The following is a 132,978-nucleotide window of genomic DNA, read 5'->3' as shown; positions in this document are numbered from 1 at the left end:
AAATGTTTAAAGATCCCGTGAGGTTATTCTTCAGAGTCGGCAGGCCACGTGGGATCACAACGGAGCAGCAATCATCGACCCTGACGATGAAAACGTGGCAGGACCCTCCTGAAAACGGAGTCACGGCACGACTCGGTGGCCCGTTGGTCTACACAGGAGAGGCTCTCTGTGAACCTGTTGAGCCTTCCTCATCAGCCATGGTCAATCCACTGCTAGATGAAGGCCTCCCGATAAGCCAAATCTCCCGATCCGCACAGTTCGCCATGCGCAGGAGCTCGCTAGATAATTCGATCACGAGCCCACGATGCCACGACACAACAGCACACACACAGACGCAACAAAAGATAAAGATCCCCCGTATAGCCTGTAACAGGCCGTTGGGGCAAGTGCTGTTAGCGAGCAGCGCCTATGAAGGGGCGGCACGGCACACCGATGAGGGGGTGGCCAGCAACCACGCCCGGCCGCCTTTGTCTCCCGAGTGACGACGTTCACACACCGCACCGGGTACTCATTCGAGGCTGAGTCGACCTAGGGGGCGTCCCAGAACCGGTTCAGACAATCGTCACCGGCGTTGGTGGCCGTGAGCGGGAATCGAACTCGGGCGGTCGAGTTCGCAGCGCAGCGCGCTAACCGCGGCGCCACCGCTCCCCGTAGGCACAGGCACGCGGGCGTGATAGTCGTGGCGAATGAGAGTTTATATTTCATATTGTTCTTGGAAAGGAGGGGGCGGGGTAGGGGTGGGGTGGGCATGAGAGAGTGGTGGTGGTGGTGGTGTGGGCGCAGATGATATATTCGCAGAGGACATGTGTTAAACCCATAGGCATTCCGAAATGATGTAAGCGTGCGGCGATATTCGAAAAATGTCACTCGGATATGTTTATCTTCTCCTTTATAACACAAAGACGCCGCCGCGGTTGTTGGGACGTCTGCACTCCACTCGAGCCGCGTGCGCTCACGAGCCCCGTAGATTATCAAGAGACTCACGAGCCCCCTAGATCATCAAGAGACTCACGAGCCCCCTAGATCATCAAGAGACGCACGAGCCCCCCTAGATCATCAAGAGACTCACGAGCCCCCCCTAGATCATCAAGAGACTCACGAGTCCCCTAGATCATCAAGAGACTCACGAGCCCCCCCTAGATCATCAAGAGACTCACGAGCCCCCCTGGATCATCAAGAGACGCACGAGCCCCCTAGATCATCAAGAAACTCACGTGCCCCCTAGATCATCAAGAGACTCACGTGCCCCCTAGATCATCAAGAGACGCACGAGCCCCCCTAGATCATCAAGAGACTCACGAGCCCCCCCTAGATCATCAAGAGACGCACGTGCCCCCCGTAGATCATCAAGAGACTCACGAGCCCCCTAGATCATCAAGAAACTCACGTGCCCCCTAGATCATCAAGAGACTCACGTGCCCCCTAGATCATCAAGAGCCGCACGAGCCCCCCTAGATCATCAAGAGACTCACGAGCCCCCTAGATCATCAAGAGACTCACGAGCCCCCCCTAGATCATCAAGAGACTCACGAGCCCCCCTGGATCATCAAGAGACTCACGAGCCCCCTAGATCATCAAGAAACTCACGTGCCCCCTAGATCATCAAGAGACTCACGTGCCCCCTAGATCATCAAGAGACGCACGAGCCCCCCTAGATCATCAAGAGACTCACGAGCCCCCCCTAGATCATCAAGAGACGCACGTGCCCCCCGTAGATCATCAAGAGACTCACGAGCCCCCCCTAGATCATCAAGAGACTCACGAGTCCCCTAGATCATCAAGAGACTCACGAGCCCCCCCTAGATCATCAAGAGACTCACGAGCCCCCCTGGATCATCAAGAGACTCACGAGCCCCCTAGATCATCAAGAAACTCACGTGCCCCCTAGATCATCAAGAGACTCACGTGCCCCCCTAGATCATCAAGAGACGCACGAGCCCCCCTAGATCATCAAGAGACTCACGAGCCCCCCCTAGATCATCAAGAGACGCACGTGCCCCCCGTAGATCATCAAGAGACTCACGAGCCCCCTAGATCATCAAGAAACTCACGTGCCCCCTAGATCATCAAGAGACTCACGTGCCCCCTAGATCATCAAGAGCCGCACGAGCCCCCCTAGATCATCAAGAGACTCACGAGCCCCCTAGATCATCAAGAGACTCACGAGCCCCCCCTAGATCATCAAGAGACTCACGAGCCCCCCTGGATCATCAAGAGACTCACGAGCCCCCTAGATCATCAAGAAACTCACGTGCCCCCTAGATCATCAAGAGACTCACGTGCCCCCTAGATCATCAAGAGACGCACGAGCCCCCCTAGATCATCAAGAGACTCACGAGCCCCCCCTAGATCATCAAGAGACGCACGTGCCCCCCGTAGATCATCAAGAGACTCACGAGCCCCCTAGATCATCAAGAAACTCACGTGCCCCCTAGATCATCAAGAGACTCACGTGCCCCCTAGATCATCAAGAGCCGCACGAGCCCCCCTAGATCATCAAGAGACTCACGTGCCCCCTAGATCATCAAGAGACGCACGAGCCCCCCTAGATCATCAAGAGACTCACGAGCCCCCCTAGATCATCAAGAGACTCACGAGCCCCCCCTAGATCATCAAGAGACTCACGAGTCCCCTAGATCATCAAGAGACTCACGAGCCCCCCCTAGATCATCAAGAGACTCACGAGCCCCCCTGGATCATCAAGAGACTCACGAGCCCCCTAGATCATCAAGAAACTCACGTGCCCCCTAGATCATCAAGAGACTCACGTGCCCCCTAGATCATCAAGAGACGCACGAGCCCCCCTAGATCATCAAGAGACTCACGAGCCCCCCCTAGATCATCAAGAGACGCACGTGCCCCCCGTAGATCATCAAGAGACTCACGAGCCCCCTAGATCATCAAGAAACTCACGTGCCCCCTAGATCATCAAGAGACTCACGTGCCCCCTATATCATCAAGAGCCGCACGAGCCCCCCTAGATCATCAAGAGACTCACGAGCCCCCTAGATCATCAAGAGACTCACGAGCCCCCCTAGATCATCAAGAGACTCACGAGCCCCCCTGGATCATCAAGAGACTCACGAGCCCCCTAGATCATCAAGAAACTCACGTGCCCCCTAGATCATCAAGAGACTCACGTGCCCCCTAGATCATCAAAAGACGCACGAGCCCCCCTAGATCATCAAGAGACGCACGTGCCCCCCGTAGATCATCAAGAGACTCACGAGCCCCCTAGATCATCAAGAAACTCACGTGCCCCCTAGATCATCAAGAGACTCACGTGCCCCCTAGATCATCAAGAGCCGCACGAGCCCCCCTAGATCATCAAGAGACTCACGTGCCCCCTAGATCATCAAGAGACGCACGAGCCCCCCTAGATCATCAAGAGACTCACGAGCCCCCCTAGATCATCAAGAGACTCACGAGCCCCCCCTAGATCATCAAGAGACGCACGTGCCCCCCGTAGATCATCAAGAGCCGCACGAGCCCCCCTAGATCATCAAGAGACTCACGAGCCCCCCTAGATCATCAAGAGACTCACGAGCCCCCCTGGATCATCAAGAGACACACGAGCCGCATCTCCACGCGCCGTGTCAATGTCACTGTGAACCCATAGAGTCGTCGTTATTATTTAGTTTTTTTAACCCCACTGAGGTCTTTCGTACATACGGTACGTAGCCAAACCGTGGCAATCGGAGGTGTGGGAATTAATAATAATAATACTATCACTACTAATATGTATGTCTGTGTGTATATGTCTGTGTGGGGAGTGGTAGTGTAGCGGATAGCGCGCTGCGCTACGAACCCCGGCGATCCGGGGTTCGATCCCGCTCACGGCCAACACCGGTGACGATTATCTGAACCGGTCTCGCGCCTCCCCTAGGTCGACTCGGCCTCAAATGAGTACCTGGTGCGGTGTGTAAACATCGCCACTGGGGAGACAAAGGCGGCCGAGCGCGGTTGCTGGCCACCCACCGCCTCGTGTGCCGTTCTGGCCTTCATAGCTGCTCGCAAACAGCACTTGCACCAACAGCCTGTTAAGGCTACACGGGGGATCTTTGTCTTTTACTTCTTCGTGGGGAGCGGTAGCCGTGCGTCTCTGCCGTGTCGACCACAAGAGCCGACTTGGTGTGCCGTGCCGGGCCTTAATAGAGGGCACCGTGGTGGCTAGGAGATGTTAACTACCTCGCCTGGTATACAGGAGGTCGTGAGTTCGATCCCAACCCTGACGCCTGCTGCTGCTGCTGTATATTTGAAGGTTGCACGTTCTTCCCGTGGTCGCGTGGATTTTTCTCCGGCTCCTCCAGTTTTTCCCTCCACATTTAGACTGAACACGCCTTTAGAGTATTTTGGTTCCAGCTTTAGGTTTGCACGTGAAAAGCCACTTCGTTGATCCGTCATTTGGTGATAGCCAGGCCGCTTCTGAAAAAAAAATACCTTAATAGCGCAGTGGGACTTACCTGGTAAAATAAAATAAAGGTAAAAGAAGCATGAACATTAAACAAAAAATAACATAAAATAAAAAAATAGAATAACATTTTAATTAAAGATTAAAAAAAAAAGTTAAATACTAAAAGATAAAATAAAAGTTTCGTTTTCGATGCTCTCCATCAGCACTTGCTCCGACAATTTGCCTTTGTGCGGTTGGAGGTCTTTAATAAACTCGTAGCAGAGTCGCCCGTGACAGTGATGGATGCCGCGTGTGATGTCGCCGCCGGCGGGAGCTACGACACCCCCCCCCCCCATCTCAACTGCAGGGTGATGTTGATGGAGGTGGTGATGGTCAAAATGATGGTAATGTTGTTCGGGTTGTTGTTGTTGGTGGTGGTGGTGAAATCGGTAGCGTGATGGTTAGTGCGCTGCGCTACGAACCCGGTTACCCAAGTTCGATTCCCGCCCACGGTCAGTAACAGTGACGATTATATAAAAAACGGTTCTGGGCCTCGCATAGGTCGACTCAGCCCCAAATTAGTACGTGGTACGGTGCGAAAGAAGTTCAACATACATATATAGACATCGCTACTAGGGAGATAAAGGCGGTCACCCACCGGCCTTCATAGGTGCTCGCTAACAGCACTTGCCCCAACAGACTGTTATAGGCTATATGGGGGATATTTGTCTTTGTGTAACGGGGGGAGCGGCAGTGCAGTGGTTAGCGCGCTGCGCTATGAACCCGGCGACTCGAGTTCGATTCCCGCTCACGGCCAACACCAGTGACGATTATTAGAACCGGTCCTGGGCATCCCATAGGTCGACTCGGCCTCAAATGAGTACCTGGTGCGGTGTGTAAACATCGCCACTGGGGAGACAAAGGCGGCCGGGCATGGTGCTAATTTTTTTTTAATTTGGTGGTGACAGCATACAGTGGTAGTGATGGAGGTGTTGCATGTATGTTGAACTTCTTAGTCAACCGTGCTTATCGGAGGTGCGTGTAAGAACAACAAACTAAACACAGAAAGCCAAAGTTTTGATGATCATGATGATGGTACTGTTGTATGTGTGGTGGCGTCAGCCTATCGTGATATTGTTGGTAGTAATGGTCATGATGGTCGTAATAGAGGCAGCGGGGCGTGGTTCTGGCCACCCCCCCGTGTGCCGTTCCGGCCTTCACAGGTGATGCTGCAGCTCGCTAACAGCACCTGCCCCAATAGCCTGTTAAGTGGGAGATTTGTCTTTGATGATGGTGGTGGTGGTGCGGGCGATAGAGACAGTGCTGGTGGTGGTGGTGGTTAGAATTAGTGCTGGTGGTGGTTAGAGTTAGTGGTGGTGGTGAGAGTTAGTGGTGATGGTGATGGTTAGTGGTGGTGGTGGTGATGGTTAGAGATAGTGCTGGTGGTGGTGGTTAGAGTTAGTGGTGGTGGTGGTGTACGGGGTAAATATTGGCTGTGACATTTATCTATTTAATGACTCACAATGCACCACTCCAAGTCACTGTTTGCCCATGGCGAGGTCATCATCATCATCATTGACAGCAGCTTTTGTGATTCTGATTTTGCGCTGTTGTAGGGCCGCGCCGTTCGGAGGTGGGGGGGGGAGTCCTATCAGAATCAGAATATTTATTTATACTGAAAAAATCCGATGAGCTATGAAGCTCTTTTTCACAGATGCAAAAATACGATGGGAGTGAAAAGTATAGAAAACGGTACATAAATCAGTAAAAAAATATACAAATGTAATTATCAATAAATGTTTATCTTAGCAGGTAAAACCCAATGAGCTATTAGCTTCTTTTTCAGAAGCGACCTGGCCGCACATGATAGCACAACCAAGTGGGGTTTCTGAATGTGAATGGGGAAATCCCTATAACGTCGGTTGACCCCGGCGAGGACATTGTTCATTTAGCACGTGGCGACTGATGAGCCTTGGAAAGAACGAAGCCGCGTGCCAGAGGTCACTCGTTCGCTCAAGCAACACATTTTGCTGTCGTTCACCTGCTGGTGGTATTGGGCACGGGCAACTCCGTGCAAAATACTGAATCCACCTCCACCACCACCACCACCCCCGGGGTTGACAGAGGGGGCAGGGGCATGCGGTGTTAAGATTGAACAAGCTGTCTGACCGCGCGAATTCGCGTGCGTGTGGTCTTAAAGGCAAAACTAAAGTCTCTCTCTCTCTCTTTCTCGCTCTCTCTCTCTCTCACTCACTCGCTCTCTCTCGGCTCTCTCTGTCCCGTGCGGGGTTTTTGTTTTGTCATGCTAATGTCCGCCTAGTGGGGCCGGAGCAAAAAAACAGATGGACACAGTGTGGGCAGAGAGAGAGAGCTCGCTCGCACGAACGGACAGAGATAAAAGGGTCGCAGCAATAAAAAAGAATGAGTGAGAGAGAGAGAGAGAGGGAGCAGCCAATCAACAACAGCGAATGAAACAATTTTAATAAGTTTTACCCTTTCTGGCAATAAAATCGGTGTTAAGATGTTCCAACAACCAAATGGAAACCTTTTGAAAGGAATCAAGTAACTGCATTAACACAGTACTCGCTCGAATAATAATAATATATGGGCATTGTCTTTGAAACTATTTGGTGTACTCCAGAGACAGCCTTCTTGAGGGCCTAATCTCAGCAGTGACACTGCGTATATTACCAGAACATGTTTGTGTTTGCATGTTCACCACTGTGTATGCTTAATGCAGTTACTTGATTCCTTGCAAAAGGTTTTTGTTTGGTGTTTGAACATCTTAACACCTGCTGTCTCATTGGCAGAAAGGGTAAAACCTATTATAATTTTTATTTTCATACTTTGATACTGCTAACAAAAATGCCCCGTGTTATGACAACAACAACAACGGTCAGAATCAGAATATATTTTTTTTACTGGAGGAATCCGATGAGCTAAAAAAGCTCTTTTTCACGGATGCCCAATCGTTGCACGGGGTTCAGAAGGTTAAGAGAACAACGAACACGATACAACAACAAAACACGACCGGAGTGCACAAGTTAGGAGAAGTGAAGGCAGTAATAACCAACAACACGTGGCAGACTTTCGCGAACAATATCATCCACAATACAGAGGGTTTTTTTTTTGGGGGGGGAGGGTTAGATCGCATAAATATATTTAAATGTTGCGTCGATAAACCCGCCACCACTCGACACAGCCAATTAGTAAGCTAGTACAGCACAATCTGAGCACACCGTTTCGCCGGTAACTATACAAACCAGCTTCATCAGGGCGACAGCCAGAGATTTGTGGAGAAATCCTCCTGCTTCGTTGAAATCTTTCAAATGTACAGAACACTCCGCCGTTGCTTCTCTGAGCCGCGTGAATATCTTGAAAACGATTGTTCGTATTGTTGAGAGTTCGACACGGAGGCATGGGGAATATCCCCCCCCCACACCCCCGTCCACCCCGGCCCCCCTTTTGACTTGAGAATTCCCTCCGCAGGAGGGGCTGAGCGAGGGCTTCTTGCATGAGGCGATTTTCCACGGACGTAACTTACGCGGAGAGCGATGGGACGGGCGAACGAAGAATGAAGGAAGCCACATCGACAGAAATCTGCCCGTGCGGCCCGCGAATCACGTTCGGGTGTTTGACATGGTTGGCCCACACGTCTCTCTCCCCTCTCTCCCCTCTCTCTCTCTGTTGTGTTGTTTCCTTTCTCTTTAATAAAGAAAGAAATGCCCCCCCCCCCAAAAAAAATGACCGTCTTACTTTTCTTCTTTGTTGGCACCGCTCGCAATTGTTTCGCAGGTGTCTCAAATCGCGTGTTGTCCTGCAGCGAGCGGGGTGGTGTGTGTGGTGGTGTGTGTGGTGGTGTGTGTGGTGGTGTGTGTGGTGTGTGTGTGGGTGTGTGTGGTGGTGTGTGTGTGGGTGTGTGTGGTGGTGTGTGTGGTGGTGTGTGGTGGTGTGTGTGGTGGTGTGTGTGTGTGGTGGTGTGTGTGGTGGTGTGCGTGGTGGTGTGTGTGGGGGTGTGTGTGGGTGTGTGTGGTGGTGTGTGTGGTGGTGTGTGTGGTGGTGTGTGTGGTGGTGTGTGTGGGGGTGTGTGTGGGGGTGTGTGTGGTGGTGTGTGTGGTGGTGTGTGTGGTGGTGTGTGTGGTGGTGTGTGTGGGGGTGTGTGTGGTGGTGTGTGTGTGGGTGTGTGTGGGGGTGTGTGTGGTGGTGTGTGTGTGGGTGGATGTGTGTGGTGGTGTGTGTGTGGTGGTGTGTGTGGGGGTGTGTGTGTGTGGTGTGGTGTGTGTGGTGGTGTGTGTGGTGGTGTGTGTGGTGGTGTGTGTGGTGGTGTGTGTGGGGGTGTGTGTGGGGGTGTGTGTGGTGGTGTGTGTGGTGGTGTGTGTGGTGGTGTGTGTGGGTGTGTGTGGTGGTGTGTGTGGTGGTGTGTGTGTGGGTGTGTGTGGGTGTGTGTGGTGGTGTGTGTGGGGGTGCATGTGGTGGTGTGGTAATGTAGGGGTCAGCGGGCTGCGCTACGAACCTGGCGACCCGAGTTCGAATTCCCGCTCACGGCCAACACCAATGACGATGATTTTAACCGGTCCCGGGCCTCCCCTAGGTCGGCTCAGCTTGAAATGAATACCTGGTGCGGTGTGTAAACATCGCCACTGGGAAGACAAAGGCGGTCGGGCGTGGATGTTGGCCACCCACCCCCTCGTGTGCCGTGCCGGCCTTCATAGGTGCTACTCGCTAACAGCACTTGCCCCAACACTCTGCTGAAGCTATATGGGGAATCTTTGTATGTTGTGTGTGTGTGAGAGGAGCGGTGGTGCAGCGGTTGGCGAGCGGTGCGCTACGAACCCAGCGACCCGAGTTCAATTTCAGCTCACGGTAGCCAACACCACTGACGATTATCTTAAACGGTACTGGGCCTCCCGTAGGTCGACTCAGCTTGAAATGTGTACCTGGTGCGATGTGCAAACATCGCATTTTGTGAGACAAAATCGGCCCTGGCGTGATGCTGGACAGCCGCTCCCTCTTGTGCCGTGACAGCCTTCAGAAGTGCTCGCTAACAGCACTTTCCCCAACAGGCTGTTAAGACTATAAGGGGGATCTTTGTATTTCGTGTGTGTGTGAGAGGAGTGGTGGCGCAGTGGTTGGCGCGCTGCACTACAAACCCGGCCACGCGAGTTCGATTTACGTTCACGAATATGTGAACCGGTCCCGCGCGTCCCTTTTGTCGACTCAGCCTCAAATGAGTACCTGGTACGTTGTGTAAACATCGCCACAGGGGAGACAAATGCGGCCGGGCCGTGCCGGCCTTGATCGGTGCTCGCTAACAGCACTTGCCCCAACGGTCTGTTAAGGCTACATGGGGTGGAAGGGTTCAGAGAAGGAAAAAAATGGAAATGAGAACGGAGGAGTTCTTGGAACAGGTCTGGAATATAAATACGAAGAAACCCGAAGTAAATTAAATATTTATATTTTGGGGGAGAGAAAAAAAGTAACATCGGAGAAAATTCCCATACAACCTAAGAAAAATCGGGAAAAAACCCCACCCCAAAAACGTATGGAGAAAAATCGAAGGAATCTGCAGAAGATATACCCTAACTAGTAAACTAACCCCAATGACTGAAATTATGGACTCTTGAGAAGGCCTTGTGGCTGATGGGAAATATAAAAAGAAGATATTAAATGTTACATGTGTGTTGTTTATCCACGGTTCGGGGCAGATATGAGAAGGAGTAGCACTCTTGTCCTCGTATTTGTGTTGTCACTCTGTCCGCTTTTCACTCCGGAGATATAAGAACTATTTTTAAAAAAATGTATTTAGTATTTTACCAGAGAAGACCCAATGAGCTATGTAGCTCTTTTCCAGAAACGACCTGGCCACAAATGATAGCTCAACGAAGTGGACATTTATGGCAGCCAAATACTCAAAACGCCTGATGTTGTTTCTAAATGTGGAGGGAAAAACCGGAGGACCCGGAGAAAAATCCACGCGATCACGGAAAGAGTCACGCAAACTCCAAATATACAGGCGTCAGGGTCAAGATCGAATTCACGACCTCCTGTATACCAGGCGAGGTAGTAAACATCCATCCAGACGAGCTGGGAGTCTGAATGGAGGGGCTGTATTTGTTTGATCAATGTTTGGGAAGTGGGGTTTGACATTTTTACTTGGCTAAGCCCTTCGTGCGTGCTTGTTGGTGTGTGTGGCTGTTCTCTTTTTACCTAGACCTCCCCTAGGTCGACTCAACCTCAAATGAGTACCCGGTGCTATGTGTAAACGACCGAGGCGCGGTTCTGGCCACCCATCCTTGTCGCGTGCTGTTCCGGCCTTCACAGGTGCTCAGTGACAGCACTTGCCCCTACAGCCTGTTACGGCTACACGGGGGATTTTTTATCATTGTGTCTGTGTTTTTTTTATTTTTCCTGAGCCTCCCCTAGGTCGACTCACATTAGTAACCCCTGTGCTGCGTGTCTGTGTGTAAACATCGCCACTCGGGAGACAAAGTCGAACGTGCGCGTGGTGCTGGCCACCCACCCCCGTCACGTACTGACCCGGCCTTCATAGTTGCTCAGTGCCAGCACTGAAGGCCGGCACCGCGCCACACGCGTGGATGCTTGTGGCGTGGTCAGAACCACGCCCGGCCGCCTTTTTGTCTCCCCAGTGGCAATGTTTACACATTGCACCAGACACTGACGTCAGGCTGAGTGGACCTAGGGGAGGCCCAGGACCGGTTCGGATTAGCGTCATTGATGTTGGCCGTGAGCGGGAAGGCGACACGGGGAGGGATCTTTGTCATTGTTGCTGTGTTTTTTCTTCTCTCCATGGGCCTCCTCTAGGTCGACTCAGCCTCAAATTAGTAACCCGTGTGCTGCGTGTCTGTGTGTAAACATCGCCACCCCCCCCCCTTCCTCGTTGTGCCACAAGTCCCGACTCTTCACGAGTGCTGCTAAGCCGCTCGCAGCACCTTGCCCCAGCAGTCTGTTTAAGGGGCGCCGCGCGTGTTTGTTTACCGCCGTTAATGTTTTGGGCACACACAGCACCCCACCATGCACCACCACCGCACACACCACGGCACGGTCGCATAGATCAAGGGGGGGTGGGGGGGACGGAGCACTCCGATAGGCTGCATGATAGCCCGTCGGTATGCCGAGCAGATTTGCGCTAATTGTTGATGAAGGGCTCCGACCATTGTGATGGGCGGTGTTTTCTTGAGCAAGTTTATTGGGCAAACACGAGCACTCACTTCTCTGTCGAGTCAAACACAAATACCTCCTTCAACCACAACTCCCCCCACCCCACAGCCCACACCACCTCTCTCCCTTGCTACTCGCTGCACAGTCTTTAACAGACTGTTGGAGTGAGCAAGTGCTCGAAGCGAGCGCTCTCTCATGAAGGCCGACACGGCGAACGAGTGCGTTGGAGGGTTGGCCAGAACCACGCACGGCCGCCTTTGTATCCCCAGTGGCGATGTTTTACGCGCTGTTTCGGGGACTATTGTTATTATATTTATTATATTATATATTATATTTGTATATATCTATATTTTTTTTTTCATGGTTGAATCGAACCAGGGTGATGCCCCACGACCGGTTTGGATATTCGCCGCCGTTGTTGTATTTGGTCGTGAGCGGGAATCGAACTCGAGTCCGCTGGGTTTCGTAGCCAAAGTGGGCTAGCCACTGCCGCTCACACAAAATATTAATACACACAAAGACAAAGATCCCCAGTATAGCCTGTAATAGACTGTGGGGCAAGTGCTGTTAGCGAGTAGCACCTATGAAGGCCGGAACGGCACACGAGGGGTTGGGTGGCCAGCGCCACGCCCGGCCGCCTTTGTCTCTCCAGTGACGATGTTTACTACACACCGCACCAGGTACTCATTTGAGACTGAGTCGACCTAGGGGAGGCCCATGACCGGTTGAGATAATCGTCACCGGTATTGGCCGTGAGCAGGAATCGAGCCCGGGTGGCCGGGTTCATAGCGCAGCGCGCTAACCGCTACACCACCGCTCCCCACTACACACACGTACGTACATACATCGTATAAACACGTATTGCATACGCAAAAATACACAAACATAAATACGCTCATATATATACTCGCACAAATACATAGACACAGCGTACAGATTATTAGGGTCTTTCGGTAAAGTCACGTAGATCGGTCCACATTTTTTACAAAAAAACTACATGACTTTATCGAAATACCCAATGAATATGAATTCCTGCAGTCACGAAAGCTTTAAGTCAAGATTTGACAGCGTACCTACGTACGAATATTATACACCCATACATATCAATACATCCAACAAATATCTCCCGTGTAGCCTGTAACAGACTGTTGGGGCAAGTGCTGTTCGCGAGTAGCAACCTATGAAGGCCGGCACCGTGGCACACGCGTGGATGGTTGTGGCGTGATCAGAACCACGCCCGGCCGCCTTTGTCTCCCCAGTGACAATGTTTATACACTGCACCAGACACTAACGTCAGGCTGAGTGGACCTAGGGGAGGCCCAGGACCGGTTCGGATAATCGTCATTGATGTTGGCCGTGAGCGGGAATCCAACTCGACTCGCCAGGTTCGTAGCGCAGCGCACCTAACCGCTGCACTACCGCTCCCCACATATGCATACAAAGACAAAGATCCCCCGCATAGCCTCAACGTACTTTTTAAGGCAAGTGCTGTTCGCGAGAACATACACGTAAATACAGCACACACGCAAATACACAGACACACACATATATACAGCACATGACATTAATAATATATTGTAAAATTGTTAAGTTGAAGCTATTTGTCAGTCCACTGCTGGATAAAGATCGTCCCTCCACGCAGTGTAGGTCGTGGGGGTCGTTTGGCCATACTTCACCACGCTGGTCGGTTCGGGTTGGTCAAGACGGCGTAAAGAACCACTGACGAGTAACGTCACCGGGGAATCGAACTCAGGCTGACGGGTTCGTCACGCGGTGCCCTAACCACTGCGCCACCGCTCCCACCATCTATGGACACACACATAGACACACAGAGAGACACAGGGAGAGAGAGACTCGCAGACAGAGAGACAGAGCGAGAAAGACAAGCGCAGAGACACACTCGGTATGGGTGGGACTTGTTCGTCACGCGGTGCGCTAACCACTGCGCCACCGCTCCCACACACGATAAACCCAAACGCATGCTTACACAGGGGCAATTTCATTTACACCACTTCTGGCGGAAAGGCTGTCTTCCCCGAAAGTGTTTTCGGCCTACTCTTCCACGCCGTCCGCGTGTGTCTTGGCGGTGTACTCACACTTTAACCCACCACGGCGCCCGATGGACGACTGACTCTACCCATGGACGACTGACTCTACCCATGGACGACTGTCTCAACCCATGGACGACTGTCCCTACCCATGGACGACTGTCTCTACCCATGGACGACTGTCTCTACCCATGGACGACAGTCTCAACCCATGGACGACTGACTCTACACATGGACGACTGTCTCTACACATGGACGACTGTCTCTACCCATGGACGACTGTCCCTACCCATGGACGACTGTCTCTACCCATGGACGACTGTCTTTACCCATGGACGACTGTCTATACCCATGGACGACTGTCTCTACCCATGGACGACTGTTTCTACCCATGGATGACTTCTCTACCCATGGACGACTGACTCTACCCATGGACGACTGTCCCTACCCATGGACGACTGACTCTACCCATGGACGACTGACTCTACACATGGACGACTGTCCCTGCCCATGGACGACTGTCTCTACCCATGGACGACTGACTCTACACATGGACGACTGTCTCTACACATGGACGACTGTCTCTACACATGGACGACTGACTCTACCCATGGACGACTGACTCTACTCATGGACGACTGACTCTACCCATGGACGACTGTCTCTACACATGGACGACTGTCTCTACACATGGACGACTGTCTCTACACATGGACGACTGTCTCTACACATGGACGACTGACTCTACCCATGGATGACTGACTCTACCCATGGACGACTGTCTCTACACATGGACGACTGTCTCAACCCATGGATGACTGACTCTACACATGAACGACTGTCTCTACACATGGACGGCTGACTCTACCCATGGACGACTGACTCTACCCATGGACGACTGTTTCTACCCATGGACGAATGGCTCTACCCATGGACGACTGACTCTACCCATGGACGAATGTCTCTACACATGGACGACTGACTCTACCCATTCACAGTTGTTGTCTGCCCAGCGGACATCATCAGGCAGGGCCGAGATGGGGGGGGATTTAGGGAAACTTTTTTCCCCGTAATTTCAAGTGACGCGCCTGGATATCGAAGCGGCTATCCAGCGAGCCGAGCCAATCGCACCGCTCGCTGCAGGATCCACTCCCGTTTCAAATAAAAAAAACCCCGACCTCAATCTACCCGGTCAGAAACACCACAGTGGCCTGTGTGATAGCCGCTCGCTAACAGCACTTGCCCCGACGGTATGTCAAGGCTACACAGGGGGGATCTCGGCCTTTGTGTGGGGGGGGGGGGGGGGAGATAGCGGTTTGCGAGCTACGCCACGAACCTGACCCCCCCCCGCCCCCACCAGAGTCTCGATATATGTGGGTGCTATGTGTTTTTAACGCGTGTTTGTCTATACGAGTGGTGTATGTGCGATGTTGTATCCAATGTGTGTACGCGTCGTATGTGTGTGTATGTCTATATGTGTGTGTGTATGTCTATGTGTGTATGTCTATGTGTGTGTATGTCTATGTGTGTGTATGTCTATGTGTATTTATGTATATGTGTGTTTATGTCTATGTTTGTGTATGTCTATGTGTGTTTATGTCTATGTGTGTATGTCTATGTGTGTGTATGTCTGTGTGTGTTTATGTCTATGTGTGTGTATGTCTGTGTGTGTTTATGTCTATGTGTGTGTATGTCTGTGTGTGTATGGCTATGTGTGTGTATGTCTATATGTGTGTATGTCTATGTGTGTGTATGTCTATGTGTGTGTATGTCTATGTGTGTGTATGTCTATGTGTGTGTATGTCTATGTGTGTGTCTTGTCTATGTGTGTGTATGTCTATGTGTGTATGTATGTGTGTGTATGTCTATGTGTGTGTATGTCTATGTGTGTGTATGGCTATGTGTGTGTGTATGTCTATGTGTGTGTCTTGTCTATGTGTGTATGTCTATGTGTGTGTATGTATGTGTGTGTATGTCTATGTGTGTGTATGTGTGTATGTCTATGTGTGTGTATGTCTATGTGTTGTTATGTCTATGTGTGTATGTCTATGTGTGTGTATGTCTATGTGTGTTTATGTCTATGTGTGTATGTCTATGTGTGTGTATGTCTATGTGTGTTTATGTCTATATGTGAATGTCTATGTGTGTGTATGTCTATGTGTGTTTATGTCTATATGTGTGTGTATGTCTATGTGTGTGTCTTGTCTATGTGTGTGTATGTCTATGTGTGTGTATGTCTATGGTCTGTCGCTCCGCACTAAGCTTCAGGTCTTCTCGGCCACGGTCATTCCCTCCCTTCTCTACGCTTGCGAAACGTGGACCCCCCTAATGAAACATCTTCGCCGGTTAGAAACATTTAGGCTGGCCTGCCTACGATCCATCCTGGGTTTAACCAGACTGGATTGTGTGAGGGGCTCACAAATCCTTGAAAGATCTGGGCAAGGTCCCATCGGTGAGCTCCTCCGGCGGGGAAGGCTGCGATGGCTGGGTCATGTAGCCCGCATGCCCAGCCACCGCATGCCGAAACAGCTTTTGTTCGGCCGGATTGAGGGGGCTAAACGGGCGCGGCACGGGCTAGAGAAGAGATGGAGTGATGTGGTACAGGAGGACGTGGAGCTGAGTGGACTTGCCGATGACTGGTACCAGCGGTGTTAAGATCGGCCTCTGTGGAGGAGGCTCGTGAAGGATGCTACTGGGCAGTTGGAGGCAGTCGCCCTCCAACAACAACGGAGGGCGGAGGAGCGACGCTCACAACAACGAGCGAAGCGCCGGGTGGCTAAAGCACAGCAAGTTGGCACAGTAGGGGGCACAGGTCGTGCACCAGCCAGTCATCTCAGTCAGTAGACCCGTGGCACCTGGGTCTGCCCCGTGACCTCCTGCCAGCGGGCGTTCGACACTTCACGTGGCCTCAGGGTGCACATAGCCTGGCACAAGCGTCGTGGTGACGTCACTGCCACTTAGTGGCGAATGGCGGTTGTTGTTGTTATGTCTATGTGCGTGTCTTGTCTATGTGTATGTATGTGTATATGTGTGTGTATGTCTATGTGTGTTTATGTCTATGTGTGTATGTCTATGTGTGTGTATGTCTATGTGTGTGTATGTCTATGTGTGTGTCTTGTCTATGTGTGTGTATGTCTATGTGTGTATGTATGTGTGTGTATGTCTATGTGTGTGTATGTCTATGTGTGTGTATGGCTATGTGTGTGTGTATGTCTATGTGTGTGTCTTGTCTATGTGTGTATGTCTATGTGTGTGTATGTATGTGTGTGTATGTCTATGTGTGTGTATGTGTGTATGTCTATGTGTGTGTATGTCTATGTGTTGTTATGTCTATGTGTGTATGTCTATGTGTGTGTATGTCTATGTGTGTTTATGTCTATGTGTGTATGTCTATGTGTGTGTATGTCTATGTGTGTTTATGTCTATATGTGAATGTCTATGTGTGTGTATGTCTATGTGTGTTTATGTCTATATGTGTGTGTATGTCTATGTGTGTATGTCTATGTGTGTGTCTTGTCTATGTGTGTGTATGTCTATGTGTGTGTATGTCTATGGTCTGTCGCTCCGCACTAAGCTTCAGGTCTTCTCGGCCACGGTCATTCCCTCCCTTCTCTACGCTTGCGAAACGTGGACCCCCCTAATGAAACATCTTCGCCGGTTAGAAACATTTAGGCTGGCCTGCCTACGATCCATCCTGGGTTTAACCAGACTGGATTGTGTGAGGGGCTCACAAATCCTTGAAAGATCTGGGCAAGGTCCCATCGGTGAGCTCCTCCGGCGGGGAAGGCTGCGATGGCTGGGTCATGTAGCCCGCATGCCCAGCCACCGCATGCCGAAACAGCTTTTGTTCGGCCGGATTGAGGGGGCTAAACGGGCGCGGCACGGGCTAGAGAAGAGATGGAGTGATGTGGTACAGGAGGACGTGGAGCTGAGTGGACTTGCCGATGACTGGTACCAGCGGTGTTAAGATCGGCCTCTGTGGAGGAGGCTCGTGAAGGATGCTACTGGGCAGTTGGAGGCAGTCGCCCTCCAACAACAACGGAGGGCGGAGGAGCGACGCTCACAACAACGAGCGAAGCGCCGGGTGGCTAAAGCACAGCAAGTTGGCACAGTAGGGGGCACAGGTCGTGCACCAGCCAGTCATCTCAGTCAGTAGACCCGTGGCACCTGGGTCTGCCCCGTGACCTCCTGCCAGCGGGCGTTCGACACTTCACGTGGCCTCAGGGTGCACATAGCCTGGCACAAGCGTCGTGGTGACGTCACTGCCACTTAGTGGCGAATGGCGGTTGTTGTTGTTATGTCTATGTGCGTGTCTTGTCTATGTGTATGTATGTGTATATGTGTGTGTATGTCTATGTGTGTTTATGTCTATGTGTGTATGTCTATGTGTGTCTTGTCTATGTGCGTATGTCTATGTGTGTGTATGTCTATGTGTGTTTATATCTATGTGTGTGTATGTCTATGTGTATTTATGTATATGTGTGTTTATGTTTATGTTTGTGTATGTCTATGTGTGTTTATGTCTATGTGTGTGTATGTCTATGTGTGTTTATGTCTATGTGTGTGTATGTCTATGTCTATGTGTGTGTATGTCTGTGTGTGTATTTCTATGTGTGTGTATGTCTATGTGTGTGTATGTCTGTGTGTGTATGTCTATGTGTGTGTATGTCTATGTGTGTGTGTCTATGTGTGTTCATGTCTATGTGTGTGTATGTCTGTGTGTTTATGTCTATGTGTGTTAATGTCTATGTGTGTGTATGTCTATGTGTGTTAATGTCTATGTGTGTGTATGTCTATGTGTGTGTATGGCTATGTGTGTGTGTATGTCTATGTGTGTATGTCTATGTGTGTTAATGTCTATGTGTGTGTATGTCTATGTGTGTGTATGTCTGTGTGTGTATGTCTATGTGTGTGTATGTCTATGTGTGTGTATGTCTATGTGTGTGTGTCTATGTGTGTTCATGTCTATGTGTGTGTATGTCTGTGTGTTTATGTCTATGTGTGTTAATGTCTATGTGTGTGTATGTCTATGTGTGTTAATGTCTATGTGTGTGTATGTCTATGTGTGTGTATGGCTATGTGTGTGTGTGTATGTCTATGCGTGTTTATGCTGGGGAGCGGTAGTGTAGCGGTTAGCGCACTGCGCTACGAACCCGGCGAACCGAGTTCGATTCCCGCTCACGGCCAACACCGGTGACGATTATTTTACCCGGTCCTAGGCCTCCCCTAGGTCGACTCAGCCTCGAATGAGTACCTGGTGCTGGCCACCCACCCCCTCGTGTGCCGTTCCGACCTTCATAGGTGCTGCTCGCTAACAGCACTTGCCCCAACAGTTTGTTAAAGACTACACAGTGGTGTGGGTGAGTTATCTTGGTCTTTGAAAGCGACTCTATGGCCAGCCAAAACAAATAAAAAGATCCCCCCGTATAGCCTGAACAGACTGTTGGGGCAAGTGCTCTTAGCGAGCACCTATGAAGGCCGGAACGGCGCACGAGGGGGTGGGTGGCCAGCAACCACGCCCGGCCGCCTTTGACCGGCCACAGCAACCCCAGGCATCGTCACCGCCCCGAGCCACCTTTGTCTCTCCTCCACTTCACGTAATCCCGCCTACCCCTCCAGCCCTCCCCGTTCACCACCACCCCCTCCACCCAGCCCGCTCCGCCCCCCCATGACGCGCCCATCGCTCTTATAAGGGCGAGGAGGAGGAGGAGGCGGCTGGGGGTGCCTCTGCGACTGAATTCGAAAAAGTTCGCTCAGCCACGGCACTCGGCTGGGGGCTGGGGGCAAGGGAAGCGTCGTCTCGTCCTCAGTGCGCTACATCAGCGGAGTCCGTCTCGCTCATGTGCCAGTGTGCGTGTCTGTCTGTGTAGTGGGGGTGGGGGGTGTAGATCATAGGTGGAGCGCTGCGATCCCGGCAACCCCTGAGTTCGATTACCGCTTTACGGACAAAACCAGCGGTGGCGGTGACGATTATCTGGACCGGTCCTGGGCCTCCCCTAGGTCGACTCAGCCTCAAATGAGTATCTGGCGCGGTGTGTAAATATCGCCATTGGGGGGGGGGAGGAGAGACAAAGGCGGTCGGGCGTGATTGTTGGCCAACCCGCCCCCTCGTGTTGCCGTTCCGGCCTTGAGTAGGTGCTACTCGCTAGCAGCACTTGCCCCAACAGTCTGTGAAGGCTACACGGGGGATCTTTGTCATCATCTCCTTCCCGACAATGGAGTGTCAATGACAATCCAGGAGGATTCACCTTTTTATCTTTTATCGACGGACTATTCCTCGCACAATTCGTAGTGATCGTCATCTTTTACATTTTTAACAACAACAACAAAAAAACACGTGACAATCTCTCAAAGTATTATTTGCAAGTACGTAGTGGTTCTTCGATAGTGCGGACAGCAATAAGACTGATTGACACAGAAGACCTGGGAAACCATCGTCCGTCTCATCACCGCCGTCTCTTCCACGACCCTTGCGAGTTTCTCCTCGCGCCTAGAACGACCATGACGCCCATCATCACCGGAGGAGTACTCTTACTGCTCGCTTTATCGACCCCGTCTCAATGCGCTCCGGACAGGAGGACCCCTCCTTTGCCGGGACCCCGCGATTTCAGGGGCTACGCGAACGCCGTCCGCTCCCAAGCAGCAGAATTCGCGGCGGCGGCGGCGGCTTCGGCGGAGGCGACGTTGAGGATCCGGCACGGGGAGTCGAACCGCGGTGTGGCCGGGGAAGAGGTCGAGAGACCGGAGGCATCGGCAGAGGCGTTGAGGATCCGGCACGGGGAATCGAGCCGTGGCTTTGCAAGGGAAGAGGTGGTGGAGGAGGAGGAGGAGGAGGTTGCGAGGAGGAGGCTGCCGCAAGCCATCATCATCGGCGTGAAGAAGGGGGGAACCCGCGCTCTTCTCGAGGCCCTTCGGCTCCATCCGGACGTGAGGGCGGCAGGAGCTGAGCCGCACTTCTTCGACAGGAATTACCAGCGAGGCCTCGAGTGGTACAGGTGAGGCGAGGGCTGGGCGCGGGGCGCGGTGTTGTGGAAGGGGCGGGGGTGGAGAGACAAAGGCGGCCGGGCTTGCGTGCTGCTTCTGGCCACACACGGGCAGCCGCTACTCGTGCGCCGTAGGCCGGTGCTCGATAACATCACGTGCCCCTGATGGTCGTCTCTCATAGGGGATGTTTACAATGCTGGTCTGCAAATGATGAAACTTCCTTTCGGCACACCTGCCCGCGCGCATTGAAGAACACAAATGACGTCTCTCTCTCTGTTAAACATGCCATCAGCCCACAGGGGGCCTTCGAGGAATGCAGAACTTTAGCAGCGTTCGGTTTCTCAGCGTAAGCCCACACGCAAACTTTGGTTCGAGTTGTGTGTGCACTCCCAGAAGGCCAACTCGGCGTGGCTGACGGGACGTGCAGAGAAATACTTTAAAAGCAATCTTCTTGTTTTTGCTTGCATGGATAGACTTGTAAAGGAGGAGGGGGGGGAGGATTGTTCAGCTTATTTCCTTCAATTTGCTTGCGTATGACAACGTGGTGCAACGAGCTCGATGTCACCAATGTGGAGGTCTGCTGCTGCTACTGACCACGACGACAGTGCTTCAGCAGAGAGACAGAGGGAGAGACTTCGTGTCGTGTCGCCGCTCTTCCTGCTCCACAGTTGGAGGAGCGCAGCCCGCAGTGGGTTTACTCTGCGGTCCATGAGTCTCTCTGTGAGTCTCTACGAGTCTGTATCTCTGTGTGTCTCTGTGTTTACTTTATTGTCCATAGTGTGAGTAGCTTGGTCACACTCGCACCACTGTGGCTTGTCGTTAATGTTTAGCTCTAGAAATTTCCCCATGGGTCTCTGTGTCTGTATGTGCCTCTATGGGTTTAATATATTGTCCATAGTTTGACAGTGTTATTAACGAATGTGTTGAGTGTTTGTTATGAGTATATAGATCGCTGCGTATATGAGGGAATGTGTGTGAATGATGTATGTGTATATGAGCGTGTGTATGTATGTGTGAATAATGTGTATGAATGTGTGTGTGTGAACGATGTGTGTATGATTGAGTGTGTGTGAATGATGTGGGTATGAGTGTGTGTGTGTGAATGATGTGTGTATGAGTGAGTGTATCAATGATGTATGTATGAGTGTGTGAATGATGTGTGTATGAGTGAGTGTGTGTGTCAATGATGTGGGTATGAGTGTGTGTGTGTGAATGATGTGTGTATGAGTGTGTGTGAATGATGTATGTATGTGTATATTGGTGAGTATATGTGTGAACTGTATGTATGTGTTTAATTTAATCTAGTGGGGAACGGTGTTCTGGTAATTATTTTGGTGATGTCACATCCAATCTCGCCTTATATTAGTCCCAAGATTTTAAAAATGTATAAACTTGTTCATACTTATATGGGGTTATAGGCTACAATATTATATAATTGTTATTATATACTGTATTAGCGTTCCCTTGACAAGACTCTAGTGGTAGTGCCTTACGCCAAAAATCCCTACTCCAAGCGTTCCGGAGAATATCGAGTCAAAAAGTGAATCGCGGTGTGAGTCTGAGTTTATATGTATATACCTATATGTGTGTATACGTGTGTGTATATATATATACCCTGGGCATCCCCTAGGTCGACTCAGCCTCAAATGAGTACCTGGTGCGGTGTGGAGTAAATATCGCCACTGGGGAGACAAAGGCGGCCGGGCGTGGTGCTGGCCACCCACCCCCTGATGTGCCGTGCCGGCCTTCATAGGTGCTCGATAACGGCACTTGCCCCAACAGTCTGTTAAAGGCTATACGGGGGATCTTTGTCTGGTTGTTGTTGTTGTTGTTGGGGCAAGTGCTGTTAGCGAGCACCTATGAACAGCACTTGCCCCATCAGTCTGTAGGGCTAGAGGGATATCTTTGTGTGGGTTACTATGTGTTTGAAACTGGTGTGTTTGTCTATACGAGTGGCGTATGTACGATGTTATATCCATTGTATGTGTACGCGTCGTATGTGTGTGTATGTCTATGTGTGTGTGTATGTCTATGTGTGTATGTCTATGTGTGTGTATGCATATGATGTGCATGGACATGAACATGTGTGTGTATTTGAAACGGTACTGTGCCCCCTCTATGTCGACTCAGCCGTCAAACGCTTACTCGGCGCGGGACGTACGAATGCATCAGCAATGGGGATACAAAGGCGACCGGGCGTGGTTCTTAGCCACACCCCACCCCTTCGTGTGCCGAGTTGTCCTTTAAATGTGCTCGCTAACGTCACTTGCCACAACAGTCTGTTGAGGCCATACGTGGAGCCTTTATCTTTGTATAATTTGTAGAACGTGGGTGTATATGTATTTGTCCTGGAGGAATCCGATGAGCTATAAAGCTCTCTCCCTCTCTCACAAATGTCCCTTGTATGTTGGACTTCTTTCGCACCGTGCTCAATCGGATGGTGCGGACTCTCATTCTTAAGAGTGCGAAATGCGTGGGGAGCGGTGGTGCAGCGGTTAGCGCTACGCTGCGCTACGAACCCGGCGACCCGAGTTCGATTCACGCTCACGATAATTAGGAACCAGTCCGGGGCCTCCCCTAAGTCGTCTCAGCCTCAAATGAGTAACTGTAAACATCGCCACCGGGGGGGGGGAGGGATACAAAGGCGGCCGGGCGTTGTGCCGGCCACCCACCCACCCCCTCATGCGCCGTGCCGGCGCCTTCAAAGTTGCTCGCTAACGGCACTTGCCCCAACAGGCTATGCGGGTGATCTTTGTGTGTGGGAAGCCAGTTCGATTCCCGCTCACGGCTATGCATCAGTGACAAATACGTGAACCGGTTGCTGGGCCCTCGACTCGGCCTGAAATGGGCCATCTCGGTTTGCGCGTGGCCGTTCTGGCCACACCGCCCGCACTGTTGCTCTATTCTTCTGGCCTTAATAGACGCTCGCGAACAGCAACCGCCCGTGTGTGTATTGTGTGTAAGTACGTACGTGTATATGTGTATATATGTATATACGTACGTTCGCACAAGCGTGTTTGTGCGTGTATATAGGTGCAGATATGTTCATGTGTAAGTGTGTACTGTATATACGTCTGTCGTGCTTATGGCGTGCGTGCGGTCTTCACAGCCGCTGCTACTCGCTAACGGCACTTAACCCCAAAATTATGTTCGGCCTATATGGGGAATCTTTATCTTTGTATGTATATACGAAGAAGGGTCATCGACCGAAGCGTCGCATGCTACGTGATTTTTTTTCCTCTCTCTCTTTGAAGGCCACGCGGTGTTGCCGTTGACACGGGATGTGCGAGTTGAAGTTCTTGTTGTTGTTGATGGTGGTGTTCGTGCACCCAACTTCCGACGCGTCCGCATCAGCGGGGAGTAGGTGGCATCGCACGGAAAACTTTGTTTGCTTCCATCGTGGTTTGCCCTGGATGACCTCTTGCCACGGCAGCTCTCTCTCGCTCTCTCTCGCCCACTTCAGCTGTTTTATTGCTGTGCTTGTCTCACCCGATGAAGATTGCTTGTGTTGCGATCGAAACGTCGTGATTTGTTTTATTTGTATTTCTACCTTCATGACTTTAGCGAAAGAACCCATGAGATTGTTCGCTTCGTTCTAAACTAACATTAACGGGACGGTTCCACTTGTGCCGTGAGATGCAGCGAAGCGTTGGTTCAGCTCCGCGCGTGTCGGCACGTGGAGTCAATGTGCGCGTGCGTTCCCCTACAGCACCCCGAGTTATAGGAATAGGTTTTACCCTTTTAACTGGCACAAAAACTGACACCTTTATTCAAGTTTTTTTGTGCCAGTTAAAAGGGTAAAACCTATTCCTATATCTTGTTACTGGCAAAGGAGGTCTCATAAAGCACCCCGAGTGTTTGAGAGATGCCGGTCCGATTGAAGATTAGGTCGCGAAATCAAATAAAATAAATCAACTCTCGTAGCTCTTTGCCCCGTCCCTCCACGTACAACAACGCCAACTATATAGCACGTGAATAAGTCAATTTCGAATGACAAGTTGATTTTGTTTTAATTCACACATCCCATCAGCGGAACGGCCTTGTTGAGGAGCGCCTATAACAACAATAAAATATCAACACAAAGCGGTCATAGCCACAGAGAACGGCAACCAAAAAACATTGAGACATTTTTTATTCGAAATTCAGTGTAAACAAGACAAATAAACTCCTTTAAAAAAGTTTTTTTTTCAACAACGGTTTTATTAACAACTTGGTTTAACTCACGGTCGAGAAGTTCGTCAGTAGCACCTGAGACACGCGGCGCCTGCTTTTTGTACGAGCCGATTCCAGTTTACTTACCGCGGCGTTTTTGACCTACACAAAAATATATAATTAATACGCCGTCCATAAAAAAATGTAATTGCTTGAAACGAGGCAATGAATTGATGCCGATTTTTATTTATTTTTTTAAAAATGTGGACTTGATTTGACAACGAGGAAGTGGAAGAAATTTTGACTACAAGATTTGACCCAGACAGACAGAGGAATCAAGTTAAGTAAAACCGTTGACCAAAAAAAGCCGCTCAATGTTTCAAGAGCCGCAATGCAACGTTGATGACCGTCACGAAGCAGTTCCTTCAAGAGCCACGGGTTTTTGGTCACGGACCCCACTGCTCCCAACGAGTAGAGGATTCGTCTTCTTTGGTTCTTTCGGTAAAGTCACGTAGATTGAGAATAAAATAATAAATTAATAAAATAAAATAACGCAATAAAAATTCTCACGACGTTTCGGCCACAACACAAGTGGCCTTTCTATTTAAAGCTTTCGTGACTGCAAGGATTCATCTCCTTTGGTTCTTTCGGTAAAGTCACGTAGAATGAGAATAAAATAATAAATTAATAAAATAAAATAACGCAATAAAAATTCTCACGACGTTTCGGCCACAACACAAGTGGCCTTTCTATTTGAAGCTTTCGTGACTGCAAGGATTCATCTTCTTTGGTTCTTTCGGTAAAGTCACGTAGAATGAGAATAAAATAATAAAATAACACTCTCCCGACGTTTCGGCCGCTTGCGTTGTGGCCGAAACGTCGTGAGAATTTTATTGTGTTAATTTATTATTTTATTCTCATTCTACGTGACTTTACCGAAAGAACCAAAGAAGACAAGTGACCTTCTTCAGGTGAAAGGAACAGACCCTCAACTTCTGTTCCTTTCACCTGAAGAAGGCCACTTGTGTTGTGGCCGAAACGTCGTGAGAATTTTATTGTGTTATTTATTTTATTAATTTATTACTTTATTCTCATTCTACGTGGTGGTGACTTTACCGAAAGAACCAAAGAAGATGAATCCTTGCAGTCACGAAAGCTTCAAATCGAAAGAGTAGAGGATTCGTTGGTTACCCGGGGTCTCACGGCTGCTCTCACGACGGAAGGGGCCTTGCACGAGGGTCTCCGGTTTAATGATCCACAGCAGAGACCCCGAGGTTGAACGAGGCAGAGCGGGTCCCACCACGGTATTTGATCGACTCAAGCCGAGGCCGTGAACTTTGGCTGCATTGCCCCTCCGAGTTCTCTGGACCTGCGTGCGCTCGCTCGCTCCACCGCTCACTGCTTCACGGCCAACGTGAAACAAACATCGCCCCAAGTGCAGCCACGTGGGTCACTCACGGTGACACGCAGCGACACGCAGTGACACAGCCTGACACGCAGTGGGGCAGACCATGACTCAGTGAGAAACTGCGTGTGACACAAAGTGGCACATGCATGTACGTATGTTGAACTTCTTATGCACCGTGCGTAGCCAACGGTGCTTATCGGAGGTGCGGGGGAAGGACGACAAACTAAACACAAAAAGCCAAAGTGTTGATGATGATCATCATCATGATGATGGTAATGTTGTATGTGTGGTGGTGGCAGCCTATAGTGATATTGTTGGTGGTGGTCATGATGATCGTAATAGAGGCAGCCGGGCGTGGTTCTGCCCCCCCTCACCCCATCGTGTGCCGTGCTGGCCTACACAGGTGATCCTGCTGCTCGCTAACTGCACCTGCCCCAGCAGCCTGTTAAGTGGGATATTTGTATTTGATGATGATGGTGGTGGTGGTGATGGTTAGAGTTAGTGGTGGTGATGGTTAGAGTTAGTGGTGATGGTGGTTATAGTTAGTGGTGGTGGTGATGGTTAGAGTTAGTGGTGGTGGTGGTGAGAGTTAGTGGTGGTGATGGATAGAGTTAGTGGTGATGGTGGTTAGAGTTAGTGGTGGTTGTGGTGAGAGTTAGTGGTGGTGGTGATGGTTAGAGTTAGTGGTGGTGATGGTTAGAGTTAGTGGTGGTGGTGGTGGTAATATAGTTAGGGGTGGTGGTGGTGTACGGGGTAAATATTGGCTGTGGGAGCAAGGACAAGAAACTAAACACACACAAAAAATCAGTTCTAAAGAAACAGTGACACAGCCTGCGTGACACACAGTGACACACACAGTGGTACAGCACTGACTCACAGTGACAGCCTGTGTGACGCACACAATGGTACAGCCTGACCCACAGTGGTACAGCCTGACCCACAGTGACAGCCAGCGTGACACTGCCGTTCAAGTCTAGGTCCAGCTGTGCGTGGACGGCAGCTGTACCTCGCACCGAGGCAACAGCGCTCCCGACTGACGGACGCTGACATTTGAATCCTCGTCCGTGATAGGAGTGGGGGGGGGCACTGTGTGAAATACTTTTGAAAGTGACTTTCACGACGGCTCCAGTGGCGCCACTGCAGCCTGACTTGTGATTGTCAGTCAGGCGGCAGGGCTCTTACCGTTTTTGTTTGTTGTATTGTTTCGTCGTAGTGACTTGCCTACCCCCCCCTGCCCCATGCTGGACGTGTGTGAGACATAAACATAAGAGCTTCATAGCTCATCGGATTCCTCCTGCAAGCGTCGCTGCAACAAAAGTTCCCACGCGAGCGCTACTGAAAACTCACTTGAAACCAAGGCCGTGCTTATAATATATATGGGGGGGGGGGGGGGGGAGACATCACACATCCTCCCCCCAATATTCAAATATGCTTAAACTGTCCCCCCCAATATATTGCTATAAAATAGATTTCTGTTTATATGATTGTGGTCATGGTTGTACTTTATGAATCCCTAATCTCTGCCATTACATACAATGAAACAAGAAAAGGTAAAAAATAAAAATAAAAACAGAGCAATGTAATACAATACACTATTAGACATTATTGTAAAAACTTTTTTTTTAAGTCCATCCAATTTGTTAGTGAATTCTTTAATATTTTAGGCAGGAAATTCGTTTTCAAATTTGGATTTTTTTCTGGGGGGGGGGGACCCCCACGCCCCCTAGAAGATTTGGTCCCCCGCAATGTTGAGTCCATGGCTACGGCCTTGCTTGAAAGTTACAACAACAATAACAACAACACACATTAGAAAATGATGTTCCCTTTCTGGCACTAATACAGGAGGAGGCGTTAGAAGATGTTCGGGACACCAAGTAGACACCGACCGTTTTCTTGTGGTAAAACAAAAACACACGCAAACAAATATTATTTGGTGATTATAATAACAATGATGTGCATTGTCTTTGAAACTATTTGGGCTGCACCCAAGAGAGAGAGAAACGACAGCCTCCCCGTACCAAGCAAGGTAGTTAACATCTCCAAGCCACCATGATGATGATGAGAGAGAGAGACACACAAACTCCAAATATACAGCAGCAGCAGGCGTCAGGGTCGGAATGGAACCCACGACCTCCTGTAAACCAGGCGAGGTAGTTAACATCTCCTAGCCACCATGGTGATGATGATGAGAAAGAGAGACACGCAAACTGCAAATATACAGCAGGTGTCAGGGTCGGGATCGAACCCACTAACCTCCTGTATACCAGACGAGGTAGTTAACATCTCCTAGCTTTGTCTCCACCGGTGGTGCATCCTTCACGTGACTCGCCTTCCCCGCGGCGCGTGCCACGGGTAGGAAGAGTTTCTCGTCGAGTCGGAACTAACAATCACCCAAAGGAGATGTGTGTCTCCTAAAGAGATGGTCTCTTTAGGACGGAGGCAAAACTAGAAACTAGATAACTCTGTACTATTTTTATTTTCCAGGTAAGACCCCACTGAGCTGTACAGCACTTTTTTGCGAAGCGACCTGCTTATCACAAATGATAGCGCAACGAAGTGGCTTATCACGTGGAAAGTTAAACCAGCCAATGAATCTAAACGCGTGTTGATTCTAAATTCGGAGGGGAAACCCCAGAGGACCCAGAGAAAAATCCACGCGATCACGCGGAGAGGGACAATGTAAACTCCAAATATACAGCAGGCGTCATGGTCGGGATGGAACCAACGACCTCCTGTATACCCTGCGAGGTAGTTAACATCTCCTAGCCACCGCGGTGCCCATTACGCCTGGGGCCATTCCTGGTTGCCACGGTGGCTATGAGATGTTAACTACCTCGCCTGGTATACGGGAGGTTCGTGGTTTCGATCCCGACCCTGATGCCTGCTGTATATTTGCAGTTTGCCTGTCTCTCTCTCTCTCTCTCCATAATCGCGTGGAATTTTTTCTCCGGGACCTCCGGTTTTTCCATCCGCATTTAAAAGCATAGTGGGTTTCGAGTATTTGGCTGCTACAAATGTCCACATGACGATAAGCCACTTCGTTGAGCTATCATTGCGTGTGAGAGTCAAGGTCGCGTCTGAAAAAGAGCGACTACGTAGCTCAGTAGGGGCCTTACCTGGTAAAATAAAATAAAAGCGTTGAATAGTTTAGTTTAGATGTCACACGCGCTCGGGAGGCGTTCGTCTGTGCTGCAGGGGCCCACTGAGCCATAGAACTGTGGCCAAAAGCCACGACTACCTTAGACAAATGCCCCTTAATGCCCTCTCTGTTCCCATGCAATCAATGTCCCGCTCGCACCGAAGACAAAGATGTCCCGTGTGGCCTACTCAGCAGGCTGCTGAGGGTAAAGTGCCGTTAGCGAGCACCTATGAAGGCCAATATGGCGCGTCATGCCCGGCCGCCTTTGTCTTTCTCCCTTCTGTATGTGTCTCTCTCTCTCTCTCCACTGCGGATGATTATACACACACCGCACCAGATAATAATTCAAGGGTATATTCATCACTGTTGTTGGTCATGAGCGGGAGTCGTACTTGGGTTCGCCGAGTTCGTAGCGGGGTGCGCTAACAACTACGCCACTGCTACACTACACACGCACAGACAGAAAAAAGACGAAGATCCCCCGTGTAGCCTTAACAGACTGTAGGGGCAAGTGCTGTTAGCGAACACCTATGAAGGCCGGAACGGCACACGAGGGGGTGAGTGGCCAGCACCACGCCGTGCCGCCTCTATCTCTCTAGTGGCGATGTTTACACACTTATTTGATGCCCAGTCGACGTAGGGGAGGCCCAGGACCGATTCAGATAATCGTCACTCATGTTGGCCATGAGCGGGAATCGAACTCGGGTCGCCGAGTCCGTAGCGTACTCTAGACACACAAGCACAGAACATACATAGACACACACACACCCAGAAACACACACACACAAACACACACGCACAGACACACACATAAACACACACACACACAAGCACAGACACACAGAAACACACACACAAGGACACACAAGCACAGACACACACAGAAACACACACACCCAGAAACACACACAAACAAAGACACACAAGCACAGACCAGTCGGGTTCACCATTGATTGCTCTGGGCACCAACAAGGTCAGCTGACTTGCTTGAGCACCACAAGCTCCTAATCGCGAGGTCACCAGTTCAGTTCCTGTCCAGGGTCAACTCAGCCCTACCATCATCATTATCATCATCAATCGTCTATCCGTGGTCGCTAAAATTATCACCATCTGGTGGGACTGGGGGCGGGGTAGTTATTTCCAAAGGGCATGTCTTGCGCCCTGCCATCGACATGCACTGCCAGTTTGGTGTGTTACTCCGTTGGGCCTACACAGCAGCAATAACGCCCCCCCCCCCCCCCCCACCTCGCCCTTACTGGCGGACTAATGCCCGTTAGGGAGGCAGGTTCTCAGTCACTTTGTGTCCACAGGGACAGCTGCCACTGGGGGTGCCCTACGGTAGGCCGCACACAACTGCAATCATCGCTCCCCTAATGGCGGACTAATGCCCCTTTGCAAGCCAGGTTCTCAGTCACTTTGTGTCTACAGGGGCAGCTGCCACTGGGGGTGCCCTAGGCTAGACCGCAGACAACTGCAATCATCGCTCCCCTACTGGCGGACTAATGCCCCTTGGCAAGCCAGGTTATGGGTCGCCTTGTGCCCACAGGGACAGCTGCCACTGGGGGGGGTGTCTTAAGGGCGACACAATCACGAGTCGTCTCACCAAATTTGTGGGAAGTCAACGTTAGTTTACCTACAGAGGGAGACTTTTCCCGTGCCATAGTAATGTGGACTTTCCACCGCCGGCTGCGACACAGAGGTATGTACGTATGTATGTTGAACTTCTTTCGCACCGTACGTAGCCGACCGTGGCTAATCGGAGGTGCGGGGGCAGGACAAGAGAAGTGGAAGAGTGTTACGTGACAGAATCACGACAGATGGCAATTTGGGGCGAGGGTGGGGGGGGGCAGAGGCCTTCATCCAGCAGTGGAGCGATCACGACTGGCGATGAAAACAAGACGGCCATTCCCCCTCCCGTTTGAGGAGACAGCTTCTGCAGCTGTCCGCGTGGGGCATGAGGAGGAAGGCAGAGAAGCAACGCTCACAACAACGAGCGGAGCGCCGGGCGACTAATACGCAGCGAGTTGGCCCAGTGTGGAGCACAGGTTGGTGGTGTACATCTGCCGGTCATCTCAGTCGGTCAGCCCCATGGCACATGGGGTCTCTGTCCCGTGACCGCCTGGACCTAGCCTGGCACAAGTCAATCCCATGGCACATGCGTCCGTCCCGTGACCTCCTGCGACCCAAACAGCGAGCCTTCCCTCGCTTCGCGCGACGGCCTCAAAGTGGCACCTAGCCTGGCACAAGCGCTGTGGTTGTTGTTGTGACTCTTTGCTATCGTATGTGTGTGTGCGCATGCAATGCTGGGGATCACATCTGCAATGTAACGCGCGAGCTTTCGCGACCGATATTATCATCCACGATGATATTCTCAGATTAAAATAATCCATTGTTATTCATATGACTACACTAGCTGAACTACCCGGCTTCGCCCAGGACTTGGATCCACCACGCCCGGCCGCCTTTGTCTCCCCATTGGCGATGTTCACACACCACAGCAGTTACTCGTTTTGAGGCTGAGTCGACCTAGTGGAGGCCCAGGAGCGGTTGAAATAATCGTCACCGGTGGTGGCCGTGAGCGGGAATCGAACTCGGGTCGCCGGGTTCGTAGTGCAGCGTAGCGCTAACCACTACACTACAATGCGTTACGCTTCCACGTGCGCGGGTCACGTGACAGATTTGCCGTCACAGCTCACTTGCCGTGCAAAAAAAATATGCATTATTGAGCTCCCCAGCTATAAAAAAAAATGTATTTTTTATATTTTTTGCATGGTGTACAGTCTGGACAGTTTCCACATGGCAAATTTCCAGTTTGTTGCATGTCGGGAAGTACGCTAAACATTTTGAACAGACAACACACAATCACAACTTTGCCTTTTATATATATGAGATTATCACCCCCCCCGATCTTCGCACCTGGTATGCTCGCAGTGACGGAATCACCTTTACTCGATTTAATACCTTAACAGCTCATTGCCACGTTTTGTTTACGTGACAAACCTGGCTAATTGGCTGTGTCGGGTGGTGGTAGGTGAACGACACATTGATAGTTACACGATCTAACGCCGCAAAAGCCAACCTCTCTTTATTATGAATCACCTGGATCACTCTTCCTTACAATATTCGGAAGCCACTGCAGCTGGGCTCTTTTAAATCACCCAGACTGAAAAATTAATTTCTTGAGAACCGCTTCCAAGTCAGTTTAACACTAAGCAGGCTTTCGCGACCAATATTATTCCTAATAAAGGTTTTTTGGGAAAGATCGCGTAAGCATAAATGTTGTGTCGTAACCCTCCACCACCCGACACGGCCAGTACGGTTTGTCGCGTAAACAACGCGCCAATTAGTTTACTCCTTCAGCCCACCGGTGTGCTGGAGAGTAAATCCACAGCATTTACAATTTGAGTAGTACGCCGTTTCGCTGGTAATTACATCCAGCGTCATCCTGCGATTTGGCAGAATAGTGAAGCCATCCTCCTGCTTCCCGGTCTTCAATAGATCAAGACGACCTCATCACTGAACCCATCTGGCGTTCGTGGGTGAGAAGCAACTCGGAGGCCCATTGCCTGCCTCGGGCTGGGAGAGGAGGTGGCTCCCTCATGTGGTGGCTGCGTTCAGTCAAACGCCACAACAGTTTAACACGCAAATAGTATCATCCGTAATAGAGGTTTTTTTTGGGGGGTGGGGGGAGGTTTAGATCGTGTAAATATAAAAATGTTGCGTTGTTAAACCCGCCACCACCCGACACAGCCAATTAGTAAGGTGATTGTCACGTAAACAGAACGTGGGCCAATTCGTCAGTAGTACAGCACTAGTGTAGTGTATAGTATTATAGTGTAGTGTATAGTGTAGTGTATAGTGTAGTGTATAGTATTATAGTGTAGTGTGTAGTAGTATAGTGTATAGTAGTGTAGTGTATAGTAGTGTAGTGTATAGTATAGTGTATAGTAGTGTATAGTGTAGTGTATAGTGGTATAGTGTGTAGTAGTATAGTGTATAGTAGTACAGTGTATAGTATTATAGTGTATAGTAGTGTAGTGTATAGTAGTGTAGTGTATATGAGTATAGTGTAGTGTATAGTAGTGTGTAGTATAGTGTGTAGTAGTGTAGTGTATAGTGTAGTATGTAGTAGTATAGTGTATAGTAGTGTAGTGTGTAGTAGTATAGTGTATAGTGTAGTGTATAGTGTAGTGTATAGTGTAGTATACTAGTACAGCACTAACCGGTGTGTTGGAGAGCCAAGCCACAACATTTACAATCTGAGCACGGCGTCTGAGTACAACTCAACAACAACAACAACGGAGGCTCGAGAGACACGCAACGATTCATATTAAACGTGATACACAGGAGATAATCGATTATCATATTAACCCATATGTGATACACAGTCGATCATCGATTATCATATTAACATGTGATACACAGGAGATAATCGATTATCATATTAACCCATATGTGATACACAGTAGATAATCGATTACCTTTTTAACATGTGACATATAGGACGCCGGATTCTCCATCATCGTTATTTAAGATAAATTATTTGTGCACATTCTTGCATGAAATCGGCGTAAATGAATGTGCAAAGAGACAGAAATTAAATATCCCACTTTAAAAAGTCACCATTCACCGTACCGTACTTACCACTCCGACCTCGAAGAATCTGCACCACGGAGTGATGTCGCTCGTACTACTACGCCGCTCTTGTTCCAACATCGTGATGTGTCGGACGATCGCCCGACTGATGCGAACGTATTTTCCCTTTTTATCACTGTAGTTATTAGTCGTGAAAACATGTACTACACGTGCGGTATTTTCATTGAGTTCGATGTAGTGTACGATGTACCGCAATTAATATTTGACGCTAAAAGCGAGAATCGCTAATTTTATTTGTGTCATGCTACGCGGTGCCGACCGCCGGGCTGATTGCAGCCTTCAGAGCGACTTTTGCCGGTTTCGCCGGATCGGCCCGGGACCTCCGGATAATGTTGGAAGCAGCCGGATAATCGCGCGACAGCGAATAATCGATGATCGACCTGTATTCTCCGCACGCCCGGCACACCACGTCCATGATGCCTCTCGCCATGGCTGCGGCTACGAGTCACGTGCCACCTCAATTCAGAATCTGTATTCACGCTGGAGGAGGAATCCGATGTCCTTCAAAGCTCTTTTCCCGCAGATGTCCAGTTGTTGGGGGCACGGGGTCAGAACGTTACAACGGACAAACGGTACAAAAAAAAACACAACAGCCGTGCAAAGTATAGGAAAGGTAAACAGAAAAAAAAATCGCTTAAAAAAATAAGCAAATTAAACGATTTAAAAAAAACATGTATTCCACCAGTTAAAACCCACTGAGCTATTAGCCAGTTTTTTTTTACAAGCGACCTGGCCACAGATGAGGCGGCTTATCACGTGGAAATGTTTACCGCATGAACTCAAGTTGTTGACGTTGCTGTTGTTGTTTGCCTCCGGCAGGAGCCTCATGCCGCCCACGCTTGAGGGCCAGCTGACGATGGAGAAAACCCCGAGCTACTTCGTGACGGAGGCGGCTCCGGCTCGCATCAGCGCGCTGGCGCGGGACGAACGCGACAGCTTCCGCGGAGACCACAACGGCAGCGGCGGTGGAGGTGGCGACGGAGGAGGAGCTGGAGGAGGTGGAGACATGCGCCTGGTGGTGGTGGTGCGCGACCCCGTGACCCGCGCCATCTCCGACTACGCTCAGACTCTCTCCAAGCAGCAGCAGCAGCAGCAGCAACCGCCCACCGCCGCCACCGCCGGCAACGCCACGCGCGTCCCATCCTTCGAGGCGCTGGCCTTCCGCGCCAACGGCTCGGTGGACCCGGGCTGGAGCGCCGTGCGCATCGGACTGTACGCGCAGCACCTGGCGCGCTGGCTCCTCCACTTCCCGCTGGGGCGCATGCTCTTCGTGAGCGGCGAGCGGCTGGTGACGGCGCCGGCCGGCGAGCTGGCGCGCGTCCAGCGCTTCCTGGGGCTGCGCCCGGTCATCGGGGAGCGCCACTTCGCGTTCGACGCCACCAAGGGCTTCCCGTGCCTCCAGAGGAGCGGCGGCAAGAGGCCGCACTGCCTGGGCAAGACCAAGGGCAGGCCCCATCCCCGCATAGAGCCCGAGGTCATCCAGAGGCTGCGGGACTTTTACAGGCCCCACAACCAAGAGTTCTACCGGATGGTGGGGCACGACTTTGGCTGGGATTGATGTGGTGAAGACGGTGGTGGAGAAGGTGGTGGTGGGGTAGGAGGTTGATGTGTTGGCGGAGATGGTGATGGCGTTAACGATCGGACGGGAACTGGGGGTTACCATCTCTGAGCTACGTAAAATATCTATCCGGGGCATTTCATGGGGGGGGGGGCAGGGGAAGAAGAGGAGCATGAAGACGAAGAATATTCTAGATTGGAGCGTCGCCACGCAGCTGACAACAAGCCGGGACTTGCAAAGGGCTCGCAGATTATCCCCGGACCGCGGCCGACCTCAACAAGAGGACGGTGCTGGGGACCAAATTAACCGGGACAGGTGGCAACCCCTGCCGTGACACGGTGGAGACACCGACCTGATTGGTGCTGCTGCTGCTGGTGGTGATATTGCCAGCGCAAAATTTTAGGCAGTACAGCAAGAGGGTTGCCGACGCTATCTGTCCCCGGGTTTGTCGTGAGCGCTGTGTCTGGCTTTGAGACTCGGCGAAGCCTATTGCTGGGTAAATTAATAATTACTGTTAACGTTATTAGTTGTGTGTGCGTGTGTTTTTTATATCACTCATATTATTATTATCACCGTGCATTATTTATCTTTAAAAAACGCAGTCCGACGAGAGTTAATATCGGATACTCTGAACGCCTAGGGACGATGCATATCTCTCGTATATATATACACACACACGATTTATATATTATCGCTGGTGCCTGATTTCACTCAATTGTCTTCACACACGTGCACTCGGATAAACACACGTGCGTGCGTGTTTAGTTTACATCGAGCAAGGAAATAAATGCAACCCTTGCCAGCCTTTGAAGGACTAAACAACCGACATCCCACGGAATTTCTCAGCTCTGCCTTTTATTTTTAGAGCGCAGATCTCGGATGTTGCTTTGTAATGTGGGGATCGAGCGCTACTCCCTCCCGCCCCGCTTCCCCCCCCCCCCCCCCATTTCCGCACGCGTGCATTTTCTCCGGTGGGATTTTTCTCCCCGTTTTCTCCCGCGTGGTGTAAAACCACCCACTGATGGAGTTGAGACAAACGTGCCAATGTAGGACCACAGAGCTCGAGCAATTTGTTGACGTGGAGTTCTGGCTGCCTTCCCGCATTGTGCGTGAATTTCCCCGTGCGCGCTCTGAATCGTTCCGTCTGCGTGTCTCTCTCTCTCTTGAGAGTGAACGAAAACTGTGCGCGTTACAAATACTAAATTATTATTTAGATTATTTAGATCGTCATCTTGGAATAGATCACGGAGATGGCCGTTACGTTTTATTTTTAGGAAGCCGTCCGTGAATGCACACCGCCACTTCGCTCGTGGCACCTCCAATTAATATCGAACGTTGAGCCAACGTCGGGCCAACGTTGGCTCGACGTTGGCTCAACGTTCTGCTCGACGTTGGTCCGCCATTGACTCAACGTTGGCTCGACGTTGGCCAAACGTTGAGTCAATGTCGGGCCAACGTCGTGCAAAACGTTTGGCCAACGTCGACCGACGTTGGCCCAACGTTCTGCTCGACGTTGGCCCGACATTGACTCAACGTTTTGCTCGACGTTGGCCAAACGTTTTCCTCGACGATAGCCCAACGTTGGCTCGACGTTGGCCCAACGTTGACACAACGTTGGCTCAACGTTGGCATGAAGTTGGAACCATTGGCACGACGTTGGCCCTGACGTTGGCCCCACCTTGACGTGCTGCAGGCATCGCCGGTTTTTTTGTTTTGCGAAGGCCCTGACGATTATCAGACGGCGGCGCGAGGATCTGCATCAGCCCCCTGCGGCGAGAGACGTTAAAGACAGCAGGATCCAATCTGCGGGAAATAAGCTCAAGGATGGCCAACGCGTTTACATTCTTTGAACGAGGCTCACTGATTGAGGTATGGGGTGGGGGAGCGACTTAGGAAAGTGGGGGGGGGGGGGGGGTGGGGGGGGGGCGGTGGGTGAAGGATGGATGAGGATAAGGAAAATAGAGCAATGCCAATTATGTTTTTGCGGTCGCCTGCGATTACACACGGAGGAGGATGAGGAAGCGTCCGTCACTCTCCAGGCTACACGGCACGCGCCGCACGTATATGTCTGTATTATGTTGAACTTCTTTCGCACCGTACGTAGGCGACGGTGATAATCGGAGGCGCGGGGGGGGGGGGGGAAGGACAACAATTTCAACACAACAAAGCAGTTCTAAAGAATTGAGTTTTCAATCTAGCTTTACAAGTGCGTAGCTCCCAGTGGCTTCCTAATATCGGAAGGGTGCGTTCCAGACGGCCGCAGAAGCGCCGCATCTGAAAGCATCCGTGCGATGTGGGTGGCCACCGTCTTTGTTCAATGGCCGAGCCAAAAAGGCGCCGCCGTTGCGAGGATGGCCGGAGTTCACGTGACGATGGCTTTACGCTCCTTGACGAGATGAGCGAGGTAATTGCGGTTCAATTGTGGCGAGCACTTTTTGAGCGTAATGAAAAGACGCGCGTATGTATTGGAGGTTTTTGGGTTAGTTGGCGTGAATATATAATTTGGCGTTAAACGCGCCACCACCCGAAACGGCCGATTAGTGAGGTTTGTCAGGTAAACAGAACTTGCCAATTCGTTGCTAGTACAGCGCACCGGTGTGTTCCGAGAGTAAACCCACAGCATTTGCCATTTTATTTACGTGACAAACCTAAGTGGCTGTGTCGGGTGGTGGCGGGTTTAACGGCGAACATTTACGCGATCTTACCCCAAAAAATAACCATTTCAGGTGGGAATAAGTTAGCCGCATATGCGGCGCGAAATCGCGCAAATTAAGTGAACGTTATAATTTCCTTGGTTTGTTCTTATCGTTGCGTACGGACATTGGTCTCCCGGCCAGGGACCGTCAACTCGCTAGACCAGGTTTATTCACTGGCGCCTGAGAGCTGGATTTGAACCCAGGCTCGTGTCCCTTGACCCCCCACAGCTGTCAACCCACACGGTTCACCGCGTGTTCTTGTACAGGGAAATTGAGTGTTCACGTCCATTCGGCGTACAGACGTTTCGATACGGGCAAAAAAAAAATGCATGTGTTTGTCTATTTGTTAGTGATGGGACCTAGTAGGATGAACGTCGAGATGTGTAAGGGGCACGGGGTGACCAATAAGGTATCAAATGGTCTGTAATAAGGTGGGGCACTGATAAGGGGTTGACAGGTATGGGACCCCTGAGTAACCTGGCCACACATCAACAATGCTGGCGGTCCCCTTCAACGCAGCAGTGTTTCCCAATGGGAAGCCGACTCACGCTGCAGGGGTTTAGCGCACTGCAGCACCCAGAGGGCCACCGGTCCGATTCCATCTCTCCTGTAACGGCGGTTGAGACGATGGCGCAAACTCCCCCACCCACCAACCACACCCACCCCACACACCAACCACACCCCCACCCACCAACCACACCCCCCCACCCACCAACCACACCCACCCCACCCACCAACCACACCCCCCACCCACCAACCACACCCACCCCACCCACCAACCACACCCCCCCACCCACCAACCACACCCACCAACCACACCCACCCACCAACCACACCCCCCACCCACCAACCACACCCACCCACCCCACCCAACACCCCGCACCAGGTCAAGCGTGACGTGGGGGTAAAGTGTGGGTAGCTCCCACCTCTTCGAAGACGTCTGGCCAGTGTGGAAGAGTAAGCCAAATACGCCTGCAGAGGATGGGCTCTCGAGAGCTCTTTCCCTCTCTCTGTCTCTTCCCCCCCTCTAGTGGAGGCCCGTTCCACCAGCAGTGCCGTGAGCGGGCGTTTGCCTTTCGGTTTAAAAGCACAACTTGGTATTGTGGACAAGTACTTGCCATCTCAGATCATCGGCGTTAAAGCCCGATACGTTTAAAATGTACATGATGAAAAATATAAACGACGACATAACGAGGATATCCCCCCCCCCCACCCAAAAACAACTAAAAGCCTCCCCGACCTTTGACACGCGTCTGCAAAACGATGCGGCGGCGAGTTGCCGCGACTCGACGATCGAATCGTTACGTTTTGGCACGAAATATGAAGCGTCGTGCGTTCCTGATCATCGACGCTCGTTTGAACCTCCCAAGCAGAATACGAGCTGAGTGGCAAAGTCTTGGGGCACCTTTTTTTTGCCAGTATTACAATGCTGGCAAAAATGTATCCCGTGATGTAGCTGCTTCAACCCCAAGCTATGAATTCCCTGATAGTGGCATTGCCTTTGTGCTGTTCGCCTTTTGGCGTTGTTCTCTGGTCTGACACTGGTGAGACCTGGCCCGAAAGAAGGCTGACTCTGGTGTAGGCCAAAATCAGTTTCAAATGCAATGCCCATATATTGTCAGAGCGTGTTTGTGTGCAAGTTCGCTACAATCACGCGAGGTCATTGCCGACTTGAATCCTTGCGAAATGTATCTACGTGGTGTTGAATATCTCCTTCTGCTTTATTGACAGAAAGGGTAAAAAAACTATTCTTATTTTTCAGTGTGCAAAGTCGACGCTTCAAAGGTGGAAATGTAACGAGGGAGAGCGTTGCCCGTTGTAAATTAGCGCCTCGTGCACGAGAAGTATTTTCCCGGAGTGATCGATTACACGGTCACGCGCCGTCTTAACCGACAGCTCTCGGAGAGCGTTACGAACGCTATTGGGTCATAAGGTCACGGACGTTGCGTGGTAAGGTCACGGACGCTGCGTCGTAAGGTCACGGACGTTGCGTGCTAAGGTCACGGACGCTGCGTCGTAAGGTCACGGACGATGCACCGCGCGTGCGTGCGTACGGGAGGGCTCGTGCCGAGCAAACTGCACTTGCAGAACTTTGTTATTCGATGTCGCCAAGCGCAGCAAAAAAGCACAATGGAGATGATACTTTAAAGGCTGCAAATTACCAAAAGTTATTGAGACAAAAATTATACCGCATCGCGGCAAACCCCGATTAGCTTTAGCAACCGGTTTCTATTTAAGATCGGCGAAGATATTCGGAGGTGCATTATTTTTTGTTACCAAAGAAATATTTTTGACGCAATGTACATAACTCAGGTAACAAGAAAAAAGCTTAAATTAAGCGCGCAAATGTGTTATTTTACTCTCGTTTGTTTCATGTCTGTTTTTTTTCTATCTTGCTTTTAAACACAAGCACGCCAAGGCATTCTGCTTCAAGATGCCACATTTTTTAAATATAGCCTTATAAATGACACACGCGCACGCGCGCGAGTCCATGCAAAGGCCGCCCAGAGTAAAGGGGAAAGGAAGAGCAAAATTCCCCCAATGCCCTCCATCTGTGTGACCTCGCACAAAAATTTTGACCCCACAACGCGAGGCATTTGGTGCTCAACTCCCAGTTTTTGTCCAGCCCTGCAGGTCCACTTGGTGGAAATTCCACATTCCCATGGCGAGGGGGTGGCGAGTCTATCCAGAGGACAACACACCGCGGTCAACTTCACCACAAAAAAGTGATACCTATTTTATCGACCCCCCCCCCCTCCCACCGCAGGGATGATCGGCCGAGACCACCGTCCATGGCCAGGATTTAAACTTAAACTCGCGACCTAGCCGAGCCACGGCTGACGAATTCTAATCAATAAATGGCATCGAATTTCGTCTGAAGGAATCGGGATATTAGGTTTAAGGGTAGTGTTCGGAGGGAAGTGGGGGCCTTCCAACCTGGCCATTGTGCCCCCCTGGGGGTCTACGGGAAACTCTGGGCGGCCCTGGTTCATGCATGGCACGAGTTCACCGTTTATTTGTTCCGATTAAGCGTGAACGTGGGTGCCATAGGAGGATACAATGCTTTACGTTATCTGCGGTATAAACTCGACACGCATTGCACGCGTTCAACGGCGTTCACAATGTAAAACTGTTGCGATGTTTCGTTAGTTGCAAAACGCCCCTCGGATTCATCACCACCACGCATATACACACTTAAGTTATTTAAACGTGCAGGAATATTGAATAAAGTATTTATATCTTTTGGACGCATGTGTACTCGTTAACTGTTTTTTTTACACAAAGCCCCCCGAAAAACGGTGCCACACACTGCCAGCGAGATCCCGTATCAACGTCCTTTACGCAACCTTCAGGTTAAGAGGCGCTTCACATCGCCAAGATCATCGAGGAATTTAGTAATCTCCTGGACGTATGTTGAACTCCTTTCGCATCGTACATAGCCAACCGTGGCTAATCGGAGGTGCCAGTGATGTAAATTCCTGTCAAACGCGAGCCTATCCGTGAGAACCCACTTGTGTCGTTGAATTGCTCAGAGTGGTGCTTATTTTATTGATACCGGAGGGATGCTAGCCTAAGTCAATACCCCACCCCCTCCCGCGCAATCACTTCCAAAAGGGCACAGGCTAAGATGTATCCCTGCCCCGTGGTGGAGACGAGATTTAAGCAGACATCTGACTTGCAAGTTCCAGTGTGCCATGACACCGGGAAAGGCACAGAGTAATATAGATCTTTCTCAAGTGACCTGGCTCTCACAAATTGAACGCTACGATGAAGCGGCGTATCATGTGGGAAAACGTACAGCAGCCAAAACTCGAAAAGGGGTGTTTTTCAATGTGGAGGAATAAACCGCAGGACCCGGAGAAAAATCCACGTGGCCCACGAGAACATGCAAACTCCAACTATACAGGTGTCAAGATAGGGATCGAACCCACCTCCTGCATACCAGCCGAGGTAGTTAACATCTCGCCACCACGGTACCCTAAAGTGCAGTGCAAGTCGCATTCTTCCCTCAACGATAGTGGAGGCCTGAAACTTTCATAAAAGCACTCGCCAACTCTTGATTTTATAATCCACGACAGGCCAAGCTTCAAGCAATGTTCGAAATTCCTGGATAAGTACAGGACTCTGTACACCGCTTTGATTTGGATTGTTGTGGACTCCCTTGAGAATTATCATTTCGAAAAAGGAGATAGCACTGAAAGTGGACAAGCCAGAGCGGAAATTGATACCGCACAAGCAAAGCACTTTATAGTTATTGTATTTATACGGCTTAAGTCAAAATTATAACCGCACTCCTTTCATAACGCTTAGCACTTAATAAACTCTGATCAACCAAAGCAAGAAAATGGCACCCGCTAAAGTTAAGCCACATTAGGTCTTACTGACAAAAGTGAAACATCTGGTATTGGCTGAAGGTCCATTTGGAGCGATTGACATTAGCGACAGGTGACAAAGCACAACCTCAATCATTTTGAACAGTGAATTCCTAGTCTATGCAGTTGATAGCAAATATGGAAATGGGATAAGTAAACTCTGGGTTCAAGCATCCATCAGTAACCCAGCTTACACTAAAGGATTTCAAAGGGATGCAACTAGTGGGGAGTGGCAGTGCAGCAGTTAACAAGCTGCACTATGAGGCCGTCTACCCGAGTTCGCTTCACATTCACGGCCAATAGCAGCGCCAATTATGTGAACCGGTCCTGTGTCGACTCCACCTTAATTACGTCCTTGGTGCAATGTGCAAACATCGCCACGAGATGCGACAAAGGTGGCAGGGCATGGTTGCAGGTCACCCTCCACCTTGTGCCGTGTCAGCGTTCGTTAAGTGCTTACTAACAGCACTTGCCAAGTCTGCTTAACACAGCGTTCACGATCAATATTATCCATAAGGGTTTTTTTTTTTGGGTTAGATCATGTAAATGCCGTTAAACCGACCACCACCCAACAGCCAATTAGGTTTGTCACGTAAACAAAATTTGGCAATTAGTTACTAGTTCAGAGTAAACCCACAAACTGTCAAGGTTGTGGGTTTACTCAAAACACTGGTGTGCCGGACTAGTAACTAAATTTGCATGTTTACTTTGACAAACCTTATTAATAGACAGGTGGCGGGTTTAACGACGTTCATATTCACGCAATAGAACAAAACCCTCTTATGGCTTTGCCAAGTCTGTTTGGGCTCGACAGGAGAATAAAACCATTGAATTTTAAGGGCGGTCTATGGTCCAACCACTGCCATCTGGTGTGCCGACTACTCCACTGCAAGCGACAGCATAAAGCAACACAAGGAACTTTTGGGTTTTTTTTTATTAATAGACCGCACAGCAATTTCAAATTGTAAGCATAATATCCAATACTACGCGAGTCATTGTCTATAACTGGAAGAAATGCCTCCGCGGTTACAGTAGATGCAATGAATGTAAAAGGCCAATTGCAGTCATTGCCAGATTAAATTAATAATAAGAGGCATTTCCAGTTGTAGAATTAAAAGCAAATGTACACATCTTTATCACAAAAATGTTGTGTAGGCAAGTGTGTAAAGTACGAATTTTTTTTTAATCCTAGAGACTAATGATAGCAGTGGTACAAGTGTTCCTCCTGCTCAAATGAGCACAGGGAAGTTAATCTCCACATTACTATGGCCAATATATCCAAAGGTCAAGTTGTTACATTTCTAGGACTGGATTAAATGTATCTCTTTTTTTTGCACCGACAAATTTGCAGGGAGATTTTTTTCCAAATTTATTTATTTTCCAGTTCTCACCTGCAAAAGAGATGTCAAGTGGCTCTCATCTGGTTAAAGTTTAGATTTTACCAACCGTAAAAAGGGATGTTGGGTCAAGCCACGCCTAGATCAGAATGAGCTTATAACTTTTAACATTGTGCTCCACTCGGCCAAATTAAAAGATGTAACAAGTCATTCCAAGTATTTAACGGTATTTTCTGAACTCGGCAATTTTCCACCACTGCATTGGCCGCTGAGCAATGGCAAACGGGAAAAAAAATTAAACAAAATAAGTGAAATGATACTTTAATTTTGAATGCACCTTCTAAAATGAGTTGCGTCATTACATTTGCATCTGGCATTTTGGCTGGGGCTGGAGAGCCGAGGAACTCCCGCAGCTGAAAACTCCTGCACAGCAACACAGCACTGCTCTCCGCCCGCATCATGTAACCCTAACCACCAACCACCACTACACAACCGCTAGTGTACTCACCGCCTGATGCACAGAAAATACAAGACAATGTGGTTAGTCTTCATTTGCAAAAAAACACAAAACTGCACACAGTCGACACAAACGTTGCAAATAAAAAAAAAACACAACCTAAAAATGTACGCGCAAGTCTACAACGCAAAAATCTTGGTTTTTTTTTGTTTTTTGTTTAAATATATACATCACGTGTACACAAGCACCACGCCAAAACTATAGCAGTGTTTGGCTGCTCGTTGGCATCGTCTCAAATTTAAATGTGCAGCATGGAAGTTGTTGTTGTTCAAAAGGGGCCCGGGACACTGCTATTGTTTGCGTCAAAATTCTCACTTACGAATAAATGCAAAAACAAAAAAACCCATTAGAAAACAACTTTCTTAAAATCCACAACTATACTTCATGAATTTAACCCTCGCAGACCACCTATGCCATTTCAGCAGTCGTAAGGAACAGCCAGACTGGCGATGATTTCCAATTTCCAATGGAGTCGTAGAATTCCAACAATTTTTTTTTTAGCTTTCGTCTTCTTTCCCAATGTCGGATCTGCAGGGTGAAAACAAACAGCACCCACAACAATTACACACACGAAAAGCCGGCATTCACAAACGCGACTGTATTAAATAATCTTCTGGTGTAGGGTGCGTGCTTAATGCGTAGTGTCACCGGCTAAAACTGAATTCCATCCCAAACTGACAGGTCTGTCCTTGCATTTGCAATGTTACGATAATTAAACAATTATCAGTCACTTCTGTACAAGCTGCAAGTGAATAACTCGGGGTTTTCTAAATGTTAACTGTGGTGGGATTCAGTTAAAGCTCCGAGTGATGTGTTCTGACAACTTGTCATGTGAGCAAGTTACCTCAATGATTGCATGCAAATGATTCTATCACTGGCAGTTAACGTTGCTTTGCACATACTACGTGTACATTTGTTGCACACGAATGTATATAACAGGTGGCTGATGTTATAAGAACGGCCACAACGTTGGGAGTCTCTGCTTGTGTTAAAGGATGGCCATGTGGAGGAGCCTCATTCTGCAGACGTGCATTTCGCAACGTCCTTCTGTCGTCGTCACCCGACTCCGTTGCAACTTACCGCAGGGCAGCGGCAACAGATTTATCCTTTGGCCCTTACCACTTTACCACCGATAATCACTTTGCCTTTTTTTCCTCCCTAATGCGCTCCAGCACCACCAACAGCCACAACAACGCCACACCACCTCAACCGCCAGCCGGCAGCTACAGCGCCACCACACCACCCAGCTACTCCGACCCCCAACAGTAACGCCGGCTCATCAGCAGGGCCGCTCTCCGGCGTCTAGCCGCACGCTTCAAAATGCAGCAGCACAGGTCAGCGTCGGGCGCGCCAAACACCACCCCCGCTCTCCCCCACCCCCTGCGCCACAACCGCCTCCGCTATAGAGATTGGCACACACCAACATCGCATTCGTGTACCGTCAAAAGGCACGCCTGTCATCAACTACGTTGCGTTACACACCAGAGTCTGGGTTCAAATGGGTCGATGACATATCTCTGGATTTAATTTGGTTATTTTTCTTTTGAGCCAGTCAATGGGATTACCAAAATGACACAAACATTTCAAGGGTGGGCCGTTTAAATGACGGATACGAATATACCCGCAGAAAAAAGGGGGGCCCAAATTTGTCGTTTGCATGTTTGTTGGCATAAGGTAGTCAAAATGGGATTTCAACAAAGCACACATTTAAACAGTTCATTTAAATTTAGGAGCGATAAAAATGTTGCAAATAAAGTTAAAACGAAATTAAGAATAATTTAGTTGGCCAGTTTGTTTAAACGGATATTTATATGTACTTTATAGCACAGTATGTAATAAAGAGCTACATCTAGAATAAAACAGGTCATCAGCATTAAGTCATGCATTTCAAGGCAAATGATCAATGCAAAACAATCAACATTAACAGTAACACAAGGCAATACTTTTGTAAATTCTTAAGACACAAACCTAAAAAGCACTTGAGTTGTGTCTGTCCACTGGGCTGTCCAACACGAGATTGAATCCTCATCAGTGAGGAAACAAAATGAGAGTAGCTTTCAGGAAACCTTTTAAGGTATTCCTGTTATGTCACTGCATTATGACAGCCATACATATCCATGCAACGTCTCTAAACACTTAAGAAATTAGGTTTCCAGCGAGTGCATATTACCTGTTCCAATACTCGAATCTGAACAGACATTGATAAAGAAAATAGAAAAGCTGACCAAATACACAAAGCCACATGAAGAGATGCACGCTGGAAAATCAATAAAGATGGAATTGACCCGAGGAAAAGTAAACACTTAATACTGGCTTTTGATGAAGGTTTGTGCAGGACACATGGCTGGAAGCGATTATAGATCTGTGAGGAATAGAAGCCAAAGTAGGGAACAATGCCACAAAGGACAGCCACCATGGACAGAGTGATGAGATGAGCTGATGTGCAGGACTGAAATAAGACTAAATCACGAGACGTGGGAGAAAACAGCAATGGCGGTAAGGGCTGTCATTGAGCAGTTGACAATAAAAATTTACATTTTTATAAAGGTACAATTCATCCATCCAGGGACCTCAGTGAACGACAACAGATGCCAGTGTGCAACCAGCACTTTCAAACTTGTGATGGCTATGCTCGGACCAGACTACAGATATCGTCAGTATATTACTGCAGCTGCAGCAGAGTAAACATGCCCCCCCCCCCCAATGGCTATGAACCCGAGTTAGATTCCGGTGCCAATTTTCCTTTTAGATTGCGTCTTCCGTTAGCGCGCATTAAGCAACCCGAAATATATAAATTAACCCGCACTTTGAATAATATACAATGTCTTAGGACGCACCCAGCTAACCACGAACGTGCGCACCCCCGCCACCACCCACTCACTTGTTGCCGTTCTCCCCGTGATTGCGTGGTGATGCAGACCTGCGTGGGGATTTGGATCCCGATCGCGAACGCTGCTTAGACTTGGAGCGCGAGCGGGTCTTGGACTTAGACTTGGAGCGAGACTTGGAGGGGGATTTGGACGTACGCTTGCGGTGCTGCTTGGCGGGGCTTCGGGAGCGGCTCTTCGAGTCCGACTTGGACCGCGACCTGTGGGGGCAGCGCCGTTGAAAACAAGAGGGCAAAGCGGTGCCAAAGTTAACTAAAAAAAACGATTTTAACAGGAAAGGCCCACTGAGCTATGAAGCCTTTTTTAAGAAGTGACCTGGCAACAAATGATGAATCAACGAAGTGAAAATTTTGGGAGCCAAATACTCTTAAACCGAGCGTGCCAACTTATTAGCATGGCAAAAATGCCTGTAGTACGAAATAAATACAATTAGAGGGACCATTTTGAAATGGTGGGCCTCATTTTAGTCGTGGCCCAAATGAAGACAAGTCACAGAGAATACGTATCCCACACCGCTCGCCTGAGGTAATTGATTCGATCCCAAACCTGACATCTGTATATTTGGAGTTTGCATGTTTTCCCAGTGGTCACGTGGATTTCCTCCGGGTCTCCAGTTTTTCCCTCAACGTTTATAATCAACATGCGTTTTAGAGTGTTTGGCTGCTATACATTTGCACATGAGCCACTTTGTTGAGCTATCACTCGTGTGGCCAGGTCGCTTCTGAAAAAAACTATATAAATGTACCTCAGTGGGCCTTCTTCGGTGATAAAATAAAAAAAGAGTTTAGTTTTATATTCTTTGGGTCTTTCGGTAAAGTCACGTTGATAGGTTCAAATGAATAAAAATAAGAGAAACAAAAAACTACGACGTTTCGATCGCAACACAAGCGGCTGGAATTCCTCTGGTACACCATCTCCATTTTTAACACTCTCCGATGCCTCATCAGTTTTTAAACCCCTCGCACAATCTTCTCCACTCATTCTACCTGCAACCGCTGGGGAGAGCCGAGGCGAGGAGCCCCGCTCAATCCACTGCTGGCCTAGACTACTACTGGCTACACCTTGCTCTATCCACTGTCGGCCAAGACTACCTCTAGTTCACCATGCCTATTTCATGCGCTATCCACTGCTGGCCTAGACGCTTGTGCCCCACCCATTCCATTCTCTACAGGATGCCCTATCCACTGCTGACCGAGATTCAAGTGCCCCGCCTACTCCGATCTAACACTTGGGCTACGCCCACTTTTAAACCTTTATAAACAGTTGCATTCGAGGCTTAAGCCCCCTTTCCTCTCCGCCTGACGACGACCGCTTTGTGTTGCGATGGAAACGTCATAGTTTTTTTGCTAATTTTATTTTTCATTCATTTAAACCTATCTACGTGACTTTACCAAAAGAATGTGAATTCCCGCGGTCACGAAAGCTTTAGGTCAAGTTTAGTTTTAGTCTCCAACATGCGTGCGCGTCCCCACCTGGAGCGGCTCTTGGAGCGTCGCCGCCTGCGGTCCTTACGGTCGCGAGAACGCGAGCGGGAGTGCGAGCGAGATCGACTCGAGCTGCGCGAATAGCTTCTACGGCGCCGTCCGCTGCTGCTGCTGCTCCACGATGGCACAGACGGAAAGGGGCGTGCACACCAAAGGCGTTTAACAATTTGCTGCGAGTAAAGCATTGCCGAAATAGTGCTGTAGAAAATGCATCCTTGTCACCATGCTTACACATCTACACTCCCTGCTTTCATCAACTCGCACTGACCAGCAGCCAATAAGCCCCCTTGGGGCGCAGACTGCGGCAGGGATATCGGTGCCACACGCTGCAGCGTCAAACTACGTTTGCAAGGGTGTCCCCCCCCCCCCCCGGCTGTGTTTTTGGAACAGGAGGACCGATTGGTTTTGATTGGGGCCCACAATAACCAAAAAAGGTTGAGATCCACTGCTCTACCTAAATGCTTTACCTCTGCCCCATTTCCACAACGCCACGATACCCAGCCAGCAAGACTCAAACTAACCTGCCGTGCGTCCGCCGCGGCGCGGCACGGCGCTGGAAGTAGGGGTCGGCGGGCCGGCTGTACCGCGCCACCTGCACGCGCAGCTCGCGCCCGTCAAGCATTTTTCCATCCATGGCGTCCATGGCGTCCTCGGCGTCGCGCTTATCGTAGAAGCGCACGAAAGCGAAGCCGCGGCTCTCGCGCGTGAAGCGGTCGCGTGGGATGTACACGTCGCCAACGTCGCCGTACTTCTCAAAGGAGCGCCGCAGCATCTCGGGCGACGTGCGGTACGTCAGGTTGTCCACCTGCAATGCACGGGACGGACGTGAGAATTGGCACCGTGCGCGCAGATGTGAACGTGGCTCGAACGTCACCGTAAAGCAAAAAGACTGAGCTAAGAAGCTCTTAAAACGGGTTTCATCAACTGCCGCGTTTCGGATTGGAGTTCGTAAGGCTCACCACTTATTATATACACGTCCGCACCTACAAACCGATTCAATGTGACTTGCCCACCACCCATAAATGAGAAAACTCAAAACCTCTAATCATGCAAGGATCAACGACGAGAGGGTTCATCAACTCGCAAGCTGAAGGCCAAACGTGACATGCAAATGTTCACGTTGTGGCTTGCCGAGAGCCGACCCCCAAGATTAAAGGGATATACGCGATAAAAGAAAAAATTAACACCGTCAATAAAATAATTAAGGTGATATGATTTCGCCAACGATATCTTTCCTAAGGCAGTGTTATTGACGAATGTATCGAGTGTCCGTTTTGCTTTTACAGCACTAACAAAACGTGTTAAACACATTCCTGCGGAGGGAGCTGGTAGGACCGTTGGGTTGCTCAGTCAATGGCCAGGGTCAACGGCGGCACCACGTGGTGTATTCCGCAAATATGCCCGACTGAGGGCGGGCACAAGCCGGCCTGAGTACGTTAAACGTTGAGTTTTATAAGGGCACCACGGGGTGACTAGCCCCTCCCCACCCCTCCCTCTCCACCCAGCCCCACCCCTCTCCACCCAGCCCCACCCCTTTAATTTTATTCGGGTGTCCGGATACACGTGGACAGACATCCACAGACATCCACAATTAATCCCCTGCCTCCCGTGAATTAATCCCGGTTGGGCTTCCAGTCCACTACGATTCCTACCAGTAATGCCCACTAGGAGCGCATTTGTTATATATCCGGGTGTCCAGATACACGTGGACAGGCAGCCACAGACACAATTAGCCCCTGCCTCCTGTGATAATCCCGGTTGGGCTTCCAGTTCACTACGTTTCCTACCAGTAATATTAAATGAGGTGAAAGAGCTAAACCAAAGATACATTTTGAGAGGTGGGGGGGGGTAGACGTGGCCACGTGAGAATCGTCCGAAGCACGCCAATTGTATTGTCGCCTTTCGTAAAATATAAACGTCAAGAAACCTGAATTACGCGCTCACTAACTTTTATATCTCACCTCGCTCTACCTCCCTGCAAGCGCTTCTGCTCCAGCAAATACATCAATAGGTGGCGGCTTTATCTAAAACTAAAAACTGTGTTTTATTCTACCAGGTAAGGCCCACGGAGATATACAACTTTCCAGAAGCGATCTGGCCACAAATAATAGCTCAACTAAGTGGCTTGTGGAAATGTATAGCAGCTAAATACGTCGTCTAAACGCATGGTTTATAAATGGAGGGGAAACCCCGAGAATCCATAGAAAAATCCACGCCACCACGGGGAGAACACGCAAACTCCAAACATACAGCTGCCGTCAGGGTCGGGATGGAACCCACGACCTCGTGTATACCAGGCGAGGTAGTTAACATCTCCTAGCCACCGCGGCACCCCATCTGCTTGTGCAGATTGGCACAGGAACTTACCCCCCCCCAGCTCTGGTTACGCTCACTTCCAAGACTCCATGCTTGAAACTTTGCTCAATCACCCTCCTTTATCCGCTTAATATTTTTTTCCCTGATCGCATAGCCTTATACCTTTTAAATATAAACTACAAAAAGTAGCCATATTCACCTATGTATACAGCGTCCTACGATGGAGTCGCGTTTGGCCACTTTGTACATCCACGCATTTATTTGCGATTCCACTCACAAGGAGACAACACAAATTATAAGCATTACTTAAAGTGTGTATGTTCAGTAGCCAACCGTGCCAATCGGAGGAAGAACTGAAGTGTATTATTTAAGGGACATTATCGATCGAAGGTACCTCATGGCAACAGAAACGCAACACGTGATTACATTCAACGTAACAGAAGAGCCCAGCAACGACTTCCCAAACAATGAAATCCAAGGCAATGTATACGCAAGTCCAGCATGACAAATCTTAAGTGACGGTCCAACCACTGCGGAACACGGTACAATATTACACATTTAAAGAATTTTTTTAAAAAAAATAACTTCGAACAAATCGGATTTAAATTCACATTAACGTATATATTACAACTGCACACACCACGTGCTCCAGTTGTTACGCCACACTTACCCGAGGAAGATTCCAGCTAAGAAATTCAACATTTATAGGTCGTCAATCGCCAACTCATCATCAAATACTATAAATCCAATGCTGGCGCTCTAGGCCTCTAAATCGCCGCCAACCTCTTACGATCCGGCGATACAGATAATGCAAATTGAACAATTAGAAAATAAAAAAATACATTTAACCTCGGGCATCTTTGTCCAGTGTTTGGTGGACTGCGAAACGCAACGCCGTTTAAATAATGAAAAATGTTTAACGGATTCGGACGCGTTCCTTCGACTCCTGAAGATCACATTTAAACACACAGGTTTTACTTTCAATTCACGTACGACGGCGTAATAACTTACAACCAACCACTGTGCCCTCAATATAATATTTCAGCGGATAACATTTAAAGAAAACGCGTAACGTTACACAATCCTTAACTTCAACACGAGGATAGGCTTAGGCCCGATTAGTAGGCCGCTATTACGCCGTACCTTAAGCGTGTGCATTCCGTCCACATCTGGCGGTGGGCGTCCGTAGCTCATGGTCAGCTCTTGACTGATGACTCTTGCCGAGGATGAACGAGTGAAGTTTTTAACTTTTAAGTCAAACTTTTGATTTCAATCTTCCTGTCTCTGTGCGGAGCGCATTTGAGGAGCGTCCAAGATGCGCCGCTTACTGCCACAAAATGGCGCTTGGCGACGAAACAATATGGCGGTTAGGTCACGTGACACGCCCCCCACCCCTCCCACCATCCTCCACCACGCCCCCACCCCTCCCACTCTCCTCCACCACGCCCCTCACCCCTCCCACCCTCCTCCACCACGCCCCCCACCCCTCCCACCCTCCTCCACCACGCCCCCCACCCCTCCCACCCTCCCACCCTCCTCCACCACGCCCCCCACCCCTCCCACCCTCCTCCACCACGCCCCCCACCCCTCCCACCCTCCTCCACCACGCCCCCCACCCCTCCCATCCTCCTCCACCACGCCCCCCACCCCTCCCACCCTCCTCCACCACGCCCCCCCCACCCCTCCCACCCTCCTCCACCACGCCCCCCACCCCTCCCACCCTTCTCCACCACGCCCCCCACCCCTCCCACCCTCCTCCACCACGCTCCTCCCTAAACACCCCCCCACGCTCCCCCCGATACTCCCCCCACAGCCCCCCCCCCCAAACTCCCCCCGACACTACCCCCACACCCCACCTACACTCCCCCCCACACCTCCCCCCCTACACTCCCCCCCACACTCCCCCCAACACCTCCACCCCAGACTCCCCCCCCCACAGCCCCCACTACACTCCCCCCACACCCCCCCACACTCCCCCCTTACACTCCCCCCCACAGCCCCCCCCCCCAAACTCCCCCCGACACTACCCCCACACCCCACCTACACTCCCCCCCAGACTCCCCCCCACACTCCCCCCCTACACTCCCCCCACACTCCCCCCCATACTCCCCCCCACACTCCCCCCCAGACTCCCCCCCCCACACCGCCCCCTTCACCTCATGGGCCATGGCCGGCCAATTAAACAAATAAGGTTTGATTCTTTGGTTTGTTTGTATTGAACAACTCAACATTGTGGCCAAATTAGTTTAATTTTACAACATTTGTTTTACAACTCGCCTTTTGCCCGTCCAAGGACGGGTGTATTGCAGTAAATGTGAAACTTGCAAGCGAAAATCAGACCGCGAATTGATATATTCATTGCATCAATTCGTGTGCAATTTGTAAGGCCGCGGTGACACAGACGTATTAAATTTAAAGGGTTAAAATCCCTTGTTCATCACGACGTCCTTTTTACTTTGATGTCTCAACAACAGCGTCACGGAGATCACGTGACGTGAGGGTTCTGCCTTTGTAGTGAGGGTTGTCAGTTGACGCCGAGGAGGGGGGAGGAGGCGCCTCGCTCCCCCCCACCATGTGGAGTGACGTCAGCCGCTAATTAATTTGGAGGACGCCGCCTATTCTTTGGGTCTTTCGGTAAAGTCACGAAGATAGGTTCAAAGAAAATAACAAAAACTACGACGTTTAGATCGAGGCCATAGCCATGGAGTCAACATTGGGGGGGACCAAATCTTCCAGGGTGTCTGGGGGTTCCAACCCAGAAAAAATATAAAAATTAGAAAACGAATTTCCTGCCTAAAATATAAAAAAATTCACTAACACATGGGATGGACTTTTTATTACTTTTTTTACAATAATGTCTAATAGTGTATTGTATTACATTGCTCTGTTTTTACTTTTTTACCATTAATTTTCTTGTTTCATTGTATGCAATGGCAGAGATTAGGGATTAATAAAGTACAAGCATAACCACAATCATATAAACAGAAATCTATGCATTGATTTATATGAAGAATAGTCCAGATTTTGTGGCCAAGGTTTAGCAAATTGTTGTTTTTATTTACATAGCATAGCAATTATTTTATTTTATAGCAATATATTTGGGGGGGGGGGCATTTTGAGTATATTTGAAGTGGGCGGGGCTAGTGATGTTAATGTGAGAGATTAGCATGTTAATGTTAGATCGGAGGACGACGTCCAAGACGAGTGCGTGGAGGTGGCTATGTTAATGTGAGAGATTAGCATGTCCGTGTGAGAGATTAGCATGTTAATGGCAGATCGCAGAGGAGCAACGTCGAGCTCGGCGATCGAGGTGGCCGGGTTAGTGTGGGAAATTTAACCTGTTAATGTAGAATCAGAGAGACGAAAATAACAACTAACATCGGAAGGTGGTAGGATGGGAACATCACAGCCAGTTATGACTTAAACTGGTCGATAACGTCCTTCCAATGATTGATCAGTTGTATACCCATCTTCTCGGTTGAAGTTGTATCTGTATATGTGGATGGCTTCATGAACGAATCTTTGTTGATAGCCAGTGGGTTTGCAAAGTACCCTCGTCTTAGAGAAATCAATTTCGTATGAGCCCACCGCATTAAAACAATGATCAGCCACGGCCGAGGTATTGGTCCTACCGTGTTTCAGATCTGCCTTATGTTCACGAACACGGTCCGAGACATGTCGCTTAGTTTCCCCAATGTAACTACTGCCGCAGCCACATATTAGTTTGTAAACGCCGGGGTATTGCATGTCAGGGATCACATCCTTCACAGATGAGATCAGATCACGAATTTTATGTACTGTGTTAAATCGAACCTGAATCTTGTGTTTGCTCATGATTTTGGAGATATTTTGGTGACCCCTGCGATGTATGGCAAGGTGATGGTTTTGATTGGGTCCTCAGATGGTTCTTTCCCAACGGTTGGGGTGATAGCTTTACGGATTGTGTGGTCTGAATATCCATTCATCTTGAGAGCTTGGTGTACGTGTTCCAGTTCACTGGCTAGGTGATGGTCGGAAATACATCGAGCTCTATAGTGTAGAGTTTTGATGAAGGAATTCTTCTGGGAAGGATGGTGGTGGGAGTCAGATTTTAGATATGCATCCGTATGGGTGGCTTACCTGTAAACAGTGTCCCATTGGGCCATCTGGTCTCATTTTGATTAAAACATCCAAGAATGGTAACTTGCCATCCTTTTATACCTCCATGGTGAAGTTGATGGCTGGGTGTATGAAATTGATGTGGTTGAGGAATTGGTTCAGAGCTGGTCGGCCATGTGACCAGATGACGAACGTGTCATCTACGTACCTCTTCCACAAGTCCTTGTCCTTGTGGAAGAGGTAATTACATGTCATTGTAAACAAATTAATTATTTACTGCATTCTACAAATACATATTTTGCAAGTACTATAGATTGCATTTAAACACGGCACACATAACAAATTGCATCGTGTGTTTAATCTCGCTAATGAAGCAGTAAGGCGTTAAACAGGTGGTGTAGGGTGGTTAGCATCATGCCCCAATACCGTATCGATCCCCTGCCTTCACCAACTCCCATTGGCCAGCTTGGTGAAGTATGGTCAAACAACCCCAATGAGCCACTACCCAGTGATGCAACGTTGGACCAACGTTGGCTGTTGACGTTGGACCAACGTTGGGTAGGCATGGCGAGGCCCTCATTCCATAGTGGATCGATAAAGGGCTGTACATTATCACAGTGATATTATTATCAGTAGATACCACGTTACTCTGCAACGGGAAATAAGATACCCAATACGTATTTTGAGGTTGTTGTTTTTTTCATACATATATTTTCTAGCATTTAAAGAATATTCTGGTAAAATAAGTATATTAATAGGAGCATACATTGAAAAGTTTGAGCAATTTTAAATGAGCCATGTGAGTCTTTTTCTGTGTTCGTTACTCCAACCTATTCGGTGTCGTTGTAAATTATTTTATTTTTTGTATTAAATGTCTTCCGAACTTATTTTCCGGCCGTTTTAATCCCTCACAATGTTTGTTTGTTTCACGGAAAATCCCGTGTAGCCAGTTACCCAGATAGTTTTCGTGTCAACTGCATCGCGGCAGCCACTAACTAAATTGTATTTTTTTATTGGGGTGGAGAGTAGCCCATCCAGCAGACAGGATATTGGAGGCATCGAATATTTTAATATTCGTATGATTTACGTATAACTGAAATGGAAAAATTTATAACCGTACACGTATAGAGTATGTCAGACATAAACGCCAGCCATGCGTTTAATTATCCAATGTAATAATGCATACGGTCTCGTACATATATGCAACATTAATGTTACCCATGAACACGCGGCAATTAACATAAATTAACATAAATTAACATAAATGCAGTCTCTTCGTGCCGTTTTTCAACACGCACTATTTCTTACACGAATCATTCACCTTTTCTCTTTACTGGAACCCATTACACAAATTGCATTTGCATGTGAACAACAATATATATTATTCAGCACTCATCAGTCTGGCGGGGAAGGTGGGTTATATGGGGCTTCGTGGGGCTGGAGTGTGTGGTAAGGTAAATTGTGGTCATGAATACTAAATATGTCCAGCATTGTACATGTGCCAATCTTAACGTGCACGTGTGTGTACAATCAAACAATTGTAAGTAATAACCCTCTGTCAATTTGTCTGAACCAGCTATATACACTGTCAAGGTTGTGCACAGAGATGAATGCATGCTGTCAATATAAGCTAAGCAGTGTTCAGCCTGGAAATAATTCATGTTGCGTGTGGCCAACACCACGCCCGGCCGCCTTTGCCTCCCCAGTGGTGATGTTTACACACTGCATCAGGTACTCATTTGAGGCTGGGTCGACCTTAGCGGAGGCCCATACCTGCTTCAGATACTCGTCACTGCTGTTGGTGGCCGTGAGCGGGAATCGAACTCGGGTCGCCGGGTTCGTAGCGCAAGCGCGCTAACCGCTACACTACCGCTCCCCAATACCAGAAGCAACCAGCGTTCTTTAGGCAGATTATATTTTATATTTACTTCAACCAGCCTTCCAAACCCCAGCCGATGTAGTCCGTCGACACTTGCTAGCGTGAGATGTACACCCAACCGGTGATTATGTTCCAGCCAACTACCCGGCTATTTAACATTGGAGATCCGCCGTGCGTGGCCTACGTACGGTGCAAAAGAAGTTTAACATAGGGTAGAGTACATAAAGCGTGGGTTTTAATATTGCACATCGTTACGTAGATATCCTTAGTTGGATTTCTGGATAAATGTGCGAATAGCGACGAGATATGTGCACTGTGAAAAGTAGGTGTAAGAAGGTGATTCAACTCCTAAGTGTCGATCATTAAAGTGGTGTACATTGACGATGCTGTATCAGCTATTTCTGCGTAATATTGAACGGTACTTGGAAAATTGCCCAGTGACATAATAACGGGTGTGTATTAAGTATCCTGTATCAGTTTGCTATGTGCAGTACTTGACGGCACTTGATACATTGACTAGTGACTTGTTGAGGTTCGTTTGGAGACTTTCTGCTTTAAGGAGTTGGCAACGCTGCTTATGATGATTTCATACGGCCAATGATGAACAACTATTAGAGATTCAGTTGGAAGTTATTTAGCCGTTCGATAGCTTTTTTTTGTCTGAGAATTGGTGAATTGTACTCCACACCCTACTCACTCACCCACCCGCTCCCACCCACTCACCTACTTTCATCCACTCACTGACTGACCCACTCACAACAAAGATCCGCCTTATAGCATTAACAAACGGTTAGGGCAAGCACTGTTAGCGAGCACCTATGAAGGATGGTGGGACACACGACGGAGTGGATGGCCAGCACCACACCCGGCCGCCTTTGTCTGTGGCGATGTTCACACACGGCACCAGCTACTCATTTGAGGCTGGATCGAGCTAGGTGAAGCCCAGGACCGGTTCAGATAAATCGTCACCGGCGTTGGCCGTGAGCGGTAAATCGAACTCGGGTCGCCGGACCACACACCCACTCACTCACTATCCTACTTACCACCCGTCCACTTGCTCGCTCATTCACCCATCGCCTTCACTGGGGGGGGGGGGCAGTGAGAGAGAGGTTAGATCGGCCAGGGTTTGGCAAGTGGCTTACTCTTCTGGTGGGACGGTGTCTTTTCCGTCGCCAGAGGGCAGTGTAAAAACGCCAACCAACTCCATTGTCTGATGATACTGGGTCGGTTTGGAGCACAAATTACTCCGCCCCCCCCCCGCCCCCCAAAACATATATGAACACTTTAGAGTCCGTCCATAAATGATGTCACGCGATTTTGGACGATTTTTGACCCCCCCCCCCCTCGTCACACGGCGTCATAAAAAGTCAGACCCCCTCAAATATGACGTCACAAGGCTCTGCCCCCCCCCCCAAAACCATATTTCCATTTTGAAAATAAAACATGCTTCAAATCGCTTTAAACTATTGTCATTGTAGTGCGTATTTAATGTGGCGCTGCACTCTGATGTTGTAGGAGTGTTGTTATAACAATTAGTGTTGTAACAATTCGATATTTTTGATTTAATGCTTTCGTAACTACAGGGATTCATATTCTTGGTTATTTCGGTAAAGTCACGTAGAAGGGAAACAATGAAATAATAAAAAATAAAACAATAAAATTCTCACGACGTTTCGATTGTAATACAAGCAATCATCATCAGGTGTGAAAACCACAGCAAGAAAATTTGAATTGCTGTCGTGAGAATTTTATTGTTTTATATTTTTATTATTTTATTGTTTCCCTTCTACGTGACTTTACCGAAAGAGCCAAGAATATGAATTCTATAATTATTTAAAGTTGCGCATTTTGATGTGACGTCACATTTCTCAAACCCCTCCCCCCTCGTCACACATCGTCACAAATGTCTGACCCCCCCCCCCCAGGTGCGTGACGTCATTTATGGACTGCCTCTTAGTCAATACTGTAACACTGTTGTACACTCAGTACAGTACTTAATTTCAGCCAGAACAATCCAGAACTAATTATTGTGGCACGCTGCATCCATGTTGCCTTATTTGTAATATACTGTAGACAGTGCCTGATTAAGCTAGTGCGGGGCCTGTAGCGTATGTTTAAAGGGGCCCTAAAAACATACATTAAGACACATACAAATAAAATAACTTGCATAGTAACGTAATTGTTTTTTTTTCATTTGCTATACAGCCAAACAATATAACAAATCGCTAACCTTAAACACCCGGTCGTCGTTCATAAAAGTCGAAGGCGGTATAGTACTATAGTAATAGAGCAAGTGCAGAATCACTGAACCGGAATTGATAGCTTGAAAGCGTTTAGCGCGGGGCCTTTGAAAGTGCGGGGCCCGTAGCTACTTGTGTAGCTAAATTTCGATTTAAAGCTTTCGTGACTGCAGGGATTCATCTTGTTGGTTCTTTCGGTAAAGTCACGTAGAAGGGAAATGATAAAAATAAAACATAATAAAATAAAATTCTCACGACGTTTCGGCCACAACACAAGCAGCCGTTCTCAGGTGAAGAAACAGAACTGTCGGAAAGACAGCGCTCCAATGAACACCGCTAAGCTTGGCAGCGTATTTCTGATTTTAACATCCTGCTAATCTATCACATTAACACAGCTACTTCAACGCTAAATTATGCTGTTGATATGTAAACTTCTTTGTCAAGGCGCTCTGCTCCTCCCACCCAGCTTAAAATACGCTGCCAAGCTTAGCGGTGTTCATTGGAGCGCTGTCTTTCTGACAGCTCTGTTTCTTCACCTGAGGACGGCTGCTTGTGCTGTGGCCGAAACGTCGTGAGAATTTAATTGTATTATGTTTTCATTTTTATTATTTTATTCTTTCCCTTCTACGTGACTTTACCGAAAGAACCAAGAAGATGTGTGGCTACTTTTGCTCCTAGACTTATACGACACTGACTGTGTATATGAACCGATTTATATAGGGTACATTAATACTGCAAGCCTGTAAATACTTGCCAGTATGCCGTAATGCTATTACGGATAGGCGTATGTCCACTTTTAGTGGCAGTGCCTCATGCCAATAATCCACGCTCCAAGCGAGACTTACATCGTGTTTGGAAAATACCGAGGCTTTCAAACCCGAAACATGTGTTAAGCGCACACGATATAGTGCTGCTTAATACAATACTATAAACGCAATATAGCAGCAAAATACGTTGTTTCTCAATGTCGTGATGTAATGAAACCGACCACCGCTGTGTAAAATTAAATCATACGGATGGATCCGTAAGCAGGTGGGAGATAACTGTGACGTTATTAATAATAATAATATACACACTGTAATCACGGCGCTGAACGTTAGCTTCGGAGCTGTAATGAAAAGTGTTATGAAATCCACTTAATTTACCGAGGCGCGGTCTTTAATGGGCTTAAGACGGCTCCCCACGATGAACGACACTGAACTGCACTCAACGTTCGATGATGATTTCGTAAGGGGCCGTCCATAAATGACGTCACGCATCTAGGTGGGGGGGGCGGGGGGGTGTCAGACATTTGTGACGATGTGTGACGAGGGGGCGGGGCGTTTGAGAAATGTGACGTCACATCAAAATGCGCAACTTTAAATAAATATAGACAACACGTTCTACTAAATTAAATAGACTTTTTAATAAATGTTTTCTCCTACAACAGCAGAGTGCAGCGCCACATTAAATACGCACTACAGTGACAATAGTTTAAAGCGATTTGAAGCATGTTTTATTTGGGGGGGGGGGCGGGGGCAGAGCTTTGTGACGTCATAATTGAGGGGAGTCTGACTTTTTGTGACGCCGTGTGACGAAGGGGGGGGGGGGGGAGGTCAAAAATCGTCCAAAATCGCGTGACGTCATTTATGGATGGCCCCTAAGTATAAATGTGTCGTAAACCTCCACCACCCGACACAGCCACTTAGTATGGGATTTGATGCTGGATGTAATTACCAGCGAAACGTCGTACTGCTCAAATTGTAAATGTTGTGGATTTACTCTGCAACACACCGGTGGGCTGAAGTAGCACACTACATTACACACTACACTATACACTACACTATACTAAATTTCGATTTAAAGCTTTCGTGACTGCAAAGATTCATCTTCTTTGGTTCTTTCGGTAAAGTCACGTAGAATGAGAATAAAATAATAAAATAAAATCTACTGTTATTTTATTATTTGATTTTCATTCTACGTGACTTTACCGAAAGAACCAAAGAAGATACACTATTTCGATTTCAAGCTTTCGTGACTGCAAGGATTCATTTTCTTTGGTTATTTCGGTAAAGTCACGTAGAATGAGAATAAAATAATAAATTACTAAAATAAAATAACACAATAAAATTCTCACGACGTTTCGGCCACACTCAGCTATTTCAATGCTAAATTCTATGCTAATTCCTTTGTCAAGGCGCTTTGTTTCTTCTCACACAGCTTAAAGGTCGCGATCTGAGCGTGGCTTTTTCGCTCCAGCGCTGTCCTCCAGACAGTCTCGTCCCTTCACCTGATGAAGGCCACTTGTGTTGTGGCCGAAACGTCGTAAGAATTTTATTGTGTTATTTTATTTTATCAGTTTATTATTTTATTCTCATTCTATGTGACTTTACCGAAATAACCAAAGAAGAAGATACACTATACTAGTAACTATTTGGCTTTTTTTTTACGTGACAAATCCCTTCTGTCAAACCCCCCCCCCCACCGCAGGCAGGATGAGAGTCGTGCGTGGTTGCTGGCGGGTTGTTGTCGTTGTTGTTGTTGACCATACCTCACCGAGCTGGTCAATGCAGGGCGGTGTGTTTCACGGTGGATGTTAAAGACCTCCCCTGACGTCGCTCGCGGGAGTTAAGGCCACTCTGTGCCACGGTGGTGGTGGGGTGGGAAAGTCCAAACTTGCCACGCAAAATACAAACTCGATCGAAAAAAAAAACTCTGCATACTTTCTGGCAATAAAACAGCAGGTGTTAATATGTTCAAACAGCAAGTAGGAACCTTTTGCGAGGAATCATGTCCGCATTAACCACATGTACTTGTGGTGAACGTGCAAACAAACCAAAAAAACACGCTCTGATAATGTATATGCATTGTCTTTGAAACTGATTGGTCTACACCAGAGACAGCCTTCTTTAGGGCCTAGTCTACACCAGTGTCAGACCAGAGAACAACACCAAAAGGCGAACAGTACAAAGATAACATTACGTAACACAATTTTTGTTCCTGGGTAGTGTTATTTCGTAATCGCTTATGTCTAAAAAATACAGAAAATGGCTATTATTCCCCACAAACTTTGCTTTTGTGACCAGAACAGTGATAGTTTGAAATGTACCTATTTTCAATGAGTAAATGGGCGAATTTGTGTCTTTTCGTTCACATAAAATCAGAAGAAAACAACATATAAATCAAAATTAACATGTTTTATACTAAAGTAATACAAACATGACTACAAAAGATTTAGAAGTGAGTAGTTTTTCGAGATTTTCTATTATACTGTAAATCACTTTCACGAGTCAGCCCCCAAATGTAGTCTCCCATCATGTACTCGTTATACTGTCCTTGGTAGCGGCGTTCAAAGTCCAGTATATCCTGGTGGAAGTGCTCGCCTTGCTCCTCCGAGTACGCTCCCATGTTCTCCTTGAATTGATCAAGATGAGCATCAAGGATATGGACTTTGAGGGACATCCTACAGCCCATTGTGCCATAGTTCTTCACCAGAGTCTCAACCAGCCCCACGTAGTTTTCGACCTTGTGATGGCCCAGGAAGCCACGAACCACTGCGACAAAGCTGTTCTCCTTACTAGTGAGCTTCTTGGGGAATTCATTGCTATCCAGGATCTTCTTTATCTGTGGTCCAACCAAGACACCGGCTTTGACCTTTGCCTCAGACAGCTTAGGGAATAAGTCTTGAAGGTACTTTAAGGCTGCCGACTCCTTATCTACAGCTCTAACAAATTGTTTCATAAGACCCAAGGCCGTAGCCATGGAGTCAACATTGGGGGGGGCCAAATCTTCCAGGGGGTCTGGGGGTCCACCCCCAGAAAAAATCCAAATTTGAAAACGAATTTCCTGCCATTTCCTGCCTAAAATAAAAAAAAATCACTAACACAGAGGGTGGACTTTTTAAATCTATTTTTTACAATAATGTCCAATAGTGTATTGTATTACATTGCTCTGTTTTTACTTTTTTACCTTTTCTTGTTTCATTGTATGTAATGGCAGAGATTAAACATTTTTAGTTTTATTTGTATGGTTTTTTTAAAGTGATTTATTTAAATTTCCTATAGTGTGCACCAAGGCCGTAGCCATGGAGTCAACATTGTGGGGGGGGGGACCAAATCCTCCAGGGAGTGCCCCCCGCCAGAAAAAAAATCTTAATTTTAAAACAAATTTCCTGCCATTAATATAAAAAAAAATTCACTAACACAAGGGATGGAATTTTTTTTTTACAATATTGTCTAAGAGTGTATTGTAATACATTGCTCAGTTTTTTTAATTCTCGTTTCACTGTATGTAAGGGCAGAGATTAGGGATTAATAAAGTACGACCATAACCACAATCATATTAACAGAAATCTATTTTATTGCAATATATTGGGGGGAGACATTTTGAGCATATTTGCATATTACGGCCTTGATGAGACCCAATTTGATGTGCAGTGGTGGCATCAGCACCTTCCGGGGGTCCACCAGTGGCTCCCACTTGACGTTGTTCCTCCCCCACAGAGAACTCGGTCCGCTGTGGCCAGTCCCGCCTGTGGTAGTGCGCCTTGGTGTCTAAATCTTTTGTAGTCATTTTTGTATTACTTTAGTATAAATACATGTTAATTTTGATTCGTATGTTTTTGTTTTTCTGACTTTATGTGAACGAAAAGACTCCAATTTGCCAGTTTTCTCATTGAAAATAGGTAAATTTCAAAATATCACTGTCCTGGTCACAAAAGCAAAGTTTCTGGGGAATGATAGCCATCTTCTGTACTTTTGAGGCATAAGCAATTAAGAAACAACACTTACTACCCAGGAACAAAAAAAATGCTACACATTGTAATGCACAATCAGAGCAATTTTAGCTCGGGGTGAGTAGCTACATGGGACCTTCTTTTGTCAGACTCAATTGAGATTGGTTTACACGCAGCTGCATCAGTAATCATCGCCACCCACTCACTGGTAGACGAATGCTCCATGTTTACCAAACTCATCTTAACTTCTGGACGTGGAAGCATAGGGGCCGTCCATAAATGACGTCACCCACCTGGGGGGGGGGGGGGGTCAGACATTTGTGACAATGTGTGACAAGGGGGGGGGTGAGAAATGTGACGTCACATCAAAATGCGCAACTTTAAATAGATATAGGCAACACGTTCTACTTATATTCTTGGTGCTTTCGGTAAAGTCACGTAGAAGGGAAACAATAAAATGCTAAAAATATGAAACAATAAAATTATCACGACGTTTCGACTGCAACACAAGCAATCATCATCAGGTGTGAAAACCACAGCAAGAAAATGATTGCTTGTGTTGCAGTCGAAACGTCGTGAGAATTTTATTGTTTTACATTTTTATTATTTATTGTTTCCCTTCTACATGACTTTACCGAAAGAACCAAGAATATGAATCCCTGCAGTCACGAAAGCTTTAAATCAAAACGTTCTACTTGATTAAATAGACTTTTTAATAAATGTTTTCTCCTACAACATCAGAGTGCAGCGCCACATTAAATACGCACTATAATGACAATAGTTTAAAGCGATTTGAAGCATTTTTTTTGGGGGGGGGGCAGAGCTTTGTGACGTCATATTTGAGGGGGGGGATCTGACTTTTTGTGACGCCGTGTGACGAGGTCGGAGGGGGTCAAAAATCGTCCAAAAATCGCGTGACGTCATTTATGGACGGCTCCATATGCGGTAGAGTGCAACAACAGACGTTGCTGCGATGTCCTCCGCTGCACGCCGATCAACGACACAGCAACCTGTGACGCCTGTTTCTTCGAGCACTTAGCAAGCTTTAAAAATCCTTCTGAGCTTTCAAGATCGGCCGCTTCCGTCTTCATCAGCAGGGTTGAGCTTCCTTGCATTGCTTCAATGCTCGGATCGGGTTTTGCTTGAACCAATACTGATTAAAGCACGCCTGAACGGCTTTATGAGACGCTTAATCTTCTTTGGCTCTTTCGGTAAAGTCACGTAGAATGAGAATAAAATAGTAAATTGATAAAATAAAATAACACAATGAAATTCTCACGACGTTTCGGCCACAACACAAGTGGCCTTCTTCAGGTGAAAGGAACAGACCTGTCGGGACGACAGAGCTTATTTTATCAATTTATTATTTTATTCTCATTCTACGTGACTTTACCGAAAGAACCAAAGAAGATGAATCCTTGCAGTCACGAAAGCTTTAAATCGAAAAGAGCCACTTAATGTCGAAAACCGGTGCAGAGTTTTGCTTGATAGATGGGTGGCTGATGGGGTGTGTTCAACATTATTCATCTGCTCATTTTCTTTGTTACATAACAGGTCCCTGCAGGGTGGGCTGGTAGGACAAGTCTCTGCGCTGTCTATTGCTGATTTTACACCCAACAGCACGAGATTTCACTTCGTTAAAGTATTGAAAGGGGACGGACGGACGGACACATTAATCTATTGCAGGCTGGTACACGCATCCATTGCAGGCTGGTACACTCAGTTTACAACTTCGTTCCTACCAGTATAATTTCTCCACATCTAAGACAATTATATAGATGTTTTTTTTCTTCTTACAAACTGCGCAGGCAGGGTCCCAGCAAAAACACGCCGCCAGTGCGTGGTTGAGAACCAACGTTTGGCGCCAACGTTGGACCGACGTTCACCCAACGTTGAGCCAACGTTCACCCAACTTTCACCCAGCAATTCCACGTCCTCTCTGTAACGCAACGAGTCGCGCGTCAGGAGGGAAGAAGTTCCTGTTTGAAGGTCGCTTTGGCAGGCAGGGTCAGTGGTGGGGGAGGGTGTAAGTAGGGGGCCCTCCATAAATGACGTCACGCACTTAGGGGGGGGAGGGGGGTCAGACATTCGTGACGATGTGTGACGAGGGGGAGGGGTTTGAGAAATGTGACGTCACATCAAAATGCGCAACTTTAAATAAATATATAATTATCTTTTGATTTAGAGCTTTCGTGACTGCAGGGATTCATATTCTTGGTTCTTTCGGTAAAGTCACCACGTAGAAGGGAAACAATAAAATAATAAATCAAAATAATAAAAATAGAAAACAATAATTTTATTGTTTTATAATTTTAATTGTTTCCCTTCTACGTGACTTTACCGAAAGAACCAAGAATATAAATATAGAATTGTTATTATAACAATACTAATTGTTATAACAACACTCCTACAACATCAGAGTGCAGCGCCACATTAAATACGCACTACAATGACAATAGTTTAAAGCGATTTGAAGCAGGTTTTATTTTCAAACATGAAAATATGATTTAAAGCTTTCGTGACTGCAGTGATTCATATTCTTGTTTTATATTTTTATTATTTTATTGTTTCCTTTCTACGTGACTTTACCGAAAAAAAACAAGAATATAAAAAATAAAATATGGTTTTAAGGGAGGGGGGGAGGGGAGGGGGCAGAGCTTTGTGACGTCATATTTGAGGGAGGTGGGGGGGGCGGGGGTCTGACTTTTCGTGACGCCGCGTGACGAAGGAAGAGAGAGAGGGGGGGGGGTCAAAAAAATCCTCCAAAACCGCGTGACGTCATATATGTACGGCCCCCTAAGTAGGGGAGGAGGACGAGGAGCAGGAGGAGGAGGAGGGTCGGAAAGAAGTCCGCGGTCTTGGCTCGCGTAGCGGAAGGACGCAGCGAAGGCGTGCAACGTGACCACGACGTGTGAGGCGCATCGGCAAAACCACGTGCGCACATCGGCAACAGGTAGCCCGGCGTCCCCTCAGGTAAGACAGCTCAGAACAAACAGCTGTCAAACAGCCGTCAAACAGCCGTCAAAACCTACCTACGTACGTATCGCTTCGCCCCGTGTTTCTAGATTTGAAGCTTTCGTGACTGCAAGGAATCCACGCTCTTTGGTTCTATTCGGTAAAGTCGCGTAGGTAAAAAAAAATTAAACAACAAAAAAAATCACGACGTTTCGGCCACAACACAAGCGGCCCTCATCAGAGACAGCCCGGTCCCTTCACCTGATGAGGGCCGCTTGTGTTGTGGCCGCAACGTCGTGATTTTTTGTTGTTTTATTTTTTTACCTACGTGACGTTACCGAATAGAACCAAAGAGTGTTCTTAAATGCGCAAAGGTGAAGTCCCTTTGCTCATTTTCGATTGTGTTTCTCTCTCTCTCCTCGTGACGGGGACTTTGTAGGATTGGCCTTGAGGTTTATAAGGGGGCACGTGGTGAACAATGTCTCCCCAATTGTTCCGTAATAAGTTCAAGGCGCTGATAAGGGGAGTTTGGCCGGTATGCACAACTACATTAAGGAGAGTAAGACACGCGCACGTAACCACTGACACTGTACACACACACGCGCACATCAACACACACGCTTAACCACAGCACTGTACCTAAACATCAACACACATAACCACAGCACTGTACACACATGCACATCAACACACACGCATAACCATAGCACTGTACCTAAACATCAACACACACATAACCACAGCACTGTACACACACGCGCGCACATCAACACACACGCTTAACCACAGCACTGTACCTAAACAACACACACACATAACCACAGCACTGTACACACATGCACATCAACACACACGCTTAACCACAGCACTGTACCTAAACATCAACACACACGCATAACCACAGCACTGTACCTAAACATCAACACACGCATAACCACAGCACTGTACTTAAACATCAACACACGCATAACTACAACACTGTACTTAAACATCAACACACACGCATAACCACAGCACTGTACCTAAACATCAACACACACGCATAACCACAGCACTGTACCTAAACATCAACACACGCATAACTACAACACTGTACTTAAACATCAACACACACGCATAACCACAGCACTGTACCTAAACATCAACACACACGCATAACCACACCACTGTACCTAAACATCAACACACACGCATAACCACAGCACTGCACACACAAATATCAACACAGGCATAACTACAGCACTACACACACACACATCAACACACACGCATAACCACAGCACTGTACCTAAACATCAACACACAGGCATAACCACAGCACTGCACTACCACACACATCAACACACAGACATAACCACAATACTACACACACATCAACACAGGCATAACCACAGCACTACACTACCACACAAACATCAACAGACAGACATAACCACAGCACTACACTACCACACACACATCAACACACAGGCATAACCACAGCACTGCAGACACACAAAAATCAACACACAGGCATAACCACAGCACTACACTACCACACACACATCAACACACACGCATAACTACAGCACTACACTACCACACAAACATCAACACACAGGCATAACCACAGCACTGCACTACCACACACATCAACACACAGGCATAACTACAGTACTACACACACACACATCAACACACAGACATAACCACAATACTACACACACATCAACACAGGCATAACCACAGCACTACACTACCACACAAACATCAACACACAGACATAACCACAGCACTACACTACCACACACACATCAACACACAGGCATAACCACAGCACTACACACACACATCAACACACAGAAATAACAACAGCACTGCACTACCACACAAACATCAACACACACGCATAACCACAGCACTGTAGACACACAAACATCAACACACAAATATAACCACAGTACTGCACTACCACACAAACATCAACACACACGCATAACCACAGCACTGTAGACACACAAACATCAACACACAAACATAACCACAGCACTGCACTACCACACACACATCAACACACACGCATAACCACAGCACTGTACCTAAACATCAACACACACGCATAACCACAGCACTGTACCTAAACATCAACACACAGGCATAACCACAGCCATGCACTACCACACAAACATCAACACACAGGTATAACCACAGCACTGCACTACCACACACATAAACACACAGGCATAACTACAGCACTACACACACACACATCAACACACAGACATAACCACAACACTACACACACATCAACACACACGCATAACCACAGCACTGCAGACACACACATCAACACACAAACATAACCACAGCACTGCACTACCACACACACACATCAACACGCACGCATAACCACAGCACTGCACTACCACACAAACATCAACACACACGCATAACCACAGCACTGCACTACCACACGACAGGGCACAGATACATAACAAAACATCAGCACACGGGTAGACACAACAAAGCTTGTGCACACATCCAGCTACCTATAGCACTGCATACCAAGGCTGTAATTATAATGTATATTGGGGGGGGGACACACATCCCCCCCAATATTCAAATATGCTCAAAATGCCCCCCCCCCCCCCAATATATTGCTATAAAATAGATTTCTGTTTATATGATTGTGGTCATGGTTGTACTTTATGAATCACTAATCTCTGCCATGACATACAATGAAACAAGAAAAGGTAAAAATAAAATAAAAAACAGAGCAATGTAATACAATACACTATTAGACATTATTGTAAAAAAAATCCATCCTATGTGGTAGTGAATTTTTTTATATTTTAGGCAGTAAATTTGTTTTCAAATTTATTTATTTTTCTGGGGGGGGGGGGGGGACCCCCCAATATTGACTCCATGGCTACGGCCTTGCTGCACACACACACGACAAAACAGTGGCACACGGGCACAAAGACAAAGATCCCCCGTATAGCCTTAACACGTGCTGTTAGCGAGTACCACCTATGAAGGCCGGAACGGCACACGAGGAATTGGGTGGCCAACAACCACGTCCGGGGCGCCTTTATCTCCCCAGAGTCTACCTAGGGGTGGCCCAGAACCGGTTCACATAATCGTCATTGGCGTTGGCCTTGAGCGGGAATCGGCCGCCGGGTTCGCAGTGCGGTGCGCTAACCGCTGCACTACCGCTCCCCACGTACACACAGACACACAGAGAGGGACCTGTTAACCTGTTAACCACCATTCATCATTGACTGTGTGCACCCCACAGGTAGGGAGGTTTCTGCAGTGAAGGAGGCAAAAACAAACGCCATGGGTGACCCTTGGTTATGGGGCCTCTCCGCCGAAACGTGGGTCCTCGTCGCCACGCTACTGGTTCTCATGGCCACGTGAGTCTTGCGTCTTCTTTGCGATGGCGTTCGGACGCATGGGAAGTGCAGTACAACGGTTGGGTACGCGCACGACGCAGGCGTTGTTTCTCGGTGACGGACAATGCCGGCTGCAACGATCTCAAGATTTGTTTTTCTTGGGGAGATATTTGAAATTCTTGTTTCGTTATTAACGAGCGCGGCGCTGACTATAAGGGCCGTCCATAAATGACGTCACGCGATTTTGGACGATTTTTTACTCCCCCCCCTCGTCACACGGCGTCATAAAAAGTCAGACCCCCCTCAAATATGACGTCACAAAGCTCTGCCCCCCACCTCCCCCCAAAACCATATTTCCATTTTGAAAGTAAAACCTGCTTCAAATCGCTTTAAACTATTGTCATTGTAGTGCATATTTAATGTGGCGCTCCACTCTGATGTTGTAGGAGTGTTGTTATAACAATTCTATATTTATTTAAAGTTGCGCTTTTTGATGTGACGTCACATTTATCAAACCCCCCCCCGTCACAAATGTCTGACCCCCACCCCCCCCAGGTGCGTGACGTCGTTTATGGACGTCCCCATACGTACATACGTGTGCATTGCTTGGGTTTGCTGTGCGGGTGGCATGGCCATAATCGCACGCACTGCTGTGGCATGTCATTAATTGCCCATTCATGAAGGAGGTGTGGCCCCATGGGCAAGCCCTGACAGCTTATCAACCGCAGCAGCCTACACACAACACTTGTTTTATACACGTTAGTTGCCAATGCAAGTGCTTAATCCTCCGACTCAGACTTTATTATTTCAGCCTGTGAGGCCAATTATTGAGCTATAAGCAGCTCTGCTGCAAGGGTGACCACTGCCCAAGACCCATCAGCAGTGGCGGCAATTACAGGAAATCATTGCAGGGTGGGAATATGCAAACTATACAAATCCAGGCTCAAACCTGCTTTGCTGTCGAGATCTGATGAGGCTGTACGAATTTCGGGTGATTCGATTCCAGGCGGGTGTCCTTGGTAAAGTTGTTTTGTGGTGTCATTTTTTTTCCACAGCCCTGCCTTCGCTTCAACTGTTGTCATTGTTTCTCTCTCATCTGCAGATATTCAATGTGGCCCTACAATTTCTTCAAGCGGCTCAATATACCTACGCCCAGACCATATCCTTTCATTGGCACCTTCCTTGAGTACAGAAAGGTAATTGTAACATTTAAACGTAAAATAATCCGTAAAGTTTTTTTTTGGGTTAGATCGCATAAATGCGTCGTTAAACTTGACACAGCCAATTACAGTAAGACCTTGGATTGCGAGTAACTTGGCCTGCGAGTGTTTTGCAAGACGAGCAAAAATTTTAAATAAATATTAATTTGATAAACGAGCGAGGGTCTTGCAATACGAGTAGTACGTATACGCTTTGTCTGCCGAGCGTCACGTGATCACAACTGATATATGAGTGCTTTGATATATGAGTGCTTTGGATTACAAACACGTTTCTGGAAAGAATTATGCTCACAATCCAAGGTTTTACTGTAGTAAGGTTTGTCACGTTAACAAAACGTGCCAATTCGTTTCTGCTTCAGCACACCAGTTTGTGTTGGGAAGTAAACCCACAGCATTTGCAATTCGATTGCCGCGACGGCACAGCCGGTGATCACAACAACCGGCTTCATTAGGAGATTTGCCAGAATCATGAAAAATGCTGCTCCAGTCTTAAATGGACGTAGTGTTCATCATGTCGTCTTCACGGTATTTACACTGTTTACCTCTCGCTAGGGGCGGAGCCAAAGGGGGGGCTGGGGGGGGCTTAGCCCCCCTGAAATTTTGGGTAATCGGGATAACCGTATATCCGGCTGCTGCAAAATGCTGGCTGCCACCTTGTGCTACCCTGCAGGCTGCCACCTTGTGCTGCCACCTTGTGCTGCCCTGCAGGCTGCCACCTTGTGTGCTGCCCTGCAGGCTGCTTGAGCGGCAGCCTTTCGAACTTACTAGCCACATCAGCGGCTCCGACCTATTAATAAACTCCGCGTTCAAATCCAATAAAATGTGTTTTATACATTTGTGGCGCCTATTGGAAAAGATACACTGGATATCTTAGAATATTGAAGTCAGCCCCCCCAAAGTCAAAATCCTGGTTCCGCCCCTGCCTCTCGCCACATTACCGCAGCGGCGTCGACACTTCGATGGCGTGTGTTTTATTCTTTTTTACGCCGCCAGGGCTGGTTCAACTTTGACATGGAGTGCCGGGAGAAATTCGGGAAGATTTGGGGGTGAGTTTTTTCTTACTTTTAAGCACACAGCCACTGGCCCGCATGTATAGAATACTCCACTCCAATGTGCATATACGTGTGTGTGGGTCTTTAAACTGCACTGCATCTACAAAACAGACCTCAAACCAAGCACTGTAGAACTATTAAAATCTAAACTTTTTTTTGTATTTCACCAGGTGAGGCCGACTGAGCTGCTATATAGCTCTTTTCCAGAAGGAACCTGGCTATCACTAATAATAGCTCAACGGAGTGGCTTATCATCACCTGAATATTTATCGCAGCCAATCACTCTAAACGCGTGATGTTGATTCTAAATGTAAAGGGAAAAACCCGGAGAACCCAGAGAAAAATCCACGCAACCACGGGGAGAACACGCAAACTCTAAATATACAGCAGGCGTTAGGGTCGGGATTGAAACCACGACCTCCTGTATATCAGGCGAAGTAGTTAACATCTCGCAATGCCTCTGTAGTGTAAAGGTCATCACACTGGACTTGCAATCCGGAGGTCGCCAGTTCGATTCGATCTCCCGGCACGGCGATTGAATCGACGGTGCAAGCTTCTTAGACCTCCCGGCCTCGGTACGCACACACAGCAGTGTACAGCATATGGGTTACACCACACTTAGTTATCGATTGGCAGGTCACGTGTGGTGGAGTAAAGTGTGGGTGCTCCCACCTCCTCCAAAGCGTCTGGCCAACGTGGAAGAGTAGGCCAAACACACCCTCTGGACTAGCAGGGCTCTCTAGGGCTCCCACTAGTAGAGGCTCTTCTGCCAGCTGTGCCATGAGAAAAGCAACTGCGGGACTCCACCTTTGCACTCTTTACTGCACGTTTATTGTCAAAACGAACACGTGTTGGGTGGGGTAGGAAGGGAGAGGGTCAGCAACAGCCACATCCAACCTTTGGATGGGAGGGTAAGACTTTTTTTTCTGCGAACTTAAATTAATGACCTTCATGGGACCCCATTGCGCCTTGATGAGGGTCCTCCTCGGCTACAAGGCATGATTGCTTGCTCACGTAATTTCAAAATCGTTCCCATGCCCCCCCCCCCACCCCTCAGGGCAACCATGCTTCTTTGCTGTGATAGAACAGAACCGCATTGTCGCAAATTCAGAGTGGAAATCCACCGTTCGCACCGCTGTGTGTATCATTAGTCTTGTGCGGAGGGGCATGTGGCTGGCATGAAATATGGCCCGCTGTGTGGTCTCATTCAAACGCTTTTCAAATCAATATTTTACTGTACCCTTGTTCAATGCAGACCCGGCCGTGCGCACACATTTGCAGCGGCTGGCCAAATCGCCTGCTCATGTCATACTAATGCGACAAGCGACGGTCAATATTCATGCCTTTTACTTAACACGAAATAAAATGCTGTCAGTTGGAAAAGGGAACAGCTGTAAAAAAAAATATATCCTTGGCTAAGCACTTTATTTCAATGTTTTTTTTTTATAGGATTTACGATGGCAGGTCGCCGGTCCTGATGGTGGCTGACCCAAGCCTCTACAAGACCATCCTGGTCAAAGACTGCTACAGCACCTTCACCAACCGCAGGGTCAGCCTCAACATTCACGTGGAGAGTTCGTAAAAAAAATCTACGGCATTTCTGGGAGGCTCAACGACCAGGAATCGGAATCTGAATATTTATACTGTAGGAATCCTATGAGCTGTAAAGCTCTTTTTTTCACAAATGAGTTATGAAGCATGATCAGCTGGGAGCCCCTTCTTCGCCCCCATTCATCCCCCATCCACTTCGATTGCATAGCCAATCCGGAATATCTGGTAGCTGTAAGAATGTTCTGCTTGTCTATCAGCTTACTTCCAGTTATGTTACTAGCCAAGCAAAGATATGCCCTAGCTGCTGAGTCAGTGGGGGAGGGAGGGGGGGAAAGGGGGCTTTGATATCAGAAGACACATTGATCAGAGTGGGCATTTGTATCAGAAATTTCTGTACCATTTTGCTTTTCGCTGCGACTTTCACGTGCGAACACAACCACAGAGCTTAATCTCTCCAATAATATTTTCCGGGTCGCTGGGAGACTGGAGTAGTCCAAGAGATGACACGTGAAAATCTAAAACTAAGCTATTATTATTTTACCACGTAATGCCCATTGAGCTACATAGCTCAACAAAGTGGATTATCAGGTGGAAATTTAAAGCAGCCAAATAATCTAAACACAGGCTTTCGAAATGTGTAGGGAAAAAAAACGGAGGACCCGGAGAAAAATCTACGCGACCACGGGGAGACAGAGACACGCAAACTCCAGCAGGCGGCAGGGTCAGGATCAAACCCACGACCTCCTGTATACCGGGCGACGTAGTTAACATCCCGTCACCGCGGCACCCCTATCCATTATGCAAACCTTTTTGGCCGCCTTCCGCTGTGTTCCCAGAACTTTCAGCTCAACGGGCCTCTCAACGACGCCCTCACCGTGGTGGAGGACGAGAAGTGGAAGCGAATTCGGAGCGTGCTCAGCCCCGTGTTCAGCACGGGGAAACTCAAGGAGGTAAAGACTGGAGCGCGTGTTCGCATTCGGAAGCTCGCGGCACGCGCGCCGGCAAGTTCTGTGCGCGAGAATCGCCGCCGTTTTGTATTCGTCGTACGTGATGGGCTCGTGTCACCTCGCCCGCCCGCCCGCCCGCCCCCAGCAGCCACTCGAGACGCTATCATTGACCGCAATATATCGATTCAACAATTTTACATATTTTATCTTTACACGGTGGGTAGCCAACGTCAGTTACTCTCTCCACCAAGAATAAGGAGGCAACGACTGATATATATTTTTTTAAATAACAAAAAATAACCAGGCAGTGATTCACCCCCGCGGAGATAACAGGATGAATTTGTCTAGACGGGAAAAAAGTGCGGATGATAGAATGCCATTCCGGTCAGACTTATGGGGAAACGTTACGGATAATCGCGGATCATAGGAAGAATACGGGCCCGCTGATTATAGGAGTTTCACGCAGACCCTGCAGCTGTTACTGGATAAATAGGAGTCGCGGATAATAGGCCCGCAATTGAGAGGAGTTCTGTAGGAAGTGGTTAATTTTGAAAGGTGCGCTTGGCGGTGTGAGATGTAGTGCTGATGCAATGGGTGCGCAGCGTTGCGACGTGCTGTTGCAACTCTTAGGGGCCGATAGAAGATTCCATACGAACCGGTGGTGAGTGCCACTCATTTGGAAACCCGCCACCGACTGGACATCTTCCGAAAAAGAGCTTCGTAGCTCATCGGATTTCTCCAGCATAAATAAAGATTATGATTTGTGCAACTGACAGCTTTAAAAGTAAAAAAAAAACATATATACATAACAGGCGGTGTTTCTTTCAGGTGACGTTCCGGGCAATGGGCCTACTTCATAGCACGTAAAAAAATGTGCCTCTTTATATACGTTTCCTTTTAAGGTCACGGTGTTATTGACTAACGTGCTAAGTTGTCGTTGATAACTGTGCTTGTGTGCACGACCGCCTTGAATGCGGCAGCAGCAGCAGAATCACCGGATAATTTGTATCATGTCAAATACGTTTACCGCACAAGTTGACAGTTTTAAAACGTCTGTGTATACGGTGTGTGTCGCCGCGCATTTGCCGCGCGCGTGTCAGTCGACAATGTGGGGCGCTCTTGCAAACGAGGCGTTCCATCTCAAGGGGACCCTCCGCAGTGACACATTTTAATCAATCAATTAATGTTTCCTTGTTTAAAAATGTGAAAATTTGATCTTGTAGCACTTGCAACCCCCATGTATACCTTTTGCGTTTGCTGAAAATACACCCATCGCGTAGCGCCGGAGAACAGACTGACTCGCAGTGATTTTTATACACAGCCCTTTACCTATCCACTGCTGGATGAAGGCCTCGCCGTGCCTCACACCAGTGTCAACTATTTGAACCAGGCCTGGGTCACCTCCCCTCCCATCTCCCCCGCCCCCTTCTCCAACTTACACTGACCATCATTGTGAAGTATAGTCAAAACAAGCCCCGTGATCGAATATATACGTATAATATTGTGTGGTGGTATAAGTACAGTAAAACCTTGGATTGCGAGCATAATTCGTTCTGGAAACGTGTTTGCAATCCAAAGCACTCGTATATAAAAGCACTTGTTGTATATCAGTTGTGATCACGTGGCGCTCGGCAGTACAAAGCGTATACGTACTACTCGTATTGCAAGACCCTCGCTCGTTTATCAAATTAATGTTTATTTAAAATTTTTGCTCGTCTTGCAAAACACTCGCAGACCAAGTTACTTGCAATCCAAGGTCTTACTGTAATTGGCTGTGTCAAGTTTAACGATACATTTATGCGATCTAACCCAAAAAGAAACTTTACGGATTATTTTACGTTTAAATGTTACAATTACCTTTCTGTACTCAAGGAAGGTGCCAATGAAAGGATGTGGTCTGGGCGTAGGTATATTGAGCCGCTTGAAGAAATTGTAGGGCCACATTGAATATCTGCAGATGAGAGAGAAACAATGACAACAGTTGAAGCGAAGGCAGGGCTGTGGAAAAAAAAAATGACACCACAAAACAACTTTACCAAGGACACCCGCCTGGAATCGAATCACCCGGAATTCGTACAGCCTCATCAGATCTCGACAGCAAAGCAGGTTTGAGCCTGGATTTGTATAGTTTGCATATTCCCACCCTGCAATGATTTCCTGTAATTGCCGCCACTGCTGATGGGTCTTGGGCGGTGGTCACCCTTGCAGCAGAGCTGCTCATAGCTCAACAATAATTGGCCTCACAGGCTGAAATAATAAAGTCTGAGTCGGAGGATTAAGCACTTGCATTGGCAACTAACGTGCATAAAACAAGTGTTGTGTGTAGGCTGCTGCGGTTGATAAGCTGTCAGGGCTTACCCATGGGGCCACACCTCCTTCATGAATGGGCAATTAATGACATGCCACAGCAGTGCGTGCGATTATGGCCATGCCACCCGCACAGCAAACCCAAGCAATGCACACGTATGTACGTATGGGGACGTCCATAAATGACGTCACGCACCTAGAGGGGGGGTGGGGGGGGGTCAGACATTTGTGACGGGGGGGGGGGAGAGGTTTGGGAAATCTATTTTAAAACGCCGAACAAATACTGCTACCTATAGAACGTGTTAACTTTCTTGTGTGGTGCTGTCAACTCGCAGGACGCCCGTTGTGCGCTAACGTTGTGGAGAGTTTGTAACAAATCGCTCGTTACGCAGAGACAAGGGTCTAAGGTCTGTCTCGCCTGAGCCATGCGCTCTTTTTCAATCCATCGTGCACAGTTTGTCGTCCTTCCCCCGCAACTCCGATCAGCACGGCCGGCTATGCACGGTGCGAAAGAAGTTCAGCATACAGGGACTCCTCTACTTACGAACATTCCACGTACGAACTTTCAGAGATACGAACAAATCTGTCCGTAAGTCCAGTTGCCTGTTCGGATCGAGAGTTGTAAGTTCCACCGTCGGGCAATGGTGGTGGTGACATCTACATTTGCAGAACATGAAGAACCAGTGGCATCTACATCTACAGGAGGTTATACAACTTTTAAAGCCATTCCATGTGTTTAGTGTACACGCCATAGAACATGTTTGGAATCGATAGTAAGTTGGACTTACGAACACATCGACTTACCAACAGATCCCTGAAACCTAACTCGTTCATACGTAGAGGAGTCCCTGTATATACATATGCTTGTGAACATTTTTCTCCAACAAGCTATGTGCCTTCTGGACCGCTGTTTTTCAAGAAAGTGTTTATTTAAGCGGGCAAACTGCATGCAGGTCTACGTCTCTCTCTCTCTGCGTCTTCATCGGCGGAAGAATCGGCCCCCTGACGTGCTGCTGCCACCAATTTTTTCGGTCTTCCTTCAGGTATTCCCCATCGTCAAGCACTATGGCGACCTGCTCGTGCAGCAGGCAGAGTTGAAGTGTAACGCCGGCCAAAGCTTCGATGCAAAGAAGTGAGTGAATTCGAGGAGTTCAAGCTCCCCGGGCCTCTATGGGAGGTCGCCACAGCGGTGGTGAAATGGTTTAGTGTGCTGGGCTCACAATCCAGAGGTCGGCGATTCGATTTTCTTTCTCCCGGCGCGGCAGTTGAAACGATGGCGCACATTTCTCAAATCCCCCCCCTCACCCAGCAGTGTTCACCGCAGCCGATCGGCAAGCCGCGTGTGGTGGGGTAAAATTTAGGTATGCCCAACTCTCTCCACACGTCTGGTCAACGTGGTAGGTGTGTGACGGTGGCAAGATGTTAACTACCTCGCCTGGTATGGAGGAGGTTGTGGGTTCGACCCTGACACCTGTATTTTTGGAGTTTGCATGTTCTGCCCCGTGGTCACGTGAATTTTTCTCCGGGTCTTCCGGTTTTTCCCTCATTCGTAAGCATGCATTTAGAGTATTTGGCTGCAATAAATGACCACACGATGAGCCACTTCATTGAGCTATAATTTGTGATAGCCAGGTTGCTTCTAAAAAAGAATTGTACAGCTCAGTGGGCCTCACCTGGTAGAATAACACATGGTTTAATAGTTTACTTCCGTAGAGGAGACCAAATACCCCTCTGTAGGCATGCACTTCGTGGATGCTGACTCAGCCAGCAGTGCCACGAGTAAGCAATTGCAGGGCTGCACCTTTGCCATTACGTAGCCTCTCCTTGCCAAGCGCTTAATTGAAATTTCAGAAAGCAACTTGGTTACGGGCACTTGGTCATGTGCCTGTGATGCGGTGGGCGAGATAAAGTTGTTTAAAGAAAACATTGTAAAATTGATGCATTAGCATGCATTGCTGACACGTCACCAGTGAAACTCACGAAGACATGTAAATATCGTTTGCCAATATTTGGATAGCCTGTTTTTTTTTTCCCAGTCCTGTGCCAATCGTTTACGTAAGTTGACGTTCAGTGTTCAGTTGCGGCGCATGCAAATCGATATTGAAATGATTATTTGAATTTTGCAAGTCAAGTCAAAGTGCTCAAATAAGCTTTGTGCAGCACTTACGTCCTTGGGCAGCGGTGTAAATTCCACGATGCTATGGTAAGAGGCCAGTCTTTCCATAGTCCACAACCACTGTTGACTCCCTACAATGGAGCCCTCACGAGATGGACCGATGCGGGGGTTGAGATGCTTTCCCGGTTGGGGGTTGAACTTACCTGGTATTCAGGAGGTCGTGGGTTCGATCCCGATCATGATGCCTGCTGTATATTTGGAGTTTGCGTTGTCTGTCTCGTTGTGGTCACGTGGATTTTTCTCCAGGTCCTCCGGTTTTTCCCCTCCACATTATAAACATACGTTTAGAGTACAGTAACACCTTGGATTGCGAGTAACTTGGTCTGCGAGTGTTTTGCAAGACGAGCGAGGGTCTTGCAAAACAGCAATTTATTTATTTATTTATAAATTAATACATAACGATTACTTTTATAAACGAGCGAGGGTCTTGCAATACGAGTAGTACGTATACTCTTTGTACTGCCGAGCGTCACGTGATCACAACTGATATACGAGTGCTTTGATATACGAGTGCTTTGGATTGCAAACACGTTTCCGGAACGAATTATACTCGCAGTCCAAGGTTTTACTGTATTTGGTTGCTTTACATTTCCACGTGATAAGCCACTTTGTTGAGCTATCATTTGTGGCCACTTCACGTCTGAATAAGAGCTATATAGCTCAGTGGGCCTTACCTGGTAAAATAAAAAAACAATTGTTTATTTTTAGTGTATTTGATCACCCCCCAGCCAGATTACAATATCGGAAACCTATTTAGGGAATTCCTATACACAGCTCTTCTGTCAATCCACTGCTGGATGAGGGCTCCCCATCACCCCTCCACCACCCATATGGGTCATGGGGGATATTTGTCCATAATTATTATACTTCACTGCACTACTCTCAACTAAACTATTCGGTTTTTTTTTTTACCAAGTAAGGCTCACTGGCTATACACGGGGGGGGGGGGGGGGGGTGGGTGGCATCTTTGTCTTTTGTTTTTCACCCCCTCCCCAACCCGCAGGCTGCTGGGGGCGTACAGCATGGACGTGATCACGAGCACCGCGTTCAGCGCCGACGTGAACTCGCTGAGCAACGAGCACGACCCCTTCGTCGCCTACATCAACAAGCTGACGAAGCTGGGAATGTTCAACCCCTTGCTTCTGCTCGTCGGTAAGGGAGCGGCCAGAGTCTCGTTGGCGCTCCGAAAGCCGCGGGGATTTCTTTTAGCCGGCGCCCTCTGGGTTTAAATCGCACCTCCGGTTGCCGCGGTCGGCTACGTGCGGTGCGAAAGAAGTTCAACGTACAGTTGATCATTGGTTATCCGGCGTGCGATTATCCGGCTTCCAAAACCGCTCCAAATGCTGTAACCAGTCCGGCGATCGGCACCGTGTGCGTGACAAAACAGGGTAGCTATGCTCTTCGATACTTTCGGTAAAGTCACGTAGGTAGAAAAAAATAATAGATCACGGACGTTTCGATCGCAACACAAGCAACCGTCTTCAGGTGAGACGTCTTCAGGTGAGACGTCTTCAGGTGAGACGTCTTCAGGTGAGACGTCTTCAGGTGAGACGTCTTCAGGTGAGACGGTCGTTTGTGTTGCGATCGAAACGTCGCAATCTATTAATTTTTCTACCTACGTGACTTTACTGAAAGAACCAAAGAGTATGGATTCCTGCAGTCACGAAAACTTCAAATCAAGAAAGTAGCTATGCTCGATTTCAGTGTTAAATATTACATACAGTATATTATACACTACATAAAACTTAAACAATTAAAATACGGCACGTATATACATCACTCCCTGATGCAGTCTTCGAAGTTAGAGTGGTAAGTACGGTACAGTAAATACAGTAACTGTTTAAAGTAGGAGAGTTATTTATGTCTATTTTTTATATTTTTTCATGCTAATTGCAGATAGTAAACGAATTTAAAACACAAAAAAACAACACCTGAAAACTCAATTTCATACAATAACGTGCAAAAATAAGCTATTTTAAATAACGATGATGTGATTATCCGGCGTTTTTCAACATCCGGAGCCCCCTCCTCCTTGAAGCCGATGGATAATCGATGATCTCCAGTCCACACACATACATGCAACCCCCATGTATGACAAAAATATTTCAACTTAGGCCAAATCTATGCTTTTTATTGTAACAATCATTCAAGTACACAAAAAGGTAGCTTATGTAATGCCTGCTCATTGATATTTTACACACAGTACCTTGGAGTCCATGGCCTGAACCTCTCATCCTGTTCAATATCCTTGGTTCGGACAAGGGGATCCTGGACGTTCACTTCACACAGAAACAATGTACTTAGATTGTGTCAACGATTTCCAAATGTTCCAATAACGTTTGAAGCTGTGTTAGATTATTTAGATGATTTTGGTGCTATAAATGTCCAAATGATGGGGCCACTTTGTTGAGCTATCATTTGTGGCCAGGTCGTTTCTAAAAAATAAGTTAATACCTTGATGGGCTTTGCCTGGTAGGATGTGGATGGTTTAGTTGTTGTATTTGTTTACGTGTTTGGGTGATTTGTTTACCTTGCTTGTACTTTGCACGACTATCGTGTCTTTGTGTTGTTGTTGTAGCGTTCTTACCCGCAACCGACTGGACATCTGTGAAAAAGAGCTTTATAGCTCATCGGATTCCTCCTAAAGTATAAATATTCTGATACTGATAAATAAAGGTTATCGTAGAAAGACGCTACATAGAGGTAGGGGCAGTGATAGGAGTTGGGGTAGTGATAGGGGTTGGGGTAGTGATAGTGGTAGGGGCAGTGATAGGGGTTGGGGTAGTGATAGTGGTAGGGGCAGTGATAGGGGTTGGAGTAGTGATAGGGTTAGTGACAGTAATAGGGGCAGTGATATTGATAGTGGTTATAGAGGTTGGGATAGTGATGGGGATAGTTATAGGAGTTGGGGTCGTGATAGTGATAGGGGTTAGGGTAGTGATAGTGATAGGGGTAGTGATAGTAGTTATAGAGGTTGGTCGTAGCTGGTGGGTGAGGGTCAGGGAGTAGCAGTTACAAAAGTGCCACGTGAATCAAAAACGTGCATAATTTATTGCTGCTCAAGCAGCAGCAGCAGCATCGCCGGCATTATTGGAGAGCGATCTCGCAAAGGTTCAAATGGGTGCCCACGTTTCGCTGGAGATTTACATCCGGCATCGGTCAGGTTGTGAGCAGGAGCTCCTACCTCGAGCGACAGCGCTGCCCGCTTCCGGGGCCTGAAGAAGGCGTCGTTACCCTGTGGCTGGCCACAAACGTGGCTCCGACGTTCACCCCCTGGACCTACCCACCCACCACCACCGGACCCCCGCCGTGCCGTCCACGTTTCAAAATTTCCCCCGCGCGGTATCGGGAGCCTCGGCCTGCGTCTCTCCATCCCCGGAAGGGATTGAGAGAGACGGTGCCGAGTGGGGAGGCAGACACCCTCACTGCCGTGCGCTCGCCGACAGGCAGATGGACGTTTTAGGTGTTGCCCCCCCCCCCTGCAACAACAGCAGCAGCAACAACAACAAAAAAAACGCACGGCTCTCTTATCAAAACACGGTCCCACGTTCCAAGTTCCACGCGATAAAACACGTCCGGCGCCATCTGTTTGCGCCGCGCCTCCCCGGGCCTGGGCTTGCGGCGCTGTGGCTGTAAATGTTTCTTTGTTGTTGGCGAGGCGGTGGGGGGGGGGGTTCATTTGTTAGCATGACCTGAGGTGAGGCAAAAGTCAGGCGTTGGGCTCTCAGTGCAAGGGTTATGTTGTTGCGTCAGCAGTCAGCATCGGAAGCGGACCTGGAAATTTCCCAAGTAGTGGTGGTGGTGGCGGTGGAGGGGGGGGGGGGTGTTGGCGGTGTTAATGTTTTTTCTCCAGATTTTCTTGCGTAGGGCCCTGAAGTAATGCTGCTGCAACAACAAGAAAACGTTAAACGAATATTGCATCATCCAAGATGAGTGCACCGGCAACGCCGTAAAACGCAATGGTAGCCAGGGGCAAACGTAAAAAAAGGCTGTGGTACGCTACACTGACATTGGCTCAAGTAAAACAAAAAAAAGGCCAACGTCTTTTAAGTGTCCCCGTGCTCATGCTTAGATGAGCATCGTGCAGTGCCCATTTCTCTCATTGGCCCCCGAGTCATCGGAAAGAAATTCCACATTCTTATGGCAGGCCCGAGGCTTCTCCCACGGGTCGACCTATATTTACGTCCCACCTTGTTGTTAGGTGGGTGCTGTGGGTGGGTGGGTGGTGGTGGTGGTGGTGGCGCTCTATCAGCAAAGCAAGCAAAAGCGTGCATCAAAAATCCGCTAAAAATTGAAGTCCGTACAAACGTAACGAGTTTCGATTTAAAGCTTTCGTGACTGCAAGGATTCATCTTCTTTGGTTCTTTCGGTAAAGTCATGTAGAATGAGAATGTGTTATTTTATTTTATTTTATCAATTAATTATTTTATTCTCATTCTACGTTACTTTACCGAAAGAACCAAAGAAAACGTAACAAGCTGAATAACATCCTCTTATCTCTTGTCCTGTCTGCCTGCATCTCCCTTCGCTCAACTCTCTACATCTCCACCTTATGTCTACATTAATCCGACCAACTTCTCCGCCACTTGTCTCTGTCACTTCTGCCATCTCGCTGGCGATCTTGTAAAAATATTACGTATTCCTTGTGGCCCGCGATAGACCAGCACCACCCACCGCTGAAGGGTGAGCATGAGGTGAGCAGAATGGGATCTTTTTTTTAAAGTGTTTTTTTTTTTAACCAGAACGTATTTCTGTCTCAAAAATTCAAATATGTATTGAGTCCCATCGGCCCGTTGGGTCTGTCGACCGGTATTATCAAGCAGCATTTGTTAAAGCAAGAAAAGTCTGGACCGGTTCCAAGCCTTCTGATGAGTCTCATCAGCAGAGTCGGCCCCGTTTAATAAATGCCACTGGGACAACAGATGTTATTGGTAAGAGCACACCGTATAAACTATGGGACTCCGTTGAACGCAAAATAAGCAATAAATCCGATGCAAACTCATTCATGCGTTGCCGGGGAGCACTGTGTCATAAAAGCAAATGTGCTATTTATATTTTTTGGTTTTGTTTACAGCTACCGATTTGAAATGGGTTCTAACCAAACAGCGGAGAAAGATTTAGCACAACTGTACCACCCGTTAAAAGCCACTGTAGCAATCGGCTAATTCGATCGTACATCAGCAACTTAAAATGATGGCCTTTGGAGCAGAATTAATTAATTTTCGGTACGCCGAATAAACCAGAACAGCTGTTGGGCCAATGGTTAGTTGACTATTTTCACCAAGGATCCTGGCTCACCCCTGTGGGTCTCATTAGCGTCTGAGCCATTGTGGATGTCACGGGATTTACAATGAAATAATGGTAATGGTAGGTTGGAAGTTAAAGAAATAAAATTTAAAAAAAAATCTCATTTGGGAATAACAGCACTTTCGTGCAAAGTTATCAGATGTAAAATGCCGACGGGGTAGCCAATCACGTTCAATGCGTACGGCTTTTTTTTGCGTTTAGTTTGTTGTCGTTTCCCTGCACTTCCGATTGGCGCGATAGCTACGTACGGTGCGAAAGAAGTTCAACGTACGTGCGTACATGCTTTCCGACGCACGTGGAATCGACGTGCCGCTGTGGGGTGGCATGGTGGTCAGCACGCTGGACAACGCACAGGCCGCCGGTTCTAATGCACAGTACGGGCGCGGCAGTTGACACAAGGGGGTCAAGTTTCTCAATCCCTCCGCCCGCCCCCCGTCCACCCGGCAGCTATGAATGGGTAACACCACAGGTTGTCCGTGGTCGATCGTGTTGGGGCAAGGAAGTGGTGACTTACGCTTCTTACAAGACGTCTGCCCAGAGTGGAAGAGTAGGCAAAACCAGCCTTTTAGTGGAGGCACTTCTGCCAGAAATGGTGTGACCGAGCACTTTCAGGGCTGCACGTTTACCTCTTCATTCACGTTGTCTGTGCTTTGGGGGTCGGCCGTCGCGTTTGATAATAGTACTCAAGCAATTTGTTTTATTTTACCAGGTAAGGCACACTGAGCTGTATGGCTCTGCTTTCAGAAGCGACCTGGCCACAAATGGCTCAATGAAGCGGCTTATCATCACGTGCAAATTTATAGCAGCCAAGTACTCTAAACGCACGTCGATTCTAAATGTGGAGAAACGAAGAAAAATCCACGTGATCTCCAAATATACAAGCATCAGAGTCGGCATCGAACCCACGACCTCCTGCATACCAGGCGAGGAAGTTAACATCTCTCCACTGTGGCGCCCCAGTAGCTGTATCGAAAACCAGGAGGTACAACTGTGCACACGCGTGGATCGGTGCGATGCTCTTTCTCACGTGCGTTTATCCCCTCGCGGCGCAGTCTTCTTCCCGGCCGTCACCCCGCTGCTGGTCCGGATGAACGTCAGCATGTTTCCCAAGGACGTTTTATCCTTCTTCATGTCCAACCTGCAACGCCTGAAGAGTGAACGTCGCAAGGGCGAGCACACGGTAGGTCATGGATCAGCCCAGTGAAAAAAAAAGAAAAAAGAACGTTGGGTCAACGTTGGGTCAACGTTGGGTTGGCTACCTACGGTCCGAAAGAAGTTCAACGTACATGCATAATGCCCACTTAGTAGTGCTGAGTTCAACTTGTACTGCACAGCGACAGCTGCCACATGGGGGCTTAACAAACGGCAGGGCATTGGAGGAATGATTGAGATGTGACGTAATGATGCGTTGAGTTTCGCGGTGAAACGTTTAGGCACGCTCTAAATGCACATCCGTACGTTCGTCCACATGAATAAGATTACGTCGCGAATTGTCCTTTCGTAGCTCGGCACGTCTCTTTCAGCGTGAGAGACTAATGACAATTGTGCACTGAAAAAAAAACCACACCGCGTCAACGAAGACAAACGGCCGTTCACGTTTCATTTGTACGCGGCGCGGCAAAACTCTCTTCCGTAATATTAATTAAGAGCCGCGGGCGTAGCGCGACGGCACGCATCGCGCATTCCGAATGTTTTTTTTTTTTAAATCTCCACGGTGCAGTTTGCAGACGTTAATAAGGAGGTCGGCATTCAAATAATCGTCGCGCGCGCACGCGTTCCCGTTGCTACGCCGTGCCGACGTTTTAAATCTTAAAGATACGGCTGCAAAGGGGAGACCCGGCTGCAGTTGTGCGATATACGTAAATTGCCCCGCGTGTGGCATTAAGTGATATCAAGGCCGGATTTAACTGCACGAACGGGGAGCAGCAATCTTGAGGGCCCAGTCAGCGGGGCGGGGGGACCAGGAGTGATGTGATATATCACGACAAGTATTACAATTTTGATATGTGGAAGCCACGGAGCGGGAGATCTGCCCCGCGCATGTCGTGCACGTGTGGACACCCATCGGTGGCTGTGATTCTGTGATTCCGCCCCACAGGACAGGGTGGACTTCCTGCAGACCATGGTCGATGCTCAGATTTCTGATTCGGTGATGGACGAGCACGGTGGCATCATCCCGTACAAAGGTAAAACGGCCATGTCCAATTTGAAAGCAAAACATCAAGCAAACGTAACAAAAATACTTATCTATTTTTTTGCTTTCATTGAAATGTACAGTGCCATGCAGCGTCGCATAATTCCGACTCGCTGGGGACTGGCGGATATGTGGTAATAGTCGGATATGTGTACGCCTGTGGAAAGTCCCGGTGCGCACGTAAGTCACCGGAGAGCAATAACAGCGCGCGTGGTTCTGCAGCGGCGGCGACGGCGTGCGATACGATCGGACTTGCGAGCGCCTGTACGAATTTACGGTTACGCCACGTGACCCGGCGGCTCCGTCCGCGCGTGCCTTGGTCGGATTACAGCGCTGACGGACAGCGAGATCTTGTCCCAGGCGATGGTGTTCCTCCTGGCGGGCTACGAGACGACGGCCGTGACACTCACCTACATCGCCTACAACCTGGCCGTGCACGTGGACGTGCAGGACAAGCTCCTAGAGGAGATCGATGCCACGTTGCCGCCCGAGGTCGGTCATCAAAAAAAACATTGCCCGGCTGCGGCGTTGCGTGCAACATTCGTCCGGCGCGTGTCGTGACGGGCACTGCACGATCCGACACCGTGTTCGTCCGGCACTCGCCGGTTGCCGAACGAACACATGATAAGGTCGCGCTCATTAGACACTAAGTGCAAGCCACAATATGAACCACAGTACCTCGCTGACCCTGTCAAGGAGCATGAACCATCACGCAAACTCCGGTCATCCTCGCAGCGGCGGCTCTTGGCTAGCCGTCGAACAAAGACGGTCGCCGCATCGCGCGCTTTCAGATGCGCTTCTGCGGCCGTCTGGGACGCTCTTCCTTCCGATATCTAGATTGAAAACGAATTTCTTTAGAACTGCTTTTTGTGTTTAGTTTGTTGTCCTTCCCCCCGCACCTCCGATTAGCACGGTTGGCTATGTATGGTGTGAAAGAAGTTCAACATACATCATCATCTCCTTATTGCTACAGAATTTTGCTACCTCATGTAGTACCAATTTTTGTCTAACCAGTGGACGGCATGTGCTCATGTTTGGGGCGCGGTAGTGAGTTCGATCCCTGCCTATGGCCAACACTGGTCACGATTATGTGAACCGATCCTGGGCCTCTCATATGTTGACTCCGCCTCATATGAGCACCTGGTGCGATGCGTTAAACATCGCCACTGGGGAGACAGAGGCGGTCGGGCGTGGTGCTGGTCATGCACCCCTCCGTGTGCCGTGCAGGCCTTCATAGCTGCTACTCGCTAACAGCGCTTACCCCAACAGTCTGTTGAAGCTATACAGGGGATTGGGGGGGGGTTGTTTGTCTTTGTTTGTGATTTTTACAGGAGGAGGTCACCTATGAGAAGGTGTCCCAGCTGCCTTACCTGGACATGGTGGTTAGCGAGTCTCTGCGTCTGTACCCGCCAGCCGGGAGGCTGGAACGTATTGCAAAGATGGACGTGGAGCTGGGAGGCATCCCTGTTCCCAAGGGCACGGTCATCGGCATTCCCGTGTTTGTGATTCACCGTAACTCGGAGCACTGGGATGACCCCACGGCGTTCCGGCCTGAACGGTAATAACTCACAGCCGATCCGACTGAGTCGTTTTTTCGGTTTGGCTGCGCTCCTGCACGTGGCTAACTTGTAAATCCAGCGCTGTGGCGGCAGCAGCGAGGTTTGGTGGATCATGCACGGATGTTGTGAAACTCAATTCTCGTGGGCGTCGAGCAGGTGACGACGTACACCGGCTCACCATGGAGAAAGCGTTGCAGCAAAGTGTGTGGACAAATTTGTGTTTTTTTCTGTGAGTGCAAAACAACGTATTTCGTGGCGACGTTTACCGGGAACTCCCTATAAATAAGGTCTTCATTATTTCCCCCCCCCCCCATGCCGTTTTGAAATCTCTCTTGATTTTACAAACCGTAAATGTGCGTGTCGACCACAGGCGCAATTGAGCATTGTGGAATGAAGGAACAAAGAAACTTTATTACGTTGGAGTTTACAGTGGAAGCTTGAAACAAGTCCCATTTTGTTGTTGTTGATCTCGATTTCGGACAGATTCAGCAAGGAGGCCAGAGAGCAGAGGGACCAGTACTGCTATTTGCCATTTGGCGCCGGGCCCCGAAACTGCATTGGGATGCGTTTTGCTCTCATCAACGTCAAGATCGCCATCGTGAGCCTGCTGAGGCGTTTCACATTCGTCACTTGCCCAGAGACAAAGGTAAGAAAGAACTCGGTTTTAAACAAGTTAAATCTTACCACAGTGTTGCAGACCACATGCAATTTTGACAGTTATATAACCAAAAATTTCCACACCCCCCCCCCCGCTCCCGCCACCGCCCCCACCTTCGTGGGCAGCGGCACACATTCACGGGCGTGAAAAGAATCTGCAAAAAATACACTTTCAATTTTCATGAACAACGTACGGCCTAATGCAATTTCCACTTGCTGCTGTGTTGCAATACAGCTTACAGGATTGTATATATATTTAGGGACGAGTTCCTGATATTTGGATTTACGAGAAAAAAATCCGAAAATCGGGTCTCCAGATTAAATTTAGGACGATCTGGAAATAAAAATTGGTTTTGGATTGACCCGAAGTTATGGCGACACAAGAAGTGACGTCACGTTCGTGGTGTTACTTCCATGATGCATTTCCTGCTGAAAACTGCCCTCACGCAACATCACTTCGACCAAACGTGGCTCAAAATGTTGTCAAAATTATTTAAATGTACAAAATGTTGACATTATAATGATTGCTTTACTGAGCAAGCCTTGTGTTAAATTTCTAAATGAAACGATGAATGTCTCCAGTTATTTCATTTAGTGTAATTTGAATCTGATATAAGGTCTGAAATCAGCCTTAAAAATCTAAACAAATCTGGTATGCGAAAAAACCCAATCTGAAACAACTTCACAAAATACATATACGTAACTTGTGATAAAAAATAAATGGTTCATGCTTTCTTTGAATCGCGTAGACAATCTCGACGTACAGTCACACACTCCTACTTTTACAGGGCCCAAGATGAATTCATTGCGAGTGTGTTCTGCATTGTTTTTCATTATTGCCTCTTGCAGATCCCGGCTGAAATTGGCATAAGAGGACTACTCGAGCCGAAAGAACCCATCATTTTAAAGTTTGCCGAAAGAAAGAAGAGCAATCAAGATTGATAAAAAAAAGTTTATTCAAAAGGAAACTAATTTTAATACAGAATAACTTTTCTTATTAGCTTACATAATAAACTTGATTACTCTGGCTGTGATATGGAAATTCAATTAGGCACTTCTGCTGTGATAATGTAGCTAACTGTAGGTCTGACTATTTACTCAATCACGCAGCTGTGATGTTGGCAGCGTTATTTTTTGTCATAATCAACTGTGTAATAATTTTCAGAGAAATTCGACTGCTGTGCCATTCCTGACTTACAGTACCCCGGGGTTTACAAATTGAGTTGTACCTGCGGTGATTGCTATATCGGGGAGACGAAGCGACATATCTCTGACCGAATTCGCGAGCACAAATCAGATTTGAAACACGGCAGAACGAATTAGTCTGCCGTAGCTGATCACTGTTACAACGCTGTGGGTGATCACGATATAATTTTCTCGATACCAAGGTTTTTTGAAAACCCACGGGTTTTTATCAGAGATTTGTTCACGAGGCAATTCAGATCTACAAACACAGACACAATTTCAACCGAGAAGATGGATTCAAATTAAGCAACCATTGGAAAGATGTTCTAAATCGAACTAAACATTAAACTAATTTTCAATGGTACAGTATATTTTTTAAAGTAGTGGTACCCCAAACTTTCGCAGCTCTTAAAATTCCCTTTTCACATCATCAATAGGTAAACTCCCCCTCCCCCCCTCGCCAACCGGCATGTTCACCCGCATGTACACCACCTCTACACCGTTCATCATGCTAAGTCGGCCAATTAAATGCTAATTTTTTATGCTAATTCCTTTGTCAAGGCACCTTAATTTCTCTCACACAGCTTAAAGGTCGCGGTCTGAGCTTGGCTGTGTTCACTCCAGCACTGTCCTCGAGACAGTCTGGTCCCTTCACCTGATGAAGGCCGCTTGTGTTATGGCCGAAACGTCGTGATTTTTGTTATTTTATTTTTTACCTACGTGACTTTACCGAATAGAACCAAAGAGTATGGATCCTTGCAGTCACGAAAGCTTCAAATCTAGAATTGCTGTGGAAACATAATCGTCTGACTTTTAAGAGTTTAGAAATGCGTTCAATAGTCTTGCAGATTTAACCCTGAGGTAATTCTGATGTACGTTTGCTCTTTTTACTCGGGGGAGGGTTCTTGCGGCAATGTGCGTGGGGGGGGGGGGAAGCAGTGGCACTGTAGTTTACGCGCTGCGCTGTGAACCCGGCATCATGAGTTCGATTCCAAGTCATGGTTAACATCAGTGACGAGTGATATCTCAGCCCTCGCCCCTGCCTCCACCAACCCGTAATGGCCAGTGTGGTGAAGTTTGACTAGAAACAGCCCCCATGACAAACACCGTGCAAAAGCCCTCCTCCAGCATTGGATTGACAAAGCGCTGTAAATGATTCGTCGTACGATAATTATTCTATGCCACATTCTAACGTGGTGGTGTTTAATAGCTGTGGTTGACAGTAGTAAATATATATGATAAACGTGATCTATGTTAGGAATACGGTTTTTCCCCCTTTTTTTACCGGCAACAAAACTCAAACCTTTTTACAGGGAATAATGTTTAGCAACATCGGTGGCGAGTGATAGCTGAACCGATTCCGAGCCTCCCGTCCCCCCTTCTCCAAACCGCACCGACCAACGTGAAGTATGGTGAAAACAAATCCCCATGGTACGCAGTGTGCGGAAGCCTTCAACTAGCGGTGCATTGATAAACAGGCAGTGCCTAATTGTACACATCAGGAATTGATGACCCTTGGAAATGTATGAGCACGCTGGTTCACTTAGATTTTTACGAGCGCATTGATTTAACATCAGCAGTCTTTTATTATGAGTATGTTACGTAAAATATCAAGTGTACCGTATGGATATGGTATTTCTCTTTAAAATGTACCGCTTTTTGTGCGTGCGTAATGTGCTTTCAATAAATCATGGTAAAATTAAGATTCTACTTTTTTTATTCGTCTTCGGGAACGTGAGATGCTCTGATGTTAAGGAAAAACCCTGCAATCCAGACTACTCGAAAGAGACCTGTTGAAACAATTCAGCCCAAGTGGTGGACATAATGGAGTTTATGTATGTATTGTATGTTGAACTTATCCCCGTACGTAAGCCAACCGTGCAAATTGAAGTGTGCAGGAAATTAAACTTCACAAGGGCCTGTGGGCTAGAAGGGGCCCAGACCCTGGACTACAAAAACCTGGGGATATGTGGACGGGGGACTCCACTTAAATATCCTTGGACCAGAGGCCATGTCAAACTTGCGACTCTTTGTAAACTAAGTTTTCAATGTCTTTGTATTGTTTTATTTTATCACGTAACATTATTCTCGCATAAATTGCACAAATCGAATAATTATTTCGCGCACAATCAGATGCAACGTATCTTGAGCGTAATAGTTAAATCTACAGCCAATCTCGATTTGAAGCTTTCGTGACTGTAGGAATCCATACTCTTTGGTTCTTTCGGTAAAGTCTACGTAGGTGGAAAATAAAATAAATCACGACGTTTCAGGCGCAACACACAAGCGTCCATCATCAGGTGGGAAAGCGATGGTCTGCTGCTGAGGCAGACTGTTTTGAAAAGGTTTGAAATGGGTGTAGCCAAAGGGTCATAAAGAAGTGGGCGGGGCTAGTGATGTTAATGTGAGAGATTAGCATGTTTCAAAGTTTCATTTTCATAGTTTCATTTATTAGGTATAGCCCTGTGAGCCATTCGGCTCTTGAATCGGGTGCAACCGCAACAAACAAAAAATAAAAACATGAACAAGAAAACATCTTAAAGTGACTTTGTGCATGTGCAAACACAAAATCCAGGAAAAAACATCAAAATATTACTGAAATAGCACCGTACACCAACACTGTGCAAAAATACCAGTGGGATGCAAGTCAAACATCAACAACAAGAAAACTTAGATTAAGGCCATCAGTCTAACTCCGTACTACAATAAACAAAAACATGGCCAAACCAAAAAACTTTTAGAAATCACCAAAATAAAGCCATAAATGCAATGTAACAGTGATCATAATGTAACTGTAAAGATAGGAGGAGAGTTGCCTCCTAAACGAGGGCACGGAAGTGGCTATGTTAATGCGAGAAATTAGCATGTTAATGCGAGAAATTAGCATGTAACTGTAAAGATAGGAAGAGAGTTGCCTCCTAAACGAGGGCACGGAAGTGGCTATGTTAATGCGAGAAATTAGCATGTAAAAGTAAGCTAGGAGAGCGGCCTCTAAGTAACTTTGTTGTTTGTCGTTTCCAGTCGAAGGCAATGCAAAAACCCATCGTTGTACCGTACTTGTGCGCTTCCACATTTATGCTCACCAGCGCGCACTGACCACCGGCTAATGCTGGGCACAGTTTTTCGTGGGCGCGTCTTTTATAACCTGAGCAATCTTACAATCTGGAGAACGCTGTCGTTTATATATATGTCAACCCATACCGTTTACCCGTATTCTTGTACAGGGAAATTGAGTTTCCAGCTCCGTACGGCGTACGGCCGTTTCGATACGGGTAACTTTTTTTGTTGTTGTCTATTTGTGTTTCTCTCCCTTGTGATGGAGACTTTGTCGGATGAACTTTGAGATTTATAAGGGGCACGGGATGACCAATAAGGTCAGAATTAGTCTGTAATAAGGGGCCGTCCATAAATGACGTCACGCACCTGGGGGGGGGGCGGGGGGGTCAGACATTTGTGACGATGTGTGACGAGGGGGTGGGGAGGGGGGTGAGAAATGTGACGTCACATCAAAATGCGCAACTTTAAATAAATATAGACAACACGTTCTACTTAATTCAATAGACCTTTTAATAAATGTTTTCTCCTACAACATCAGAGTGCATCGCCACATTAGATACGCACTACAATGACAATAGTTTAAAGCGATTTGAAGCATGTTTTATATATATTTTGGGGAGGCAGAGCTTTGTGACGTCATATTTGAGGGGGGTCTGACTTTTTATGACGCCGTATGACGAGGGGGGGGGGGGGTCAAAAATCGTCCAAAATCGCTTGACGTCATTTATGGACGGCTCCTAAGGTATGGCACTGATAATAAGGGGTTGACAGGTATGGTAATTTCTAATTGATTTCTAACTTAATCATCCTCGCGATGGTATCTATTAATGGACTGCTGATGCTGTTTTTTTCCCGCGATTTTTGAGGGGGGGAGCGTGCGCGCTCCTTGTAAATGTGAACGATTCCCGCAAATTTCTCGCAATTTGATTGGTCTGCACTGCAACCTCCAACTATTGAGGGGCTGTTTGTTATCTTGCTGTGGGTCTGGGACTGCTTTGTTGTTCTTTACTTTTAAGGAATTGATTACCATGTTATCTAATATTTTTTTGCACTCCTATCGTTTTGTTCTCTTCTTGTATTGTTTGCTGTCGTAACTTGCTGATCACCCCCACCCCCCCTCCATCATACTAGATGTCTGTGAGCTTATAGATTTTTTTAAAGAGCTTCATAGCTCATCGGATTCCTCCCGCAGTCTTAAATCAAGGATTGTGATTGAGGCGGATTGATGAGTGGCGGTGACGTCACCGGTGGTGACGTCTCATTTTGGCGGGAAACGAGAGCTGTCGCCAAGGCAACGACGTGCGTTTAACCCGTGCATTCCTTTGGTTGACAACAATTTAAACAAAATATTTACGAAGGAATCTTGTGATTATTATTGTTTGCATACCGTGACTCTGTTGTGTACGTCGTAAGTAATAAACGGCGAGATTTTTTTCACAGCTGTGTTTGTATATGAAGCTGTAAATACAAGTACGCTGCTGCATTCCATTGGCTGTTGTAAGTATCGAGCATATTAAAAACTATTCTTTACGATATTGGAGACAATGCGTACTTTAAACCTTGCTGCATTTTAATACGGTGGTCGTTAAAAAAATGTTTCCTCATTTTTACTTCTAAATATAAAGGGACGTTTCCCTTCGTGGGTTTTATGCAGCTGGATAAATCACTTTAAATGCTAATGTTTTTACCTCACAACGGCAGTACATCTACCGTAACCGAATTTAAACGTAAGTCTCGACAGCACTTTGAGGTAACTTTTCTGAAGCTCGTTCTTAAACGTGTTTTATTTTCACCCGTAAGTACGTGGCATTCGTGTGCACCTAGCCTGGCACAAGCACCGTCATTCCCACTTGGTGGTGAAGAATGGCATCTGTGTGTATACACAATAAGTTAGATATAATATATATATAAACTGTAGCCTATACGAATAATATATGGTACGTGCATTTTCTGTAATCTATAAAGCTTACTATATACTCTTTGGTTCTTTCGATAAAGTCACTCAAGGTAAAAATTAAATTGAATAAAACAAAAAATGAAAAATGTAGTTGTTTTCATTTTTATTTTATTTAAATGAAAAATTTAGTTGTTTTCATTTTTGTTTTCTTCTATCTAGTTTTTTTTTAACCTACGTGACTTTACCGAAAGAACCAAAGATTATTGATCCTTGCAGCCACGAATACTTCAAATGTAGAATGAAGGCTTACTATATTGATGTATATTTTATTTATATGACCAAATGATGCCGTAACACACCAGATCTCACAAAGCTAAGCAAGGCGGTGCCTTGATGGTGCTCGGTCGGGCGAACAACCACCAATAATTGCACATCTGCTACACTACGTGGTGGGCAGCGCGTTGTAACGTACTCATCTGTGCTCCGCGCTCAACACGCACCGGACCAGCGTGGTGAAGTATGGTCAAAATGGTTCGCACGATTAGCAAAGCGTGCGTGCGTGCGTGCGACGCTTCGTCCAGTAGCCTATTGACGAAAGCATGCCTGTCAAACCCTAATCAGCGCCCTACCTTATTACACACCAATTCAGACATTATTGGTCACCCCGTGCCCCTTATAAATCTCAACGTTCATCCAACAAAAGTCCCATCACAAGGGAGAAGAAACACAACGCAAATAGACGCAAAGAAATGTTTTGCCAGCATTGACAAACGGCCGTACGCCGTATGGGACCTGAAAACTCAATTTCCCTGTGGTAAAAGAATACGGAGTGAATCGCATGGGTTTACAGGTATGCCCGCCTGGTGAAGTATGGTCAAGCGGCCTCGCGCGATTCGCAAAGCGTGGGTAAGACACCGCTTCGTCCGCTAGTCGATTGACGAAAGGGGGCCACTGTATAAGTGCAATTCAATGCACGAATTACCAAAAAAATAACCCTCCACATTTGGTAGTAACACTGCCCTAAATAGTAAAGTATATAATAAACATGGTAGCCGACGTTTCGGGCGATGGCACTTCTCTACTATTAATGAGGACCATTGCTTGAAATGTCTCCTATTTTTACATACGGTATACATCTATTTTTTCTGGCACTGTTATTGACATGTATTGCGGTTTTTGTTTTAATTTGCGCACCACTGCCAACAACAGAATCGCTAAAAGAAATGTCTAACCAAAAGAGGGGAAACATATATGGTCCTGCATCTGTATGTAATGACGGTGCAGTGCGTTGTCCAGCATTCAATATACGTTGCCCTCTTTAGAGCTGTATTAATGACGAGCAAATTGTGATATTCACTTACAAATGAACCAGGTGTTAGGATTGCTTCTACTGCAAGTGGAGGTTGGCGGTGGTGGACAGCACAATGACTTACAGAACAACACCTTCAAGCAGGACTGCCATTGAAGAACTGCACTCTGGTGCAATGAATGTTGTAAGCAAGCTCGCGCGTTTATTATAATTTACGTTTGTTGGGCACTGCACGCGTTGGTATGGTCAGGACCTTGGGTTTATAAATCATGGGATGGAGGGGGGGGGTATGCTGGAACATTGAGACGGTGTGAGAACGGTGTGGATTGGAAGGGTAACTAAGCCCCGTGCACTTTCATTTCATGTGGAAATCCATACTCTCATATCCAAAATGCATTTATTTATTACTTACCCGATGCGCTCTTGACAATCTTCAATCACGGACGATTTATAGAGTAATTCGGTTAGTTCCAGAGTTTTAATGATACAACAGCCAGTGTGGCGTGTACAATGTGCAGAGCTGGTCTGTGAATTAGTATTGAGGCGGTGCTTATCCTCTGTTTAAGTCTGAAGTCAGTGGTGGAAATTCCTCAATCCTACAGCGGGGGCGAGTCTCAATCGGAGAACCACTGTTGACATCCCAACCAAGTGGTACTTGTTTTATCCACCCAAGAAGGATGATGGGCAAAGCCAACTCGCAACCTTCTGATTATGAGCCGCTTACTCTACAAACTGGGCCACCTGGCAAGTTAGCATTGGGATCTTTGGATGACATGTGCTTTACACATTCTTATTATTCCACAATATTAGGCCAATTTATTATTTTGAAGAAAAAAAAACCTGTATTATGGATTCAAAGGTTTTCTCAAATTATTTGTCTGAATGCCAGTGTACATAGATGCCTCTAAGAAATATAAACGTTATTTAGGCTGATATGTACATTCCCAATAATATAATTTGGTTTACACATTTAATTCTGATCTATTGCAAAGTTGGTATGGCTAAAGTTGCCAGAGGTTGGCCAACACACACATGAGCAAATGTTATTAATATGGGAATCAACAAAGGTTTTACCTCACATACCCAAACTCTGCTTACACACCAAGTGAAGCCTCACTGCATAAACCAATATCTGTATTGGTCTGGCAGTGGTGGTACACGCGTGTAATCCAGCACTTTGGCAGCGAGGGTTGGTGGAACACAAACATTTGTGAAACTCCCTCCCTTCCCGTGGGCGTCAGTGTCACAATCACCTGGTTTGCCAGGTTATGGCAATGTAGTACGTGGATTCATTTGTATCTGTTCTACCTGTAATGACGCTATATCACTTTATCTTACATAAATCATCGTGATTACTTGTTTGTGTGTGCATGGGCTATTGTCACCCATGATGATGTGTGTTGCCAGGCAATGCCAACAACCCGAAGAATAACGAAAACTTCAATTGTATTTATGTCAGTGTTGCATTTTCACGTGTACTGAAATATGTATAACAGTGCAGAATGCAGTCATCCTTAAAATAATGGTGCTGTTTTCATCTTAGACAATTATAGGTGTCATTCTTGGGAAAACTGATCCAAAAGGATTTCAAAATCGAAAAAGTTGAGTATTTGCAACACTTTTCACAATGACCATAATATCACTATTGCAAATGTACTCATGGAGGTGGCAGAATGGCTCAGTGGGCTGAAACTGCGTTGAGATGGCACCACATTCTGGATTCACATCTGGATTTCACCCACCCATGATTAAACTTGATTCTGTCGTGTAGTGAGTTGATAGTAACACCCTAGCCAGCAATGGCTGCACATACACAAAAAACCCCCATCATATTACATTTGTTTAATTTTATTTGGTATTTTTTCAAGTCATCATTTTAAATAAGCATTTTTTGGTAACAAGGCTACTGTTAACCATGTTATTTCCTCAGCCATTCGTGCTGTCAACTTACTGCACATGTTCAAGTCCAAGTTCAAGACCTTTACTCTTTGGTCTATTCGGTAAAGTCACGTAGGTAAAAAATAAACCGAATAGAACCAAGGAGTATGGATCCTTGCAGTCACGAAAGCTTCAAATCTAGAATTCAAGACCTTTCTTTTTTACTCTGCCTATGACTGCCAAATTCTTTCTACAAATAAATATGTCTACTTTCTGTAGAGCATCTTGAGATGCGGTGACATTTAGATGCAATAGGAATTCACATTGTCTTTCACCATTTGACTGCCATCATTTACGATTTACACTTCGGCTCCCATGCAGTACGCTGCTATGCGAGGAACATCTCTATACTATATTAATATGAGTGTATGTGATAAAATGCAGCACCTCTAGCATGGCTAAAAAGTGATTGAAGGGACTCTTGAAAGTAGTTCCATGATAACATCTTGCAGAGCCTGTTTACTAGCACGCGGTGATGCCCTGGACACATTTCCATCTGACGTCGATAGCAGCGTAATTGGAATATAATCTGGGGTAAAAAATACAAACATGATTTACTCGTATAGTTCAAATCTCGCAGTGCTCACGTCAAGCTTTTTTGATTTGCGTGAGTCTGCAGGTCCTGAGAAAGAACGATTCACCTTTGATTTTGTTTTGCGGGATTCCCCAAACTATTTTATTAATGTGGAATGTTGGGGCGACGATATATTCATTCACAACCTCTCAAGAAGCTTCAGGATTGGAGAAGTTGGTAAGTAACTTTTGTAAAAAAAAAAAGCATACGTTTAAATTTCATGAGACTAATAGTTTGCACACTTTAAATGTGCCTTAAGCATTAGAGGAAAATATAGTTCAAAGAAACATTGCTCTTTATTTTGTTTATGTATGTACCTAGGCTTGTAACCTGGACTGTGACACGTATTCAAAGCTTTCTTTATGATGAAAAAAGCTAAGTTCATAAGAAAAAATGATTTTCAAGTGAGTTTCCAAGAGCATTACTTGAACATAAATTAAATAATAGAATACGACGTTTCGATTGCAAAACAAGCAATCGTCATCAGGTATAACTAAATTTGAGAGAGATGACGATTGCTTGTGTTGCAATCGAAACGTCGTATTCAATTAATTAATTACTTTTATTTCTACGTGACTTTACCGAAAGAACCAAAGAGTAATTCCTGCAGTCACGAAAGCTTCAAATCAAGTTTCATTGCTTGAACAGTCCGGGAACATCACTGCGGTGTACCTTTTAATATGTCACTGTTGTGGCATTATAGGCGATTTAGTAGTGTTCCTGAAAGTCAATGTAACATTCTTTCTTACTAACACAGCTTCAAACCTATTTGGAAATCTGTTACACAACCTAAGTACGTATATGACATTATACCTATTTGTATTTTGGATTTGTGTATTCTTTAACGATTGCTATTTTTGTTTCTGTCTGAAGTGAAAGTCCAGAATCCCCTTGTCCGAACCAAGGATATCGAACAGGATGAGAAGTTCAGGCCATGGACTCCAAGGTACTGTGTGTGAAATATTAATGAGCAGGCATTACATAAGCTACCTTATTGTGTATTTCAATGACTGCTGCCATTAAAAACATTATTTGGCCTAAGTTGGAATATTTTTTGTTATTTGAACCTCATGGTGGTATCCCAGGGTAGCATAGTACCCCGGCTCTTGCATAATGTCCGTGATGCAGTAATTTTTAGTCTGTTGATGGTCGGCGATGCGGCAATCGACTCATCTCGACGAGCTGTAAACGATACACCACTACGGTGCGTCCTCGCTGCGTTTCGACATCACGGAGTAGCGCTGATTTCGGATTGATTAGTACCCCAGTCGCGGAGTTAAGTACACCCCTGGAAAAAATGGTGTCGCAGAAATAAAATATTTATATGCCTCGGCCATTTTGTATTATTTGGTACCCTGGGGTTCCACCATAAGGATCACATATATGGGGTGGCGCACCCAGTTCCTATCTCGCTGCATTTGATGGAATTCAGCGTAAAGCAGTCGGCTTGATTGATGAACCAGCACTCACCAGGTTGGTTCCAGTCACTCACTCACCGGCAGTCACTCACCTCCTTATCAATCTTTTATCACTAATACCAGGGTCACAGTTCACTCATTGATTCCTGCGCCACGTTGAGGACTCACGACTTCTATCTCGTCCAGACTATGTTCAACCACTGTATTTTATATATATTTTATTGTTTCCCTTCAACGTGTCTTTACCGAAAGAACCAAGAATATGAATCCCTGCAGTCACGAAAGCTTTAAATCAGAATTCACTGTATTGCAAGTCAAATCACTTCTCTTCTTGCTTCTTTCCCCACACATGCCCGCCTTTGCTATTCTCTCCCATGATTTATTTTCCCAATCTCTTATAAACCTTGTGCAATGTAAGAAATACAGTGAAGAAACTCTTCTCTATTGCACCTTCAGTAGTGCAGTTTGTTGCTGGACGTTTGGTGTTTTTTGGTCTTTTGGCCTATGCTAAGCAAATGTTATATATGTTTTTAAAAACTTCACACATAAGATAGGACCGATTGGCAGCATTGCATAATCTGTACGTCGTTGCATAATTTGTTAAAAAATATTAATTACAGCCTTGCCTCTGCTTATCAGTGTTAGCTGATTTCCTGCTGTAAAAATAACATTTTGTTATTATAGCAGTTTAATTATGGACTCCTGTTCTTTGACACTTTACAATTACATTTAAAAATAATAGTTGCCACTGTAATAATAATTGGTACTCATTTTCCTTGAAATATTTTTAAACCAGTGTGACACCTGAATAGCAACGATGTCACGTCGTTGCCGTTTTGAAAAGAATGCCATGTAATTATAGCACATGCATCTTATTTTTCCTGTGCGAAACAATCCTCAGCCCTTACAAACTGACTCTCAGCGAAAACCACTCTGCTGTGGCTTTGTGCTCCGGAGAAGAAGGCTCGAGTATGATGCCTCTCTTGCACCTGCCCACGAAGGAAAGCCACGATTACTACACACTCTCTGACATCCTCGCTAATGGCCAGAACTTGCAAGGAGAAGTCATCAACATCCTCGTTGGCGTCAGGACTGTAAGTAGCCGGCGGTCTAGGGTTTTACCGCAGCCTAGTTTAGTGGCGGAGTGCAGCTCTGTGGCGTGACGATGTTTAAATTACAAAGTCAATGTTAAACAAATGTGGAACGCTAAACAGAATGAGTAATGATATTAATTGCTTTTGTCTTTCATGCATTCTGCTCTAGCTCTCAAACCCTATGTATATTAGGGAAAACTACCAATGGTGTTAAATATTGTACCGATATTTTTTTTACTTGATTATTGTAATTTTAGAAGTGGGGCTGAGACTTCAGCAGGGGGCTAAGCCCCCCTCCAGCCCATTCCCCGATGCTAAAGGGGGCGGCGTAGCATGGTTGGTATGGACCCTGCCACAAAAAATGTAATTGCCCTCCACTGTCCAATTTTCAATTTCCCCAACTCTTTTTATGCCACCGCCTGGGCCCCCCTGTTCTGTGGAACTCTGATGTAGTTGCACCACCTGCAAATTCAATAGCTCAGCCACTAAGCCTAATTGTCGCTGCTGAAGTGGCATAATGCAAGGGTTTGGCGGTGCAAACCGGACCTTGGCTCAGTAATGCCATGGAGCGTTATCAAATCACACCGTTCACTGGACGTGAAAGAGTTGCATCGCAATGTCAGAGCTAGTGAGCCATCGCATGCTGTTTTCTGTATAAAAGCCACACATGTACCTTTTTTTATTGGCCATGGTAATTACATCTCGGAAAAATACATTCTTATTTACTTACCAAATTTGGAAGCACCTGTGGCCAGACATAAATCGTTAGACTTAGTTTGCTTATGTTGCAGTCGAAACGTCGTGAGAATTGTATTGATTTATATTTTTATTATTATATTGTTTCCCTTCTACGTGACTTTACCGAAAGAACCAAGAATATGAATCCCTGCAGTCACGAAAGCTTTAAATAAAAATTTAGTTATGTTGCCTTGATGAATCGAATTTGTATGCACATTTTATATGCTTACTCTTTGGTTATTTCGGTAAAGTCACGTAGGTAGAAAAAATAATAGATCACGACGTTTCGATCACCACACAAGCAATCGCCTTCAGGTAGGAGAAACAGGCTGCTGAAACAAGTCCTTATATATAGAGCTGTTAGGGGAGAGAGGGGGGTTGCCACATCGGGCGAGATGGTGGGGACTAGAGATTGTGCCTAAGTGAGTGGGAAATCCAAAGATGGGAACCGAGATGGGGGGGGGGGGAAGGGTTGTGGTTGATGCGAGAGCTGAGGAGGTGGCCATTGTATTGTGAGAGATTAGCATGTCAATGTAAACTAACCAACGCAGCGGTGGCTGTGCTCGTGAGACATCAGCTCGTTAGAAAATGAGGGAAACATACGAGGGACAACACCACATCGAGGGAAGGAGAGCTAGACACACACAGACAGACACAGAGAGAGAGAGACACAGAGAGACACACCTAGAGAGACACACACAGAAACACACAGAGGGACACACCCATAGAGAGAGACACAGAAAGACACACCTACACACAGAGAGACACACACACAAAGTGACACACAGAGAGAGAGAGACACACAAACCGAGAGACACACACAAAGAGACACACAGAGAGAGAGAGACACAGACACACACAACATCACAGCCAGTTATAGTCTGCTAAAAAACGAGAGCCACCAGCCACATCGAGGGAAAGGGGCAATGTTGGCTTTATTAGTGAGACATTTAGGCCGATAATGTAAAGACATTTAACTTGGTAATGTAAATAGGTAATGTAACTCAGAGAGTCGGAAATAACTGCTGACAATGGCAGGTAAAATGGAAACATCATCAACCAGTTAAGTCTTTACCTGGTTAAAAACGTCCTTCCAATGATTGCTCAATTTGTACCCATCTTCTCGGTTGAAGTTATGTCTGTGTTTATATATCTGGATGGCTTCATTAACAAATCTTTGATGGTAGCCCGAAGGTTTGCAGAGTACCTTGATCTCGGAAAAGACAATGTCGTGTGAGCCCACCGCGTTCAAGCAGTGATCAGCCACGGCAGAGGTATTGGTTCTGCCGTGTTTCAAATCTGCCTTGTGTTCGCGAACACAGTCCGAGACATGTCGTTTCGTTTCCCCAATGTAACTGCTAATTTATTATTCTTGGTTCTTTCGGTAACGTCACGTAGAAGGGAAACAAAAATATATATAAAATAATATATTTTTGGCTTCAAGTATTATTTCAAGAGAGAAAACATTTCATTTCTGGTGTTCTGGCAACATACGAATCATCTGGAAAATGCTATAATGGATGTATTTAGGTTCCATTCAAAAAAATCTATACACCCAGGAGTAAAAAGACAGATGAATTAATATCTGCATATAGACATGAAGCATGTAATGGCAGATAGTGTTTGTAATTTTTTCATTTATTGATCTGATGCAGAAAATTATATTTAAAACAGAAATATAATGAATACATTGCTCAATATTCTGTTTAATACCATTTATAAATTTATTCAGAACGTGTTTAGTGCTATAATATTGCAGTTGTGATAATAAAACGAGATTTTATTTTTGGAAACTGCAGATGTTAGACATGGCTATTATCAAGCTTCTGCTTCAGTGAACTTATACATAAAATAATAGTTTAGTAAATATTATAAAAGTGTGTTGTATATACTTCCACTGAAAGGAAAGAAATATCTTAAAATTTTATCCAACTGGTCACCATCAGGAAATACTGAGGTTTACAGCGAGAGATGGTTCCATCAATACATTTTAACAATCGCAATCACAAACATTTAGATTGATTGATCCGGCATTCACAAATTCTCTCCAGTCAGTTGCGGTCAGTTGCTTCCTCATCACTCTTCTATCGCTACTACTTTGCTCAATGTTCACGTGAAGTTTATTTATTGACCCATTCATTCATATTGAGAACTCGGTCTACCAGACTAAGTATTTTGCTTCATCCACACTTCGTTCAACCACCACACTGTAAGTCTTTCTGTTTTCTCTCCTCTTACTGTTCAACTTTGTTCCCAAGCTCTTATATTCTTTCTCAATTCCAGAAACGTGTTAAATGTTACCTATTACAACTTTGATAGTGCCGTTTGTTGCTGGCTGCTTAAAACTTTGGGCATTTGGGCCTGCAATTAGGAACTGTGTAAAAAAATGTGGAGCAGTTTTTTACTCCAACCCATTAAGCCAAGGGGAGTGTCGAGAAGGATTTGGAGTCATGCTTATTGACGTCAACACGCTTGCCCCGCTAACAGACCTGGCCAACCAATCAGATTCTGTCCATCTCACATAAAGACAAAGATACCCTGTATAGCCTACACAGACAGTTGGGACAAATTCTGCTTCACGAGCACCTATGCAAACACATACGCGCATAATGTGCTTATGCGTGAGGGTTGTTCTGTTTGCCCCCAAAGTGTACAAAAGCACGAATTAAAACAACGATAATGATAAAGAGGAAAGCAATGATCATGATGAGTATGCAGGTGATGGTGACAATGATGAGACAGTGATTATAATAATTATGGCCAATGAAGGTTAATGGAGTGATAAATGATGACAGATGAGGATGATATATGATGATGATGGATAAATGATGATGATGATGGCAATGATAAATGATGAGAGATGAAAATGCCATGATTAGATAAATCCTAACCCCATACTATTACTAACCCACCTCCTCCTAGTTAAGGGAATTCTGTAAATTAAGTGAAAAGTAGTGGTGGACTGGGTTTAAGTTTTGCACATAAATTGCTGTACATCCATCAAAAAATTGGCTTGACAGACAAAATAGCTACACAAATCGTGAGTTTTCATGTTCTATGACCAATGTGCTGTACATACTGCGCCTCATGCAGAAAATGCCCTGCCCATGCACATTGCTGAAACCCAGAGAAGGCCGGCAGACAGATTCAGGGAACACCTGAGAGGTTTTGCCAATAGTTGTGTGTTTGTATCCTTGATTTAACCAGGAAATGAAATACTGTAAACCCATTTAAACATTGCCTCTTTTTGCAAGGGTGACCTGGGTTTTTTGCTGATCACACAAAACCAGTAACTGAACATTTCATATCTACAGGACACAGCCTCATTGGTATGATGTTACATAGTTTGTTGTCTAGCTTTAACGATTGATTTGCAAACAGGCAAATACAAGACATTTTTTGAGGCTCGGATGAATAATTATCCTGCCCTTAATGCAAGACTTGACTATCTGAAAGCAAACTCTGGACCAGTTTCAACATTCAGTGTCCATCAGCAATCAGGTTTGCTTAAATTTATGCTGGCGAATTGCCCGTTGTTTATGGGCATGGACCATTTCTGTAAGAAATAGGTCCTAGTTTGACACAAATTACATAATACGTAACACAAAATAATAATTAAGTATCATCAAGAATGTTAACGAGAAAAAAGCTTCCCTCCCATATAGTTGCTGGGTTCACAGGCAAACACATGTAGGTTTAGTGAAAATACCCTAGTCCATATGTGTATTTTACATACATGCTGCTGGTCATATATGTGGGTGTGTATAGTTTGATGGATTATGTATTGCTCACACATTTGGCGTAATAACAATTAAAAACACAGCAGCTAGCATTTCACATAGCCTCATTCAATCGTACAAAAACCCAGGACACACTGTGCAAACCTTTTGATATTCAAATGCTTATGTATTTTCACATTTCCATTGATTTCAGCGGGTAAAATCTATCACATTTGGCTAACTGTTAGATGTCCACACAATGAGAACACTCATTATACTTCAGTCGGGCAATCTGCATATTGAATTCTGCGATGCATTCAAATACATATATGACATTGAAGACTCATTGCACTTGATGACATTGTCTCATGACATTGTCTTCTCTGATACCAAAGTTCTCTGCAAACCTCCCGGTTATTACCAGAGATTTGTCCATGAAGCCATCCAGATATACAAACACAGACACAACTTCAACCGAGAGGATGGTTTAAAATTTAGCAACCATTGGAAAGATGTTATAAATCAAGTCAAACGTTAGCTGCCTTATAATTGTACAGCCATTTCCATTGCTTTCAGTGGGTTGCATGTACTCGTGTATCTCTCCCCCCGAACCCCCTGCAGCATAACAAAAGGCGGCTTAACTCAGCCCCCCCCCCACCCACGTCCCTTCTTGGCTCCCCCCCCCCCCTTAACCTGTATATAATCCCGGCTGTCTCAGAGCTGTCCACTTGACACAGATATTCTGCTGTGACTGTTCCACCTGAAGATGGAAGCTTGTGTTGCCTCCGAAACGTGATTTAATTTAGTTGTTTTATTTTATTTTACCTACGTGACTTTACCGAAAAAAACCAAAGAGTATGATCCTATATTCTTGGTTCTTTCGGTAAAGTCACTTTGAAGGCAAACAATAAAATAATAAAAAATATATATAAGTATGGTCCTGTTATATTTATGTTATTCTCTTTTCAGGTACCAATTATGATACCATTTTTTTTACTGTAAACATAGTTATCCATTGCACGTACTATGATGTGTTTTTTTTTGTTCAATATCGAATACGACATGTGCCCTGGTAATCACTGGTAAAATGTTACCACACTTACACATCATGGCGTATGGACGCGCATAGTGCTGTGCGCTAGATATCTTCAAACAGTCAGACAACATTGATGACACTGTCTGGAGGTCAGTAGTAGCATTGCTCTCACAACGTATCAGAAACACTGAGACATGCATTCAAGGCATAGATTATAATAGCACAATCTAGAGAGACAAGCGGGCTGAAATTGTTGGCTTACAGAAAAAAACCTCAGACAAGGTCCGCTGAAATGCATTTGTCATGTGTGCCACCATTCGTTATAAGTGCATTGTTATCGACAGTTTTTTTTTTACATACGTTATCATGTCACCAGGTTTCAGAGCCAAAAGCTTTTGTAACCAAGGACAACAGGCCGGGACAGAACTGTGATGTGATCCTCTTTGATGAAACTGTCAACTCGTTTCATTTTGTGCTGTAAGTTTTATGGATTTAGAGTGCAAAACAATACAATAAAAGTCAAACTTTCCTACACTTTGCAAAATTATCCCCCATGTAAACAATGCATGCCACTTGCCCTTCTCTGTCGAGAACATTAGCCATCTACCATGTCGGCATTTAATCTGCACATTTGAAGCCTAAAAACTTTCAGTGCCATAGGTAATAGGTGCAGCCCTGCAATTGCTTACTCGTGTCACTGCTAGCAGAAGGGCCTACACTACAGGGAGCTCTAGAGAGCCTATATAGAGGGTATTTTGGTCTACTCTTCCATGCTGACAAAGCATCGAATAACAGTGCAGCTTGCAGTGCTCTATGAGCTTTTAAATACTACAAAGGGCTCTTATTTGTTTCCACTCATTTACAATTGCAAAGATGCCAGGCAGAGCATGTATCATGTTGTAATCAGCCACAGCGGGATTTGCAATGTGTTTGTAAATGTGTCCTTTTAACCCGGTAATGGTTTGTGGATCACGTCGATTTGTTAAACTCTATAATCCCCTATGCTGTCAGGTATTGGGAGGATGAGAGTACAGAAACTAGTTTTGCGAACCCACCTGCATAGAATTTTAGTACTACATCCTCTCATGTGTGGATTTGCTATCGATTTTATCCCACTTACAAAAAAACATCTCTTAAAGAATTGACAGAGCATTTTACTTAGGCATCTCACTGAGGGATGCTCTTGAAGAGAGTCTTCAGGCTGAGCGTTTCATTGATAAAATACATTTTTTATTATCATGCCATTGTAATACTAATTTCTGTTGATGAAAACATGTTATGTTATTTTAGCTGGAATAAAGAAGCTATACAGCTTGCACAGACGTGGGAACCTAGGAAAACAGGTTTGTTTAACTATTCTATTGTGATTCAAAATATGTTTTATGTACAGACGAAGCAATACACTCTTCTTCCACCATTTTCCAAATTGTATTACATTTGTGCATTTGGCGTCATGTCACGAGATAAAGAAATTTCCTTTCATGAATCATCCAGAGCAGTGCAGAGAACAGCCTGCAGAAGGAGATATCACCAAACTATATGAGATTCCATCAAATTACCTATTTTATCCACACTATGGCAGATGCAGGTCGAGAAACATCCAAAGATGGGGCAGTTCTGAAATTACAAGCTTTCTTAAATAGGACCCTACATTAATAATCTTTTAAAAAATATTCAACATGATGTCTGGTAAATATCAATAAAATACGAATATTCGAGGTCTCACTGGGATGGGAGCTTCGTCCATCCTTTGGGTCCATCAATTCACTAGGAACACTACAAAGAAACGTTAGGTGGCATTGAAACCATTTTTTTATTCTTAGAGCTTGAATTTTGTCAGATTTGTTGAATTTTTTTAATGTGTTTGTAGTCAGTCATTGCTGACTCTGCTGAGACCCTTAACTTGCTGCAATTGAAAACCTGGTTGAATCACAGGCACCTGAAACCTGACTTTTAAACCAGAATCCCAGCAATGCCAGTCCAGTGCTTTGACCCTCAGCCACCAGGCCACTTCTATACAGTTATATTCTGGCAATATTTTATATGTTACTGTTATAGCCAGCATTATTTGCTGTTGCTGTGTAATCCAAGTCTCACTGCCTTCACATAAAACCCACATATAGCTGTTGACAGCTGAAATGGCAGTGCAAACAGAAATTAATGTGCATTCTAGTTGTGAATGTAAGTGCAACCTCAGCATCTGTCACAACTTGCACCTATTAAGTGACAGCCTATTGTGCTGTCACTTGTTTTTTGTTGGTAAATTATGCGGATAAAAAAGTCTAGAAATCCATTTGAACGTGAAATGTTTTTCTTAAAAGGCTTAACATCAAAGAATGTTTGCTTCGTTTGTTCCATGTTCCTCAGTGTGGTGAGTAATTAATCGAGGTTTTTTTTGTTGCAATGTATTTCCTGCATTCACTGCACATAGATTAAAGCTGCCAAGCATCCCACTTTAAAAAATGCTGTTCCAGTATTCCAAAGCTCTTGGGAAAATCGGGATTTTTATCACAGTCAAACATTTTCTGGCCTCAGGCTCTAATATTAGCAAAGGGAAGAGCTGCTTGAGTAGTGGATGTGGTTAACAGAAGAGTGGGAAGGGTGTATTAGTAGGCAGGGCCTACCGTCAGAAAGAGCAAGGCCACAAACTGTTTGTGCAGGACTGGAGATTGAGTAGTCATAGCTTTGTACAATTGAGTGGGGCCGACAATGGGAGGGGGCCTGCCGGCTCACTATGTGTCCTGGTTGAGCCTTGCAAAAATTTGGTAGCTTTAATGTAGATTCAGTCAGTTAGCACAGTGCTTAAAGAGGACAGCTTGTAATAAGAAGGTTGTGAATTAACGTCCTAGTCAGGGGTTGACTCAACCTTTCATCTCTTTGGCGCTGATAAAATGACGACCAGTTTGTGGGACATCAACAGCGATTGTCTTAAGGATAGCCTTTTCCCCACCATGTCAGTCCACTGGGGGTTATTTGCTCACACAGCTTGTGGGTCATGGGGGTTATATGACCATATTTCACTACGCTGGCTAGCACAAGTTCGTAATGGCAGGGAAACACAGCTGCTGGAGCTTAATACAGTACAACAATGTATTTTTACGTGCTGCCCTCTGCTGACAACATATCCCTGTGGGCATAGCACCCACCATAGGAATGTGGAATTGCCATCACTGACTCAGGGTTGTAACAAGAAGATGACAACTGCTCCATGCCTCTTTGAGGTAAACCAACCACTTTGACTCTTCTGACCTATGTAGGCTGCATAGCATAGTGAACAGCGGGCTTGCTACGAGGACATTTAGTATTCTGTCAGAGTATAACACTGGTTACATGGCCACAGTTGCCTAGTACTGTAATGTGAAGGGGAATTGTTACCATCGGGTTCTGTTTACTGTAAGGTGGTTGATCTTGAAGCCCTGTGACATCATTCTACAAGGGTAGGTCATTGTGTGCCGCTGGCATAGTCTCATGAGTAAATTTCACAATTTTCTGCAATTCAATTGTAGAAATTATTATTCATGACATTTCCTTCCTTGTACAGCTACCGCTATATGTTCCTTGCAAAACAGATGTTTGACAAAATTAACATCTCGCCAAAACAGCCAAAACACATCAAGTCAAGTCAAAGTGATGCCTTATTCAAATGAGCATTGAGGTGGTGCTTACCTTCTGTTTACAGCCCTGAGCCAGATGTGGAAATAATGTATTCCTATGGCAAGTCTATCCACAGGACAATCCCTACTTCCCCACAAAGTAGTACTTATTGTATCGACCCCGAAAGGACGATGGGCTGAGTCAACCGCCAAACAGTATTTGAACTTGCAAACCTGATTGCGAGCCGCTCGTTGTACCGCTGAGCCACTTGATATTATGTTTCACTCTTGGTGACGGAGGCACTGATATGCTTTTATAGTGGATTCACGGGACACGGAGATGGTGGATTAGAGGCAGCACTATTTATTCAAGCTTAACAAGGGTTACACTGGAAGGGGCAATGGCCCCTTCACCCGTATACATGCTGGGACACCCCCTAGGCTATCTAGCCTAATTCCTGTACTCCCAGTTCCTCCGCTACAGGCGCTAGAGGAGTCTATCTGATCTGGCCCTGGTCAAGCACAGACCACGGCACCCCACCAACCAGACCGACCCTTAAAAGGGCTCCGGCTCTGAGGCTCTGGGGCCGCACCACTGGCTTACCCTGCCGACCCTCAAAAGGAGAGCGGTCAGGGAAGTCCCAGGGTCTATCTAGCCGGACTTCCTTCTTCACTGGTTCTTCATTCTTGGCCCCAACACTCTGCCCCGAGCTCTCTGGCTCCCCGCCTTTTATACCCATACCCCACAGAGGGCGGGGCTATAGCGGACATGGTTGTAGCCACCATGGTGTGACTGTGTGTTACCTTCCCACACTGTGTTTCCTTCCCACAAAACCCCTATAGGTGTGACTGTGTGTTACCTTCCCACACTGTGTGTTACCTTCCCACAACACCTCTACATCACCCCCTCCTGTACAGCCCGCAGCCGTCCCGGCTGCAACAATATTGAACAATAAACAACGCAACAAAACCACAACCGTGTGTGCCTCATAACAACCAAACGCCCCAATAAATAACCCAACCCACCTTTACAAAGATACACTATATACAATATATACATTCCCCCCCCCCCCCCCCGCATTCAACTGGAGCCACCCGTCAGCGCAGCAAAAGGAGACGTAACAGGTGAGTAGAACAGTGTGAACAGAACAAGTGCAACCGGAAGGCAACATTACAAAAACCGGCGCGTTTTGGCGCGAGTCCGTTTTGCGGGGCCATCGTAGGGGGAGAAACTGTTCGGGCCGGCGGTGGGCGCTGTCCGAGTGCGCAACCCTCCGGCATCCCGGGAGGACAATCCCCGTCCCCGCCGGGTGGCGCAGGCGGCTGGGAGGCCGTCATTCTTGAGGCACCTGAAGATGGAACAGTTAGTGGCATATCAGGGGCAGGCGACGAAGTCGCCGTCCGAGAGCGGACACATCACATGCTCGGCCTGTGTAATGTGGTGGAGGAACGCGCGGTGCCACAAACCGCTTCAGGCACGAGGGGTGTACATACCAGCGACGTTTCCCCTGCTGAATACGAATACACTGTGACCGCATGACCTGCACAATTTCCACAGGACCCCTCCATGGCCGCAACAATTTCGCCGAGGTTGCCAACGGTGCTTGAGGGCAGTGCAGCCAGGATCTGTCACCCGGTCTCTACGCATGTGTGTGTGACTGGCGCGATCGCAACTTCTCGTTAGCCTTCTGTCGGGAATTAGAGTTTTGGGCGGCTGCCTCTCGCGCCTCGGTCAACCTCAGGATATTAAATTTGACATGGCCAATTTCGATTTTTCGTTTGGTATGGAAACCCGCAGCTGAGTCTCAATAGGTGGATCAACATCGCGGCCGTACATCAGAAAGAATGGCGAGAATATGGTCGCCGCGTGTGGAGCCATTCTGTAGGCAACCAAAACCCCCGGGATCTGAAGATCCCAATTGGTCTGGGAGTCACACACTTGGTGACACGACATGGACTTGAGGGTCCTATGAAGGCGTTCCACCATTCCATCCGTTTGTGGGTGATAGGGGGAAGTACGGATTTTTTTAGTACTGAGGAGCGCACACACCTCGTGCAGAAGGACGCCAGAGAAGTTCTTCCCTTGGTCAGTCAGCAGCTGTTCGGGAGCACCTTTGTCGAGGACATAGCCCTGGACAAAGGCCTCGGCGATGGCTGCTGCTGACTGGTTGGCGAGGGGCCATGCCATAGGCCATCGAGTAAAGTATTCTACGCCAACCAGCAGGTACTTATTACCTCTAGGGGCCGCAGGGAAGGGCCCCAATATATCGAGTGCGACGAGTTCATTAACTCGAGAGACCGTAATAGATTTTATCGGCGGACAGGCGCCCCTCGCTGGTGGCTTCCGTTGGGCGCACTGAGTACATGCACCCAGGAGGTCATCCACATCCCTTGCCATGCCCGACCAGAAGAAATCCAGCTGGAGCATGGCAAGGGTCTTGTGGGTCCCTAGGTGCAAAAGTCGCTCGTGAGCAGCCCACGCGGCCTTACCCCGCAGAGCAGAAGGCACCACCAGCCTGTGACGGCGGGCCCTCCCATCCCAATGCATAAGGAGCCCCTGGTGCAGCCCGAACGAATCAACCCCCGTCACCACCCTCATGGAACCTCCTGCGCGACGACGCAACGCGAGGAGGGACGCGTCCTCCATCTGGAGGCTCCCCCATTCCGTAACAGACAATCCCAGCAAGGAGTCCTCTCCCCCCTGCTCGATAGGACCCGCAGACAAAGGGTCCTCGGTGGCAGCAGCAATAATCGGAACATTTAAAGCGGGGCTGTCATCTGGCGGCTTACAACACCCCGATCCCATGAGACAAGCGCAATCTGAGGCGGGTGGCAGGCGAGACAGCGCGTCCGCATTAGTGTGTCGAACACCCTTCCGATATGTGGTTGTGAAGTTATAGTACTGAAGGACCTCGAGCCATCAAGACAATTGCCCTGAAGGCTGTTCCACCCACAAGGCATATTGCAATGCCGCATGGTCTGTACGGATGGTGAAGTGCCGGCCGTACAGATATGGCCGATATTGTATAAAAAATACAATGGCTAACAGCTCCCGACGGGTGACGCAGTATCTCTGCTCCGCCGAAGACAAGACCCTACTGCCGTAAGCCACAACGCGCTCCACACCACCGACAACCTGTGAGAGCACACCCCCAATACCCGTATTGCTGGCATCCGTATCGAGCATGAAGGGTTCGGAAAAATCGGGGTAGCTCAATGGTGGGGCCCCCACGAGAGCGTCGCGAATGGAACGGAAAACGATCTCCTCGACCTGGCCCCAGTGAAATTTCACTTCCTTTGCCGTCAGGGCATGTAAAGGTTTAGCAATGGTCGCGAAGTCCGCAACGAACTGCCGGTAATAAGATGCGAACCCAATGAAACTCCTGACCTCAGCCACCGAGGTGGGGGTCGGCCAGGAGCTGACACACTGCGTTTTTGCGGGATCGGTGGATATGCCCGATCGGCTCACGATGTGCCCTACATACCGCACGGATTCTCGGAGAAAGTGGCACTTCTGTGGTTTGAATTTTAAATTTGCAGCGCGCATTTTGAGGAACACGGCGTGCAATCTCAAAAGGTGTTCGTCAAACGTTTTGCTAAATACAATTACATTGTCCAGATATATCAGACAAACGTCCCATTGTAAGCCAGCCAAAACCAGTTCCATAAGGCGCTGAAATGTCGCCGGAGCAGAGTGTAATCCCATTGGCAACTGATTAAATTGAAATAGGCCGTGTGGTGTACGGAATGCAGTCTTTGGTCCGGACTCGTCATCCAATGGAAGTTGCCAAAATCCTGACAAGTCCAATGTAGAGAAAAATCGTGCCCCTGCTAGAGCATCCAGAGATTTGTCCATTCGGGGAAGTGGATATGCATCGGCCACCGAGATTTTATTTAGGCGACGAAAATCCACACAAAATCTCAAGGACCTATCGTGCTTTTTCACAAGCACTATGGGTGCCCCCCACGGACTGGTGGAAGGAGATATAATTTCCGCAGCCAACATGTCGTCCACAGCCGTTTTAACATGATCCTTTTCGGCAGGGCTCAACCGAAAAGATTCTGACGTACCGGGGCATTTGCACCCATGTCGATGTGGTGTCGCAGCAAGTTCGTGCACCCAATATCATATTTGTGCTTGCTAAAGATGTCAGCGAATTAAATCAAAAGGTTCCATAATCCGGCACGCTGGGAGTCTGATAGATCGTTCGTTCCTGAACACAGTGCATCCATCCAACTATCGTCCTCAATGGAACGTGGCTGAGTTGGAGGGTCGGTCCCCACATGTCCCATAACCGTTTCTTCTACGGGTACCGGCGTCGCGTGTGCAAGCACGGTCCCCTGAGGAACCACAGCCGTCTGCACCCTGACATTAAGGACCACGATGAACGGGTCATCGCTCCCCTTCACAATCGTTTGAGCGGCCACCAAATCCAGCCCGTTTTCCCCAGCCTTTGAGGGCCCTAACAACGCCGTTGTCCGAAACACCCAGCGCACCCGATGGCACACACACAGTACGAGTGACGAATGCCTGTATCGTCGCGCAGGCCGTCCTTGAGGTGACGGGGGAAGGCAGGAACGTTATACGTCGGCCCGAAGGGAGCTCAATGCATCCCTGGTCAATCAATATTTTAATCGGCATTCTGGCCAAAAAGTCTGTCCCCAACAAGCACGGAACCGCCAGCGAGGATGAGACTAATATTGGCCCAGATAATTTGATATCCCCAATGCAAATTTATACTCGGATTTGGCCTATGATACCCAACGAACCCCCGTTTGCTGCGTAACACGGAACGTCGACTGGCAGCAAGGGGCGGCTCTGAACGGGGAGGATATTATAGATCAAATCCAACACAATCGTTGCCGATGCCCCCGTATCGACAAGGACACGCACCTCAACCCCATTGATACGACCCGCAACAACAGACGAACCCACCGACGCAGCAACAACTCGGTGAGCCAATTCAGACCACTGACCCGGCCCAAGCGCCCTCTCGACCCCGCTGCAACCTGACGAACCGGCGGCCATTCCGGGGTCCTGGCGGGTCGTTGTCGCGGCGCCCGGCATCCCGAAGCCACGTGGCCCTTGAGGCCACAGTTGTAGCAGGTGACGAGTGCACCCGTCGTCTTGGGTTGCTCCTGGTGGCTCGATGTCGTCCGACCTGGCCTCCCTCCGGATCTCCACTCTGCAGGGTGACCCGCAGTGAAGATCTCTTCGGACGAGGGGATGGTTAACGTCCCAGCGCACACCGCAGCTGCACCGTTGGAGACGAGAGGTGGTCGGCGTTGTGACAGCAGATGTGCGTGTATGTTCCTTGCTGCCCGCAAAGAACACATGTCCGCGTCGTCCGCTGCGATGACAACAATCTGCCGGTCCTGAGCCAGCGCCAGAAGTTTTTTCTGTAACCATCGCGTCCACCCCCTCGCAGTCCATGCGCGAGAAAGCCGCTTTTGCAAGGGCCAGGAGAGCCGTGCGGTACGCAAGCGGCGACTCTTTCTGGCCCCTGCGCCGCTCATAGAACAGTTGGCGACAGTCCGATGGCGGCCCGTAGAGAGTGGCGAGGACTCGGAGCGCCGACTGCAGTGTAGTGCGCGCCGACTTGGGGGCCGTGATGAGGGTGGCGAGAGCGTCATCGTCCAATGTGGCCAGCAAGGCACGCAGCGCCTCGTTGTCCGTCCATCCGGACATCTCTTGATGAGCAAGGAAGCGACGTTCAAAGGCCCCCCAGTCGCCCCCGTCGGACACAAATTATTTTAACACAGGTAAGCGCTGTTGGAACGATGGCTCCGTTTCCAACAGCCGCTGCGCGTCGTTCCCGCCGTTTTTGTCATCACTGGAGGGGATGGGGGTCCCCATCGGCGGTCGCACAGTTGATGACGTTGCGCCTGCCAATTGGTCCTGGTGGCGGACGTCCATCGGTGATGACGTTACAGCCGGTGATTGGCCCTCCAATCTCCGTAGTAGACACCGCCATGGCGGCGAATCCAAATTCTGGCGGCTGTGCGCTGGCGGGAACGGCCGTTGGCCAGCGTTCTTCGCCATGCCGCATCGGCACCCCCAGCCCCGCGCGGTTAATTTCTTCCAGCTGCCCCAGCAGAGTCGTCTTCCTCCCCAGGTTCTTGTGAGCGATTTGTCCATCTTGTGTCCATTATAAAGACCACTTCTGACACCAGTTGTAGTGGGTTCACGGGACACGGAGACGGTGGAGTAGAGGCAGCACTGTTTATTCAAGCTTAAGGGTTACACTGGAAGGGGTAACAGCCCCTTCACCTGTATACACGCTGGGACACCCCCTAGGCTATCTAGCCTAATTTCTGTGCTCCCAGTTCCTCCGTTACAGGCACTAGAGGAGGCTATCTTATCTGGCCCTGGTCAAGCACAGATCACGGCACCCCACCAACCAGAACGACCCTTAAAAGGGCTCCGGCTCTGAGGCTCTGAGGCCGCACCACCGGCTTACCCTGCCGGCCCTCAAAAGGACAGCGGTCAGGGAAGTCCCAGGGTCTATCTAGACGGTCTTCCTCCTTCACTGGTTCTTCATTCTTGGCCCCAACACACTGCCCCGAGCTCGCTGGCTCCCCACCCTTTATACCCATACCCCACTGAAGGCGGGGCTATAGCGGACGTGGTTGTAGCCACCAAGGTGTGACTGTGTGTTACCTTCCCACACTGTGTGTTTCCTTCCCACAACACCACTACAGGTGTGACTGTGTGTTACCTTCCCACACTGTGTGTTACCTTCCCACAACACCCCTACACTTTTATACAAACACTTGACAACTTAAGTAATATATTCCATAGGAATATATTATTTACACATCTGGCTCAGGGCTGTAAACAGAAGGTGAGTACCACCTCAATGCTTGAAAACTTGTAAATTGGGCCCTTTGTTTATTATCTCACTGTTACTAGGCTTTTAAATAGAGGACACAATTTAATATGCATTGCATTACCAACCTGATTGAATTGTCCCCTATTGGAATAAAAACATTAAAATGAAGAACATGGCAATGCTAATTTATTAGATGTAACATTTACGAGACATTTCATTGCATTTTTGTCCAGTGATATTTGCGGCCGACGTGAAGGTCAGTTTTGACAAATATCGGCAGTCCATGGTTGCCACAGCAATCTCCAAGACCATCATCACTACCAATCCAAGTAAGAGCAAAGGCACGCGATGCAATATGTAGCTTGTTATCAAACTGACAAAATACTGGGAAACACCTTTGTGTATCTGACTGGACAACAGACAAGCATATATAAGCACAGTTCATATATGAAAGCAAATGCAGTCAACTCTCGGTTATCCGGGCTAATGGGGTCAGTGGGGTGGAGGAGTGGCCCAGATTAAACAAATTCACGGATAATGAAAAACATAAATTGGCTCTACACACACATGTATTGCTTACCCACATAGAATAGAGTTGAAGATGCAAAATGCATAACCTGTTTTTATTTTCTGTTAAAGTAATTGTTTTGCTGGCCAACATTCACAGTCACGTGTGCACTAAGTCAAGGTCCCTCCACGAGTGAGGAGCAGCTAATAATGAACCCAGCGTGCTCTTAAGGACATTTCATTAAAAAAATCACAAGCGTGATTAATCAGCCGATGGATTATAACATAGATTTAACTGTACATTCCATTTTGTTGTACTCTACTGAATGTGAATTGAGGCTCTGGTATTCACAGAGAGCTCTTGCCAATACTACCACAACCAACGGACTGTTACACTTGTAAAAATGTTATTGAATGTAATTACAGCAATTAAACAGACTCCTTCACCGCGTATTTATTTAGTTATATATTATATAAAAATACCATCGCGTCTGTTTAAAACACTTCATGCAGTCTGCACGTGTATGCCACATGGCCTGATTGTTTGAATTTTCCTGACATTTCTGTGCAAAATGAGGCTGGCTTTGTGCATGTTTCTAACACCAAATGTAACTTTCAAATGCTATAGAAGCAGAAACGTCATTGCATGTTACACCACAAGGATTGGAGAGGGACATGCCAGTGGTGTTGAACACTTGCCCTTTTCATGTATTTACGAATGTGAAGATTTCCGCGTGGCAAAGAAAAAAACACCGCATGGATTTACTTCTAAATTGACACTTGTGGTCACTGATCAAAAAGAGATCATAACATTTGTAAACCTGAAGAATTAGACATGCCAGTTACATGAGGATATAAAGTTTCATAATTTGCATTGGAGTTTCAGACATTTCTTTGAGTTCCAGCCTACCCTTACTTATAGCATACATCATAATTTTGTCAATCCAATGGCCATAATTCACCACACTGATCAGTGCTCGTTGATGAAGGTGGCTAGCATAGCCATTGAGGCATGGCACAGTACAACAATGCATTTTGATGCACTTCCCCCTGCTGACAGAGTATCCCCACAGAAGTCTACAACACTGATTTTATTAGAGTACTACACCAAGCTCAACCTGCTTAGCTTCCATGTAACTTTGTCATTGGCTGGTCATAGTAGTTTATAATTTGCACACTAGACGGTGTCTTCAACAACAAAACAACAGTAATTCGAGCATTCTTAACATGCCAACATGAGATTATTCAAATCACGATGAGATTATTATTGAGACTTTGTTTCAGGCCTGCATGCCTTTTCTTGCTGGCTGTTGAATCTGTGAGAGATAGTGCTTGAATTGAACTTACCATTTTTTTTTACTCTAAACAGTATTAACAATAATAACGTGCAGCCCTTTGCCAACCCACTGCTGGCTAAAAGGCTTTCCTCACTGTGTCGGCCATGGGGATTGTATGACCATAATTCACGATGCTGGTCAGTGAAGCGGGGAGGCAAAATACTCACCACTAATGTCGTATGTGACCCGGAGTCAAACTCACCGGGTGCAGTGCAGTATTATATTTTAACCAATACGACAACACGAAATACAGTTATATAAATCAGTTTCGCTCAACCATTTTTTTTTAATCAAATAATTGATTTAAGAAAATAAACTGCTTCCTTGAAGCGGGTTCTAATATGCAACTGTTTCATAAATTAAAACAACGTTATATCATGTGTATTCTTTTCAAATTGCTTGAAATAATACAAGTTTGTATTCATTCAAACCAATCCAGAATAATGACAGCCCAGAAAAATAATGCATGTGAAAACACGTCTACCAAGGGGATAGAGTGATGAAGTGTGCAGGTGCTGGGTAGATTATTACATCAAAGGATCGTGAGAAGTGGTAGCAGCTTGGGAAGGCCTTCATCCAGCAGTGAATCGACCACAGCCGATGATGAAAACAAGGATACCTCGGAGTGCACCATGTGTATGTGCTGCCGACACTACTAATGAACGTGTAGAGTAATGATCTCAAAATCCTCCTCTGTCTCAGATACCCAGGAGGCACAGCTTCTCTTTACTTATGCAAATGACTACTTTGCAGCAGGAAATTTTGAGGAAGACATTTCTCCGGAAGGCCTCAAAACACTTGACTGTGAGTACTGCGCGCGTGAAGTGTAATTCGCGAGCATGACAGCCTCATCAGCAACACCCCACCCTAATTTCATTTTTTTTCCCCAGGATTTGAATTGCGGTAAAATATTGGCGTGTCTGCTCCCTTGCAATTTTTGTCATGATTTATCCCTCTCAGTCAACACCATAAAGGACGTCTTTACCATTGAGCAGATGAAGGAAAAGGAGGTGTCTCTCCGAGCGTCAGAATCGCCCGTGCCTGTCTGGGGCGTCGCGTGCATGTTCGTCTCCATGCTCAATGTCGACGACAGCGCCGGCAAAGTCATGAGAGTACGATGGTAATTATTAAGCCTCCCCTGTGCAAAGCCACACGCCCACCGGTTCAGAGGATTCATTAGTCTCGATTCGTGACTCGGAGTTGAGATTTAATGCTGTTAGACATGTACCGATTCACCCCACGCCCCGCTAAGACTCAATGAACTGTTACGACTCGGGACCACAATTGCATTCAATAAGCAGATGGGTTTTGTGTGTGTGTTTTTTTTTTGCCCTTGCCGTGTATGTAGTGGAGTCGAGTGTGGCGATAGGGCAGGGTACGAGGAACCTTCATGATAACACTCCCAACATGACAACAGCAGGTCAAACATGAGCCTGAGAACATCAGACGCTATTGCACAGTTTGAGTGCACTGTGTTGCTCCATCCACAACCAAAGCTCAGATCTGGTACCCTTATATTTAAACATGTTTAGCCTTTCAAAAATAGTCTACATGAGCGGCAAATAAACATTTGGACTCCTGTACAGTACGGGGTAAATAATATTTTCCTTACCGAGGCCCGAATATGACTTTCACATTTCTTTAGCAGGCAACCACACTTTGCATCAGCCAAGAAAACGGGAAAAATAATGAAGGTTCACCTTACGAATGCCATGGCTGTATATAGGCAGGGAGACACGTCTTAAGGAAATGGCTGACACTCAGCCTTGGCGATTTGGAGACATTAGCACATTGTCGATAAAAACGTAAAATAATGGAATTTTTACCAACACATGAGTCTGACCCCTTCACTTTGACCTTTTGGTATTGTGGATACACCTAATCTCATATAAAGGTTCTGCTGAATGCGCACACTGATATTTAGGCATCTTTTTCCAGTGGCCCTGAGCTGGTGGTGTAAATTTCACATTGCTAAGGTGGGATCAGTGACCCTTTACAACAATGAATGTAGACTCCTCACAAAGTGATACTATTCATTTTGATCACGGAGAGATTGTAGGTCGAGTTGACCCCCATCCGGAATTTGAACTCACGCGCGGCTTTCTGTCAGTCGAGAGTACTCATCGCAGCATCAAATGGGACATTTGTCCCGGGCCCAGGACCCCAGAGAGGCCCATGAAAAACATATAGGACAATTTTTTTTTTTAAATTAAGAAAAATAGGACAGTTTATTCAGTCCTACCCTCATTGTCTCGTGCTCATGCTGAACTAACTCCTTCCCCAAACTAGCTCTTGTGTCCCAGGGGCAAAGATACCTAAATCCAGCCCTGCCATATCTCTGCGACCATAAAAGATATGCAATGCAATGCAATTTGGATTTATACAGCATATAAATACAAATATGTTTAGTAACGAAACACCTCTGCCAAAACACCCAGAGCCCAATTGATAGTTTGTCATGTTTCCATATTTTGGCTGTTTTTTTTTTAAACAAAACTATCGCAGCAACTAAATTTCCAATACTGGTTCGATTGTTAATTGATTGTGCGATAAGGCCAGTTAATCCGTGAGAGTGATAAGTGTTATTAATATTCTTGATTCTTCCGGTAAAGTCACCACGTAGAAGGGAAACAATAAAATAATAAAAATATAAAACAATAAAATTCTCACGACGTTTCGACTGCAACACAAGCAATTGTCATCAGGTGTGAAAACCACAGCAATATATTTTTTCTTGCTGTGGTTTTCACACCTGATGACGATTGCTTGTGTTGCAGTCGAAACGTCGTGATAATTTTATTGTTTTATATTTTTATTATTGTTTCCCTTCTACGTGGTGACTTTACCGAAAGAACCAATAACATGAATCCCTGCAGTCACAAAAGCTTTAAATCAGTGTTATTAATGTTTCAATGTACCTTTTTTGTGTGCGGGGTGGCTGGTTTTGCGCGCAGTTCTTTGTGCAATTGCTCGGTAGATCCCTACAGTCAGGTGTGCACAAACGACAACTGCGACGCCACTCTGCTAAACAACACAGTAACCGTCAGGACGTTCGAGATGCAGATGGAGATTGCCGACTACACCGGAAGCCTCAACAACTGCTGGGTCACAGGGGCCGTGGCCGAAAAGATGCTGGGCTGCACGGTAAGAGCAATGCATCAGCCCCACCCTCTTGTATTAGTCGTGCAGAGGGCAATATCAATGGTGAATTCAGTACCTTCATCCGTTATCTAGAGACTGCGGTAGCCTCTTAATTTAGTGCGTACCACCTCCTATGACGTACGGTTCAGGCACATGGTCGATAGCAAGTAAACACGGAACAATGACTGAAGAGTCTTAAGAGAGAGCATGGAGATATGTATGCTTGAAAATAGTATTGAGAGACAGAAAGAGGGAGACGTGGATTATAGAACATACGCAGGTTTATGACATCATGCAAACTTAAGAAAAGTAAGCAGCCTTGCGCAAGATGCATTGCTAGAAAAGATTATGGCTAATGTATCAAGAATAGTGACGCAGTGGCGACCAAGCAATGTAACGAGTCCATCCACCGGCGGAGATGGAGCAATATCAGGTCACGTGGATTATTACATCACAGAATCATGAGAGATGTTAATGGCTTTTGGAGGCCTTTATGGATTGATCATAGCTGATGATTATGTGGTACCCACTTGCAGAGTGCACTTTCTCTAGTCACTTCTTCACTGCCCCTATTGCTTCAGACAGGCATGTGTCACACCAGTCCACTTTTTCACATAATCTAACCTTGCCTTTTCCTGGATGACATCGACCCCGTTTGTCTCTGGTCAAACTTTCACTCATAATTGCCGTTGTCAATCGCCAGTGAAACTTTTAATCTGCCACATTTTCCCAAGTATAAACCCATATTCACTCTGAAAACACTCCCTAACAGCTCTGTCTACTTTAAGGTGTGCTATATTTTTGTTTAAGAATGTAAAGTTATATGTTTTCTCCCTGAGTCATGTCATTGATGAATTGTATCAAAATGAAATGAGCACACAATATGCCTCCTTCCCATATCTGTCCCTTCACGTGAATAGTAAAAGTATTTTATACATCCCATCTGCAATATGCCTATAAACGTTTGGCAGTTCACCAGCATTGGTTCAAGAAAGCCTCTCTCTGCTGATGAGACACTGAATGTAAAAATAGTACAGCGTTTGCTTGTGTTGAAGCTAGGATGCTCGAATTATGCACTCCCAAAAGTCCATGTGGCTGATAGGATGTTTAAAATGTGCTGAGAAAATGTGATATCATATTAGGATTTAGCACCTTTAAATCTCCTATATACAAACGTGTGTAGGTGTAGGTTTGAAAACATTTGCATTGAGATTCCCTTCAAAGCCTCCATATGCGCATTTTCATCAACCCAAATTTGTAAGGGGAGGGGCAAAATTGATCATTTTCGTTTTGGGATTTTTTTTTAATAGTCTCGATTATATCTGTGCCAAAATTCAGATTTCTAGCCCATCAAATAGAACATCATTAATGTGCAACAGCCATTCACTCGCTCGCAAATTTACCATCTATGTACATTCAACAAAATTAATTGCTGATACTGGTGCACAAGCGCAATAAAAGAAGCTCAACACGTTCGCGAATAACACCGTGGCCTTAAACTGGAGAAAAAAAATGCATAAGAGGCGACGTTTTGGGCAATGGCCTTTTCATGACACACCCTTCTTCATGTTGTCTGAAAAAGGGCCATTGCCTGAAACATTTCCTACGATGTATTTATACATCCCTTTCAAGGCCGCAGTGTTTTGATGAACGTGTTGAGATTTAGCCACGTATGTTAGATGCATTCTCGCTTTGTTGCAAACCTTTTTTGAAATATGTTTTAATCCTTGGGATTCATTACCATACATTGCTCTTTTGGGTATACAGATTAGGACGATAAAACATAATTTACTATGGACGTAATGATTCATTGATTTGGTAATGAATATCGATTCTTTTGCTCAAGATTTACACATCAACTCGTCCATGTGAGAATAATTTATTTCTGAATTTCAATTCGTATGCTGCATAGCGGATATGATTGGCTCATCCAAACCCTTCAGCTACTATAGATTATGCATGCACCACGATGGGAATTATATAATTGTTTCATGAATTGAATTGTGATCCCGAAGCATGATAATTAATCAATCTGTGAAAGAGATGGATCATTACATCCCTATTATTTATAAAATGGTGGTAGGGTGGAGTTGTTCAGCATTCAATAGTGCACTTCACTATCAAGTCAGCGACATGATTTCTATTCTCCACCACAGCTAACATTAGCAGTAACAAGTGATATTACCACTGTTCTTGGTTTCTCCCCTCCTTCACCGACCCGCATTGAATAGCGTGGTGAAGTATGGTAAAAAAAAACCCATGACTAACCGTGGGGAAGCTTTCATCTACCAGTGGGTTATCTGGTGATCGTCTGGTGTTCAATTGTAAATTCACATTCCAGCACTATTCCTCGCTGCAGTGGTAATTCAAATTAGAAAAAAATGCGCGTGGGCCAGAAAAAATAGTGGCGGATTTTTGACATGCAAAAATAATCCACTGCTGGATTATTTTTTTCCGCCTGAGGACGACCGCTTCTGTTGCGATCGAAACGTGATTTATTATTATTATTTCTTCCTACGTGACTTTACCGAAAGAACCAAAGAGTATGTTATTATAACCATCGATGGCTCATTGCTCCAATTCTAGGAATCTATACAGTGTGCCTCAGGTTGTCCAGTCTCAGGTGATAACACATGCAGGTGAATTAATTGATAAATGGAGCGCAGAGTCAGCGTGTGGCGATGTTAATGCACCAGTGCTGAGTCTCCCAGCAGACCAGTTCTCATGGGAGGTTGCTTGGACTGCATCTGCCCATCTGCTGGAGAAAGCGCTGAGGATGAAATCACTGCAGTCACGTTCCAGTTAATAAATTCAGGCGTCATGCATAGCCTGAGACGAGCAAAACGTGAGGTGGATTTTGCATCTTTCACAAACTTTGTGCCACGATTAGGTGGAAAAGGTGCAACCCTGCAATTGAATGCTCACGCCACAGCTGAGGGGAGGGCTCGCTACCGTATACAGCCATTTTGGCCAGATTGCCATTGACAAAGATATACTTAGCTTCATCATGAGGCCTCCTTTAACAGTAGCAAAATATAATAATAGGTTTTTTACCCTTTTTTCTGGCAACAAAACTGACACCTTTTTTTTTACAAGGAATCATGTTTGCATTAACAAGGAATCATGTTTGCATTAACCACAATACCTGTTGGACCAGATGACGCCTTGACGCCTTGGCGTTATCTGGTCCATGTGAGACTGGGCTCTAAGAAAAGCTGTCTCTGGTGTGGATCAATCAATTGGAAGGACAATGCATACATTATCAGAGTTGTTTTTTGTTTGCATTCTGACCGCAGGTATTGTGGTTAATGCAAACATGATTCCTTGTGAAAAAAAAGTGTCAGTTTTGTTGCCAGAAAAAAGGGTAAAAAACCTATTATTATATACTTAGCTCTATGGGCTTTACCCATCATGAACTAAGTGACTGTTAGGCTAGCTAGAGGTCGCTGGCTAGGGGGTATTTTGACCCACTCTTCCACGCTGGTCAGACATCCTGCACCACCACATGCGACCTGCTGGTTGGCTAATTGTGGTGTACCAATTTATGATGCTGGTTGGATTGGGGTGGGGGGAAATTTTAAAAACGTGCTCGCTTATGAAAGAAACAAGTCAAATGAGCTAACCATGACACACTACGGTATCATCCTATTTTATCAATATTGAACTTAATTCTTGAAAACATGTAGGTTTATGACCCTTTTGTCAATCCACTGCTGAATGAGAACCTTCCAAGGCTGTGCGGGTTGTGAAGGTTATTTGACCGTACGTCACTCTGCTAGTCAGTGAGACTTGATGAATGAGATGAGTGAAGATGTTGGAGCAAACGATTGATTTTGCTGCACTGTGCCCTGCAAACAACGCAACCATTACAGTGGCATACAACACCGATTTTGTGCGTGGTGATCACCCATTCAAGCACTATCCAGCCTCAAATCTGCTTAGCTTTCGAGGTCTAATGAGATCGGGCACATGCGTGATTTGGCCTTAGAAAGCATGTTTCATGTAAAGTGTATTTTGCTTTTGTGATAACAACGTAATGGTATTTTATTTGCAGGTGGATGCATTTTCCCAAATGACTGATGTTCAGAAGACAGAGCTGAAATGGAGGGTGCTGTTGGAGCGATGCAAGATCTACTTCAAGGTAAAAGGATGATACTATTTTCACCAACGTACACAACAGAGTAACATTACTGCATAGGATTTCGCAGCTGTGCAATACGGTTATAGCTCTTCAATGCGTTTTGGTGTCGTGCCGCGTGTTGTTTGGTACAGGGTCTGACGTTTCGCTCCAAGTGCTGGGAGCTTCTTCAGTTGAATTCAGTTCCTAACGATTCTACCAACACGCAGAGCTAAATGGCAAACAACGTGCCAAACAACATGTGGTAGGGCCTGCCAAAAACACATCAGAGAGCCAAATCTCCAATCATATATTTCAAACTGGTCGAAGGCTTTTCTGCATTATTTTGGATTTTGTGTCATATTCTACTAAAAAGTAACTGAAAAGATGAGTTACTGACTATCTGATGTCATATTTGGATTCGGCACACGTGACACCCTCCAAATGCAAAACCTTTGTAGGCTTAGGTTAAAAAACAAACCAAAAAAGTTCAAAGATATTGCCCCACCCACAAATTTCATGACCCAAATAGAAAATTGTCTCTTCAGATTTTTCTTCTGAATGTGAACAAAACACACCACATCATAAAGAGCGACTTCAGTACAAAGGTAGTTAAGGCTGCAGAGATGAGAGGATGATTGCTAAATTTGGCATCGTGTCGAGGGAATAATGCCTATCGGAGTTCTCAGCCAACAGGGACATGAAGAGAATGAAAACCTTAAAAAAAACGAAGAGTCTCGATACACGAAATGGAAGAGCCCCCATGCACGTAAATGTATATTTTACATACTATATTCAGATATATTAAATCACTAATTGTTACAATCATGATTTGATGCTCATAATGTCAAATCATTCACTGTGCCTCATTCCTATCTTGGGTGGTGTTTTCCAACAACCACTGGAATTGGTTATTAATATTACGTTTTCACTGATAAAACACCTTGACTCTCAATTTTATGGTGGTAATATTTTTCAATTTGACACTGTTATTAAGAGTACTCAACTCGTAATGGAAAGGTTGCAAATCCTGATCAGCAGTCAACTCGGCTCAGCTTCCCTCCGTGATTGAAAAAAACAATGATTTTCACTTCGTGGGAAGTCAACCGCTGATGGCTGTCGAACGTTTTTTGGGGTTATGCCGTGTATTGTTTCGGCGTTATGTCCGATAATTAACTCGTTTAGCTGCACGTGCCGGGAGCTTCTCCAGGACTCGGAAGGAGCTCCACAGCACGTACAGCGAAACGTCGGACATCATACCAAAACAACGTGTGGTACAACGAAAAACACACATTGGATGGCCAAATAACACAACCACGAAAACCTAGGGAGCCGTATGAATAGTGAGTGTCCTATGGACAGATTGGCTCCCATTGTAGAAATATGGAGTTTCTGTCCTTGGTTCAGGGTCATCAACAGAGATGGTTCCTGCCCCTAGCTCGTTCGAAGAGGTAGACACACACTTTTTATTTGAAATGTGTGTTCAAAAATGGGAAAACCAGATTCTCAGTATTTCTAGTGTTTATCGATAAACAATGTACCATACTGTTAAGACAACCACTGAAACGTTACATTTTTCGCTCTGGCCAATGTTATTTTTTAGGCCACTGAAATGTTTATTTTGTAAGTCAAAGTGACACAGAGCGTTGGCTTCTTAGCACTATTAAAAGTAAATAAACTGTAATTCAAGCGTGGATAACAGGATTGCGCCAAAACTAAAGTGGCTAAATATATAGTCATGAGTGTAATGCACCCCCTTCAAATAGTAATTCGTTATGCCTTTTTAGAACCACTGGTGTCGAAATGTGACATTTTAAATTGGAATTTGTCATCATGATTCCAGATCATACTCCATCAATTCAAACGCCTATCATTGTTTTGGATGTATTTACTCGTATATTTCAGTCATGATCCCAAATAAAAATACAGCTTCTTCAGCGCAGTTGAACACATGCATTATTTTACCATGCATACAATACCGTGTGTGTGTGTGGAGTCGTGGCGTATTGGCATAGTGGTTAGCACACTACACTACGAACTTAGTGACCCGAGTTCGATTCCCAGCCACTGTCTACATCAGTGGCAAATATGTGAACTAGGTCTGGGCCGTCCCAAGGTTGATTCAGCCTTAAGTGAGTGTCTGGAGCAGTGTGTACACATCAGCACTGGAAAGACACCACCAATTCGTGCGTGTGTCATTGTACTGGCCCCAGCAGCCTCTGAAGGCTATATAGGAGAGCTTTGCTTTTGTGGAGCGGTGGTGTAATGGTTAGCACAATATATCATGATACCAGTGGCCTGAGTTCTATTCCCAGCATCAGCGGAAAGTGGTTTCTGAACGTGTCCCGTACAGTCGTCTAAACCTTACTGTAAATGTGTGCTTGATGTGTCACATCTACAACGTAGGGACACGAGGTATCTGGCATTGGGCTGGCCACATCACCCCTTCAAATTCCAACCTGACCTTATTACGTGTTCATCAAATAATACTTTCGCATCCACTCTATAAGTCTAGACAGAGAGTCTTTGTCTCTTGTGCGTTTGATCCCTTTTTAGCTTCACGGTGTGCGGCGCAACGTCGCGTATCCGGCATGAGGTCAGATGTATAAACATCTCTAGAAAATGTGTTACTGTGCAATACAAAATAAAGTGCGGACTGCTTTGACATGGGAAAACATTTCTCTGCGGGCGGTTTAATTGGTGAGGGTGTGCACGTGATAGTTGGATATGTCGACATCGTATTGTACGTCTTAAGAGCAGACGATATTAATGCAATGTGTTTATTTTACAAAGACATGTCAGTAATTTGTTTTTGTTCATTTGCCCCTCTTTCTCCCTGGCAGATAGTTTACCGAAGCACTTCTCACAGTACCCGAGTGCATATTCTCTCGTGCGAATTAGCCAATCTCAAGGAGGTGACTAAATTTGTCGTTCAATAAATGTCCACGTGGCTCACAGCCCGGCTTATGAATTATTAATTATATATTTAACCGCGACAGCCAATGACAAGAATATGAATGTTAAAGTGTATCGTTTGGTTCTAAATTTAATCTTTAATTCAGACCGTGACTAATAATCCCTACGAAAAAAACTCGTGGCGGTACACAGGAAGAAAGCTGCGTAATTTATTTTATTTCTTAAAAGTTGGGGGTTGTTTTCATATGAGTAATGCCCTTTTGCAGTATAAGTAAAGATAAAGGTGCAGCCCTGCAATGGCGTGCCGACACCACTCTTGGCAGAAGGGCTAACGGTAAAAGACTCTCTAGAGAGACCCTTTAGCGGGTATTTGGCCTACTTTTCCACTCTGGTCAGATGTCTTGGAATATCTGTGAGTTCCCTCATTTTACGCCACCACACCTATAACTGGTGTACCTATTTATTCTTGGTTGCATAAAGGTGGGGGGGCGGGGGGGGGGCGGATTGGATAAACTTGCCTATCGTTTCAACTGCCACGCTGGGAGATTGAACCGACCACCACTGGATTGCTCACCATTACAGTATATAGATGAGTTTAAAAAAATGCTGCCTGGATGTCTCTTAACTGCAGAACTCAAATCATAATGAGATAGTCGCTCATTTAAGTCCCAGTTAGAAATTGACTCAGCCCACCCCCGGGTAGATAAAAATGAGCACATCTTTGTGGAAATCTAACACTGTTTGCCTTTCGGCATTGATCTGGTCATTGAGTGGGGAGACAGATACTTTGAAACGAAGCACTCTTTGATTTTTCGTCTTTGTACATTTGTATTTTGTGCGGAGTTTTCGAAAGGCATTGTGCTTTATTTTATTAATATGTTGAAGAAAGAAACATTCCTGGTAAAAGCATCTGGAAAAAAAAACCCCATCTAAATAATTAACATTGAGTACAGTAGTCGGTTTTTGCCTCATTGTTTGAGAATACATCTTGCAGTTTTCACGTTAATCGTTTGCCTTTAAATGTTCGCGTATTAATACAATTAACATTTTTTTTAAATGTCCAGTTGATGTTTCCCTAGAGAGTGGAGCACTGTTTGGTACATATGTACCCATGTATTTAACAAGGTGACAGATGCCAATGGTTAATACAATCATACAAAAGGTAATACGATTAAGATGTGTGTGCCTGCACATTTACGGCTTGAAACACAGTGTGTTTTTGTGCTATAAATTCAATAACATTACTCTGCAAAGCGTGAAGGTTAATTTTCAAAATATGTATCGGCTCACAATGCATAACATGTTATTTTAAATGACAAACGCAGCATTTGCCTCGAGAATTCCACGATGTTCACTCAGCCACATGGATGGTCTCTCATCAACCATCAATAGGAAAAATATTGTTTCTTATTGTAATTTATTTAGTCGCGCTGTTTAGGTTACCTAGGAATTCTTCCCCCCAAGGTGCTGGCTGTCTTCTTCTTTATCCCAGTGTGTTAGAAGCCAGATATCAGCAGCTGCTGTCCTTGAAATTTGCACGCTTCAGATTGAAAGCGTCCTTCATGCTTTAGAGCAACTGTTCAATTCTTACGTACGCACGTCGCGTCTGAAATGGTCTCAGACTTTATATGTTTTAGGGACATTTGTCCTAAAAACGTGTCAACGGTTAAACAAAATTCTTTAAGCAATTAACCTTTGTGAATGAATAGGTTAAGTGTGAGAAATGTATATTTATTCTAGACATCTGACAGAATGTGTGGTAATTTCACTGGTAACATTTACACGCACAATTCAGACATGTCTGAATTCAGTGGGAACAACGGTGGCGAGTGGACGCCACGGCGTGATGTTAACAACCTCGCCTGGTATACAGAGGAGTTCGTGGGTTCGATCCCGACCCTGACGCCTGCTGTATATTTGGAGTCTGCATGTTGTCTCCGTGGTCACAAGGATTTTCCCAGGGCCCTCCAGTGTTTCCCTCCACGTTTAGAAACTTGCGTTTAGAGTATTTGCCTGCTATAAATTCACAGATTATAAGCCACTTAGTTGAGCTATCATTTTTGGCCAGTTGGCTTCTGAAAAACAGCTACATAGCTCAGTGGGCCTTACCTGGTAAAATACAGAATAGTGTTATGTCGGACAGCTCATTCTGTAACGCCAGCTTGCTTTGTAAGCACATTTTCATACCTCTTTTCCACTTGCACATCTGATCCGTGCTGGGGACCATGCCAAGCCAACGCAGAGCAGGGTCATGGAAGCGCGGGTTGCTTTGCCATCGCACAAGCCGTGCTGTGCCACTGACATCACACGCAATTCGTGACGTCATGACGCGCGTAAATGTCGCGGTGACGTTTTTTTTTAGCCTTGGCCTGAATGACGTAAGACGCATTGTGCACGTCATTAACCCTGCCCCTAGCGTTGTGTTGGATCTGAACCCGATGGTCTTGCGAGATCAATGCAGCCTCTCTTATTTCCGGCTTCCGGCTTTGCTCAGTAACATGTCAGTGGAAAACCATCCGTACCGTGATGACCACAGGCTGCCACAGCTCAGATGTCCTGGTGTCAAAGGGAATATGAGACATCAAACGATGCTGATGTCACAGTTGTATGTATTGGACTATAATTCTGTCGTGATAAAATTGCTCGTGAATATGCTCATTGTAATTTGTATTAAATATCCGTTGCCCTATGTTTAATAAAAGAGCCTAAATTGATTATTGTGACTTCTGATTGCAGTATGTCATTGATTCCAAATGTGGAAAGATTATCGTAGTCACGTACAGGGGGCTGTAAAGAATACACATGCACAACACAGCATCTCATTAAATAATAAAGCCATGTACATATATTTATACGTCTTTATTTCTAAAACCTCAGCTAAAATTACAACTCACGAATACAAAGACATCTATTAAATATGTAATGCAATACAAATGTCAGGGCTGAACACGGTATTTAGAATTTGACTTCAAATGTTAATGTCAGAAAGAATAATTAACATTTTAAAACTTTCATATTGAGGAAGGTAAATGGATGTGCTCAATTTGGATTTAAAGCTTTCGTGACTGCAGGGATTCATATTCTTGGTTCTTTCGGTAACGTCACGTAGAAGGGAAACAATAAAATAATAAAAATATAAAACAATATATTTTATTAGTATATTGTTTCCCTTCTACGTGAATTTACCGAAAGAATCAAGAATATGGATGTG

General features: G+C 46.6%; 4 protein-coding genes across 7 annotated transcripts; 3 read left to right on the top strand and 1 right to left on the bottom strand.

The window, feature by feature from the left end:
* The first annotated feature begins 19,345 nt into the window (after nucleotides 1–19,345).
* Nucleotides 19,346–36,456, top strand: LOC116949653 (heparan sulfate glucosamine 3-O-sulfotransferase 6). The gene is made up of 2 exons (XM_032967204.2): nucleotides 19,346–20,615; nucleotides 34,779–36,456. Exons 1-2 carry the CDS (start codon nucleotides 20,122–20,124, stop codon nucleotides 35,515–35,517), a joined length of 1,233 nt encoding a protein of 410 aa, XP_032823095.1. The 5' UTR covers nucleotides 19,346–20,121; the 3' UTR covers nucleotides 35,518–36,456.
* Nucleotides 36,457–43,502: 7,046 nt separating this feature from the next.
* Nucleotides 43,503–52,498, bottom strand: LOC116949654 (serine/arginine-rich splicing factor 2). Of its 2 annotated transcripts, none has more exons than XM_032967205.2 (5): nucleotides 52,272–52,498; nucleotides 49,334–49,617; nucleotides 48,801–48,923; nucleotides 47,322–47,528; nucleotides 43,503–44,968 (listed from the first exon to the last, which is right to left on the bottom strand). In XM_032967205.2, exons 1-5 carry the CDS (start codon nucleotides 52,320–52,322, stop codon nucleotides 44,938–44,940), a joined length of 696 nt encoding a protein of 231 aa, XP_032823096.1. In that variant the 5' UTR covers nucleotides 52,323–52,498; the 3' UTR covers nucleotides 43,503–44,937. The 2 variants fall into 2 exon arrangements, with proteins under 2 accessions (XP_032823096.1, XP_032823097.1); XM_032967206.2 differs by having other exon boundaries at nucleotides 47,361–47,528.
* A 14,330-nt stretch (nucleotides 52,499–66,828) lies between these two features.
* On the top strand, nucleotides 66,829–92,246 carry LOC116949655 (cytochrome P450 3A56-like). Of its 2 annotated transcripts, none has more exons than XM_032967207.2 (14): nucleotides 66,829–67,032; nucleotides 70,292–70,409; nucleotides 71,491–71,584; nucleotides 72,602–72,654; nucleotides 74,110–74,209; nucleotides 75,048–75,161; nucleotides 78,509–78,597; nucleotides 80,645–80,793; nucleotides 86,001–86,128; nucleotides 87,047–87,134; nucleotides 87,474–87,634; nucleotides 88,474–88,700; nucleotides 89,185–89,347; nucleotides 90,208–92,246. In XM_032967207.2, exons 2-14 carry the CDS (start codon nucleotides 70,333–70,335, stop codon nucleotides 90,298–90,300), a joined length of 1,536 nt encoding a protein of 511 aa, XP_032823098.1. In that variant the 5' UTR covers nucleotides 66,829–67,032; nucleotides 70,292–70,332; the 3' UTR covers nucleotides 90,301–92,246. The 2 variants fall into 2 exon arrangements, with proteins under 2 accessions (XP_032823098.1, XP_075928533.1); XM_076072418.1 differs by having other exon boundaries at nucleotides 66,829–67,095.
* A 1,827-nt stretch (nucleotides 92,247–94,073) lies between these two features.
* On the top strand, nucleotides 94,074–132,482 carry MEIOB (meiosis specific with OB-fold). Of its 2 annotated transcripts, XM_076072416.1 has the most exons (15): nucleotides 94,074–95,097; nucleotides 96,870–96,990; nucleotides 98,350–98,407; nucleotides 99,364–99,495; nucleotides 100,192–100,264; nucleotides 101,638–101,830; nucleotides 107,700–107,800; nucleotides 108,614–108,666; nucleotides 117,983–118,078; nucleotides 120,296–120,397; nucleotides 120,554–120,713; nucleotides 120,942–120,968; nucleotides 122,548–122,737; nucleotides 126,789–126,875; nucleotides 129,695–132,482. In XM_076072416.1, exons 2-15 carry the CDS (start codon nucleotides 96,922–96,924, stop codon nucleotides 129,788–129,790), a joined length of 1,437 nt encoding a protein of 478 aa, XP_075928531.1. In that variant the 5' UTR covers nucleotides 94,074–95,097; nucleotides 96,870–96,921; the 3' UTR covers nucleotides 129,791–132,482. The 2 variants fall into 2 exon arrangements, with proteins under 2 accessions (XP_075928531.1, XP_075928532.1); XM_076072417.1 differs by lacking the exon at nucleotides 120,942–120,968 and having other exon boundaries at nucleotides 94,077–95,097.
* The last annotated feature ends 496 nt before the right edge of the window (nucleotides 132,483–132,978 follow it).

Source organism: Petromyzon marinus, chromosome 37, assembly GCF_048934315.1.
Source record: "Petromyzon marinus isolate PM22_M1 ecotype Great Lakes invasive population chromosome 37, UKy_Petmar_22M1.pri1.0, whole genome shotgun sequence".
NCBI classification, from domain to species: Eukaryota; Metazoa; Chordata; class Hyperoartia; order Petromyzontiformes; family Petromyzontidae; genus Petromyzon; species Petromyzon marinus.
Note: the sequence above shows the minus strand (reverse complement) of the source record. Positions and strands in the feature narration are given on the sequence as shown.

What these genes read in the sequence shown, in the direction of transcription:
- LOC116949655 (XM_032967207.2), top strand. Translation starts at nt 70,333, where the DNA reads ATGGGTGACCCTTGGTTATGGGGCCTCTCCGCCGAAACGTGGGTCCTC. An exon ending in AAATTCGGGAAGATTTGGGG is followed by an intron (nt 72,655 to 74,109) that starts GTGAGTTTTTTC and finishes TTTTTTTTATAG; the next exon opens with GATTTACGATGGCAGGTCGC. An exon ending in GTCGCAAGGGCGAGCACACG is followed by an intron (nt 86,129 to 87,046) that starts GTAGGTCATGGA and finishes TCCGCCCCACAG; the next exon opens with GACAGGGTGGACTTCCTGCA.
- MEIOB (XM_076072416.1), top strand. Translation starts at nt 96,922, where the DNA reads ATGACTTACAGAACAACACCTTCAAGCAGGACTGCCATTGAAGAACTG. An exon ending in GTGGGAACCTAGGAAAACAG is followed by an intron (nt 108,667 to 117,982) that starts GTTTGTTTAACT and finishes ATTTTTGTCCAG; the next exon opens with TGATATTTGCGGCCGACGTG. An exon ending in AGGCCTCAAAACACTTGACT is followed by an intron (nt 120,398 to 120,553) that starts GTGAGTACTGCG and finishes TATCCCTCTCAG; the next exon opens with TCAACACCATAAAGGACGTC.
- LOC116949653 (XM_032967204.2), top strand. Translation starts at nt 20,122, where the DNA reads ATGACGCCCATCATCACCGGAGGAGTACTCTTACTGCTCGCTTTATCG. An exon ending in CGAGGCCTCGAGTGGTACAG is followed by an intron (nt 20,616 to 34,778) that starts GTGAGGCGAGGG and finishes TGCCTCCGGCAG; the next exon opens with GAGCCTCATGCCGCCCACGC.
- LOC116949654 (XM_032967205.2), bottom strand. Translation starts at nt 52,322, where the DNA reads ATGAGCTACGGACGCCCACCGCCAGATGTGGACGGAATGCACACGCTT. An exon ending in ACGGAATGCACACGCTTAAG is followed by an intron (nt 49,618 to 52,271) that starts GTACGGCGTAAT and finishes CGTGCATTGCAG; the next exon opens with GTGGACAACCTGACGTACCG. An exon ending in CACGGGGAGAACGGCAACAA is followed by an intron (nt 44,969 to 47,321) that starts GTGAGTGGGTGG and finishes TTCACCCTGCAG; the next exon opens with ATCCGACATTGGGAAAGAAG.